The sequence below is a fragment of the Malania oleifera genome, chromosome 12, assembly GCF_029873635.1.
Source record: "Malania oleifera isolate guangnan ecotype guangnan chromosome 12, ASM2987363v1, whole genome shotgun sequence".
Classification (NCBI taxonomy): Eukaryota; Viridiplantae; Streptophyta; class Magnoliopsida; order Santalales; family Ximeniaceae; genus Malania; species Malania oleifera.
In genome coordinates this window covers 12,625,512-12,769,690 of record NC_080428.1, presented here as the reverse complement: position 1 = coordinate 12,769,690, position 144,179 = coordinate 12,625,512, and the positions used below count along the sequence as shown (strand labels likewise).

The window sequence follows — 144,179 nt, the reverse complement described above, 5'->3', positions numbered from 1 at the left end:
TTGTTGATCATGTGAAGGGATGCCCCCTCCACTACTCACAGTCTTCCCCATGCAATCCACTAGGTTTTGTCTGAAACCTTAGCTACAACCCCCTGTGATGGCGCCTCTTACAACCACTCAAGCTTCTCGGTTACCACTGCTATCTACTTCAGTGACCTCTAGGCCCCATGGCTGCTGTCGCTATCTATTCCTACAAATGCTAACAACATGATCTTAGCTCCTACTTACCCAATAGAAGCTCACCACTGAAGGGGAAAACACCTCTAGGATTGCCTTCTCCCAACTATGAATCCTCCCTCTGCTATATCGGAGTTCACACTACTTTGGCAAGCCAACCGTGAAGACTCTTCGAGCCTATCAATGCCCAACACCCATCTCTCTCATGGATTCAATCAGACTAGACTGGTGACTATGAATTACCTAGTCTTGAATCTGCTCCTTTCAAAACTTGGAATCTAATAGATTTCGCCACTGCACTTCATCTTGCCTATGACCTAACCTCAAAGGGATTCACGTACATTTGGAAGAAAGAAGATTACCCAAGATTTTATAATCTTTAGATGCATGCTGATGGTATTCTAAATTAATGAACAACCCAAACATATAGATCAAGGATATGTATCACAAAGCATAAATCAATAAATACTCAGTTGGAAATGAGAACTTACCTTGAGAAATCACATCAAGAAAGAAAGAGCCTTTATCTTTGAGCACATGATCTTGCAAGCCTCCACCACCTTCTATATTTTTTAGGTTTAAGTTTGAGAATATGTGCCTCCTTTTTCTTGCCCCTTGCAAGAAACAAGGACCCAAGCTCTCCCTCTCTCTCTCTTAAGAACCCCCCTCTCCTCTCTTCAATACCTCCCTATTTCTAATGTAAGCATCTTCCAACCTCACTCCCTCTCTCCCCTTCTTATTGTATAGATTCTCTTTTACGTGTGTTTTCTCCCCCATCATAGCCCCCTTATTTATAGGCAAAATGGGCTAGGGCTAGAATATTAAAAATCTACAGCGCTTCCTTGGGAGTAAAGAAAATTTCTTCTTTACCCCTCAGGGTATTGAGAGACATCCAAAAGGCTATGCTAGCCTAAGATAGGCTATCTTAACTCGCATAAGGTCCCAAATTATCAAATTGAGGCCCTAAAAGGCCCCAATAATGCAATTAAAATTGCATAAGGTACATAGAGAGGTTTGAAATCTTTCTTATGCATGCTAATCGATGCAAATAGGGCTTGGTCAAAAATAGGCATCGACGGTCATCAAAATTTTTATGACCATGAACCCTTCAGGTCATCCAATCCTTTTTAACTAGCCCCAAACCTCATGTCTTCAATGCTATAGGTAGATCACATATTCAAGAATTTTTATTATAACTTAATGCCCTTAAGTCATCCAAGTCTCATTAGCTCCAAAATCTCAAGTTGTAAAGGCTTTATGCATGAATTTCTCAACTTAGAGACATCATGTCTTTCAAACTTCACTCAATAGCTCTACAACTTCTAGTCAAGGCCTTAAGTATGAAGCTTTTAACTTGGACACCGGCGAGACACGTGTACACGTCGATGAGCCGAAGAAGGGAGTTCGTTAACGAAGACAGTGGGTTCATCGATGAACCCTAAATAGTTTGAAATTCCTGCTCTCAGTATGCACTCTTCGACGAGTCCTTGCTTATGCCCCTTTTAAACATACTTTTTTTCTTCTTTTCTTTCTCTCTTCCCTTTTCCCTTTATTATTTTCATGAATTAATTTTTTCGGGTCTCTACAATTCCGATCTCGCAAAAATCTTTTCCCCTTCTATGACTACATGACTAGTAGTTGGTTCTCTTTTAGTTATTGGTCCAATGATTAATTTTCAACTTGAACCAAAATCTGCATTGAAAAAAATTGAAGTATATATATATGTGGTTTATGCTCTCTACTAGGTAACCTAATGCACAATTATGATAGTTTCCAATTTTTATCTAGCAATCATCAATAATTGTTTTAAGAGTAATCAATAAAATTTAAAAATTAACTAAAATATAACATTTTTACATCTCTTTATCAAAAAATTAAAAAGCATATGTGCCTTACAAGCTTCTTTACCTAAATTTGGGGAAAAAAAAAAATTTGAGTATTTCACTCTATTTAAAGTTCAAGGAAATTTAGTGAAAATTTTCTTAAGTCAAAGAGAAAAATACATTTAAATCACAAGTTGGGTTAGTGATACTATTAAAAAGATAAATAGACAAATTAGAAAGATTCCATAAAATGCAAAAAAGGTAAAGTATGACTAACCCTAAAAATTAGGTTTTGGTTGGGTTGGCCTAGACTTAGCCCTCTCCACCTATTAGGAGACATGAGGTTACGATGGTCATGTTCTATGTTGGTTAAACCAATATTAGTCACATTAAACCCTCAAATATGCTTAGAGATCTAGAAATGAACTTTGATAAGGAAAATTTAAAATACTCAGTTTCCATAAGAGATCCAATGGAGTTCTCTTGTATTTTAACAAAATATAAAATCTCAGAGCCATTACTTTTAAGATTCAAATGGGTGGGCTTCAATATGTTTCAATTTTGGAAGTTAGGGTTAATTAGGAAAAAAAAATATCGAAGTACAAGGTAGATGGGATAGAGAATGGAAATTAAAAAAAAAATGTCTATGTATATTGAGAGTTACAAAACTTTGCTCAAAGTTGATAATTAATACCACATACAGGCCTTTATATATGCATAAGTATAATATTAATCTAATGGTAAACAACATCTTCCAATTGAATTTTTTTTTTTCAAAATTGTTGAATAGTTTAGAATATTAATGTAGATGCAACAATTTCTTTGCTATATATTTATTTTTTTTTTCATGTTATATGCAGTCCAATTTACTCGCCAGAGGAATGGTCTGCAGGTGGTGATGTTTATGTTGGTGGTATGAAATCTTGAATAAAATTTTAGTTATGAACCAAGTACAAATTGAGTGTAACATCCTTTTTCTAACTAATTTAGCCATTTCTTAAAGTCATGTGACCTTGTTAATTATTCACTATATGAAATTGTAGGTACCACTGGCTTGTTGATTTGGGCTGTTACCCTAGCTGGCCTTCTTGCAGGAGGTGCTCTTCTTGTTTACAATACGAGTGCTTTAGCACAATAAGGCATCAATGTTGTAATCTATGTAATGTGTCAAGTCTATTCCAACACTAGGAAAATCTTGAACACTCATAAAAATTATGTTAAAACTTGTATGTAATATTGTGGCTTGGTTCTTCCAATTGATGCACATAGCTTCTTAAAATATTAAAAAAAATATCAATGAATAACTATTTTAGTTTATATAATATTGATCTTTTTTTTGTGCCCTAAAGTCAATAAGTTGACAAAGATATTTTATATTTTTTCATATTACATAATCAATAAAGGCAAGTTAATTACACATGTCATATAACTATTATCCCTATTCCATAATTAAGTCCACAAAATCTAAGGAGAATACAAGTTCTTAAGGAGATTAAGAATATGAGATTTGCACTTCTCATATTAGCACTTAGTTACTCAAGTGTTCCTAGAGTTAAGATTGTGAATTAGGTATCAAACATTCAAAAAAGACTAGTGTACATTGTATCTTCCTTAAGAGGGATGAATAGTCTCAAGTTGCTTATGTTGAGACATTAATACAAACACAAAGGTGATAGTTAAAGACAAACACCAAAATGTGTTTTTAGAACCTCTAATTGGAGTTTTACTATCTATCTGTTGGGTGTGCCCATTAAGAATTATGTGAATTGCCCCTAGATTCAAGGCTCCATAGATATCTCATGTTTAAGCTTCTAAACTTTGAAAATGAAATATGTTTATATTCTCATCAATAAACTTAAATATGTATGGATTGGTTTTGGTGGTCCAAATATTGACGCATATGAGAGCACAAGAAAACATCTATCCCTCTCAACATTGAGAGGGGACATCCTGTGTTACTAATTGAAACGTGACCTAGAAAAATGCTTGACAATTTGAATTAAGGATTAAAAAAAAGTTTCAATCATATTTACATAGTTGTACTCATTACAATTGAACATGTATATGTGCTAGGGATTGGTTGTAATTTCTATATTGATTTACTTTGACATCATTAGTTCATAGATAGATAATAACATGATAACTAGCCCCCAAGAGTGGCTTAGGTGGTAAACTCAAGGTTCTCTAGGTTAAAATGTCAGAATTCAAACTTGGTGGCTATAGTTTTAGATTTTAAGATAATATCTTGGCATTTAAGTGGAGAAGGGTCCAGGGGTGAGCCCATTATCCCTGTAGATTAGTCGAGTGTCTAAAGGGCTTCAAACACCATCATTTAAATAAAAAAAATTAACATTATAAATAAAATAGAATGGGTTTTCTCATATTTAGTCTAATTTGGATTGCCGCGCTAGATTGCTTGGTGTTGTCATTCATAAATAATAGTAGTCCAAATTTTATTAGAAGAACTAAAAGGTGTTCTAATTTAACTTAATTAGAATGAGTTCTAGTTCAAACGTTAATGAAGATTAATGGCATTGTACGATTACCAAATTAGAATGTAGTTATATGTATCAAAGGGCCTGAGTGAAATTATAAAGAAAAGAGAGGTTAAATGCATGGGATGCTTGACGAGGGTTTATAAAAAGAATAAATATAAATAATAAAAATTAAAATAGATTAGGGTTATAAGGGACCTATTGTTTTTAGTGTAATCCCATGAGGGGGGTGAATTGGAGATTTTAAAATTTCTAATTCAAAATTATAGCAAGCAGTATTTCACAACCTAGAGTCAATCTAATGCAAGTAAGAAATAACCAAATAGATGATTTCACAATCAATTTGCTCCAGATAAATTTAATCAAGCATGCACAAGATAGTAAAGTAGATAAATTAAGTAAAATTACACCCAATACGTTATCGAGGTTCGGCAACTGTGCTTATGTCCCCACCTTTAGCTCGCAAGCCCGAGGATTCCATTAATGCCCACTTTCTGGTGGAGCAACACCGGTTACAACACCCTTTCCTTACTAGGTAAGGGAAACCCTAGGTTAGATTTACAAGGCTGACCCCAACCTTTACAACCTATTCTTAAAGGGGCGGAGAATACCCACCTCAGGCCACACCCAGAATATAGCAATGAAAATAAATTATGTGCATAATAGAAATGTTTCTAAGCTAAGAATATACGTACACCAATAAGCACAGTACAACCAATGCACTCAAAGATGGTAAGGATTTATGCTCAAGTGAGATTTGGCTAAACAATATTTTAGCTCTCAATAAATGCGTATATATTTGTATATATGTGAGAGTGATTACCTTTGATTCAAGATAATGTAATCAATCAATATATAATCAAAGGAACTTTGAAACCCTAAGTAAATATCTCAACAAAATATTTTTCAAGTATTAAGCACAACCAAGATTAAGGTTTAAGCTTGCAAAAACATATTTTATCAAATAGCACAAGCAAGCTTTCGAATCTAGCAATAAGAATGCCAAGACTCAGAAGCTAATATGAGCTCTTCCCAAATGATATTTATCAATCAAATATGATGGGATTAGCTTTAGCTTACTCTCAAAAAAAATATCAAACAATACAAAATGTGAGAGTAATAAGCTTCAAGATAATATATGAATATGCACAACACAATGAGAATCCAACTCCCTTCAACTTGCAATTAATTTGCAAATAAGGAGTATAAGAAAATAATACTCTCTATTTTAAAATGATTTTTGCAAGCAAGAATGTGAGAGAGTATCAAATATAAGCTTAAAAATATGGAGTATAAGCAATAGGAGTTCAAGAAATTTCAAAGAGAATTTTTGCTAATTGTAATGCTAATCATGTGCTAATCTAGACAAATGAAGGAGTATATATAGAATTCCTAAAATTTTGGACCGTTGGGGACACAGAGAGAATTTTGGAAAAATATTAATTAAAATTAACCCTTATTTAACGCAATAAAAAATCGCAAACCCGAGACGTTTAGTTGGCTGGTGCATAGCACCGGTCGCCCGAACAAACATAATAAATTTGAAAGATCTTGAGGGGTCGGTTGACCGATCACTGTGTCAGTTGGCTGAGGTGAGGGCGATTCGAACCCTTCATAGGTTCGGTCAACTGTGCTTCAGGTCGATTACCCAAATGGTCAAGCTTGGACGGCTGGTCAATTTTAAACCTAGAGGGTCAGTCTATCGAGGCGTACGATTCAGGTTAGGGTTCTGGTTCAGGCTACCGAGGAATATGTGTGATAAATAGGACGATCGCCCGAGTCCCCTTTAAATAATCTTTAATAAATAATGTCGGTTGACCGAGGTGATTTGAACTCAAAAAGTTTGGTCGACCAGGGTCTTTTCAAAATGACCACTTTGCCCTATTTTTGTCCTTGAACTTAGTCAACCATGTGTGAATAAGTTATAGCATTTTGTACTAAGCGTTTTGGGTCCTAACAATTAGTCTATAGTCTTTTGTATCTTGATCATTCAATCCTTATCATGCATGAGATGCAATTATTACAGACCATATAATTATTGACCAAACGAAAAAATTGAATGCCATTACAATTGACACAAATGGTCTTCATTCTTTTTGCTCTTCAAATGCCAACATGAGATATGATCTTTATAGTCCTCATGGCTTCCTTGCGTCCTTACCATCCGTGCATGCTAAGAGTTAATCCTATTCAAGTGCTCAATGCATAGCTAAGAAAAAACATGATTTGTCATTATCAAAATGGGATCGAACTTATAGAGTCAACAGGACCCAAAAGGGGGCCGCACACTCTAGGATTTCTATCTTATTAAAAAAATCCTAGTTAAACGGTGGCCACCACAAGCTAGCAATTGTTGGCCACTTATTTATTCTAATTTTTTTTCCCTATTACGACATTTCAAAGACTCACCTCTACTAGGATGAATGGAGTCGCCAGTATTTTACTTTTAACTAGGTGATGGTAGAATACTTATTCAATTACTATCAATTGATTTAGTCAACTAGCTATACCTAAGGTCCAAGGTTCCAATGGTCAAATATTTGCATACGAAGCCAAGTTTGGAAGTACATTTATGTGAGGGTAAGGTACTAACACTCCTACACACCCGTTCTACTAACGATACCTAGTAAGCTAAGCATAATCACCAATATACATTCATCGCCCTTTGATTTGATTCACATTACCTTTTAATTTAATATTATTCCAAGTTGCATTCTTATGGTATTTTGATTTGGAAGGCCAAACTTCCCTCATTTCAAGAAAGCCAATAAAAAGTGCTAATTACATCCCTCTATGGCATCCATCATCAAATTACTTAATTATGACATTTTTGTCTCTATCCAATATAATTCAAAAATAATTATCTAAGATAACTTTAAAACATGCCATATCCCAAAGGACTCTCCACATATACAAATTATCACTATCTTCAGAACTTATGCATGACATGCCTTCTCATTGCACATAAAATGACACATCACATAGGCGCAAAATGGAATGAATTAAAGTGCATGCATACCATTCAATCAAAGAAAACCAAAACATTATATCGTATAAATTAAATGGAACTTATAATAACACATTCATAAAATAAGAAGAAACTACATTATGTATAAAATACAAAGCCACGCTTACTTTTAACAACCCCCCCCCCCACCTTTGTGTGTTTCTTACTCTTTGAACCTATTCTAAACTTACACCTATGCTCTTTAAGGAAAAAGAAACCCCTTCCTTGTCCTATACAGGTGTTTGGAAGCAAGCTCTCTTCAATCTCAAGGAAGAATCCTTAACTCAATTAAGATAACTCTATATTTAACACTCAAAAAGTAAAATTAGTTATTCCAATTTTGAATTACACACAAAATAACATAAAGAAAGATAAAGAGACATCGATAAATTTGTGCAAGACCAATTAATATATTTTATTCTTAAATTAAATGATAAATTTAATCTTGGACAAAATTAGGTGTCTATAGTTACCTTTCTTTATGTGTTTGTTGCCATAAAAGGTTAGAATATCGTTATATAGTAGTGATCATAAATGACCGAGACCCTAAATTTTTGATGAAGCTAGTCAATGACCACAACCCTAAAGGTGAGAATAAAAACTCAAGTGAACATGTATATGTTAATTGTAGCGAGAGAGAGAGAGAGAGAGAGAGAGAGAGAGAGAGAGAGAGAGAGAGAGAGAGAGAGAGAGAGAGAGTAGCGCCCTAATAACTCCCAAAGATGTGAACAATGCATTATTGTGTCATAGGCGGGGAAATATCAATTTGATTATCAAAGGCAGGGATAAGCAATCACTTTGCTAATAATACCTATAGGCTGAATATACCTCTAGCATGTGTAACTAAACCACCATGTTATTGGAGATAAACCAACACGGTTTGTAGGAAACCACTTTGGACTTGAGATCATGACCCCATACTTCCTAAGTGGGGAGGTATAAACCATATAGTTTATAGCAAGAAAACCTTGGATATGGGAATCTAGTCTCATATGCTTAGTTTGTAAGATTGATAACTAACTTTGATATGGACAAATGACTAGTTATTGGTAGGCGTAGACTAACTTAGTTTAAAAGGAATGTCGCTTCACTATTATAGGAACTCTGTCACTATGAAATTGGTAATAAACTAGCTTGGTTTATAAAAAAGGTAACTACCTTTGACACAAGCAACAAGCTACTAGCCATTCATTGGTGGTGTATGCTAACTCTTTTTACAAGGGTGTGCCTTTGTCAAGAAAACTTTGCCACTGAGACATTGGTGATAAACAAACTCAGTTTGTAAAACGGATAACTACCTTTGACACAGGCAAGCTACTAGCCATTGGTAGGTGTAGGCTATCTCAATTTACAAGGGAGACCTTTGTCTTGAGAACTTTGCCACTGTGACATTGATGATAAAACAACTTGGTTTGTAAGATAACTACCTTTGACATGAGCAAGTTGCTAGTCATTGGCAGGTGTAGACTAACTTAGCCTACAAGGGAGTACCTTTTTCATGGGAATTTTGCCACTGTGACATTGGAGATGAACTAGCTCATTTTGTAAAAGGGATAACTACCTTTGATAAGAAAATCTCTAGTCGTTGGTAGGTGTAGGCTAAATCCATCTACAAGGGAGGCCTTTGTCTTGGAACTTTGCCATTGCGACATTGGCAATAAACTAACTTCATTTGCAATATGGATAACTATCTCTGACATTGGCAAGCCATTAGTCATTGATAGGTGTAGACTAGCTCAATCTACCAAGATTAAAGGTGAAATTATGAACTAGCTTGGTTCACATGACTTCTAGCTCGCTAATAATGATTTTGTAAATGATATTTGTATGAAATGAAACATATAGTGATACATAAATGATTAATATCTATTTACATCCTAAAGATGCAATGATCAATTGTAGTTCCTAGGAAGCATTCTTTTGCTTATTTGATTGCTTCCAAATCTTGCAAAACTATTGAAATTTCTTGGGTCTTCACCTTAGCTAACTGGGCTATCCTAAACCTGCCTTGATTTAGACCATCTTGTTCCCTTTTTAGAATTTTCCTTGTTGAGCTACAATCTTGTAGTCTCATCAAGTGCCCTTTTGACAATGAACAACCTGAACCCAAAGCATATGATTACCTATTTATTTTAAAGTGAATTTATGCTTTTCTTAAAAAAAATGAATGAAAAAAAACCATGAAATATAATATGATATGATTTCCTAGTGTTTAATTTGTATGATCAAATCTATATTTGGCTATGATAGCCTAATAATTGATCTAAAGCACGATGACATCAACCCAACTCAAATTGTCTCACCGAAATCTCAATTCCAGAACTCAGTCCACTAGACACCCATTATTCCAAATATAATCCTTATAGGAAGTTGTTGAACTGCCCCTTCAAGTTTTCAGCTCAACTTTTCTTTTGTTTTTTTTTTTTTTTTTTTTCATTTCTTTTCTTCATTTATGTTTTTTACTTTCTTGTCACTATCTTGGCTCATTTGGATGTCATTGATACCTTTCACCAATAGTTGAACCCAATTGGTAATTGCCCTTTTAAGTGTGTACTTATGACACTTTTTGTTTGCTACAGGTTCTCTAACTCTTGCATTCTTTGTCTAAAGGTTTCAAATTGTCATTTTTTTATTAATTTTTGTGTGTTTTGCAATGTCCCATATGACCACCTCGAATAGGAGGGGTGTAGGTTTCCAAATCACCTTGACTTATTGGTGACCAAATGTGTAATACATAAGGGTGAGAAATGACACAAATATATAATCCAGGGAGTCGTCGCTAACCTATTTCATCATAGGTGAGGCTAGAATACTTATTTAATTAACTACCAATTTAATGGTCTCTAAGCTGTACTTAGGTCCAAAGGAACCGATAATCGATGGTTTGCGCTACTAGAGTCATGTTTAGGGGTGTGGTTGTGCAAGGGGAAGGTAATAGCACCCCCTACACACTCATTTCTTGAATAGTTACCAAATTAACCTCGAATTGTTTGAATTTGAATCAAGAGGCATATAATTAGCCCCTTTTACCATGATTTCTTAGCCTTTGTATTGAATTCACTTATGTCCTATATGAAATTCCATTCAAGGATATGAACTTCATTTCAAATTTAAGAAGAGACAAAAGTGTCCCTTTATAAGTATCTTCTCATGAAATCATTGTAGGTTTTTAGTTCCCCTAGTCCTTCCACATCTTATATGGAATTTGATTTTAGGATGTTTAGTCTGATTTTCAAATAATTTGAGGAAACACAATTGTCCCTCCTCAATTTCGTGTTAAGGCTCATTTATCATTGCTTTTTTTATTACATCCATTCATGCCTTCTCTTGAGTTCCATTTTATGGCATGAACTTGTTCTTTTCAAAAATCCCGAAGATACACCAAGTGTTCCTCTTTGGGTTTTATTTCAAGCCTTAAACCATTGTTGTTCTATTTATTGACTTGAGTCTTATCCATAATTCCATTCAAAGACTTAAGTTTCATCTCACTCCAAGGGGTCTAAAGAGACACGAGCTGTAACAACCTGCTTAACTTATTCTATAATAAAACATAATAAATAAATAGTCAACCCAAACCCAAGGGTAACGGGGACACACCTGACATTCACAACAGAAACCTAAGCAATAGTAAATACAAATCACATTTCCATAACTATAAAATATAAATACCAGAGTTAACTACTTTCCCAAATATCAGTGTTTATATACAATCTCCAAAAATATAGAACAAAACATATCTAGGAACCCACAACACCAATCTACTGTTCCTAGATCAAAACCTACCCTCCTAGCGGGGTAGTACCGTACTAACTCAACGGCGGTCTTGATCCGCCGGTCCTTCTAGATTTCCTGAAAATTATTTAAGTTCGGGGGTGAGACACTTCTCAGTAAGGGAAAATAAACTAAATACAGCTGTATGACAACATGAATATTTAATGATAATATAGATATACAGTACATTTTTCATACTAGAAAACATTAATCATTTAATAACTGTATAAACGTATACCTTCATATTTTTAATAAATCATACTAATCATAACTTTCTGGTATAGCTAATAATACTGAAAATATACCTAGGATGAATAGCTAGCTAATGTCATGTATTACCCCCCATGACGGGTTGTGCAGCCCAAAGGCGGGACCCAATAATGGCTAGCCGACCACTACCAAGTCAAAAATATTTGTAAGTACGATGGGCCCACCACACCCTAGTCCGGACTACCAGGTAGACATCTATAACTCTACACTGAAAGCCACATCAACTATCCATCTCCCATACCCTTCTGGGGCGGTTAGCACAAATCTGAACATAGATATCTGATCTATATAGCTACGGTATCATACTCCTGAAAATGATCTAAACTAACATCCGGTTTCTGATAACATATACATGCTCCTGAAAATGAACTAAACTAAAATCCGGGTTCTGATAACATATAATACATGATAATATAGCGTTTAACATAAATGGATTGATAGCATTTTCTATAATTTCATAAATACGGTCTTGCGCCAAACATTTCATAAATACGGTTTTGCGCCAAACATTTCATAAATATGGCCTTTCGCCGAAATCATATATCATACACGGCCTTGCACTAGCTATCAATCACGGCCTTGCGCCGAATATCTCATACATATCATTTTGAATAAATAAATCAATTATCATGTATTTCAAAATCATAATGTACTGTATTATTTCATAATTCTTGAAAACATGCTTTACTCGTAAAATTCGCCATAACATGATACTTATCATGTAAAATAATATCCATGCCACACAATTCTGAGTAAAATCATACATTTCATTCTAAAATCGTATTTCCTGTTTAACAGCAGGATTTTCCAAATATGTATTTTCTCAATAGAATTCAAATATAATACATGCTTCCTTGAAAATTAATTTGCTAATAAATAATAATAATTCACATGGAAAATAACTACTTTAGTTTATTCCCTTACTTGGTACTGATGAAAAACTCCCCTAAACTCCACTCATTCTGTACTCGCAAGGTTACCCGTTCAACATCCTGAATTCAACAACCCCTAGAACTAAACTTTAGTATTTTTCTGTGAATAACATTTCCTATAACTACAGTAAGACCAAATTTGGTATAAAAAGCCTCACCTTAAATCAGGGATGAATTTCAACTCAGTTCCACAGAAGATCCGCTCCGGCAGACTTGGAGAGAACTTCCCTAAAAGCATTGTGATGGCCTCAGATCGTCGATCCGGTGAACAACGGAGCCAAAATTGAAGAGAGATGAGAGAGAAACCATAGGGAGGAGAGAGAGAGAGAGAGAGAGAGAGAGAGAGAGAGAGAGAGAGAGAGAGTTTTTGCTGATTTTTTTTGTAAAAACTAAGTTTTAGGCTATTTATACTAGGGGCTTCATCAACGAGCCACGTCACCTTATTGACAAGGTCAAAAGGAAACTCGTCGATGAACTCTCCCCTTCGTCGACGAAATTCAGAGTCGCCCAAAACAACCTTTCAGTATCTTCTCGTCGATGAACGCTAGCCTGTTGCCTCCTTCTATTACTATTTCCCATTTTCCCTTTTCTTTATTATTTAAATATCATTATTCTTCGGGTCATTACATAAGCATTCCTTTTCAAACTCATATTGAATCCACCCACTTCGTATTTGGAGTTTTGTTCAATCAAATGTGTTAGTTTTGTCTTGAAAAACTTGTAGAGACACAGACGTCCCCTCTTCAAGCTTTGAATGGAGACTAACACAACCTTTTTGTTATATTTATTACTAAAAAGAGGAATAGTCACACGCCCTCAAGCATACAAAACTCAAAAACATGCAAATAGCATGCTAAGTTGTCATGTAGTCTACTAAAGCATATTCACTAAAGCAAAACATACAAGAAAGGCAAGCAGAACCAAATGCGTGCACAAAATCATAATATCTTAATAGAATCATTATCAAGCAAACTCAAAGTGTGTAACGACCTGCTTAATTTATCATATATATTTTTCCATAATAACATTTAATATAATAAGTCTGATATCCTGTTCAACTGAATAACATAATCAACCTGGACCCATGGGTACCAGGGATATACCTGAAATACAACTCCGATACCTAAGCAGCAGGAAACATAATCACATACATATCATCCAGTCATTCACAATACTAGAGTTCTACTAAACCTGTTATATATACAATTATCCACCAAAAAGGCCAAATGAACCCTAGGGTCATAACCCAAAAATAAACTTGACCCTAACTCAACAACTCACCCTTCAAATAGGGTAGCCCCACTGATCTCTAATGTCGCAGAGCTCTATCTACTCCTTTACCTAGATTTCTTGAAATGTTTATATAGTTGGGATGAGACACCTCTCGGTGAAATAAACTAATATCAGTGTGTGGCAACATGAGTGTTTTGTGTTATACATAATATCAGTACATACATCATAACTGGTAAAAACTGTTGATATCTTACCTAACTAAAACATGATTCTTCATAGCATAATATAACGTAATAAATTACTAACATGAAAATCATCTTATATAACTGTACAATACTGAAATACACCCAGGATGGATAGCTAGCTAATGTCATGTCTTACCCCCACATGACTAGGTTGTGTAGGTCAAAGGCACGACCTAGCAATGGCTGGCCAACCATGCTAGATCAATCAAAAGTCTGTAAGTACGATGGGCCCACCCCCACCTGATCCCAGGACTGTCAAGGGGACAACTCCACTCTACACTGATGCCACATCGACTGCCATCTCCCACACTAGTGGTCGTGTGGTAGCACTATCATAATTCTGAACATATAGTTACGGTATCATGCTCCTGAAATTGTACTAAACCATGCCATCTGGGTTCTGATATCATATAATAAATTTCATATACTAAACATAACTATTTCGTATTTCATAATAATAATTATCATGTAAATATTTCATAAATTATGTCTGATCATACTTGATTATGGCATCTACGCCAACATGAATCTCGGCATCTACGCCAGCATAACATAACATGAATCACGGCATATGCGCCGGCATAACATAACATACTATACATAATTTTCCTGTACTGTTTGATATTATAATCATAAAATCATGGTTCCTGTGTTCTTTTATAATTACCTTCAAAACTATCATATCATACTTGATTTGGGAAAACATATTATTCTGATATACATATTCACATGGAAATTTAATCTCATGCCACACAGAAATGGGTAACATTCTAAATATAAAATGTGTTCTAAAATCATGATTTCTGACAAATCACGTTTAAATCATAATCCTATTCATAACAGTATTTCCCAAACATAATTATATAATATACGTATTTTCCTAAAATTTAATGTTGTAAAATGATAAATAATTTCATGGAGAATCCTAACTTAGTTTATCCCCTTACCTGGCTTACTGAGAAGCCCACAAAACCCCCAATTCTTACACCTGCAATGTTCCCAGCACAACACCCTAAAATTCACATTTTTTTTCCCAACAAAACTTCTGTATTTCCTTTCCTAACATGTTCTCCTTAGTCTAGAAACACCAAATACCCAATAATACTGAAATTAACTAACTTACCCAAATTTTGGGATGGTTCCTAATAAAGAGAAGGTAGAGGGAACGAAAATCTAGAGAGAGAAAGAGTTGCATGCGAGTTTTCTACGTTGAAATCCAAATTTGGCATACTTATACACTGGCCTTCGTCGACGAGGTCAAGAAGGGAGTTCGTCGATGAACTCATAACCTTCATTGATAAATTTCAGGCCCCAAATTAGCCCTCTCAATAATTCCTTGTCGACGAGACATGTGTCCCCGTCGACAATCCCAATAAGCCGCTTCGTCGATGAACACTTGCCATTCGTTGACGAGACCCTGTTGTGACCTCTTTACAATTTCCCTTTCCTCTCCTTTATTTTATTATTTAATTGTTATAATTCTTTAGGTGTCTACAAAGTGATTCTACTCGACCCTCTGCCCCTTAGGAGGGGTTGAGGACTACATAACACCGTATTAATGATTTTATCCTAATAGGGATGTGCACGCACACACAAGCACACACTCATGCAAGGCAAGATGCAAATTATGTAAAAAAGGGCACACATACATACACATTACATAATCAAAACACATCAAATATAAGCCACATATTTAAGCCAACAAACAAATGATTGAACATAAGAACATGATATATTAAAGCACATGCAAACATGGAAAGCACACATACCAGAGTTAGACATATATGTAATTAAATGAATAATAAAGCATGAAATTAAAACCAAACTAAGGTTCAAAATGCATAAACAGGGTCCTAGAAGGTCAAGAAGTTACCAAGAATTTTTCCTCAATTTTTCTCAAATTTTTTTTCCATCTTATTTTAATTTTTGCAAAATTTCTCTAATTTTCAAGGATTTTCTTGCCACTTTATTCTATTTTCCCTTTTTTTTTTATTTCAGGATAATGGGGTGTTTTAAGGAAATTTGGATCTCTTCAATTTTTTATAGTTTTCCAAAATTTTTTATTTTTGTTGATTTTTCTTTTAAATTTCTAGTATTTTAATGTATTCTCTCCATTTTATTTTATTTGTTATTTATCTATTAGCGCTATTTTTTTGGGAAAAAAAACTTCACGTTCATTTTTTAATTGTCTATATATACATATATATAATTTTCTGTAAAATTATTTCTCTTTCCCTCTCTCCCTTTTATCATTTTTAGTGACTTGACATATATATAGTATTTGGGTAAAAGAGACCTTCCTTAAGGTTTCAAAAATTTCAAAGATCTTCCCTAAGATTTCAAGAATTCCAAAGATTTCCCCTAAGGTTTGCCAAAAATATACAAATCTCCCTTCGTATTTTTTTTTTTTTTTTCGAAAAAGACAAGTTTTTTTTAGTAGAGATTTATGTCTTTTGATAAATCTCAGAAGAGGTTTGTGACATTTTTGAACCTTAGGGAAGAGTTTTGTATTTTTTTCTAAACTTCAAGAGAGGTGAGTGTCATTGCCCAATTTATATGATATTGCAACCGAAACATCATGATGAGCATCACCATGTTGCTACCATCGCGTCTCCACCAACGTTGTGCGACCCCCGTTGCTATTGTCTACCATTAATTGTTGCCATTGGAATTTTTTCACACGTCATTCATCCTTTATAGGTAATTTATCATCATCATCATCATCATTGGTGCTACCAAAATTTTTCTGAGATAATTTGGATCAATTACGACTTTGATCACATGCCAATAATGAAAGAAAAATGGATTGGAGGACATGGGTGAATGAGAATAAAATTCTTTACCTTCCTTATAGCTTCTTTTTATAGACATTTGGGATGCCTCCTTATTGATTTTCTATTAATGGATATTTATTTGGATCACATGAGTTACATTTTGGCTATGTATATGTTACTAGAGAGTAAAGATTGGTATGTTATCCCCTTACTTTAATTAATGGACATTACCTCCGTTCCTTTGATCCCTTGATATCTTTTCCCTTTTTGGTTTTACATAAGTTAATGTCGAGTTTAATGCTAGGATTCTTTTTCTTTTAGGTCATGTCAGTTGCCCCCAACTCTCAAGTGTTAGAGTTATCTCTTTAGCTTGAGATTATATTGCATTTACTATAAGTCTTTTTATTATCACAAGATTTGGATTAAGTCGTTTCTTTAACCGATTTGACTTTACTCAAGCCAAGTAATGGAGTTTTAAGTGAATTTCATTTGAAAATGGCTTAATTGAGCTATTTTTGTAGTCTTGGAGTTGGACAAAGTGAGTTTTCAATTATCTTCTTCTAGAAATGGGTCTATCCTTGTCAATTTTATCATTGAACAGTTTTATTGGAGCCACTCTCTCTTGGCCTAAGCCGATATCATCAAATGGCTAAATCCAAGCTGAATTTTCAACATTCAAGCTGGTCTTTCCTCCTAACGGCTTCAATCAAGCCAAATTTTCCAGGACCCAAGTCAACCCTCAAAATACAAGTTGGTATCTCCTCCTAATAACTTCATCTGAGCTGAAATCCGAGTTGATCTCTCCTTATAACGGCTTTATCTGAGTTCTACTATGAATTTCAGAACCGCTTCACCCTTTAAATTTGCTAATCGGAGCCGGTTTCTCCTTCTAATGACTTTATTTGAGCCATTCTCCAAAATTTTGAGTCAATTTTCTTTAAAATGGCTAATTCAAGTTGGTTTCTCCTCCTAATGGTTTCATCCAATCTATTCTCCAAATTTTTTAGCCAATTTCATTATATGCCTAGCTTTATTTGAGTTGATTTTGTTTGGGGACGACTCAATCTAAGATGATCGGTAATAACCCAAATTGAACAACTATCACACACACACACACACACACACACAAACACACACATATTTGCTCATCCTTAGGCTCAAAGTTTTACTAGCTTAGGCTGAGCCAATCATTGGTTGTGCAGTTTTTTTGCCAAGTAAGTGTGAGAATTTTGGCCAAGTATATTTTTCTTTTTTCTAAGCAACTCCTTTGGCTGAGCAGATGAGCATCTTTTGAATGCTTATCAAGTGGGCACTTTGAGGACCTGATAAATAGTGCTCCTCATATTTGATTGGGATGAGCAGGGCTTATCACATTAGAATTTCTTGGCCTTATGAGTGGTGCTCACTAGACGAGCCATTTTTTTTTAAAAGTAAAGCTTGTCTTTTATTGCCTCATTAGTGGTGCTTATGCCAAGCAAAGTTAATTTTTTGTTTCCTAATGAGCGGTGCTCATCAGATGGGTCATTTCTTTATCGACTAGAGCTCGTCTCTTGTTGCCTCATGAGCGGTGCTTATCAGAAGAGCATTTTTGGGCCTCATGAGCAGTGCTCATTAGATAATTCAATACTTTATCGAGTAGTGCCCATTTCTTGTTGCCTTATAAGTGATACTCATTAGATGGGCTTATACTTTGTCAAGCAATGTCAGTCTCCTGTTACCTTATGAGGAGTGCTTATCAAATGGATATTTTTGAGTTTCATAAGTGGTGCTTATCAAATAGGCTAATTTTTTGCTGAGTAGTGCCTGTTTCTTGTTATCTAATGAGCAATTGTCATCACATGGGAATTTTTAGGCCTCATAAGCGGTGCTCGCCAAACAAAATAATTTTTTGCTATGAGTTGTACTCGTCAGATAAGCCTATTTTTTTCTAAGTAGAGTCATTTCTTATTGTCTTATTAGCAACACTCAATAGATGAGCTAATTTTTTGCCAAGTAGAGCTCGTCTCTTGTTTCCTAATGACCAGTGCTCATCAAATAGGCCAATACTTTGCTGAGTAGTGTGCATTTCTTTTTGCCACATGTTCAATTCTCATTAGATGAGCCTATAATTTTCCAAACAATACTTGTATCTTGTTGTCTCATGACTGGTGCTTATTAGATGGGCATTTTTGGGCCTTACAAATGGTGTTCATCATATGGGCCAATTTTTTACTGAGTAGTGCCTATCTCTTTGTTGTCTCATGAGCTGTGCTAATCAGTTTGAGGCTTTATAAGTAGTGCTCATCAAATGGGACAATTTTTGTTGAGTAGATCTTGCCTTTTGTTGCCTAATGAACTGTGCTTATTAGATGGGCTTCATGAGAAGTGTTCATTGAATGGACATTTTTTTGCCTCATGAGCGGTGCTCATTAGATGGAAATTTTTAGGCTTTATGAGAAGTGCCCATTTGATGGACCATTTTTACCCTCATGAGTGGTGTTCATCAAATGGGCCAATACTTTGTCAAGCAGTGTTTGTCTCTTATTATCTCATAAGCAGTGCTTATCAGATGATGACGATGAGGAAGAGGAAGATAGTTATAAAGAGTAGATTTTTTTTTCATCAAATGATTGTATTAATTTGATGAGTTTTTATTATCTGTTGAATATACAATCATTGATAATATTTCTTTAGAATCTTTAAATTCCATGTATTATGAATCTCCTTCCCTTCTAATTCCTTTAATTCATAAGTTCCTAACTTGATTTCCACTACTACTTGGTACGGTCCTTCCTGATTTGGCTTGAGCTTCTTGGGTCCTAGTTTTCCTGGGCTTACTTGTGCCTTCCTTAGGACCAAATATCTGAGCTTGAATACTTGAGCCTTCACTAGACAGTTACAATATTAAGCCACTTTCTATTGGCATGTTGCCATCCTATTTTGAGCTTAGTCTCATTTTTCCTCTATCAAATCTAACTTTATTCTCAATTCTTCATTATTTTTGTTCTACGTTGAAATATTGCCTTGCCTTAAAGGAATTATTAATTCTACTGAAATCACTTCATTAGATCCAAATGCAAGTGGAAAAGGGGCTTCTCTAGTGGCTATTCTTTAGGTGGTGTGATATGCCCAAAGCATTGAAGAAAGCTCTTCTGCTCACCTACCTTATGCAGACTCAAGATTGTTCGATTCATTTTTTTCAATTGTCCATTGCTTTGCGGATATTTCATTGATGCAAAATGCGAGGTTATGCCTAAATCAAAGTAGTAATTTTTGAATTGATGGTTATCGGTTTACTTCTCATGATTTGCCAATATAATGGCAATATCCCATATCGACATATGACTAGGAACTAGAGAAACTTAATGGTATCTCTCTTTGTGATATGGGATAGTGCCTCAGCTTCAACCTATTTAATGAAGTAATCTATAGCAACCACTAAAAATTTTCTTTACCCCATGGCTTGAGGTAAAGGGCCCAATATATCAATTTCTTATTGAGTAAAAGGACATGGGCTGGGCAATGGAAAGAGAACACTAGCTGGTAAGGGGAGTATATTGGCACACCTCTAGCATCTATCATATTGCCCTACTAAATCCAAAGCATCTCTTCTCATGATGGGCCAATAATACCCCTGTCATAGAGCCTTATGAGCAAGCACCCTTCCTCCTAAGTGGTTCCTACAAATTCTTTCATGGATATCTTTCAAAATATACTTCGTTTCACTTCTATCCAGACAACATAGGTATGGTAATGTAAAAGATCGATGGTATAGCACTTCATTCATTACTATATTTCTGGCTGCCTTTCTTCTGAGCTTCAGTGACTCTTTCTTATCTTCTAGTAACCACCCTTCTCTAAGGTGTTTTAAATTGGAGTTTCCAACTTTCTCCTTCAACCAATTACTATGATAACTTCCTCATAACTAGGTTTTCCTATCCACTCCAAGTATATTGCTTTCTCCCAATTTGGTTTTGAGGCGGAGGCTAACCTTGATAGAGCGCTAGCCTTTGTGTTCTCCATCCTGAGGATATGTTTAATGCTAAACTCTGAGAGTGCTTTTCCATATTCTTGTACTTTGTCCAAGTGCCTTATCATTGTTGGTTTTATTTGCTTCAAAATCATCTTTTACCTACTCCACCACCAGTTGTGAGTCACTCATCACTTTAATTTATTTGCCCGAAGGGATGTTGAAAGTCATAGCCTTCGTAGCAAGGATTCATATTATGCATCATTGTTGGTTGTAGTAAACTCCAACCTCAAGGCATATTGTACTTAAGTTCAATTAAATGCTTTGAGAATCAATCAGTGCCTCCCTTCACATTATAAGAAAACTCATCCACGTGTAATGTCCACTGCTCTATGTTTTCTGTATCTTCAAAGGTTTATTCAGCTATGAAGTTGGCTAGGACATGTGCTTTAATTTATGGCCTTGACTTGTAGTGAATATCAAACTCTCTAAGCTCAATTGACCATTTTATCATCCTTTTTTATAGCTCTAGGAACTAAAATTTTTTTCTTAAGGGGGTATATTGGTTAACATCATGACCTTATGAGCTTGGAAATAGGATCTCACTTTCCTTTTCGAAGACACTACATCAAAAATAGCCTTCTCTACAAGGGGATAGCTAATTTCGGCACCTTACAACACCCTACTTATGTAGTATATAGGCTTGTGTTATCTGCCTTCTTCTCGTACTAGGACATAACTCACTACATAGCTAGTAAAAGCTAAGTACAAGTACAAGTCTTTCTCTATGAAGACTTTAGTCAAAAGTGGTGGAGAGCTAAGGTATTACTTCATATGTGTAAATGCTTTATCTTACTTTTCACACCATTCAAATCTTCTAGCTTTTCATTTAACTTTAAAAATGGCAAGCATTTATCCCTCAAGCAAAAGACAAATCTACTTAATGACGCCAACCTTCCCATGAGGACTTGTATTTATCTCTCACTATGTCGATGCCGATTTTGATCTAGGGGGTTCCCTACATTAGCCAATGGGCTTAGGAGATGTCTAAGCCCCTCTAGGGGCTTTAATTTCATGTTAAGGGCCCCTCATGGGCCTCTCAAAGTTTTATTTGTGACGTAAGGGTCCTAAAAGACCTCTTTGGGTCTCTTGGGGCCTCTCAGAGCCCCTCAAGGTCTTTTATAGGGCTCTTTGAAGCCTACAGGGGCACTTTAGGCTTCTCGGGGCCTCTATAGGCCACATTAAGAGTTTAAAACGGCTTTTTTCAAGTTTACGAGGCCCAATTGGACCCCCCCCCCCCCAAGGAACCAAAAGCAATCCTTTTAGGCACTAGGGCAAGGATGTAATTAATATTGCCTTTGGGGACACTCTTGTTATACTTTCTTTTTTAAAAAAATAAAACCCTAGCTCCTTTTTTTCCTATAAATAGGAAGGGGAGAGAAATAGGGAATGGGGGACAAAGAGGGAGTTCATGTAAAAGAGAGAGCTAGAGTGTAAAAATAGAAAGAAAAGTGAGTTAGAGAAAAAAAAAAAAAAAAAAAGGGTTCTCGCATATATAAGCATTAAGGGAGAGAAGTAAGAAAGGGGGGAACTAAAAGAGAAAGAGGATAAGAGGAGCTCATGTAAGGGGATATCTAGGGTAAGGAAAGCAAGCAATAGACAAAGGAATAGGGAAGAAAGAAGGACCTACATGACCAACTCAGACATATGGAGAGATCGAAGTGGACTAAAGGCTAGAAGTATCATTCTTTGCGATCTTGGTAGATATAAACTCGAACTAAGTTTATTTTTTTATATGTTATAATTTTTTTCCTTTTCTAGTTTTTTTTCATTGTTATTTAAATTATTACAATAGATAAGGATGCCTTTGTTGGTGGTCAAACAAACAGCAACAGCTACAAGATGCAACTACAAAATGCAACTATTATAGGTCATACTGACTGTTGTTATGGAGCCCTTTCTTTGCTACTTGAGTTTAAATCATAATTGATAGGTGTTGGGGTTAAAGATGGTTGTTTTAGGGTTTTAGTTTGTTAAGTTTTTAGGGTTGGTTGTTGCCACAACAGTAGCAAAAGCTACAACATAAAGCAACAATTTCAAGTGAGGAAGAGTAGGTTGTCTAAGGTGGAGCAGTGTAAAAATATAGGATGGTGGCTAGATTCTTGTTTCTAAGGGTTAGAGGATGCCTAGATGAGCCTACTACAGATAGTAGAAACAACATGATAAAGAGGGTTTAGTGTGGTGGCTTGGGCAATAAAGGGGAGCAATGGCTAAAGTTGTAAGGGCCAACATCTAGGTTTTTTTTTTCTTTAAAAGGCTAGGCTTTTAGGAGAATATATGTGTTTTTCTTGTAGTAGTAAGCACAACTACAAACAGTAGAAGTGGTAGAAGCAGCGAAAGTGAGAGGTTAGGGTTTTTGCTAGCTCACATAAACCAATCCCCAAATTTATTCTATATTTTCCTACTTAGAATCTTTTGTGGTTTTGATATTTCATACTTTGATCTTTGGACTATTTGAATCAAATTGTATTTTAGTCTTGAATGGATGTGAGATTTTAGCTTGATCTTGATTTTTTGATGTCGTGTGATTTTAATAAACCCCTTTTATATTCTCTTTTGTTTTGTCCGAACAAGTTCTCCTTTAAATTTCGCCTTTTAATGAATGAAGGTATGTGAAGGATGGTGATCTGTGAATAATGTGACATGCAAAAATGTATTCAAATATCTCATACTATGTGAAGTATTCCATTGAAGGTTGTTATTGAAATAAAATGTAATCAAAGCATTTGGCATCCATGAATATATGAGGGTTTAGTGCAAATTTTGGAGGTATGCCTAATAATGGTGTCAATTTTGCGCATGTATGTTGTCAATGATTTCTAGTATTTGCTATTAGTAGTCAAATTGCTTATGTATGATTATCAATGTTCCCAATTGCTCATGTTCCCTTATATGGCATTATCTATGTCTCCAAGAGTAGTTTAGGGCTTCTTATCCTGGCTAATGATGGGATGGTAAGGGAGATCTCATCGTATGGTGTCCTTTCCCTTCTTAACCCTAGGCAAGGGACAAGTGCTCTCCTTTATGCCTATTTATGCAAATGGGAGCCAATGATTACACCATGGGATTAAGGAGCCAGGGGCAAACTTGGAATTCCTTTCTTCAAAAAACTCACCTTTTTCAAAAAGGATCATTCAAACTGTTTCTCTTTATGACTAATGACGAGTTTAGTAATTTTTAAAAAATCTCCCTTCTTTGTCAAAGTATCTTTCCTCAAAATGAAAACTCTCCTTTTTAAAAAATGTCTAAATATCTTTCATAAATAATGATTACCTTAGTCAACAATACTTTATTCGTTCAAAGCAATTGAAGCTTGATTGACAATCAACAATTTTTAAAGTCTTTAATTAAGAGTTGACTCAATCAAAGCATTAAAACCTGATTGACAATCAGTGATTTTCAAGTTTTCAATCAAGAGTTGACTAAATCGAAATATTAAAACCTAATTGACAATTAGAGATTTGCAAGTCTTCAATTAAAAGCTGACTCAATCAAAGCATTTGATTGACAATTAGAGATCTTTTCAAGTCCTCAAGAAAGAGTTGATTCAATCAAACTATTAAAAGCCTAGTTGTCAATCATGATATCTTCTAACCATTTATTAATGATTGACTTCAATCACATTAATTATAAGGCTTTTTTAATTCATTAATGATGGATTTGTTTCAACTCTTCATTAAGACGTCGTGTCAATCAAGAGATTATCAACTTTACTAGCATTCCATTCTCTAATTTCAACTAGGGGACTGGGACTACAATTTTGATTAATTCAAAAATTCACCTAAAAATTCACCTCATCCAATCTATGATTCAAATTAGACATTTTGATGTTCAGTTTTCTCAAACCTTAATTTCAAAGGAAATAGTCATCTTTTCAAGGCAGCCAATCAGAATTGGTTTTTCATCATCTGTAATTTTCAAGATTTAGCGTTATCTGAGGCCAATTCCCCTTTTCCAATAAGAGCATGTCAAGTTTTTTGAACCCTGTTTTTTGGACTGTTAGATAATGGTACTTTACTGGATAAAGAAAAAAGGGACTTTCTTTCTTATCCTTAATTCTTAACTAGGACACACACATACACACATAGTGGTAACCATTCCTAGAATAGGTGTTGGTAGGGTGCTGATTGGCTAATCCCTTATACACAAATGTACTCCTGAACCCTTGATCTCTGTGTCGTAGACCATTTGAGGGTTTTCTCCTTTGTTTTTCCTAAAAAAAATAATAAAGGTGGCAACTCCAAATTTTAACCTTTTTTTTTTATCTTCCCAAAGTCTTATCAATCCCTATTTTAACTTCCTTGTTTGGGGGATCGTCATGCAAACACTCTCACATCCATTGGCACACACCCTCAGACCAAAATTCAGTGTCAACAACTTGGTGACTCTGTTAAGGACACTTAGAGAGTCGAGTCACTTCCTTTGAGTTAAGTTAATTTTAATTGTTTGAGTTGTTTTTTTGTGAATGCTTGCTCTTTGTGTTATTGTATGGTTGTATGATGAATGGTTCTCTTCTATATATTTATCCCTTGTTATTGCTCCAGTACACATTATCCACTAACGTTGTATGAGCTCTATACATGAGTTCAAACCTATTATAATTAAGGACGCGTAGTAATGTAGACCTTCGTGAGGCACGACCCTCTGCATAGGCCTCACGAAATCCCTCACTCATACTAAACCTCGTATGCTTGAAGTTTTTAATGACTCGAGGATGAGGGGCTTTGCTAGCTATTCACGGTCTCAACAAAGACAGTCTAGGAGCCTTTAGAGTTATGAATTAGAGTCAAAGCCATGCACTAGTACCTTAAATCCCTACCTTAATATAGAGCGGACAATGATAAACCCAAGAAATCAACTTGTTATGTACAAGATATTGGAGCTTCACCTAATCATGTATGCGACTAATCCTCTTTTTCTTTTTTCCATGTTTTTTTGTCATTGATTCATGCCCAAATCTAGGTTTTTTTTTTCTTTAATCCTGTCTTATGAATTTAAGAATCCCTTAGAAAAGGCCCTAAATTCAAAGAGGAACCATATTCGTGAAGGTGATGCCCTACCACAAGAATATCAGAGTACTTAGGGGCAAATTAAGAAGATGACCCAAGGCACACTTCTATGGGATATGTAATTCCTTATGGATTCATGATCAATAAAGTAGTATGACCCTTGTGAGATAATATCTCCGCACGGGCTACAAAATTGTAATGGATGGTGAAACATGGTTGATTTTTTTTAATGTGATTTTTTTTTCCTTTATAATCTCATGTGAATATGTCTTGTTTGTTTGGTTTTTGTTTATTTATCATGTTTTTCCCATTAAAAATGGTATCTAGGCAAAATTCCTCCTAAGAAGAAAAATCATCCTATCGCTCGAGATCCTATGATCACTTGATCCCGAGAAAGAGGCATGGATCCTTAGGAAACACAAAATATAGAGAGTTCAGCGGAGAAGAGATTTAAGGCTCTAGAAAAATTCATATATGTAAAGACCCGCCTATTTATCATATTTTTTTTCACAATAACAAACATAATAAACCTAATAAAACATAATCAACCTAGACCCATGGGTACTAGGGATAAACCTAAAATACAACTCTGATACCTAAGCAGTAGGAAATGTAAAATTATATACATATCAAATGATCCATCCAACACAATACCAAAGTTTTACAACAACTGTCATATACATACACACATCCCAAAATATCCAAAAAGTGCCCTAGGGTCGCCACCCAAAAATCCGTTAGACCCTAGAAATGACTTACCCTTCAGATAGGGTATAACAGTCGAACTCTAACGTTGCGGAGCTCTATCCGCTCTTCTATCTAGGACTCTTGAAATGTTTATATAGCTGGGGTGAGACACCTCTCAGTAAGGGAAATAAACTAATATCAGTATATGACAACATGAGTATTTTCGTGTTATACGTATAACAATACATAAATCATATTTGATAAAACTGTCTATATCATATCTGGAAAAAATATAATTTATCATAACATGGTATAACATACTGAATTTCTATACATATAAATCATCGCATATAACTGTTCATGAAAAATACCTTGGATGGATAGCTGGCTGGTATCATGTCCCCCACATGACTGGGTTGTGCAGCTCGAAGGTGGGACCTAGCAATGGCTGGCTGACCACGCTAGATCAACATAAGTCTGTAAGTACAATGGGTCTGCCCCTCATGGTCCAGACACCAGAGGGACACCTGCACTACCATAAAACCACATCGACTGCTGATCTCCAACTGCCCCTTACGGCAAGCGGTAGCACTAACATATACATGATCGTAATCATATAGCTACGGTATCGTGCTTCGTGAAAGCCTAAACCAAACCAACCAAGTTCTGATAACATATAATATATTTCCAAATAATGATACATGACTATTTCATAATAATATCTGTCATGTTATTATTTTCATAAAACCTTGCATAACATATCATATAAAATTTACGGCCCTTACGTCGACATAGCATATCATAAAACCCTCGGCCCTTACGCCATTATATCATATAAAATCCTTGGCCCTTATGCTGGCATATCATATAAAATCCTTAGCTTGAAAATCCTTCTATCATTTTAATATTTTTCCAAAAGCAACAATAACATGCTTGTTTTGTAAACATAATATTCATCATTATAATTTTCATGGTAAATGTTACTCATGCCACAAAAAAAAAGGGTAATATTCAGATCATAAAACTTGTTCTAAAATCATATTTCTGATCAACGACATAATTTCCAACATAATTCTAAAATATACATATTTACCTGAAATTAAATAGCGTAAAATTGTAAATACATTTTCATAAGAAACCTGACTTAGTTTATCCCCTTACCTGGCTTTCTCAAAAGCTCACAAAATACCCAATTCCTCATTTGTAGTGTTCCTAGCACAACACCCTGAAATTAAAATTTTCCCGAACCAAACTTCAATATTTCCTTTCCTAACATATTCTACTCAGTCCAGAAACACCAAATACCCAATAATACTGAAATTAATTAACTTACTCAAATTTGGGGATGGTTCCCAAGTTAGCCTAACCGACGATCTACTCTAACAAATATGAAGAGAATCTTCCCAGAAGTAGTGTGGCGGCTTCGGATCGTAGAATCAGAGAAAACTTGAGCTAGAAACTTAAAGATAAGGTAGAGGGGACAAAAATCTAAAGAGAGAAAGGGCTGCATGTGAAGTTTATGCACTGAAATCCGAATTTGACATACTTATACACTAGCCTTCATCGACGAGACACGTCACTTCGTCGACGAGGTCAAGAAAGGAGTTCGTCGACGAACTCATAACATTCGTCGATGAATTTTAGGCCCTAAAATAGCCCTCTCAGTAACTCCTTATTGACGAGACATGTGTCACTGTCGATGATCTCAATAAGCCACTTCGTCAATGAACTCTAAGCGTTCGTCAACGAGGACCTGCTGTGACCCACTTTACAATTTCCTTTTTCTCCCTCTTTTATTATTTAAATACCACAATTCTTCAGGTCTCTACAATATATGATATTATGGCCCTAATCAAAGGGAAAATTGTTATGGACCATACTCCTTAGGTACCACTAAAACTTCAGTCTAGGGATTCCTTTTTCTAGGTCCTTGTGCCGCTAGCACTAGCTCCTAAGGTTTTTACTAGGGAAGAATTCTCTCTCAACAACTGTATGGCGTATCTGGAGGAGCAACTGTGAACCATGTAGGGGATGCAAGACTGTAGGGGGTAGCAAGTTCAAAAAATTATGCTTGTTTATAGACATCTACATTTTAGAAAAGTTCAAGGTCCTAGAGTTCAAAAAATACAATGGGATGGGATGCTCGAAAACCCACTTGTAGATGTATGCGCATAAAAAATTATGCATGCAAAGAATCACAAACTTTTGATCCATGTGTTCCATGAGTGCCTTACAGGACCCACACTCTAATGGTATGCTACATTGGACAAAAGTAGGATCTAGAGGTGGAAGAACTTGGTTGATGCCTTTATGCTCCATTACAGGTTTGATATGGACATAGCTTCGACCTAGTCACAGCTGCAAGGGATGGAGAAAAAGATATTGACTTTTTGAGTCTAATCCATGTTTTGATTATAACAAACCACAACATCGCATTTGTGTGTTGAGTGAATGAATAGGTATATACTTTAGAAAGCACAAATGATGATGCAATATGGAAGTCATGAAGCACTAAAAGCACACATCAATTGGAGTATTCCATGAATTTATAGAGAGCAAAAGATTGAAGATTTTACATTTTTTTTTTCAATTGTGATAGTAATTAGGTTCAATTGTGCATGCATTCCATATGATTTAAATTGAAACTTAACACTGACCATAGATTGACCTTGGGAACCCAAGAAATTCATAAAAACCTTTATACTCAAAGTTAATCTTTTACCAAAAGGTTTAAAATGTTTTTGAAAACAAATCATGACCAAAAACTCATTTTTGTTAAGGCCCAGTCGATCAGAGTGTGCATAATGCCAAAAATGAGGTTTTATAAAGGCCAAATAGACTGGATGGTTCAGCCTCGTCGACCAGACAGTGTAATTGGCCAAATTATAAAGGGCACATTCTGTAATGACTCGAAGTATAATGGTATTTAAATAATAATTAAGAGAGAGAGAGAGAGAGAGAGAGAGAGAGAGAGAGAGAAATGGGAATAGAAAAGAGGGCGCAGCAGACTTCATCAACAAACGCGAATTGGGCTTGTCGACGAGGGTAAGTCTCATCGACGAGAAAATATCGAGGAGGATTTTGGCAATTCTGAATTTCGTCAACGAAGGGTGAAGGTTCATCGATGAAACTCTTCAAGGACTCGTCAACGAGGTGACGTGTCTCGTCGATGAATCCGGCTCTATATATAACCTAAAACTCAGATTTAAACGCAACAAAATCAAAAAATCACCCCCCTCTCTCCCTATGGTTTCTCTCTCCTCTCTCTTCGATTTTAGCTCCGTCGTTCGCTGGATCGATGATCTGAGGCCACCACGACGCTCTTGGGGAAGTTCTCTCCAAATCTACCAAAGTGGATCATCGATGGAAGTGAGTTGAAATTCATCCCTAAGTTGAGGTAATACTTTTTATACCAAATTTGGTCTTTTCATAGTTGTAGGAAATGATATTCATGCGAAAAATACTGAAGTTTAGTTCTGGGGATTGTTGAATTCAGGGTGTTGAACGGGGAAGACAAGTGGAATTTTTAGGGGGTTTTCTTCAGTACCAAGTAAAGGAATAAACTAAAGTAGATATTTTCCATGCAAACTACTATTATTTATCAACAATTAATTTTCAGGAAAGCATGTATTACATTTGAATATTATTGAGAAAATGCATATTTAGGAAAATGTTGTTGTTATACAGAAAATGTGATTTTAGAATGAAATGTACGAATTTACTCAGCTTTGTGTGGCATGGATATTATTTTTCATGAAAAGTATTATGATATGACAATTTTATGAGTAAAGCATATTTTAGGAATTAAAAAATATACAATACATTACGATTTTGAAAATACATGATAATTGATTTATTTACTCAGAATGATATGTATGAGATATTCTGCGCAAGGCCATAATTGATAGTTGGCACGAGGCCATGTATGATATATGATTTCGGTGTAAGGTCGTATTTATGAAATGTTCGACACGAGGTAGTATTTATGAAGTTATATAAAATGCTATCAATCCATTTTTGTTAAACGCTGTATTATCATGTATTATATGTTATCAGAACCCGAATGTTAGTTTAGTTCAGTTTCAGGAGCACGGTACCATAGCTATATAGATCAGATATCTATTTTCATATTGGTGCTAACCACCCCACGAGAGGGTGGGAGATGGATAGTCGATGTGGATTTCAGTGTAGAGTTGTACACATCCACCTGCCAGTCCAAACCAGGGTGTGGCGGGCCCATTTTACTTACAGACATTTTTGACTCGGCAGTGGTTGACCAACCATTGTCGGGTCCAGCCTTTAGGCTACACAACCCGTCATGGGGGGTAATACATGACATCAGTTAGCTATTCATCCTGGTTATGTTTTCAGTATTATTAGCTATACCAGATAATTATGATTAGTATGATTTATTAAAAATATGAAGGTATACATTTATGCAATTATTAAATGATTAATGTTTTCTAGTATGAAAAATGTATTGTACATCTGTATTATCATTAAATATTCATGTTTCCAAACAGTTGTATTTAGTTTATTTTCCCTTACTGAGAAGTGTCCCACCCCTGAACTTAAATAATTTTCAGGAAACCTAGAATGATCGGCGGGTCGTGGCCGCCTTTGAGTCTGTCGTGCTACCCCGTTAGGAGGGTAAGTTTGAAATAGGATCAGGAAATTCTGATGTGGGATCCTAAAGATATTTTTGTATTTTGAGAGATTGTATATAAATACAGTGTTTTGGGATTATAGTTAACTCTAGTATTATGTATTTTGTGGTATTGAGGTTGATGATTTACATTTACTACTGCCTAGGTCTTGCTGTGTATGACAGGTGTCCCCACAACCCATGGGTTTGGGTTGACTATTTTATTTACTATGTTCTACTATATAATTAGTTAAGTAAGTCGTTACAGTTTGGTTTCAGAGCCTAGGATACTAGGTTCTGTAGACTTTAGTATGCAGTCATAATAATACCAGAGTATAGGATAAGGGAATTTGAGGTCTAGTTTTGTGGTCTAGATGCAGGACTTCCGTGGTGGTTTGTGTGATTTTCCTAGGGTGACGATTTCAGGAAAGTCATGGTAAACTATTATCAGGTTGGCTATTTAGGTTGCAGGATTCAACCTTGAATTAAGAACAGGAGTGATGAATTAATTAAGGAAATATAGTATTAGTTGGATGATAGGTTATGGTGATAGGGTTCTAAGTTAAGTTATTTGTTTTTCAGGATGGACCCTGGTGGCAGTAGTGCCCACGCTAGTGGGAATGAGGTAGCTAGGCCCTCAGGCGCTACGAGTGGTGATTCAGATGCCATTTTACGCAGCATGGCACAGCAAGTTATGGCGAAATTGCTAGGAATTTCAGGGAGCTGGGTGGTTTGTCTGCGGGACATTGCAGCTCGATCGAGAAATTCATTAAGATCAACCCTCTAGATTTCTCAGGAGGAACTAACCCTACAGTCGCTGAAAACTAGGTGCAAGAGATAAAGAAAGTGTTTGCAGTACTACAGTGTTCAAAGGAGCAGAGGGTACTATTCGCTACATATAAACTGTCTGGAGAGGCCGAGAGATGGTGGACAGCGGTGAAACTCTTAAAGCAACAGAGGACAGTACCTGTGGAGATGACATGGGAGTGGTTTAAGGAGACATTCTTCGATAAGTATTTCCCAGCCTCGTCCAAGGAAGCAAAGATAGAGGAGTTCCTGAATCTAAAGCAAGGATAGTAGACCGTGCAGTAGTACGCGACGAGGTTCATTGAACTATCTCGCTTCGCCCCATACATCATACCCAATGAGGTGAAAAAGGTATGGCAGTTTGAAAGAGGCCTGAGGAGAGAAATATATAAGCAGGTGTCGATATTGAAGTTGTAGGATTTTTTCGAGCTGGTTGATAGGGCCACTATAGCAGAGATTGGAGAGCGGTTGGAGGCTGAGGAGCAGAGGCAGAAAAAGAGATCCACACCTTCTAGTTCCCAGCAGGGAGTCGGTTATGGTTCATGGAAGAGAGGTGGCTACTACAGAGATCGGAGGTAGGAGATAGGGAATCGTGGATTCTAGGGTATGCAGCCATCTCCAGCTTGCTCGTCTTACTGGAAGAGACACCTGGGGGAATGTTGTGTTGGGCGAGGTGTTTGCTACCGGTGTGGGGATCCAGGGCACATGATGAGGTATTTTCAGGCTCATATTGGTACTGCTCCTACTTTTAGACCTACCTAAGAAGGCTACCAGGTACCACGTGGAGGCCAGTAGCGGAATATGGCCCCAGCTAGGGTTTTTACTCTGACGCCGGGTGATGCTGAGACAGCTAGCGACGTGGTGACAGGTACGGTTAATACGTTTTCATATAAAGTTATTGCACTATTTGATTCAGGTTCCACACACCCATTCGTATCTTTGGGGTGTGTTAAATTATGTGGGGCAGTCACACAATCACTAAATGTTGAATTATTAGTGGCTACACCAACCGGGTCAACGGTGAGATGTAGTAGGGTACCCCGTGGTTGTCCATTTGATGTTCAGGGGAGGATTCTATCTGCTGATTTGGTAGTGCTGGACATGCATGGGTTTGATATCATTTTTTGCATGGATTGGCTAGCAGCTAATTTTGCCAGTATAAACTGTCATGTGAGAGAGGTGATATTTAGACCTCCAAGAAGAACAAAATTCAGATTTATAGGGTCATGAATGCAATCTCTACCTCGGATGGTCTCAGATGTTTAGGCGAGGAGGCTACTTCTGAGTAGTTGTTGGGGATTTGTGGCCTTTGTGAAGGAAACCGCAAGGAATGAAGTGAAGTTCACTAGTACGCTAGTAGTAAAGGAGTTTATTGATGTGTTTTCGGATAAATTATCGAGTTTGCCACCTGATCGTGAGGTAGATTTTCCCATTGATCTACTTCCAAGTATAGTGCCGATCTCTAAAGCACCATACTGAATGGCACCAGCAGAGTTGGCAGAATTGAAAGATCAATTGCAAGATTTACTTGATAAGGGTTTGATACGACCTAGTGTATCCCCATGGGGAGTTCCAGTACTATTTGTAAAGAAGAAGGATGGGTCTGTGAGGATGTGCATAGATTATTGGGAAATTAAAAAAGTGACCATCAAGAATAAGTATCCTCTACCCCGTAGCGATGACTTGTTTGATCAGCTCTAGGTTACACGGGCATATTCAAAGATCGACCTCAGGTCAGGCTACCATCAAGTAAAGGTTAGAGCAAAAGATGTATCGAAGAGGGCTTGTAGGACCAGGTATGGGCATTACGAATTTCTTGCTATGTCAATTGGTCTGACGAATGCTCTTACGATATTTATGGATTTAATGAATAGGATCTTTCGAGGAGCTTTGAGGAGCACGAGATACATTTGAGGTAGGTTTTACAGATGCTCAGGGAGAAGAAGTTGTATGCCAAGTTCAGTAAGTGCGACTTTTGGCTCGAGAAAGTTGTGTTTTTATGGCATGTTATTTCAGGAGACGAAATTTCTGTGGATCCTAATAAGATCGAGGTGGTAGTGAATTAGGCTAGACCGAGGAACGTCCAAGAGATTAGGAGTTTCTTAGGGTTAATTGGTTATTACTGTCATTTCGTTAAGGGATTCTCAACTTTATCAAGGCCTCTAACATGATTAACAAGGAAGAATGCTAGATTTGAGTGGGACGACAGCCGTGAGAAGAGTTTTCAAGAGTTGAAGCAAAGGCTAGTCACGGCACCAGTACTAATCATCCTGTTAGGGGGTGAGGGTTATACTATCTACAGTGATGTGCCCTTGAGGGGACTTGGTTGTGTATTGATGTAGCATGGTATGGTAGTGGTGTATACGTCCAGACAGTTGAAAGAATACGAAAGGAACTATCCTACCCATGATCTTGAATTGGCTGCAGTGGTACACGCATTGAAAATTTAGAGGCATTACCTATACGACGAGCAATGTGATATTTTCTTTGACCACGAGAGTTTAAAGTATTTCTTCACTCAAAAGGAATTGAATATGAGACAGATAAGGTGGTTAGAGTTAATTAAGGATTTTGATTGTACTATCAGTTACCACTCAGGGAAAGCAAACGCAGTAGCTGATGCACTGAGTAGGAAGTATGGGGAATCAACGTTGGCGGCTATGGAGATCCAGCATCCGATCATAATGGATCTGGAGAGACTCGACATTGAATTGATCGAGAGTAATCCTTCAGTATGTATCGCCAGCCTAGTGGTACAGCCTATTCTACAGGAAAGAATTAAAGCCGCTCTGAAGGAAGATCCAAAATTAGTAGAGGTGATAGATAAAGTGCAGACTGGTCAGGGAGAGGAATTCTGCATTTCAGATGATGGGGCTTTACAATTCCATTCCAAACTGTGTGTTCCTGCTGATGCTGGGATCAGAAGGACTATTTTGGAGGAGGCTCACAAATCCTTATATACAGTTCATCCTAGTAGTACAAAAATGTATAGAGATCTACGAGAGTTTTACTAGTGGAGTGGTATGAAGAAGGAAATTTCCGAGTATGTAGCCTATTGTTTGACGTGCCAGTAGGTAAAAGCTAAACACTAGAGGCCGGCGGGTCAGTTGCAATCACTATTTATCCCATAATGGAAATGGGATCATATATCCATGGACTTTGTTGCAGGGCTACCGTCGACATCGCATGGCTAGAATGCAATTTGGGTGATAATAGATCGATTAACTAAGACCGCCCATTTCCTCCTTACCAAGATTAGTTATCCCCTTAGCTGTTTAGCGGAGATTTATGTTCAGGAGATAATTCGTTCTCATGGAGTGTCTGTATCTATTGTGTCAAATCGAGACCTGCGTTTTACGTCACGTTTCTAGAGAAGTTTGTAGGAAGCTCTAGGATCTCAGCTATCATTTAGCACGACATTCCATCCTCAGTCAGACAAGTAGACTGAGAGGACGACAGAGATATTGGAGGATATGATCCGAGCGTGCGTATTGAATTTTGGGGGTAGTTGGACTCAATTTATGCCACTGGTAAAGTTCGCATATAATAATAGTTATTAGGCCAGAATTGGCATGGCACCGTTTGAAGCTCTGTATGGTAGAAAATGTCATTCTCCATTATATTGGGACGTGATGAGTGAACAACGAGTTGTTGGACCAGAGCTTGTACAGCAGGTGTACGATAAGGTTCAGCTCATCGGGGATAGAATTAATGCAGCTCAAAGTCGACAGAAGAGTTATGCCGATAATCATCGCAGGAATTTGGAGTTCGATGTGGGTGATCATGTATTCTTGAAGATAGCTCCGTTGAAAAGGGTTATGAGGTTTGGTTGGAAGGGTAAACTTAGCCCTAAGTTTATAGGTCCATTTAAGATTTTAAAGAAAGTGGGGCCGGTAACCTATAGGCTAGCTTTGCCACCTACACTATCTAGGATGCACAACGTATTCCACGTATCTATGTTGAGGAAATACGTCCCAGATCCTTCTCATATTATTAGTTATGGTGAGTTAGAGCTAAGTGATTCGCTAGTCTATAAGGAGGTACCAGGGCAGATTCTGGACAGAAAGGAATAGGAACTACGTAATAAAAAGATTCCTCTAGTAAAGGTTCTATGGAGAAATCATGCAATAGAAGAGGCTTCTTGGGAGCTCGAGGAGCAAATCAGACAGAAATACCCATAATTGTTCCAAGAAGATCAGATATAACTAGAAATGTAAGTGATTGTGTAGTATTTCTTTTATAGGTACATGTAACACTTTATTTAGTAATTGGTATTCTAGTTTTGGGGAAATTTTTCTTTTGTATATGTAATCTCCTAGGACTCGAAATGTAACCACAGTATTCCTCCGTTATAAGTGAGGGTAAGTAATAAAATAAGTAGACCATTTTGCCTTTAAGGGATGATGAGTTGTATGAATAGTAAATTTCGAGGACGAAATTTTATAAGGAGGAGAGAATGTAATGACCCAAAGTATAATGATATTTAAATAATAATTAAGAGAGAGAGAAATGGGAATAGAAAAAAGGGCGTAGCAGACTTCATCGACGATGCGGCAATTGGACTCGTCGACGAGGGTAAGTCTTGTCAACCAAAAAATACCGAGGAGGATTTTGGCGATTTTGAATTTCGTCGATGAAGGGTGAAGATTCGTCGACGAAACTCTTCAGGGACTCGTCGACGAGACGACTTTGGCTCTATAAATAGCCTAAAACTCGGATTTAAACACAGCAAAATCAGAAAATCACCCCCTCTCTCTCTCCCTACAGTTTCTCTCTCCTCTCTTTCAATTTCAGTTCCATTGTTTGCCAGATCAACGATCTGAGGCCACCATAATGCTCTTGGGGAAGTTCTCTCCAAATTTTCCGGAGCGGATTGTCAGTGGAAGTGAGTTGAAATTCATCCCTAAGTGAGTTGAAAGATCGGGTAACAAATTTCGAGAATAAAAATTTCTTAAGGAGGGGAGAATGTAAAGACCCTAAAAATTTAAATGATTAAAATAATTAGAAAAATAAATAAATAAAATAACAGATAAATAAATAAAAGGAATGACGTGGGAAAAAGAAGAAAAAAAATAAAATTAAAGAAATTAAATTAAATTAAGATGAATTAAATAATTAAATAATTAGTTATTAAATTAAACATGTTTACATTGGATTTAAAAAAACTAATAAGAATGATATATATAAATAAGTTATTATAATATATATATATATATATATATATATATATATATATATATAAAGTAAATAAAGAAAGAAGAAAGAAGAAGAAGTCAGGCAGCCAACCCCCCCCTTGAAACTTTCGTGCGTGCAGCGCGCAGCCACCTCCATCTCCGTCTCTCTCTCTCTCTCAATTTCTCGATGAGTTTGCAGCAGATCGAAAAACGGAAGGTGTCCTTAGATTCCTAGTTCCGCTATCGACATTTCTACTGGAGCATATTTTTCATGGGAACGGCTTAGGCACTGCTCCTGGGGAAAGGTAATTTTTTTTAATTTTTCCAATTTCGCTGTTAATATGGAGTTAAATTGATGATCAGGTACCAGCACGTGATCCTAATCACGGTTGTCGTCATTTTGACGTGGGTAAATTTTCAATTGGGATTTTCTAGGCCCCACTCCAAAGCGAGAGTGGGATTTGAGAAATTTGGTAATTTGATTATATTTAAAGGTATAATCATTTATTGGGTATTTAAGGGCCTAGGAAGTATTAAAATAATATTTTATTTATGATTAATTTAATGAAATTAGGATTTTTGATTCAGGGTCCGGGTGAGTGCTGCAGGTATTTTTCGGAGTCCCTGTTGGCGTAGTTCAAGAAACTAGGTAAGGGGAAAAATATATATTAAATCAGAATTTTTATGAATTTAACAGAAAAAAATAAATTATGTTATATATACGTGTATATGTTTCGGTATGGATAAAATGTCAACTGTTTAAATTATATATATTTTTTTAGTTTAGGGCTATTTATTAGATATGTATATGTGAAAATGAACTGATGGAAGTGGGAAAATATTTTTAGAGTATTTATGTAAGAAATGAAAAGTATTTTTAGTATATAAACATTAAATGTTAGTTGGCTTATTTTACAGGCAATGTATGAATTTTATTACTAAATCATGTGGCATGAGTAAAAAGAATGTTGTGTGGAAATATATGTTAAATGTATGAGATGCAGGTTAAGTAAGTAACGCATTATGAATAAAACATGACATGGACTATGTTACTTGTGTGTTAATGCAACCATGTAAATAGTTGAAATATGTTGGGTAAAACAGCTAAAAGTGGTTGGGTAAATGTGTAACAGCTGAAATATGCTGGGTAAAACAACTAAAAGTGGCTGGGTAAATGTGTAACAGTTGAAAGTGGCTGGGTAAATGTGTAACAACTAAAAGTGGCTAGGTAAATGTGTAACAGCTAAAAGTGGTTGGGTAAATGTGTAACAGCTGAAAAATGTTGGGTAAAACAACCGAAAGATGTTAGGTATGAAATGAAATGAAATGAAAAGGCAAATGAATGAAATGAAAATGAAATGTGAAATTTGAACAATGTAAAATGAGAAAGAGTCACTTAAAGTGAAATGCAATGCAATGTTAAGCTATGAATATGAACAAATGTGTATGATTGAATAATGATAGAAAGAATGATGTATTATGATATTAGAAGTATGTATGTACGTAGGACATGTTACGATTGGGGGCGAGGTGTACCTTTTGTCTGAAGGCTTGCTGAGTAAGGCGAGTGCACTAGTAGCTACAGATTTGGCAGTAGCCGCATAATGTACTAGGGCAGAGGGAACCTACTTGTATAGGTGGGTAAATTTCCTTATCCTTAAGGTCTTCGCCGATAAACTTTTGTATGAACTATGTGAGTACGAGATCAATTTATCACTTAAGAGCTTACTGAGTAAGGTGAATGCCCTGGTATGCTTTAGCTGCGACCTTTGGGTTGCCTAAATATCAGAGTAGAGGGGTGCTACTTGTATGGGCGGGTAATCACCCCTATCCTCGGGTAATCTCGTGGGTTAAACATTTGCATGTGTTTGATTAGGTTCAGGGAATGATTTCAGATATTATGTTAACGATTTTCAAATGTTAAATTTTATGTTGTTATATAAATTCATGTTAGCCACACACTGTTTTAATATATTGTTTCTTCCCTTACTGAAATGTGTCTCACCCGAATATGAATTTATCTTTTTTCAGGATTTCCTCGATATCGAACTTTGAGAGCTTGAGGTTTTTACAGCTTTATTGGGAAATAAAAAAAGAAAATGGTATATTTCTATGTTAATTTTGAGGAATGTAAATATTTATGTTTTATGTCTTTATGTTTTAAGGCTATTGAGTAAGGAATGATTGTGAAAATACTGAATTGTTTTGGGAGTTATGTAGATTTATGAAAATGCAGGTGATGGATGATTTAATATGGATTATAGTTAGAATTAGTAAACTCTAGTGTTATGTTATATAGAGATTATGATTATGTTTTCCGCTGTATATGTTATGAAATATGATTTATCAGGATATGATCAGGTATAACGCACCGGGCCCGGATTTAAGGGTTCTGGGCGTTACAAAAACTGTTTAGTTTTTGATATACAAACACATAATTACAGATTCCTTCATGAATCAAGTCCTTACAAATTAGTTTATAAAATCCATAATAAACTTTTGAGCTTGGATATAATCCCTCGCTTCATTCCACTAAATATTATTGTTGGACAAACTATCTGTTATGAAGTCTCGCCCCATGTTAATGTAATGATTCCAAAAACCTTTAAATGGGATAGAATTAATTTGTTAGACCAATGAGCTAAACAAAGAGTCGTTCCTTGACAAGTTCAACCTCCAAGTAGATCATTTGGAGGATATATCAAATATGAATAAGGAGATATAGGAATTATATTTCAAAGAGGAAGATCATATGCATAGCTTGTCTTATCTACTAACAATTTTTATACAAGGCCAACTATTTCCAGACTTTTTGTTCCTAGACACAAAATCACATACTTTGAAAAATCCAGACCATCAATATAAAGGGAAGGTCCTCTTATAAAAAATGAAAGAAAGCCAAATCCAAGACCAGGTTGCCTAACCGGTTTATAAGGAACTCAAATAAACTCTTTCGTCAATGCAATCTCAAACCTATGAATGCAATGTTTTAGACAAAGACTTTGTAATAGACAAAGAACAACTTAGGAAATAATTTTAAAAAAAAAAACAAGACCTTAAGAAAAGAATTTTTCTAGAATTATACTAAAGAAAAAACTAAAAAACATAGAAATAAATTATACGAAGACATGCCAAAGTTAAAAAAAAAATCCCTTAAGAATAATTGAATACTCCTATTTTTTTGTGAATAAAATTTATTAAAAAAAAATTATGATTTCTATGCCTCTGTGCAACACATTTTTTAAAACACATTGCTTCAAAATTTTAATAACTACATGCGTAAATGTCAAGTTCATTACAAAAAAAATAGGAGTATTGGAATCCTTTCTCTAATAAAAAAAAAATAGGGTTTAAAAAATATATCAATTTAATACTATTTAGTTTGAGTATTGTTATTGTTTATTTAAAATTTTAATTTAATAATATTTCCTAGTATCTATAATAATACTATAAAGATGTTCCACCTTTGGTGTGTCACTTTGTAAAAAATGTCAAATTTATCCCTATAATCTCGAATTTCTAATCTTTGATATTATAAAATGGTTTTTCCCCTTTAGAGTATTTGTTTTTTTAATAAAAAATATCAAACTTATCCCTGTAGTTATCCCAAAAGACCCCTATAAATTCCATAATTGTAGAGACCGTAAATTATGATAATTAAATAAAAGGGAGCAAGGAAAATTAAAAGGGGAGAAAGCAAAGTTCGTCGATGAATGTCCCGGTTTCATCAACGAGCTTTCATGTAGTGTTCATCGACGAAAAGATACCGAGAGGGGGTATTTTAGACCCATTGGTTCGTCGACGAACTCTTCACCTTCGTCGATGAACTTCCTTCTTTGGTTTTTCAACGAGTCCACATGTCTCATCGATGAAGCCACGTGGCTAGCCACCTATAAGTATGGAAAAATCAAATTTTCAGCGAAGGAATTGTTTCTTTAATGTTTCTCTCTCTAAAATTCGGCCCTCTCACCTTCTCTCAAAGATTTTGGTGTCGTTTCTCCCCATTTCGACGATCAGAAGCTACCACGTTGATCTTGGGGAGATTTTCTACAACATAACCGGAGCAGAATTTTGGTTTGAGAAGTTTGGGCACCATTCCAAAATTAGGGTAAGTAGGTTGTTTTAGAGTTTTGTAGTTATCAGGCTTTTCTGAACTCAGATTTCGGGTTAGATGGAAACATATTGGTGTTTAGGTTGATTAAACTAAGATGTTGTGATTTCAGGGATTAGGTTTCCAAACACCTTAGGCATAGGATGAGGATCACATCAGGTGTATCCTCAGGAACTCAGAATTTTAAGTTTGGCATGCTGTGGGCGTAAGGATTGCGTTGGGTCATGTTTCCCAGTTAATTAGATAAGGGAAATATGTTATGCCAGTTAAATTAGAAATTTTATCAGTAGAGCATAGTATTTAATTATGAGTTATAGAGTATGATTTTTGAACAGATAAGAGTATGAAAATTATACAGTATTACAAACTATATTTAATGAGTTTTATTTAACTATGTGGCATGAGTAGTACTGGAATATAATAGAATTTTATACAGATTTACAGAATTATGATCATATAATCTTTACAGAATTATAATATACAACTTACACAACATTTTACAGGACCATGATTATATAGTATTTTATAGAACCATGATTATACAATATTTTACAGAACCATGATTATACAGTATTTTACAGAGCCATGATTATATAGTATTTTAGAAAACCATGATTAGACAGTATTTTAAAGAATCATGATTATACAGAGTTTTATAGAACCATGACATGCAAAAATACAGATTATGCAGATTTACAGTTAATACAGTGTCATGGTAAATATAGAAAATTACAACATCATAGTAATACAGTTTATACAGAATCATGGTAAAACATATAGATGTTATATAGAAATAGTATTATATAGTATCAGACCCTGATGGAACAGAGCAGTTTATAGAGTACGGCACCGTAGCTATATAGTATAGACAGTGCGACCATACGTCTCAGATAAAGTATGGTATTGCCGATTGTGCCATGGGTATGGTAGAGGACTCCCTAGCATCCGGACCAGGTAGAGCGGGCCTTTCGTGCTATAGGTATATACAAACATATGCATGCAGTTAGACTAGCACTGGTAGGCCAACCAGTGTTTAGTTCCGCCTACGAGCCACACAACCCTCTCATGAGGGGTTAAATCATGACATATAACCATCCAAGGAAGTTTTTAGAATGATGCATATATATATATATATATATATATATATATAGTATGCACAGAAACAGAGATTACTTATTATAGTTAGAGGTATGATTGAATAGATAACTCAAAAATTATGTATTTAGAATGACATAGGTGTGGGTTATTATATAGATACTTTTACATAATTTCTCATTTATAGTTTAATTAAAGATTATGTTTTGTATTCAGACTCATATGCTACACACTGGTAATAACATGTTTCTCCTTAATGAAAGGTGTTTCACCCCAACAATATAAACATTTCAGGTAACCCAGAGATATGTGCAGGGCCGGCTCAGAGATAGAGGAGGTGGCTAAGTTGGCATAGTTTTGGGGTGAGTCTCGAGCTGAGTAGTAGAGCCCTTAGTATTTAGGGATTTTTGGGAAATGATGTGCATATGTGTATATATTTATAGGAGGATCAGTAATACTCTAGTATTGTATATTTTGGGATATAGTTTAGATATTTATGTTTTCCGCTGCATACATGGTATGCACAGGTTACCACGACATCCACTCTAAGTCATGATGATGACAGATATTTTATATACAAGGTATCAAAGTTATGATTTATAGTTTGACGGTAAAAAAAAATGGTATGAATTTTTGGGTCGTTACAATTTGGTATCAGAGCCTAGATTGCTAGGTTCTATAGACTATAGAGTACAGCGGAAAACAATACCAAAGTATAGGAATAGATTAGGAGTTTGATGAGTCAATGTTGGGGAATTAAGAAAAGTATTTAGGGTTTTGCTCCGTGATTGGGAAGCAGGATTTCTATAGTGGTTTCTGTGTCTTTCCTGGGGTGAAAATATCAGGAAAGTCATAGTAAACTATTGTCGGGTTATGCTTCTCAATTGCTGGACTGAACCTTAAATTGAGAATAAGGATGATGGGTTAGTTGAGGGTATGAGATTTCGATTAGATAAATATGTTAGTTATGTTATAAAGATAGGGTCCTTAGACTATGTTTATCTTCTTTTCAGGATGGACCCTGGGGGTCACAGTACCCACGCCAGCGGTGATGATGGTGCCAGCCCCTCTAGTGCAGGTGATGGTGATTCAGACACTATACTGCGTAGTGTGGCTCAGCAACTTATAGCTGAGATTGCGAGGAGCTCTAGAGAGTAGGGAGGCCCATCAATAGAACAAGGTTGTACTATTGAGAAGTTTACTAAAATGAATCCTCTAACATTCTCGGGGGGAGCCGACCCTACAGTTGCTAAAAATGGCTCCCCCCTACAGTTGCTAAAAATTGGGTGCAAGAGATCAAGAAAATACTGACAGTGCTCCACTGTACAGATGAATATAGGGTTCTCTATGCTACCTATAAATTGACAGGTGAGGCCTAAAGATGGTGGACGACTATGAGATTATTGGAGGAGCAGAGACATGTATCGATGGCTATGACTTGGTGCCAATTTAAAGAAATCTTCTTTGACCGTTATCTTCCTGCCATTGTCAGAGAAGCTAAGGTAGCAGAATTTCTAAATTTGACTCAGGAAAATCTCATGGTCTAGCAATATGCGGAAAAGTTTATTGAGCTATCACGCTTTGCCCCCTATGTCGTCCCAGATGAGGTTAAAAAGGCGAGGATGTTTGAGAGGAAATTAAGGTAGGATATTTACAAGCAAGTGGCAGTCCTAAAAGTGCAGGATTTCTCCGAATTGGTGGACAGGGTTGCAATGGCAGAGGAGAGTAGCCAAAAGGATATAGGGACCCCGAGTTAGAGAAAAAGGCCCACGCCTCTAGGTTTCCAAGCAGGGTCCAACCGAGGCCCTTGGAGGGGAGATAAATATGGTAGAGCTCACAGACATAAGAGAGGAGATCATGTGTACCAAGGTGAGCAGACTCATCATGTTTTCCCTATATGCGGTAGGAGACATACAAAAGCATGTCGGTTGAGAAACAATGTTTGCTACAGATGTGGTAGACCCGGACACATAACACGAGAGTGCCATTGGCCACCAAATAGTGCACCAATCCCTAGAAAGATCTAGAGATATAATCAGGAACCCAGAGGTGGCAACCAGAAGAGGTATACATCACCGCGCGAGGATTTATGCATTGACACCGAGAGACACTGAGACTATCAGAGAAGTCGTGACAGGTATTCTTACTGTTTTACCATATAAAGTTGTTGTTTTATTTGACACAGGTGCCACACATTTTTTTGTGTCATCGGGATATACTAAATTATCTGAGGCTGACACACAAATGTTAGATGTTGAGTTGTCAGTGGCCACATTGACTGGATCAATCATGAGATGAAGGAGGGTACTTAAAAACTTTTCACTAGGTATTCAGGAGAAAGTATTACCGACCGACCTTGTGGTATTAAATATGCAGGGATTTGATGTGATATTAGGTATGGACTGGTTTACAGTTAATTATGTCAGCATTGATTGTCATAAAAAAGAAGTGATCTTCAAACCCCCAGGTGAGCAGGAATTCGTGGGATCATGTGTGCGTGCCCCGCCACAGTTAATGTCGGCTATTCAGGTGAGAAGGCTGCTTCAGGGTGGTTGTCAGGGGTATGTTGCTTATATAAAGGAAATGTCAAAGAAAGAATTGAAACAAGTTGATATTCCAATAGTTAGAGAATTCCCAAATGTTTTTCTAGAGGAATTACCTGGTATACCATTTGAAAACCAAGGTGTAGTCCCAAGAGGGGGGTGAATTGGGTTATTAAAATTTCTTTTAAATATTTTTTTGTTTAAATTCTTAATCTCTTTTAATTCTTTCAATGCATTCTTGACTTCTTGTTGATTTAGCAATCACACAAAAACTGAAGTCTTTTTATTCAATTCGCAACCACACAAGTTAAACAAAAACTTCAATCAACCAATCAAACAACCACAATGTGTTCAATCAAAATATGCTATATAATTCTTTTGGAAATTCTCAGCTTGGTTGTATGTAGCCCTGTGAAGAATGAATTTGGTCTTTCTATATGATAAACAATATAACATTCACATCTTTCCAAATTTTAGATTTCAAATAAACCTTCAGTTAATAGGTTTTGGGGTGTTGACCAATCAACGTACTCCCTTATGGTTTCCGCAAATTATTGATCAACCAACGTACTCCCTTTTGGTTTTCGCAAGTCCCAAAAAATAAATTAAACTTCGGCTTATTTAAAATCCAAACCACGTAGTTCTTATGATTAGGAAATTATAATCATCCACACAGTTAATATATTTGCTGAAATATAAAAGAGAGTAAAGGAAATAAGAAGGAGACCAAGGTTTTTACGAGGTTCGGCTTATCCCCAACCAACGTCCTTACCATAGGAAAACCACCTAAGGATTCCACTATATCTATTCCTTTCCAAGCAGAACAAACCTTTTACACTTCCCTCCTTTACAGGCAGAGATACCTCTCCAAATGAAACCCTACGCTTGGTAACAACGATCCAACAACCCTGAATCATCTACAAGACAAGAAATAGGAGAAGAGAGCTTGTGTACAAAAGACACTCTCAGATAGAGTAGGTTAGTACACCAATCAGCACTATATACTTCAAAGTAATTCAATATAAAGTAGTTGTTGCTCAATAAAATTTTATCACTGAATTTATCTTCCTTTGATTGAAGGTTCAGACTTTGAAAGCACATTTTCGGTGTGAGAATCAGCAAGAACTCAGTAGAATGTGTAGCAAGATGTTGGAAAAAATGCCTTTGAGAATTGAAAGCATGTGAGAGTCTTAGACTACTGAAGATGTTTCTAGGTATATGAAAAGTTCATGCCTTGGGGGCTATTTATAGAGTTTTCCTTGCTCCCCAAGTTGACTTGGAGTGTTTGGCCAACTTTGCAAAAGATTTGGAGCGCTATAATCAATTTTAAAAATCTTCCCATTGGTAATAAAAAAAACTTTCTTCAAGTGGCAGTCGCGTGGCACGACAAGGAAGGTGCCTATCTCAGTTCAAAATCAAAAGTTAGAACACTAGCAGTCGCTTGTCAAAACACAAGCAGGAGCCTGGGAAGACCAGGCAGGTACCTGTCCGGCACCTAGCAAGCATCTGGCACCTTTCTGTTTGCCAGTTCTTAAAAAAACAAATTGGGTAGTCGCCTGGGAGGTTTGGGCAGGCGTCTAACATTCAAAAACTTGTTTTTTTTTTTTTTTAAGATTTTGACTTTGAAAAATAACTTTAGAAAACATATTTCAAGGTCTTTAAAAAATGGTTTCTTAGATTTTGATTTGTCCTAAAGAGCTTCAACCATTTTATATAGAGTCTTACTTAAAGTACTTACATCAAGACTCTCTTATTGACTCTAAATCTTTCAGCTCTTGGAGTCTTCATACTTTTCTTTTGCTTTGAGTCCTTTCTTTGAGCTTTAAACAAACTTTGAGCTTCAATCCTTCAAGCTTTCATAAAATATGTCAATCTTTGAACTTAACATCCATTTAGCTTAAGCCACTTGTTTGCATATTTCCATTGAGCTATCTAAGTTTTGATTCCTGAAACATATCAACTTAAAAGCATATCAAATTACCTTGATTTGTTATCATCAAAATAAGAGTCGTAAGACTTGTTAGGCCAACACCACCGGATCAGGAGATTGAATACTGTGGAAATACTATCAGGATCGACACTGATATCTAAAGCACCCTACAGAATGACTCCAAATGAACTAAAAGAATTAAAAGATCAGTTGCAGGAGTTATTGGATAAAGGGTTTATTAGACCTAGCGTGTCGCCTTGGGGAGCACCAGTCTTGTTTGTAAAGAAGAAAGATGAGACTATGAAAATGTGTATTGTTTATAGATGTTAGCCTTAGTGTATTCCCAAGAGGGGGGGTGAATTGGGTATTTAAAAAGTTTGTCCCTAGGTAAACCAATCTAGCAGTAGCATTACACAAACCTAGGGTCCTTCTATTTAAGTATAAACTCAATCAAAACATGTGCTGCATATAATGAATCAAGCATACAACATACATGTGCTGAAAATAAAAGTGCGAAAAATAAATTTGCAGAAATATAAAGAACACGCACGATATGTTATTGGGGTTCGGCCAACTATGCCTACGTCCCCGCCTTGGCCACACTAGCACAAGGATTCCACTACTACTCACTTAACGGGTGGAGCGGCACTGGTTACAATCAAGTCAATTCAAGGGACTGACCTCAACCAACACGCCTTACCAAGATGGCGCACCTAGCTTTCCTAACCGAGTCTAAGTCAGTCCGGGACTATTCCACAAGGCTAGTCTCCCTCTTTAAGCCTGTGTCTGGAATACAATAAATGTGTAATACAATTTTTTCGTACACGAAAAATATGCTTCTCACACTAAGCAGATATGTACTACAATATGCACAAGTAATAATCAATCCACATCAAACACGTAAGAACTATAAGCTCAGTGGTGTATATATGTGTCTTTGTGTAAGCAACACTCAAAAAGATGTGATCACTATAATGTTCAAGAGTGTTCTAAACAATCCATATCTATGAAACGAGTTAATATCAAATCTCAATGTTCAATTAGAGTTTCAAAGATGCTTAACCAAATATTCAAACTAATTCAAAATATTTTCCTTCAATGTAATGAGCTCATGAGTAGTTTGAAAAATATTATAGCTTGTAGAAAATGTTTTTGCACAACAAAATCAAAGTTAAGGGAATCTTGCAATGACAATGCAAAAATCCCTAAGCTTGTTAGTGTATCCCAATAAAAGATTTATAATATTAAAATATATGGGATAAATCTAACTAAACTCCCCAAAATTGAATCACACAATGAAACAAGAATAGTGGGAGTATTAGTAGTATCTAACAAACACAAGAACAATCAATAAACTCTCACAATATCAAGATGTATCAAGGAAATGAATATTTGAGAGTATTTTGGGCAAAATGAGATTTTGAGATAGAGAGGATTTTTGCTAATGATTTTGGCTAACCTCATGTTAATCTTCACAAATTAACTCATATTTATAAACAAGGTAAAAAATATAACCGCTTGGGACCTATTGGGTATTATTAGGAAAGTTTAAAAACATTTAAGTACAATTAACCCTGTTTAAAAATTTTAACTGCGGTAAAAAAATTTTCCAACCTGAGAGCACCGGTCGACCGAACTTAAGGTTTGGTTGACTAGATGACAAAGTTTAGTCGACCGGGAGAAATTTGAACTGAGAGTTCGGTCGACTCAACGAAGTGTCCCAAGGGTGATTTTTCATTCTAGCATGGTTCGGTCGACCGTGTGGATTTGAACTAAGTGGTTCAGTTGACAGGGAAGTTGGCCAAACGCACGTGGGGATTCGGTCGACTAGGTGGTTGGCTTAAGCATTAAGTGCGGTCGGCCGCATGGTCAAACATTTGACCTAGAGGGAATTTGGTCGACCAGGTGACTTGAACTGGCAGGGTTCGGTTGACCGTGATATGATCAAACTATTGACCCGGTGAAGGTTCGGTCGACCAAATGCTTCTGTGCATTACAGTTTGATTGACCGAACACACTAAAAATGTGCATTTTGGTCTAGATTTAAATTAAAAGCTTCCCTTGATAGAATATGTGATAATGGGGACTTTTTTGAGTGTTAGTATAGGGACCTAGGGTCCATCTATGGTCTTGAGCTTATAGTCCTTACCATGTATGCCATGCATTCATTATTATAGACCTTTTTCCTATTTACTATTACAGACCTGAATTGAATGATAATGAAATATAATAAAAATGATCTTCAGGGTCTTTATGTTTTACTTCATGTGCAATCAGTGTATCTGCTAATATAAACCTGCACATAAATTTGAAAGCCATCAAATACAAAGAGTATTTGTCATTATCAAAACTGGGAATGACCCATAAGGTCAACAATAGAGAAATAAACAAAGTGAAAATTAAAATAAATATCCTCTTCCCAGAATTGACGATTTATTTAATCAGCTGTAGGGGACCCAGGTCTATTCCAAGATTGACCTGCGATCGGGATATCACCAAGTAAAAATTAGAGTAAAGGACATCTTGAAGACAACTTTACAAACCAGGTATGGGCACTACGAGTTCTTGGTATGTCGTTCGGTCTAACTAATGCACCTGCAATGTTTATGGATTTAATGAATCAAGTGTTCTATCATTACTTAGACCAGTTTGTCGTGATATTTATTGATGATATACTAGTTTACTCAATGAGTTTTGAGGAGCACGAGAATCATCTGAGGTTGGTTTTGCGGGTATTAAGGGAAAAGAAATTGTTCGCTAAATTTAAGAAATGTGAATTCTGGTTGAGACAAGTCACTTTCCTCGGGCATGTGATCTTTGGGGATGGCATATTTGTAGACTCAAGTAAGATAAAAGCGATGTGAATTAGGTGAGACTAGGGAATGTTCAGGAGGTCAGAAGTTTCCTAGGTCTGGCAGGGTATTACAGTCGTTTTGTGGATGACTTTTCCAGATTGTCAGGTCCACTGACATGACTCATGAGAAAAATATGAAATTTGAATGGATTGACGAGTGTGAGCATAGCTTCCAGAAGTTGAGGCAGCGACTTGTCTCTGCACCGATGTTATCTATCCTATCAGGAGAGGATGAATTTATTATATACAGTGATGCATCTTTGAGAGGACTCGGATGTGTGCTGATGCAGCACGGGAGGGTTATTGCTTACGCTTCTCGGCAGCTCAAGGAGTATGAAAAGAATTACCCAGTGCATGACTTAGAATTAGCTGTAGTGGTGTATGCTTTAAAGATCTGGTGGCATTATTTTTATGGTGGGAGATGTGAGATCTTCACTGACCATAAAAATTTGAAGTATTTATTTACCCTGAAAGAACTAAATATGAGGCAGAGAAGATGGCTAGAGCTCATTAAGGATTATGATTGCACTGTCAGCTACCATCCAAGGAAAGCAAATGTGGGGGTTGATGCTTTCAGCTGAAAATCAGTGGGAATAGCATTGTCAACAATGAGGATTTAGCATTCGATTCGGATGGATTTGAAGAGGCTCGATGTGGAGTTAGTAGAAAATGATCACCAGGTATTTATTGTCAATCTAGTGTTACAGCCTACCTTGTAGGAGAGGATTAAAGCTGCTCAGAAGAATGATGCAGAATTGGTAGATCTGATAGATAAAGTGTAGGATGGGCAGGGGGAAGAGTTCAGTATTTCATATGATGGAGCTCTAAGGTTTTGTACCAAGCTGTGCGTACCTACAGATGCTGAGATTAAGAAGGCTATTCTAGAGGAGGCTCATAGATCCCTTTACACAATTCATCCTGGCACCACAAAGATGTATTAGGATCTTCGAGAATCTTTCTAGTGGAGCAGTATGAAAAGGGAAATAATAGAGTTTGTGGAGCTATGTTTGACGTGCCAACAGGTAAAGGCTGAGCACTAGAGACCAGCATGACAGTTGCAACCACTCCATTCCAGAGTGGAAGTGGGACCATATATCTATGGATTTCATCACAGGATTACCGTCAGTGCTACATGGACAGAGCGCCATTTGGGTGGTCGTTGATCGATTAACGAAGACCGCTCATTTTCTCCTTATTAAAGTTAGCTATTCTATGAACAGACTGACATAACTATACATTCGAGATAGTTCGACCACATGGTGTGCTGGTATCTATAGTTTTAGATTGAGACCCACATTTCACGTCACGATTTTGGAGGAGCTTATAGGAAGTTTTGGGGTCTCAATTATCATTTAGCACAAATTTTCATCCTTAAACTGATGGGCAGATAGAGAAGATGATTCAAATACTTGAGGATATGCTACGAGCATGTGTGCTGGATTTCGGGGGTAGTTGGACCCAGTATATGCTGCTAGTTGAGTTTGCACATAATAACAGTTACTAGGCCAGCATTGGGATGATACCTTACGAGACATTGTATGGTAGGAGGTGTCGTTCTCCACTATACTGGGATGAAATGGGTGAAAGACAAGTTTTGGGACCAGAGTTAGTGCAGTAGGCATATGATAAAGTCTAACTTATCAAAAACAGAATCAGTGCAGCTCAGAGTCGGCAGAAAAGCTATGCAGATACTTGTCACCGGAAGTTGGAGTCTGATGTGGGAGATCAGGTATTTTTGAGAATACCACTATTGAAAGGAGTTATGAGATTTGAGAAGAAGGGTAAGCTAAGCCCTAGGTTTATTGGCCCATTTGAGATTTTTGAGAGAGTGGGACCAATTGTTTATAGGCTAGCCTTACCGCCAACTCTATCTAGGATTCATGACATATTCAATATCTCCATGTTGACTAAATATGTCCCAGACCCCTCCTACATGATCAACTACGAGGAGATAGAGCTTAGAGATACTCTAGATAGAAAAGAACATGAATTGCACGCTAAGAGAATTCCATTAGTAAAAGCTCTGTGGAGGAATCATGCAGTAGAGGAAGCATCGTGGGAGTTAGAGGAGGAAATACAATGGAAATACCCACATCTGTTCAGTGGGGATCAGTGTTAGACATAGAAGAAACATCAATAGTTCAGATGAAGTAAGTTTTGTTTTGATATCATTTATATAGTGCAAAGTAATTGATGTATAAGTTGTATTTTAGGATAAATAGTGTTTTGTTTATGGGAGAATTTTATTTTATGTATGTATGTATATTTGTAATCTCCCAGAACCCTAATTGTAACCACGGTATTCCTCCGCCATAAGTGAGGGTAATTAATAAAGTAAGTAGTGAATTTTTCCTTAGAAGATGGTATATAGCACAGATAGCAAATTTTGAGGATGAAATTTTATAAGAAGGGGAGAATGTAGAGACCCGAAAATTATAATAATTATATAATAGGGAGCAAGAAAAATTAAAAGGGGAGAAAGTAGAGTTCGTCGATGAATGCCATGGTTTCGTCGACGAGCTTTCATGTAGTGTTCGTTGACGAGTTCAGGTGTTTCATCGACGAAGAGATACTGAGAGGGAGGTATTTCATACCCATCGGTTCGCTGATAAGCTCTTCACCTTCATCGATGAACTTCCTTCTTCAGTTCGTCGACGAGTCCACATGTCTCGTTGATGAAGCCATGTGGCCAGCCACCTATAAATATGGAAAAATTAGATTTTCAGCAAAAGAATTGTTTCTTTACTATTTCTCTCTCTAAAATTCGGCCCTCTCACCTTCTCTCTTAGATTTCAGCCCCGTTTCTCCCCATTTTGAAGATCAGAAGCTACCACGTTGATCCTGGGGAGATTCTTTACAACCTAACTGTAGCAGAATTTTAGTTTGATAAGTTTGGGCACCATTCCAAAATCAGGGTAAGTAGGTTGTTTTAGGGTTTTATAGTTACTAGGCTTTTCTAAACTCAAATTTTGGGTTAGATGAAAATATACTGGTGTTTGGTTTGATTAAACTAGGATGTTGTGATTTCAGGGATTGAGTTTTCAAACACCTCAGGCATGGGTTGAGGATCTCAGCAGGTATATCCTCAGGAACTCAGGATTTTGAGTTTAGTATGCTGTGGGCGTAAGGATTGCGTTGGGTCAGGTTTCCCAGTTAGTTAGGTAGGGGAAATATGTTATGCCAGTTAAATTAGAAATTTTATCAGTAGAGCATAGTATTTAATTATGAGTTATGGAGTATGATTTGTAAATAGATTAGAGTATGAAGATTATACAGTATTATAGATTATATTTAATGAGTTTTATTTAACTGTGTGACATGAGTAGTACTGGAATATTATATAATTTTATACAAATTTACAGAATTATGATCATATAATCTTTACAGAATTATAATATACAACTTATACAACATTTTACAGGATCATGATTATACAGTATTTTACAGAACCATGATTATATAGTATTTTACAGAACCATGATTATATATAGTTTTACAGAACCATGATATATAGAAATACAGATTATATAGATTTAGAGTTAATACAACGTCATGGTAAATATAGAGAATTACAACATCATGGTAAATACAGTTTATACAGAATCATGGTAAAACATATAGATGTTATATATAAATAGTATTATATAGTATCAAACCCTGATGAAACAGAATAGTTTACAGAGCACGGTACCATAACTATACAGTATAGACAATGTGACCATACATCTCAGATAGAGTATGGTATTGTTGATTGTGCCACAGGTGTGGTAGAGGACTCCCTGACATCTGGATCAGGTGGAGCGGGTCTTTCGTGTTATAGGCATATACAGACATATGCACACAGTTAGACTAGCACTGGTAGGCCAACCAGTATTTAGTTACACCCACGGGCTGCACAACCTTGTCATGAGGGGTTAAATCATGACATACAACCATTCAGGGAAGTTTTTAGAATGATGTATATATATATATATATATATATATATATATATATATAGTATATACAGAAACAGAGATTACTTATTATAGTTAGAGGTATGATTGAATGAATAACTCAAAAATTCTATATTTAAAATGACATAGGCGTGGGTTATTGTACATACACTTTTACATGATTTCTCATTTAGAGTTTAATTAAAGATTATGTTTTGTATTAAGACTTATATGCCACACACTGCTAATAACATGTTTTTCCTTAATGAGAGGTGTCTCACCCCAGTAATATGAACATTTCAGGTAACCTAGAGAGACGTGTAGGGTCGGTTCAGGGATAGAGGAGGCGGTTGAGTTGGCATAGTTTTGGGGGTTGAGTAGTAGAGCCCTTAGTATTTCGGGATTTTTGGGAAATGATGTGCATATGTGTATATATTTATAGGAGGATCAGTAATACTTTGGTATTGTGTATTTTGGGATATGGTTTGGATATTTATGTTTTTCGTTGCATAGGTAATATACATGGTATGCAAAGGTTACCACAACATCCACTCTGGGCCGTGATGATGACAGATATTTTATATACAGGGTATCAAAGTTATGATTTATAATTTGATAGTAAAAGAAAAATGGTATGAATTTTTGGGTCGTTACAATAACTATCCCAAAATGCCCTTACGCTGTATTTGGGAGCATGAATTTTAGATTTTGGATTTGGATTTGGATTTGGATGAATTAGGACAAATTTCAATACAATTCAAATCTAATACAACTCCAAATCCAAGTGCTCCCCAAATATAAGGTTACATTTTTTTTAAAACCTTACAACAAATATTAAACTAAAACTTAAAATATTTTTCAACTCTGGACTATTTTTATAATTTTAAAATGTTTAAAAATAAAGAGTTGTGGAGGTTGCATGTACTACATGCCCATGGCTAGTTGTCATAATTAAAACTAGTCATAGACACACACTATATGTGTGTTTTTTACAAAAGTTTATATTTATTTTAAAAAAATTATTAAAAATAATTAAGAATTGAAGATTGAAGAGTGTCTAAATTTGTTTAAAAAATCAATCATAATGAATTATAAGGACATTTTAGGATAATTATAAGATTATTTTAGATAGCATTTTATAATTCAAATTGTTAAGGAGTTGATTTTTTTTTTAATATTTATATCTCCAATTATTAATTTTTTTAAAAAATAAAAAATATTTATAGAAGGATAACTTTAGCATTAAGGACTCAACACTCAATTCAATTATAATTTTGTGAACCAATTCTGAATTGAAGTTGAATCAATCACTAAATTTAAAATTTAAATTATTATTGAATCAATCACTGAATTTAAAATTTAAATTATTTTAAATATTTGTTATCTAATATGTGAATATGCGTTTTTTTTTTTTTTTGAATGTAACCTTCTTAATGTTTAGTATCATATATATTAAATAAAATTAATAAACAATTACGTAATTTGAAGTTTTTAATTTAATATAAATAATATTTATTATAATATAAAATTAAAATTAATTTAATATAAATAATATTTACTTGTTATATATTTAATTAATAATAAATAAAAATATAATTTATTATAACATAAAATTAAAATTTATTATTTTAATTTAATTACTTAGATATTGAAAATTTTTTATTATATATTTTAATTTATAAAAATAAACTTCTGAATTCAGATTAGATATGTTTTTGTGTTTCATTTTATTTAAAAAATTTAGAACTGCCACTAAAAATGCTGTCTTTATTATTGATCGGACATACCGAGGGAGAGCGTCTTTGGATTTTATCCCAAGTAAATTGCGAACAGAGATTGAAGCCCACCAACAAAACAAAAGACGTTCCCCCTCACCAGCTTTGCTTCGAACGTCTCTCCGCTCCCTCTTAAACCTCTCGCTTGCTTGCCCCCTCGCCAGACGTCGTTCGGAGCAAGTAGAAGCCAACTTGAATCGAATATGGTGGACTGCGCGTTGCCTCTAAAATCCCAGTTTATATCTTCGAAACACAAACTCAACCCACCTCCATTTCGCTTACCTCCCTCCACTCTCGTACCATTTCAAGCTTGTCGTCAATGGGCCTTGAGGGAGAAGCTGAAGATGAACAAAAAGAAGATTATCAGGTTTTTCTGCGAGCTCGAAGCTAGCGGCAAGGTCAACGGCGTTCTTTCGGGGGACTCCGACCCTCGCTTCCTCGACAGGGTAACATCTCTACGCTCTTATTCTATTATAAATTATACATTTAGCCGTACTATACACACTCAGCCTTGCTTTTTTCAGCTACCGTATGATAAATTAGTGTAAAAAGAGAATCAGCGGCCGGACTACTTGAATTGGCAATTCCAAGTTCAGTTGAGCATTCATTTGTGGTTTCATCAGTCTTAAAGTAATGATTTTACAATTTTACTGGGTTTTGGTATGTTGTGCTTCTGGATGTAGCTGCTTGAGAATGTTACGATTAACCATGATTTTATCGTGGTTGTGCTGTTTGAAATGGAGAATTGAGTAGTCAGTGTCAACCTCGTTTCCAATTTAATGAGTTTCTGAATAAAACTGCAGAGAGATTATACAGTTTCAGGGGCTCAACCCATGCAGTTCATGGTTGCCCTCTAAAATGACTTCCATGTCTTTGCTCTCCTTTGAACTAAGTGATCAGCTTCAGGATTTCCTGAGCAATGATCCCTCGGAAGGATTAAAACCTCATACATACTTTTAAGGGTCCAAGGACGTCTATGTACTCCTTTGTTGATCGCCCTGCTGCTTGCCAGTATAAACTACGACATAATGAGGAACGGTCGAAATCTGTTTGAGCTCCTCCCAGATGGCAAAGATCTTTTACAAAATTAAGGGAAACCATAAAGCTTGTACTGTTGAGTAGTGGAGGATTTATAGAAATCTATAGGTTGTTTTCTATGCAAGGAGAAAAAGAGTAGCAGTTAGTTCTTCACTGTCGATGATATCTATGTTGGCCATCCTAGATATTTTGTTACAATTTAAGGCCTAAAAAGAAGCTGCTGTTACGTCAATTTTGTCTAGGAATTTTCCCAAGTTGGATTAAGTTTTGCCAAAAATGTTCTTTGGCTTCTCTTACCTTTTACGGCTGTATGATGGGAAGGGCCAAAAGTATTTACCTTTTTCAGTTTTGAAACCTATGAAACTAAAGGGGAAAAAGGGTTGTCCATATTGGAGCAGAGTAGTTAATCTTTGCTTAATATTTACTTAAATGAGGGTGTTTGATATAGAGTGATCACCTGAAAATCAAGGTTAATGTTGGTGGAGTAATGGGATCACCATGTTTGGTTGCACTGGAATAATCCTAAGTGGCAGTGATCCTAAGCCCTTTGTAGAGGCTCTAGAGAGAACTATCCAACTCAGAGATCTTCATCCTGTTTTTGAGGATAAGGATCCAAGATCACCAGGGTAGTGATATGTTACAGGCAGCCAATTAATAAATAATGCTATCCACTCTCCTTTCTGGTCTCTTGTTAACATGCTCATTCAACTCCTTTTTGCTCCTAACCATTCTCCCCATCTTGAAAAAAAAATAAAAAACTTTCGATCTTGTGGGTTAAGGCGATGATTTTGCTCTAAGAGAATAAGGAAAAGAGGGCTAAATACATATTGCAAAAACATGGTCATTGGGGGATAGTGAGAACCAATGTGTAGGAGCAAAAATGGTAGTAATTTGACGTTGGAAGAGGAGAATTATCACTTGGACAACATCAACTAATACAACAGGCTCCAAAGAGCCTTGATGAGGATTCATGTCATGTTGAAATTAGAAAAAAATATTCAAATCCATTGCTGATCAATAAAATAAGCATACATTCCATAATGAATTATGTTGGCCCAAAGGCAACCCAAGAGGGGGAGGGGTGAATTAGGTTTAAAGAAATTAAAGTGCTTGATAAAAAAATTTTAAATCTAATACAACAATCGATCAAAACACACAATACAAAAGAAATTAAATCAAAGAGAAGGGAAGAGGGATTTCCAAACTATTTTTATAGTTGTTTAGCCACCGGCCTACGTCCACTCTCTCAAGACCAACCGTCTTGAGGTTCCACTAATTTCCCTTGCTTTAACGGTGGCAAGGACACCAATTACACCCCTTGTTTTTCATGGAGATAGGGAAACAAAAACACCTTGCTTTGATGGAGGCAATATTTACAAGGGAGCTTACAAATCAAATATCCTCACAAGGAAAGATTTACAACTTAAGGCTTAAGAAAAACTCTCAAAAAACAATCAAATAAAGCTCAAGAATTTTCTAAACTATCTCCCAAGGATGAGCAAAATAAAGCACAAAGTGAGAATAAGAGAGAATTGATGCTAGAACACTTGGTTATTCAGTATGTGTATGTTTTTTAATGTTCTGAAGGCTTAGGAGGGCATACATATAGAGTTCAGATGAAAACTAGCCGTTTTCTGCCCGTTGGAGCCTTTCTAGCTTTCAAACCAGTTGACTTCAATTGATCGCTTACTAGCCATTAGAGACCAGAAGAAGACTGTCACAGGCAAAACTTGCTAGACCGGTCAACCACCTTCAGGGGCCAGTCGATCTGCCCTGGCACAAGGCTGGGGTTCAGGCTTCCATTTGTTCTCCTTTTTTCAGTTAAGGTCCATTAGTGCTATGCCTTCTGTTTTTTCATGATTTTACAAGTTAAAGTACATTACAAATGAGTAAATAAAAGTAGAAATGAATCAATTAAAGTCTTCAAATACTTCTCTCAATTTCTTCAGCATCTTCTACTTCAATGGCTTTAATCCTGTAGAACACAACTTAAGCACAAAGCCATTAGTTCATAAATGTTTGTTATCATCGAAACAAGGTTAATGAAACGTTGGGGCTAACAAATAATGGCATAAAAAGGACTAGAGTTGCACTGTGCCAAATAAAATGAAGATAAGAAATCCAAAAGACTGCATGAATGGGCAACAAATAAAAATAATACAATAACAAGACTAAATTGAGAAAGAAAATGATCATAAGGAGGGTGAACAAAGGTTGAGGAGAATACCCAATAAGGGTGCCCAACGAGATTGTGGGAAGAACTGTGGATGTCATACAAGTTTTTCTGATAAATAAATAATCATACTGATTGCAGAACCAGAAAGGTTCAACCTAAGAAGCACTGACACTCCTGGAAGCCTTGAGTATTAGTATCTGACACATTTTGGTCAATGACACCTGCCTAATATGCCTGATACATGTTTAACACATGTCAGAAATCAATTCAATTGTTGGACACATTTTTGAGACATGCCTGGCACATTGGCTCATGACTTGGACATGTACAGAACATGTCTTGACATAAAATGCTGCATTTTTCCCATTTAAATCTGTCATTTAGAGCAAAGTTTCCCAAAAATTGAAAGGGTTGAGAGACACACATGCTTCGAGGTTGAGCCCTAGCGCTGTTGCTGCCTTGCACTGCTGGGCTTCCCGGGCTTTCCTTGCACTGCGAGAGCAGCAATGAAAAGAGGTGTCACCAGAGCAACGACTGACCAGAGGATTGAAAGTGAGTCGCTGACTCATTAGAGAAAGATTTCCCTTGGTTCTTTGGTTCGAGCCGATTGGTATGAGCTTCTCTCTTCTCCATCCCTCCTTTCCTGCCTCCCCCCCTCTCTCTCTCTCTTCCTATAAACAGTAACCAACCATTATATACCCCGTTTGTCTTTTTTCTTTTATTTATTAAGTTCTTGACCACCTATCGCTCACAAACAGTTTGTGTGACGGAGCCTTTCGGCTCTCTACCTGACTGGCCCTCTCCATCTTCCCTTTTTTTTTGCCAGTTTTCTATGAAAAAAAAAATTGATGGGCAGAACATGATGGCTCATAACTGATGAGTGATGGACTGATGAGCTTGATGGCTCGCTGCCAGTCAGCTCAGAGATCTCTTACTTCTATTTTGAGATAATCTGATTATATTAAATTATTAATTAATTGTAGAATGAGTATGAATGATGCCTATATTTCGTTCTAAATTAAAATTACTTCAATATTTGTCATCTGAAAATAAAAAAAACATGCTTGAATATATATATTTTATATTAATTAATTAACGTATTACTGTCATGTCATATACTAATATTTTCAAAATTTCCATACTGCCGTGTTGGTACCTGCATCTTATGTCAGTGTCAGTGCTTCTTAGGGCTCAACCTTGGAAAGTGACAACTTAGCACTTGGGGTCATGGTGGCATTGGCATTGGCAATCAACCTTCACACTTAGCAAGTGGATGGCACATGGTTGGACTACATGATAGGATAATAGGGGATGGGACAAGGGGAACATCAAGAAGAATGGTAGGTGTTGATGATGCAATGACCTCAGAACAATGGTCTTTAAGTGAAATTTCATTGTCAAACGATGTGAATAGGAGTGAAGTCAATAAGAACGAAGGGTGTAGGTGGCATATCAAGGATAAGGGAGCAAGATGGTGAAAGTGAGAGGAGGGATAAAATTAAGTGCACAAGCCTTGGATATAAGGCATATCCAATTCCTTCATAGCATTGTTAGAATCTTATGATTCATGATTCAATTCATACGATTCATATCAATCCCACACCAAATCGACTCAAATCTTACGAGCGAATCTAAAGACAATTGAATCATAGAAAATCTATTGATTCACCTTGTGAATCTATTGAATTGATCCGAATCTATTGATTCACACGATTCTGGACCTATAGCTATCATATCTTGGCAAACTTGACTAGTTTTAAATCCCCCCAAAAAGGAAAACATTTCCTTCTTTTTTATTGCTTTTGTTTTTACATGGTTACATTCCATTCCTTGTATACATCAAATTTGTGCTTAGAGAAGGAAAAAAAATAAAACTTTAGATCTTATGCTGCCTTCACAAAACTATTCTTCACTTTATAACGAGTATAGTGTTTTGTCATTGAGAAGAGGGGTAGAACACTCACCAGCTAAGGTGGTACTCATATTTCACTGCGTTGTTAAGATTCAAAAGTTAGTTTTATAGTAGTTTGTTCAATTATTATAATTTTTTTAGCTTATTTATTTTTTTCATTTTTTAAGTCAATAAAGAATATGCATGAAATATATATATTTTTTAAATTGTTGATAAACACTGACGTTTAAATTTTTATATATTTTATTTTATTGTTTATTGATTCCTTCCCTTAAACAAGATAAGGTTCATTATTTTAATTTCTCTTATCATTTGTTTAAGGAAAGCATACGCATGGTATTTTTATTGTCAAAATTAAATGTATTTGATCTTTTTTTTTGTTGTTTGTATATCAAAACATGTATGTCATTTATAATTGAATTTGGAAATGTGTACTCGATCTTACGATTTGATTCTATAGATTCTCGATTCCGACAAATGGAATTTCGATTCACAATTTGAGTCTCAATTTGACAACTAGGCTTCATAGCAAAAGCTTTGATAAAGGCTGCTTCAAGGGTCCTAGGCTAAAATATGTTGACTTGTCTTTTGATGTCCAAAACCCATGAATAAAATAATAGGTTTCATTCCTTGCGTCCTTAGATAAACTACACAAGCTCATATACTTTTGAAACACCTCAAAATAATCAATTACCCCAGAATTTTCTTTTGTGATTTCCTAAAATAATTGCCACCAAATGTCTTTACAAAGCTTAGGAGCATATATATATATATATATATATATATATATATATATTTTAAAAAGATGTTTCATGTGCGTCCTCGTGGTAATAGGCTACCAATCAAAAAAGTCGAAGTTGTGTTAATTGTTTGCCAATACTATTTAGTAGGGCCAATGAGTTTGGATTGAACCATATGAAAACATAGGTTGTTTGACAGTGAAAATAGTTAAAATGTTAACCTAAGTCTGTCACCAATTTAAGAAGAGAAGAGTAATTAAATTACCATAGAAGGAAAAGAGATCATCAAATTAGTAAAAGGGAACAGGAAGAGAACTAGAATAATTTTCAAAATATCAATCTTAAGACTAGTAAAGTGTCAATGTTGAGACCAGTAGAGGTAATCAACCGATCAATCATGCAAACAAACAATATTTGTTCATGGTGATACTGAAACCATGCAAATAAAGAACACAGTTTTTTTTATGGGTGGAGTGAAGGGGATTCAAGAGAATGTCTAAGGAACAAACAAGTGAACAGACAAGGTTGTGTAAATCAAGAAGTTTAATTGGACTTCATGCATGTGATTGTATGATCCACCGACAAGAATGGAGATCTAATTTCAAGTATGAAGAGCACCTCACAAGATGACTTGGAGTGAATGGTTGTTGTAGGTGGGTCCATGTTTTTTTTTATTGATAATCCCCCCCCCCCCCCCCCCGGAAAAGAAAAAAGAATAAAATAATAAAAATGAAAATAGTAAAATAATATTTTAAAAAGAAAAAACCTAACTAGCAAGTCACATAAGGAACCCTCTGTTTAAGCCCTTGCTCTCATAGTTCACCGAGCACTATAAGATTGCTAATTCACTCTGTCCCTTCAATTTCTTATTTTCTCCATCCAAGCAAACCTCATTATCTCCAGGTCTGAATTACCACAGAATCATCTCATCCATTAATTGTTAAGCTTCCAAGTCTTTCTAATAAACCTGAACAATTGGAGCGGGCAGAATCCTTTTCTTACACTATTGCTCCTTACTCAAGCCATCCTCTATAATAAAAGTAACCCTCTTAACCTTCCATTGGAGAAGTAGCCACATATGATAAATCCCCAAGTAAATTAGATGATTTTGAATTGTAAATGCACTGATCTCGAATCTTATCCAAAAGAAAACCACCCTCTTTTGCAAAGTCACTAATATCATCACTATCATTATTTGGCACATCACCCCATTTCTCCTTTTCCTTTCCCTTGATTCTCTTCTTATTTTTATCTTCCTTTTGAATGTTCTGGGACTTCATGACACATGAAGTGCTTTCAACATTGTTTATTACATTTTTTCTAGTTTACTTAGAAGAATTAACTTCCTTGTCAACCCGACAAACATACATTCTTGAAATTCCTTCCTTTACAAGCAGAATTGTCCCCCTCATCAGTAGCTAAGCTCTGTTTGTTATCTGTATCACCTTCGTGAACCTTAGTGCAAGTACTACTTAATCATGCCCTCATCCTGGCAGCAACCCTCTTAAGCCAAAAGCATAGGATCACTAGTTGATTTTTCGAGACTAACTGAGTTGCCACTATCCTTGGTTGGAGGTTGCCCTGCTTGATTCACCCTACTAATCCCCTTGTGTTCCGCAGTCAAAGGCTTGAAAGCCCTTTCTTGCAATAATGCATTAAATCTATTCTAAGTAAGGGGAAAACCCATCTCCGTATGAGAATTAACTGTATTGGGCTTTATAGTGGGTTCATCGTCTCTTTGTGATAATTAAAATTTTGGGCCTAGCCAGGAAACCCAATAAAACATTCAAGAGACTACTGGATTTTATTCAAGTTCCATTAGGCTGGAAGCTGGGCTAGATCACCTCTAAAAACTTTGTGCGTCTAGCCCATTTACACAAGTCCAAGACCTCAAATCGTAGGCGACCCAAAATTCAGTCCAAATACAAATTGATGGTCAAGCAACACAACGCAACCCAATCCATCCAACCTTCATTGCATTCTCATCCCCTAACAAAACCCTTGCCGCCTCTGCCATCAAAGTTTTAGCTTTCGTATGGAGATGTTTTATCAATGACGGATGATCAAACTGTTGCTGCACCTGCATTTGCTGCATCATGTAACGACATTTATCACAGGTCTTGTTCTTCTCTGCGGAGACCACCTGGTTCCAAGAACGACCATCCCTCTGTAAATCTTTGCCACCAAACATCCTTTTCATTTGGGAAAAACCGAGCTGCGCCACAGAATTCTTGCAGGAATTTTCCCCATCCATCCCCTTTTGCTCCTCCAGGAACAAACACTAAAAACCATCTTCCTTTCCACCCCAAACCTATCTCCAAGAACTTCTTGAGTTTTGTTGGTCGAATCAACAATCAATACCTCACACTACCAAATCTAGTGCTTCAAAAACCCATTCCTTGCAAAAATTTGAAGCCAAACTATTGGAAAACCATTTCCTTGCTTTCACAAAAAGCCTCACCTATTGATTTTGCTTGATTATGCTTGAGAACAAACAAAAAAATCTCCCTTGCCCACTTTCTCTAGTATTAGATTGAAGGTTTTCCCTTCGATCTAAATGGATTGATAGCAATCCCCTCCTTTCATGTTTTATGGCACCCATGATGCCAAGGAAAAGTAACAAGAGAAAAGAGAGAAGAGAACAACGAAATTTTAAGCATACCTGGTGGGTCCATGGTTTTAAAAATTGACTATTACCGTTACTGTTACATAATGCCATTACTTAATGGTATAAGTGGCTTCCCATGCTGTTATGGGATGACATCTCATGGTGTCTTGATTCAAATCTGTATCTTCAGATAGGGTGTCATAACGACTGTCATGGCCCATTACACACTGTTAATGTTTCTATAGGCTATCATACTTTTGCCTTGAAACTAGTTGCAAATTGCTTTAGCAAGTTTTTAAAATAACTTAGTACTTTTTAAAAACATTTGAAGCTTTATTTAACGGAATTTATAAACCATATTTATTATATTTACTATAAAATATTCATGAATCTAACTCAAATTAATTGAAGATAATCACATTGTCTATTATGTAGGAGAGTAAAAATCATATTTAAGAAGTTTTTTCTCTTGCAAATTAGAAACTATATTTGCAACATACATCTACTTTCTTCAATTGCTAAAAAAAAAAAAAAATCTGATCAAATCTTAAATTTGAAGCGAGGTAGTCTTTAGCATTTGCTCTGTACGCATTTCTTTGATTAGATGCTTATGCTTTTATGTGATTATGCCATGAAATATGAAATACAAATTCCTTTGTTTATGTTTCATTATTTTGTGATTTCTTAGTTTATATTAAATTATACTCAATAAAATGATTACTGGCAAAAGCTACAAGGATTTTCTCCCTTTAGTGACAAAGGAACCAATATAACATTCAATGTATTTAGCATATACTATGTGTAACTTGATTTAAAATTTTAGTCATAAATTAATGATCACTTAAGACATCAGTATGCAGTATTTTGGAGTCAAAACATGTGAGTCTACAAGTTTTAACAAGTTTGGTAATCTCATAAACGAATTCACAAACACAGTGTCTGTTATGCATTATGCATAGCATTCCAAATGACTGACTGCTACACCGTGACTTTTATAGTTAGCGGTCCACCGCCATTTTTTAAAACTATGGATGGGCCTGCAAAAAGAAGTCTTGATAGCATTTATGAATTTTTTGGGTTCATTTTGATATGTTAATTATTGTGGATATTTTTAATTTTGGGCTTTTTTTAGTCGCTAGGGTGTCTAATTTGCCAATAGATATAGGGCTTATGCATGTAATCCTGGTTAGTTTTGATGAATTTTTGATTTTGCCTAATTTATTGTCATTCTCTCCCTATCTTACCTTTTTTGTCTCATTCTCTCTCTCTATTCCAAGTTTCTCCTTATCACTTTTTCTCTCATCTCTCCCTTCTTTCCTCCCCTCTTGTCCTACATTAGAAGTGCTTTACCAGTGATTTGGTGGATTTGGTTACAGTGTAATGCAAGAACATTTAAGGATACAATTACTATGTTGACCAGATATGGTGTAGGCTTCTTGTTTTGGCATCTCTATGGTGTTCTGCAAATGGTTTCTTCATAGGAGTATCAGTGACTGATTTGTAGAGGTATCAGAGAGTGGTTCTTCATTATATTTTTTATCTAATATTTTGGTGTTTTTCTTATGTTGTTAGTTTCTTTAATGAAGGATATCTTATTCTTATCCTTCTTATCTGGACCATTTCTTTTTATCTCTTAATATATTCTTTATTTATCTTTTGTTTAAAAAAATTCCAACTCTTTTTGTGTCTTTGATTGCTGGGCCAACTATCTCTCAAAATATTCATTAACTGCCGAAGCAAGAAGTAACTCGATTAGCTGAAGTTTTTTGCGATGGATAAGCCCCCTTGGTATACCAAAATTCCTCTGATTGCAAAATTAACCAATTAACTTTGTTCTCTTTGTAACCAGAGAGATTTATACTTCAGACATGTAACCTCGACAATTTGCAATGAAACTTCATAACTAATTAACTCAAACACTTCTTAATAATCATCCTTTTGCAAATCCTCCCTTTCAATCATCCTTCTTTATCACCTGCTAGTTTCTTTCGCTGATCCATTTGCCTCAGAAAGACACTCCGTTACCCCATAAAATCTTTGGATTTGCAAATTGCAACTTTTAAGTTACAATAGAACTGCTAGGCTTTGACGTCAATCCCTCAAATCGGGGGCATTCAAATTTGAAAAATTCCATGTATCATTTTTCTCTGTACCTGATTATATCTTGATCCTATCATATTGAAACTAGTACACTGCAGACCACATTTTGGTTCATTGCCAAGTTGCTTGTGAATTATAGACTCAAATTACTTTATCAATTTTTGATGTCTGCTGGATTTTGCTTTTTTTTTTTTGGGGGGAGGGGGGGGGGGGGGAGGTGTTGGGGGACTGTCTTGTAAAGGAGATGGGGTTGAAGGGCGGAGAAGAAGAACCGCAGTATCATCCAGAGAACTGTTCCTTTGTCTCATGTTGTGTTCTTCATTGGAGAGAAACTGTTGGCTGTTTGAAGCTCAAGAATGTTCACTGAGGACTTCAAAGAGGAGATTTCTTGTTGCTTTTATTTGGGTTTCTGCTCACAGCTGAGGTGTAAGGCTGAGTGTTAGGGCGTGACAACATAATGTGGGTTAAATGGGGAGGAGAGATGGCCTTATATGTATTCTCCAGGGATTTATAATGGATATCAAATTACTTGTGTTATGGCTTGTATGGATGTCCTGTTAATTAAATAAAATAAGTAGTCCTATTTATCATTGAGTATGAATGTCTCTTGCCTTTATGATATATTGTTGTTTGTATTAATACTTTCATGGTTACGAGTGGCTTTCGAGACTTATTTGGTGCTCATGTCTGCAGACTTGAACGTGTAATTATCGGCTGACTTTGTTGGGGGATAGCCTCTAACGAGTGCCATGCTACCCTTAATTGAGTCGTATTTGGGGGTCCATAACAGTTGGTATCAGAGTACAATGTGTGTGAGCACCATGAGTGGTAAAATGAGAACTTAAAAGTCTGTAAAGATAGAACGCGTTGAAGCGCTTGAGGCAAGAGTGACAAAACTCGAAACCTTGGAGACAAAGTTCTTTGAACTCCAAAGGTTTGTGACGGAAATTTCAAAAGAGAAAGGCATGCCAATAGAGCTTGAAGTTGCTAGAGAAAACACTAAAGGAAACCTATATAGTGTATTTGAACTTGAGAGTAGAATTGTGGAATTTGAGAAGTTCATCCCACATATAAAATTCGTGGAGAAAAAGCCAATAGAGCTTGAGGTCTTCTAGAGGGGCATTGAGCAATTGGAAGCCTTTGAGAATAGGCTGAAACACATTGAGGGCATGATGCCATCCCTTACAATTCAAAAGAGGGGGGGGGGGGGGGAGCCAATAGAACTTGAGACTTCCCTACGGGAGTTAACTAAAAATTTTTATTTGCTTGCCGAGAATGTTAAAGAATTTATTGACACCTTGAAAAAGGAGTTCAAAGAGGTAGGCGAGCTCCGGAACATAACGAACCAGTTTCAGAACAACTTGTAGGAGATGAGTGCTAAGTTAAACCCAATGGCATATATGTCTCGAAGGCCGATAATTGATACCAATGAGGGGTCTCGAATTAAGTTACCGAGACCTTAATATTTTGCAACTTATAAAATTCTTTTGAGATGGTGACAAGTTAACAATCAATTCTCCCACTCACTTTTGACGGCCTACATGGTGGAAATCGCCCGGAAACCTTCCAATTCACAAAGAACCGTGCAGACAAGGGGTGTCGACCATGACAATTTGATGGTGGAGTGGTCGGAGGACTTCCACTAGACTACAGAGAAAAAGTAATGGTTCACGCCAAGCACCCAGGAGAGCAGGCAGAGTATCATGCCAGGCGCCCAGGAGGGGTAGGCAGGGTGTTATACCAAGCATCAAAAGGGTAGACAAGGTGAATGCAGCACGCTCTAGTAAGTTAACATTGCAGAGAAAAGGTAATGGTTCACGCCAAGCGTCCAGAAGAGTAGGCAAGGTGTCACGCCAAGCGCTAAAGGGTAGGCAGGGTGATAGCTGTATGCTCTGGTAAGTTAATCTTGAGGATTAAGGCTAATGGTTTACGCCCAGCGCCCAAAAGGGTTGCAGGGTGCCACGCCAAGCGCTCGGGAGGGGTAGACAAGGTGTCACGCCAAGCGCCAAAGGGTAGGCAAGGTAAATGCTTTAGATGATCCATGCAAAAAAAAATGGAATTCTTGAGGGAAGCTAAGGTAGTGCCAATGCCTTTTGCTGGTTCCTTGTGTTTGATGGGAGATCACCCTCACATGGTGCAAGCTATTGTAAGGAAGGGAGACGATAAGAAGTTCTTTTCAGCCACGTAACTCAAGAAGGGATTGAGAAGGGGTGAATAGAGATATTTAGCCACGATGGGGGTAAAGGAAGAAGTAGGCCAAGAGCTTGTGCGTAAGAACATCCAAGTTGTGTTGGATGGGTAGAAAGAGAAGTGATCTTTTGCACAGCGAAGCATCAAATTCCTTGGTCATGTAATTGAGCAGGGTCATATTAGGATGAATATGGCGAAAGTGAGAGCGATTCAAAAATGGAAGATCCCAACGATAGTGAAGGAGCTGCGTTCCTTTCTTGGGCTTGCTATCTATTACAGGAAGTTTGTAGAGGGGTACTCAAGGAGAACTGCTCCTTTGACAAAACTGCTAAAGAAGGGTCAAGGGTGGAATTGGACACGGAAGTGCCAGGGAGCCTTTGATGACTTGAAAGATTCTATGATGAGAGATCCGATACTTGCTCTTCCAGGCATCATGAAACCTTTTAAGATGCAAGGTTTATGCTTGTGGTTATAGACAGGGTTTTGAAATATGGTACGTTTATGCCCGCATAGAAATAGTGTCGACAGAGGAGACGACATAACTATTCTCCAAAATGTTGTGAAGTATTGGGTTGTTCCCCAAGATATTGTCAGTGACCAAGACTAAAGATTCACTGACAAGTTCTGGACAAAATTTCCTAGAATCATTAGTTCACGGCTTGACATCTCTTCGAGCTATCATCCACAGACAAATGGATAGCCGAAGAGATTCCACGGGCTACTAGAAGAGTACTTGCGTCATTTCGTCAATGTCAATTAGAAGAATTGGGTGCAACTACTTGATGTGGCTCAGTTTTGTTTCAATGCCCAAAAGTGTTCAACAAGAGTCCTTTTCAACTTGTATAGGTCAGTAGCCGCAGTTACCTCACATAGCGGATGAGCTGTACAAAGGAAAGAGTCCCAGAGCATACATCTTCACCAAAGAATGAAGACTGTAACCAAAGATGTAGAAGAGATCCTTGCAGACAAGTCGTCAACGATGAAGGTCGCCAACAGCAACAGTTGGGAGAAGATAGAAAACTTCTAGCATGCCATACAGAATATTCAAGATTTCATGAACTTTAAGACAACAACATCAAAACCCAAAGACTGAAGACTCCTTACAGAAAATCGACGAGGACGTCGATAAGATAAGTGGGGGAGGATGTTAGGGGGTGACAATGTAATGTGGGTTAAATGGGGAGGAGAGATGGCTTTACATGTATTCTCCAGGGATTTATAATGGATATCAAATTACTTGTGTTATGACTTGTATGGTTGTCCTTTTAATTAAATAAAATAAGTAGTCCTGTTTATCATTGAGTTTGAATGTTTCTTGCCTTCATGATCTATTGTTGTTTGTATTAATACTTTCATGGTTATGAGTGGCTTTCAAGACTTATCTGGTGCTCATGTTTGCAGACTTTGAACGTGTAATTATAAGTTGTCTGTTGGGGAGAGCCTCTAATGAGTGTTGTGCGGCCCTTGGTTGTTTGGGGGTCTGTGACACTGATCATTTAACCTTAATGAGCTCGGGAGTAAGCCTTAAGGCATAAATTGTTTGAGAATTTTTATTTTAAATTAAAAAAATATATTAATGAATTATGAATGGATTGGAAAGTAAGAAAAACTTGGAAAATTACAAAAAAAATTTGGAAAAAAAAAAATTCAAATTCAATTTGTATACTACTTGCTCATCATTCTAAGCACATGATCTTAAATTCACTCAATTAAACCATGCAAAGCAATGAGCGTAACATTGCAAGTTCAAATTTTGACCATGATTCATCATGTAACTCTCAATTGTTTTGGAAAAGGTTTAGGTTCAAGAGTTTAAACATTCACTAAGATTAGAACATTCCTTAATCTTTCTCATAAACATTTGACTAAATTTTGATGGCCCTTATTTACTAACCAAATGTAACTTAGAACTCAAAAACCTAAAATGCGTAAGCCTCAATATAAACAGTGCAAAAAGTACACATTTGCTCCAATGCATAAGCATTTATGTATTATGTGCTTGCCTTTCATAATTTTGGTATTTTAGACTAATCTTCAAGGCGTTTTACGCACACCTTGTCTTGAGGTGAGCCTTGATTTGCCCTTTGAAAACGTTGAAAGTATTAGTAGTATTAGCAATAATAATAATAGCTGGTGTCCATCATTTGGCACAGTGGTAAAAGTCTTGAGCTGTCAATGCAATTGTGTGGGGTGAGTCCCACTACTAGCTACCGGTTGTATTGGTAATGGTCTTTACATTTTGACTGAAATGTTTTGTTTTGTTTATTTATTTATTATTCTTTGGCGCGGACTACTTCATAGTTTGTCCATATTTTGTGTTTTGGGTAATTTTTTAAAGTTGGCAGACTCGCTGAATAATTGATTTAGTTATAAGTGGATTAAATCCCTGTCTTTCTGATACAGCAAAAAGCACTTGAAGCAGCAATGAATGACATAAACAATTCATTTGGGAAAGGAAGTGTAACAAGATTGGGCAGTGCTGGTGGAGCTCTGGTGTATGTTCTTCACTCATGTCATAGTGTTTCTTCCTTCTCCCATCCCCCTACCCCATTTTTTTTTTTGTTTTTTTTTCCCAGTAGAGAGATGGGAGATTTGGTGCAACACTCCAGGTCATGTTTGGAGCATTGCATGACATGGTATGGGGCATTGCATCATGTTACTACATTGTTACTACCTCATGGAATTTAAGTTGGATGGGGTGTGTATGAGTGTCCATTGCAGTGAAACATTTCCAAGTGGCTGTTTGACATTGGACTTTGCCCTTGGTGGTGGGCTTCCCAAAGGGAGAATTGTAGAGGTACTATTTTTTAACTTGTTCATTCCTTTACTTTTTTTTTTTTTTCCAATGATTGGTTTAAATGTTGTAGCTTGATTGATGTTAGATGTCTCTTGAATATTGTGGTTTAACAAGCAATTTACCTATTGTAATCATTAACTTTATAGAAAGGTATTGTACGCTGTTTTAAAGTATTGCCCTTACTCTTATAGAACAATTTGGCCTATAGTTGTCAAAAGCACAAGGTGCACCTCTTTGGCAGTAACAAGGAATGGGGTCTTTTCCTTCCCTTTTCTTTTCTTCTCCCAAATTTCTTTTCCTTGGTTCAGGTGACGATAGGGATGCTGGTTGATGGTTGGGTAATCAAACTTTTTGTTCACAATTGTACTTCCGGATCTAATCTCTGATTTCATAGGCATTTAGGGTTTTCTTTTTTTTTTTCCCTTTTCAAAAAATAAGGTGGTGACTCCGCTTTTTGTGTGTATGTGTTTTCCCATGTTTATTGTGTTTTCCCCTCTTTCTTTAGTTTTCTTGGTTGGGACGCCATGCTAAACTCCTTTGTTGGCACCTCGGGATAGAATATAGCATCGATAATTTCCATATCTGATCTTATACTCCTCGAACTAGGAACCTTAGCAGAAGATCTTCAACTGCTATCTTGAATTGATCTATCACCAGAGAACCTCAAGCCCGTTGCCGGATATTGACACAATACTTCAGTATCCTTTTCAATAATTTCAGCAACACAAGAACTGGGCCTTCCCCACCCTTCATGGATCCCAAAATTCTTCAAACCAGTATTGACAGGATGATCTAACCTTGCTCCCCTCTTCAGTTCATCTTCCTTACTTTTCCTCATTTTCTTCTGTGACTTATAGATCTCGTTTGACCTTTTTCATTCACTTTCTCCTTGCATAAGAAGCAACCTGATGTCAGACAGTACCAAATTGATGTAGGACAGCAAAGAAATAGAAACGGAGAGGGAACTGAGTGAGAGAAACAGAGAGGAGGGAAGAAGAAGAGAGAGGAAGGGGCAAGGGGAGGAGAATTACAGAAGTACAGAGGAAGAGAAATAGAAATGGCAAAGCAGAATTAAAGAACAGAAACTAGAAGGCTGCAGAGAGTTAGGGACAGAACAGAGAAGTAGAAGAAAGAAGAAGAGAAGAGGAGGAGGAAGAAGAAGAAGAAGAAGAAGAAGAAGGAAGGAAGGAAGAAGAGTGGGTGAGGTGGGGGGCGGGGGGGAGGTAGCAGTGAGAGAAACTGAATTGCAATCTAATACATTACAATGAAAGTACTTATACTCCAACAGTACAACTGAAACATATAATTACAAAATAAACCTATTGTAAAGTTAGAGATGGTGGAGAAAAGAAGAGAAGAGGAGAAGAAGAGAAAAAGAGAGGAAAGAACTGAGTGGGAGTTTCCTGGAGCCTGCGTACAGCTCCATGTCTGCCCTCTTATATATTATTATTAATAAATTCTTAAGGACAAAAATACTCCCATTAACACAAGCTAATTGTTAAAATAACATATTTGCTTCTGGCATCCCCCTCAAGCTGGAGCTGTATAAATATCACCTAACCTCAGCTTGTAAAAAACATTAGAAAAGGCTGGCTTAAGTAAAGGCTTCATTAAAACATCGCCTAACTGATTGACATATTTCACAAAGGGTGTCCTCACGACCTTCTTCAACACGACATTACTCACAAAATGACAACCAACTTCAATGTGCTTTTTCCTCTCATGAAACACTAGATTGCTAGCAATATAAATGGCAGCTTGATTATCACAAAATACATCAATTGGCTTCATTACCAAGAATCTCATCACTGACGAAAGAGACTTTAGCCACATAAGCTTACTCATAGTATGAGTCATAGCTCGATATTCTGCTTTGGCACTAGATCTTGCTGCAGCAGGTTGTTTCTTGCTACGCCAAGTAACAAGGTTACCTCACACAAATGTACACACCAAAAGATCCAGCCAAATCTGCATAAGAGTATCCCACAGTGTCACAATTTCTATTACATTTATATATCAAACCTTTGCCAGGAGAGCCTTCGAGATACCGCAAAATCCTACAAACAACATCGCTATGTGGTTGTTTGGGGTTTTCCATACATTGACTCACCACCCCCACTGCAAAAGATATGTTAGGTCTAGTGACAGTCAAGTAGATCAACTTGCCAACCACTTGCCTAATCGACGTTATCTTCAAAGTCCAATCCAACATCCCTGGACAACTTCACATTGGGATACATAGGAGTATCAATTGGTTTAGCTCCCAACAAACAAGTCTCACTTAACAAGTCCAGCGCATATTTTCATTGTGATAGATTCAACCCTTTCCTACACAAAACAATCTCATACCAAGAAAGTAACGTAGAATACCCACTATGGCTGTTGCTAGTGATGATGATATTATCAACCTAAACTACGGGAGTTACCACACCTGTCTTCGTTTTGTGGACAAAAATTGAATGATCAGAGTAACACTGGATAGAGTCAAATGCAGAAACTATAAAACTAAATTTGTCAAAACAGGCTCGAGGGGACTGTTTAAGACCATAAATGGCCTTATGCAACTTGCATACTTTACTATGCTCTCCTTGAGCAACATACCTAGGAAGTTTCCATGTATACCTCCTCCTGCAAATCTCCGTACAAGAAGGCATTCTTCACATCCGACTGATATATGGGCTAATCAAAATAAACTGCCAATGAGATCAATACATGAATAGAATTTAATCAAACAACCAGAGAGAAGGTTTCAAAATAATTAATACTACATATGGGTGTACCTATTGGCAACCAATTGAGCCTTAAGCCATTCAATAGAGCTGTCAGGAAATTATTTGATGGTGTAGACCCAAAAACACCTAACCAACTTTTTACCAGGAGAAAGATCACCCAAGTTCCATGTCCCTTGAGTGGTGAAGGCATCCATTCATTGCATGCTTCCACCCAGGGTTTGCAAGTGCTTCAACATGAGAGGAAGGGATAGAAATTGAGGAAATAGACAAGGCAAAGGAACACATGGGACTAGGAAGGTCAAGAACTAAATATTATGAGCGATAGGATAAACAACTAAGGATTGCTGAGCACATGTTCGAGTGCCTTTCGAATGAGCAGTGGGCAAATCCAAGTTACATTGGGATGGATCTCCAAACCAAAAGTTGAAATAGTGATGGGCAGAGGAGGTGCTTGCATGGTGGTAGTGATGTTTGTGCTTGCTTTTCGTCGTTCATAAACCTTCAATTGTTTCTCTAGAAATAATTCTCATTAATTGTAACATAGGTACAGGTCTGTATAAATAGATGTACAGTAGAAGAATAGAAGGAAAGAATCAAGAAGGAAAGAACCAAAGATGCTAACTTCTAAGGAAACTAAATATTCTAGGATATGCACACATTTACAGCCGAGATTCTCTTAGAAAAAATAGGAAAGTTGACTAAACAGATTTGAAACTTTCCAACACTCCCCCGCAAGTTGACTTGAAGATATCTTCCATGGCCAGCTTGCTAATGAAGTTTTCAAACTATTTCTTAGGCAGTCCCTTTGTCAGTATGTCTGCTATTTGCTCAGTTGTCGCGACATATGGCAGACATATTACTCCCTCATCTATTTTCTTCTTGATAAAATGCTTGTCTACCTTCACATGTTTAGTTCTATCATGAAGAACTGGATTGTGAGCGATAGCTATTGCAGCTTTATTGTCACAATACAATTTCATTGGTAGTGAATTAGTAATCTTTAATTCTTCTAGCAACTTTTTGATCCATAGTGCTTCACAAATTCCATGAGCAACAACCCTAAATTCTGCATTTGCACTACTCCTTGCCACCACATTTTGTTTCTTGCTACGCCATGTTACTAGGTTTCCTCCAACAAAGGAGCAATAGCCAGAAGTTGATCTTCTATCACTGATACTTCCAGCCCAATCTGCATCAGTGTATACTTCAACCTGTAAATTCCCATGTCCTCCAAATGATAAACCTTTACTTGGAGTCCCTTTTAGGTACCTTAGAATCCTGTACACTGCATTAAAATGCTCGTGTCCTGGTGAGTGCATAAATTGACTTACTAGGCTTGTTGCAAAGGCTATATCAAGACGTGTATGAGAGAGATAAAGGGGTTTCCCTACCAATCTTTGGTATTGCTCTCTGTTGATCACTTCTTTAGCCTTAGTTGGTTGGAGTTTTATGTTCGGCTCTATAGGTGTTTCTGTTGCTTTGCACCCTAGCAGACCTATTTCTCCAAGTAAATCAAGCACATACTTGCGTTGGGAAACAAAAATTCTTATCTTTGACCTTGCAAATTCGATACCAAGAAAATACTTCAAGTTTCCTAAGTCTTTGATCTCAAATTCCTGAGCAAGGATCTTCTTTAACCTCCCCAGCTCATTGCTATCATCACCTGTCAGAATTATATCATCTACATAGACAATAAAGATAGTCATTTTACCTTCACTCGTGTGTCTATAGAACATAGTATGATCAGCTTGACCTTGGCTGTAGCCATGACTCATTACTACCTTCCCAAAGCGTTCAAACCATGCTCTAGGAGATTGTTTGAGTCCATAAAATGATTTCCTCAATCTGCACACCTTGCCTTTGCCACCTTTCCCTTCAAATGCTTGCAGTAGATCCATAAAGACTTCATCCTCTAAGTCTCCATTTAAGAAGGCATTCTTCACATCTAGTTGATATAAGGGCCAATTATAGTGAGCTCCTAGAGAGAGCAACACGCTGATTGAGTTCATCTTGGCTATAGGAGCAAATGTTTCCTGGTAGTCAATTCAATATGTTTGAGTGAACCCCTTCGCCACAAGTCTTGCTTTGTACCTTTCTATACTCCCATCAACCTTGAATTTTATTATAAATACCCATTTACAGCCAGCAGTTTTCTTCCCCTCTGGTAGGTCACCAATTTCCCGAGTGTCATTCGCAATTAGTGCATCCATCTCTTCTTGAACAGCCAATCTCCATTCCGGGTGATCTAGTGCTTCCTGAATGGTTCTTGGAATAAACAGATGAGAAACATTTGAAGTAAAGGCCTTATGAGAATCGGAGAGTCTATGATAGGATAGATGGTTGGAAATAGGATGTGTGGTACAGGTTTTAACTCCTTTCCTCAGGGCAATTGGCAGGTCAAGATCAGAAGAATTATCAAAACAAGGATGTGGAGAAGAAAAAGTACCTGGAGTATGTGAAGGAGGACCAACTTGTCTAGGTGATGATGATTGGCCTTGCTCTGGATTTCAAGAAAGTGCTCTATTATTCTGATGATTTCTTCTTATGGTATAAACACGAAGCTCAGATGAGGGAATATTTGATAGTATTTCATCCCTGTTTGTGAATCAGGTATGCCTTGTATAGGTAGACTAGGATTTCCATTATTTTTTCCTGTTAAAGTATCAATTTCCTGACCCTTTAAAGAGTGGATGTCAATGTCAAGGAAAACATTTGGAAGAGGCTTAGCGGTTTTCCAAAACTCATCTTCAGTTTCCTTTTTCTCCCCCTGGAGATAGTTATGGCCAAAAAAGGGCTGGTTTTCAATAAAAACAACATCCATACTAATATGAATTTTTCTGATCAGAGGGTTAAATCATTTGTACGCTTTTTTATTAGGAGCATATCCAAGGAAAACACATTTTTCTGCCCTAGGATCAAGCTTGGATCGAAGATTGGTAGGTATATGAACAAAAACAGTGCATCCAAACACTTTTAGTGGCAGGTCTGATGTTATCTGACATGTAGGAAGCAGTTTTTTTTGGCAATCTAAAGGAGTGATGTATTTTAGCACTCGAGTAGGCATCCTATTAATGAGATAACATATAGTTAAAATAGCATCACCCCATAGATATTTAGGAACTTGCATTGAAAACATTAGGGCCCGTGCAACTTCTAACAAACGGTGATTTTTTCTCTTAGCAATGCCATTTTGTTGTGGGGTGTCATGACAAGTAGATTGATGTTAAATACCCTTTGTTGAAAGAAACGTTCTTAAACATTTGTTAAAATATTTAGTACCATTATCAGTTTTAAGGATACTGATTTTCATTTGGAATTGGGTTTCAACAATATTATAAAAATTCTGAAAAAAATTTTCAACCTCAGATTTGTCACTCAAGAAGTACACCCAACACAAACGTGTATGATCATCAATAAACGTAACAAACCATTTTTACCAGAAGTATTAGTGATTTTTGAGGGACCCCAAACATCACTATGAATTAAATAAAAAGGTTTGGAAGAATGATAAGCTTTTGATTGATAGGTGCTTTGGTGACTTTTTGATATGTGACAAACATCACAATGAAGAGAATTGCAATCCAGTTTTTTAAATAAGCTAGGAAATAAATGTCTTAAATAGAGAAAACTAGGATGTCCTAGTCTAAGATGCCAAAGCATTATTTGTTCACATACAGAAACAAAACTAGTACTACTACTCAAACCCCGAGCTTGTTTATTGTTGAATAAAGTCTCATCGAAGTAGTAGAGTCCAATCATCCTAGTAGCGCCAATCATCCTCCCTGAGAGTTGAACCTGAAATTCACAATGGGAATCAAAGAAAATGACGCAAGAATTAGAATCCCGTGAGAGTTTACTAATAGATAGCAGGTTACCAGCAAGTTTAGGGACGTGAATGACAGAATTGAGTTCTATTTTTTCAAAGATTTGGACAGAACCTGTTACAGCAGTGGATGAAAAACTTCCATTTGCAATTCTAATCTTTTTATTGCCAAAACAAGGAGAATAAGATTGAAACAATTGTGAGGTACTGGTCAGGTGATCAATTGCACTAGAATCAATAATCCATGGTGCAAGATTTAAGCAACAAGGGTAGACACTAGAGTTTTCACCTGTTTGGGCCAATGAACCAGTAGGAAGGCTAGAGGCAGAAGTAGATTTCAGCAGTTGAAAAAGATGATCCACCTGCTCAGCACTTAGGAAATTAGCTTCATTGGCTCTAGGGACTGCATGATTGCTGTCAGAGGGTCCAGATTTGTTGCTCTTCAAGTTTGTTGGCTTTCCATGAAGTTTCCAGCAATTTTCTCGAGTGTGGCAAGGCTTATTGCAATAGTCACACCATACTCAAGGCTTATCTTTCAAGCTCCTTTGGTTAGAGTAAGGCCACTGTGTAGAAATATTGGCAGTAGCCAAATCTGTGTCACCTGCGCATGAGGAGCAGGATTATTGGCAGCAAGTAGAGCCGAATTTTCTAGATTCTCATCCTCCTTTTTCTTCATCATCACACTCCTTCAACAGTCTTCTTGTCGTACTTTAGAAAATACTTCCCTGAGTGGGGGTAGAGGCAGTCTCCCTAGGATTCTTCCCCTTCATCAAACTCATCATAAAGTCTAGCCAAGAATGTTTCAGCCGACTACAGCAACAGAAGAGATTAGGGTAGAGTTGAACAAGGAAGAAAACCCTATAGAGATTAGGGTCATATTGGAGCCGCCAAGGGAAAATTAGGGTTTACACAAGGCCAAGAGCTGGTTCTAGCTCTGATACCATCTAGAATGAGATAGCTTCTTGTGGAAATAATTCTCATTAATTGTAACATAAGTACAAGTCTGTATAAATAGATGTACAGCAGAAGAATAGAAGGAAAGAACCAAGAAGGAAAGAACCAAAGATGCTAACTACTAAGGAAACTAAATATTCTAGGATATTTTAACACATTTACATCGAGATTCTCTTAGAAAAAATAGGAAAGTTGACTAAATAGATTTGAAACTTTCCAATAGTTTCTTTGTATCAATAAGACAATAACTAATGGATTTGGAAGAGGGGAGAATATTTCTTGAGAGGGATAAGGGTAGGAATAGGAGGATCAACACAAAAGTGGGGATCATAAATCTTTGATGGAATAAAAAAAGATTCATCCAATGAGGACCTAAAATTGGAAAAATAGGGTGTCCCCTAAAAAAAGGTGACGTCAATGCTACTGCTAACATATTTCCTACAAGTGTGGGGATCATAACATCTATATCCTTTCTGAGTTCTCAAGTACCTAATAGAGACACATTTAACAGCACAAGTAGAGAAGTTGTCCTGAGCAGTATATGGAACATTAACAAAACTGTTGGAAAGTTTCAAATCTGTTTAGTTAACTTTCCTATTTTTCTAAGATAATTTCAGCTGTAAATGTGTGAATATTCTAGAATATTTACTTTCCTTATAAGTTAGCATCTTTGGTTCTTTCCTTCTATTCTTCTGCTGTACATCTATTTATACAAACTTGTACCTATGTTACAATTAATGAGAATTATTTCCACAAGAAGCTATCTCATTCTAGATGGTATCAAAGCTAGGTCCGGCTCTTGGTCTTATGTAAACCCTAGTTTCCCTTGGCAGCTCCAATCTGACCCTAATCTCTATAGGGTTTTCTTCCTTGTTCAACTCTACCCTAATCTCTTCTGTTGTTGTAGCCATGGCTGAAACTTCAAACAAAGCTAACCCAAAACCAGACCTACCCATTCTGAACCTTACTCTGTCCAAATTACCAATATACAGTTGAATGAGGCCAACTTCTTGTGGTGGTCACAATCTGTTAGGATGTATATTCGTGGAAGAGAGAAGATAGGGTACTTGACTGGTGAAGCTAAGGAGCTCGAGAAGACAGACCCATCTTATGCTATGTGGGATGCTGAAAATTCCATGGTGATGGCATGGCTCGTGAATGCTATGGATGAAGAGATTAGTCCTAATTACATGTGCTATTCTACTGCAAAGAAACTCTGGGACAATGTGAGTCAGATGTACTCTAACCTTGGGAATTACTCTCAAATTTATAAATTGCAGCAGAAGATCAACAATACTTATCAAGGAGACGGCAGAGTAACAAGGTATTTCAATGTTCTTAAGGGCCTATGGCAAGATTTGGATTTATTCAATGATTATGAATGGAAAAATCCTGCTAATTGCAATCACAATAAAAAGATGGTGGAGAATGCAAGAATTTTTAAATTCTTGGCTGGACTTAATGATGAGTTTGATGAAATAAGGGGAAGAATCCTAGGGAGACAGCCTCTACCCCCACTCAGGGAAGTATTTTCTGAAGTACGACAAGAAGATTGTCGAAGGAGTGTGATGATGAAGAAAAAGGAGGATGCGACTATGGAAAATTCTGCTCTACTTGCTGCCAATAATCCTGCTCCTCATGCTGCTGGTAACACAGATTTGGCTACTGCCAATATTTCTACACAGCGGCCTTACTCTAATCAAAGGAGGTTGGAAGATAAGCCTCGAGTATGGCGTGACTATTGCAATAAGCCACGCCACACTCAAGAAAATTGCTGAAAACTCCATGGAAAGCCAGAAAACTGGAAGAGCAACAAATCTGGACCCTCTGGTAGTAATCATGCAATCCCTTAAGCTAGTGAAGCTAATTTCCTAAGTGCTGAGAAAGTGGATCATCTTCTTCAACCGCTGAAATCTACTTCTACCTCTGGTCTTCCTACTGGTTCATTGGCCCAAACAGGTGATAACTCTAGTCCCTACCCTTGTTGCTTAAATCTTGCACCATGGATTATTGATTCTGGTGCATCTGATCACATTATCAGTACCTCACAATTGTTTCAATCTTATTTCGCCTTGTTCTCGTAATAAAAAGATTAGAATTGCAGATGGAAGCTTTTCATTCATTGCTGGAATAGCATCTGTCCAAATCTCTAAAAAAATAGAACTCAAATTTGTCCTTCACATCCATAAACTTGCTTGTAACCTGTTGTCTGTTAGTAAACTCTCACTGGAGTCTAATTGTTGTGTCATTTTCTTTGATTCCCATTGTGCATTTCAAGACCAACTCTCGGGGAGGATGATTGGCAGTGCTAGGATGATTGATGGAACTACTTCGATGAGACTTTATTCAATAATAAACAAACTCAGGGTTTGAGTAGTAGTACTAGTTCTATTTCTGTACGTGAACAAATAATGCTTTGGCATCTTAGATTAGGACATCCTAGTTTTCTCTATTTAAGACCAAAGCACTTATCAATCAAAAACTTATCATTCTTCCAAACCTTTTTATTTAATTCATAGTGATGTTTGGGGTCCCTCAAAAATCACTACTACTTCTAGTAAGAAATGGTTTGTCATGTTTATTGATGATCATACAAGTTTGTGTTGGGTGTAGTTATTGAGTGACAAATCTGAGGTTGAAGAGTTTTTTCAGGATTTTTATAATACGGTTGAAACCTAGTTCCAAACGAAAATCAATATCCTTAGAACTGATAATAGTACTGAACATTTTAACAAATGTTTAGGAACATTTCTTTCAACAAAGGGTATTCAACATCAATCTACTTGTCGTGACACCCCACAACAAAATGGCATTGCTGAGAGAAAAAATCGCCATTTGTTAGAAGTTGCACGGGTCCTAATGTTTTCAATGCAAGTTCCTAAATATCTATGGGGTGATGTTATTTTAACTACATGTTATCTGATTAATAGAATGCCTACTCGAGTGCTAAAATACATCACTCCCTTAGATTGCCTAAAAAAATTGTTTCCTACATGTCGGATAACATCAGACCTGCCACTAAAAGTGTTTGGATGCACTGTTTTTGTTCATATACCTACCAATCTTCGATCCAAGCTTGATCCTAGGTTAGAAAAATGTGTTTTCCTTGGATATGCTCCTAATAAAAAAGCATACAAATGTTTTAACCCTCTGACCAGAAAAATTCATATTAGTATGGATGTTGTTTTTATTGAAAACCAGCCCTTTTTTGGCCATAACTATCTCAAGGGGGAGAAAAAGGAAACTAAAGATGAGTTCTGGCAAACTGCTAAGCCTCTTCCAAATGTTTTCCTTGACATTGACATCCACTCTTTAAAGGGTTAGGAAACCGATACTTTAACTGGCGAAGATAATGGAAATCCTAGTCTACCTATACAAGGCATACCTGATTCACAAATAGGGGATGAAGTACTATCAAATATTCCCTCATCCGAGCTTCGTGTTTATACCATAAGAAAAAATCATCAGAATAATAGAGCATTTTCTTCAAATCCAGAGCAAGGCCAATCATCGTCACCTACACAAGTTAGTCCTCCTTCACATATTCCAGGTACTTTTTCTTCTCCAGATCCTTGTTTTGATAATTCTTCTGATCTTGATCTGCCCATTGCCCTTAGGAAAGGAGTTAGAACCTGTACCACACATCCTATTTCCAACCATCTATCTTATCATAGACTCTTCGATTCTCATAAGGCCTTTACTTCAAATGTTTCTCATCTGTTTATTCCAAGAACCATTCAGGAAGAACTATATCACCCGAAATGGAGATTGGCTGTTCAAGAAGAGATGGATGCACTAATTTGCAACGACAATTGGGAAGTTGGTGACCAACCAGAGGGGAAGAAGATTGTTGGCTGTAAATGGGTATTTACAGTAAAATTCAAGGCTGGTGGGAGTATAGAAAGGTACAAAGCAAGACTTGTAACGAGGGGGTTCACTCAGAACATATGGAATTGACTACCAGGAAACATTTGCTCCTGTAGCCAAAAATGAACTCAATCCGTGTGTTGCTCTCTCTAGCAGCTCACTCTAACTGGCACTTATATCAACTAGATGTGAAGAATGCCTTCTTAAATAGAGATTTAGAGGAGGAAGTCTTTATGGATCTACCGCTAGGTTTTGAAGGGAAAAGTGGCAAAGGCAAGGTGTGCAGATTGAGGAAATCATTGTATGGACTCAAACAATCTCCTAGAGCTTGGTTTGAATGCTTTGGGAAGGTAGTAAAGAGTCATGGCCACAGCCAAGGTCAAGCCGATCATTCTATGTTTTATAGACACACGAGTGAAGGTAAAATGGCTATCCTTATTGTCTATGTAGTTGATATAATTCTAATTGTTGATGATAGCAATGAGTTGGAGAGGTTAAAGAAGATCCTTGCTCAGGAATTTGAGATCAAAGACTTAGGAAACTTGAAGTATTTTCTTGGTATTGAATTTGCAAGGTCAAAGAAAGGAATTTTTGTTTCCAAACGCAAGTATGTGCTTGATTTACTTGGAGAAATAGGTCTACTAGGGTGCAAAGCAGCAGAAACACCTATAGAGCCGAACATAAAACTCCAACTAGCTAAGGCTAAAGAAGTGATCAACAAAGAGCAATACCAAAGATTGGTAGGAAAACTCCTTTATCTCTCTCATACACGTCCTAACATAGCCTTTGCAACAAGCATGGTAAGTCAATTTATGCACTTACCCAGACCCGAGCATTTTGATGCTGTGTGTAGAATTCTAAGGTACCTAAAAGGGACTCTAGGTAAAGGTTTATTATTTGGAGGACATGGGAATTTATAGGTTGAAGTATACACTGATGCAAATTGTGCTGGATGTATCACTGATAGAAGATCAACTTCTGGCTATTGCACCCTTGTTGGAGGAAACCTAGTAACTTGGCGCAGCAAGAAACGAAATGTGGTGGCAAGGAATAGTGTAGAGGCAAAATTTAGGGCTATTGCTCATGGAATTTGTGAAGCACTATGGATCAAAAGGTCGCTGGAAGAATAAAAGATTACTAATTCACTACCAATGAAACTGTATGGTGATAATAAAGCTGCAATAGCTATCGCTCACAATCCAGTTCTTCATGATAGAACTAAACATGTGGAGGTTGATAGACATTTTATCGAGGAGAAAATAGATGAGGGAGTAATCTGTCTGCCATATATCTCAACAACTGAGCAAGTAGCAGACACACTGACAAAGGGACCGCTGATCCTTAGAAGTTAGCATCTTTGGTTCTTTCCTTCTATTCTTCTGCTGTACATCTATTTATACAGAACTGTACCTATGGTACGATCAATAAGAATTATTTCCACCAGAAGCTATCTCATTCTGGAAAAACATGTGCACCAAAAGACACAAGGCACAACAGAGAACATGGATATTTTTGGGTACACGAGGAAGAAGTGAATTTGTTCCCCTACAACACTTGAGGACATCCTATTGAGTAGAAAACAGGTTGTAAGAAGAGCATTGTACCAAAAGGTTTTAGAAACATGCATATGGAGTAGAGACCGTGCTATGTCAAGTAAATGTCTATTTTTTCATTTAGTTACTCCATTCTGCAGAGGAGTATATATGCATGATGTTTGTTGAATGATTCTTTCTCCAAGCAAAAGGACTGAAGCTCATTTTGAACAAATTCAAGTGCATTATCAGATTGCTAAATCTGAATACTGATGCCAAACTGAGTTTTTATTTCCTGGTAGAATTGAGTAAATACATTAAAAAATTCAGACCTATCTTTTAAAAAATAGATCTAGATCATACGCGAAAAGTCATGTACGAAGGACACAAAACATTAAAGATTAGTCATGTTCTTGACTCTACACGGACCCTAAATATCTGAATGAATAATAGAAAACAATAATTTACAACGAGACTCGTCTCTAGATGGAAAAGATGTTCTCACATGCTTTCCCAACTGACATGTAGAGCACTCAAAATGAGAAACAGACTTGAACATAGGAAAAACTTCTTGTAGTGTTTGAAGGGATGTATGCCCCAAAAAAGCATGCCATTGATCAAGAGAAACACCATGAGTAGAAATTGAGGAAGCCATATGACAAGAATTGGACTCACCATGACCACTATTGAAATGGTACAGGCCATCCTTCTTAAGCCCTTCACCAATTATCTTCTTTGTGCGGACATCTAGAATAACACAATGAGAAGGAAAGAAGGTCATAGAACAGTTATGAGAGTTTGTTAGCAAGTTCAAGGGAATTTTAGGCACATATAACATCGACGAAGAGGAATAGAAGGAATTGAGAGAATATTTTCGGAACCAGAAACCAGGGTAACCAAACCATCAGCAAGAGTAACCTTAAGAGTGTAAATTAGTGGGGTTCATGGACTCAAACAAATTCAGACTACTTGTCATATGAGATGAGGCAGCAGAATCTATAACCCAAGGTGAGGAGGATGAAGAGGCAACAAGCCCGGTTATACCTGAATGGCCATAGTAGACCAAGTTTGGAGTTGTTAAATCATGAAAAAAGATTGTTAAATTCTCGGGACATGGTGGATGATGTACTCAACTCTCTAGTGGAGTGGCTAGGTACGTTTGAAGTGTCAATGGTAGAATCTCTTTTTGCAAGAGACTTATTGGCCCAAGCTGGTTTCCCAAGAAGATCCCAACAGTGATTAATGGCATGATTTTCCTTGCCAGTGTGTGCAGATGCGAGAGTTGCCAATGTGAACTCCTCGTCGTATTATACAAGTGCTGCCACGACCACAATCCAAATCTTGCCCTCCAATACTTTCCCTACTACCGTTAGAGGTAGCATTCATGGCTGACTTAGGAGCTTGAGTAGTCAGGCAGCACACACTAACACAAACAGCACTTTTAAGATTCGAAGAAAAAAAAATACACAACTCAACACTTCAAACTCTCCAAAATCCAGAAAATCCAGAACTTCAATATGCAGCTATATGACTACAGAACTGAGCTTACAATATCCTATGAGGAATTACTTACCACCAAGAACAGGGCAGACCACAGCAAAGTACTGCAGGCATTTAATAAAGAAACTGACAGCAGCTCCAGGAAATCGGTACAAGATTGCAAGCAATCAATCACGAATACACGTCATAAAAAAAGCATCATCAGCAAACCACAAACAGAGTGATAGAGGAACAGCAGCGGCAGCAGTATACAAGAAACACACAGATTGAAAACATACATCAGCAGCGGAAGATTATGACTGAGTTCCATCAGCAAATCATATTGAAAACACACAGATTCCTGCCAAGGATGCTGCACAACCTAACCTAGAGGGCGGGTGTCCTTAATTGACTCAGACCAACCAGAAAATCAGACTTGAAGACTGATTATGGGAAAATAAGGAAAAAAATATATGTAAAACAGAGTATCAAAACCAATTCAGATAAATCAGATTTGAAGGAGATCAATGCTCCGATACTATGTTGTGAAGTTAAGAGATGGAGGAGGAGGAGAGAAGAAGAAAAGGAAAGAAGAGAAGAGAAGGAGAGAAGAGAAAAAGAGAGGAAAGAACTGAGTGGCAGTTTCCTAGAGTCTACATACGGCTCCAGGTCTGCCCTCTTATATCTTTTTAATAATAATAAAGTCTTGAGGAAAAAAATACCCCCATTAACACAACCTAATTATTAAAATGACATATTCTATTCTAACAAAACCCAACTAAAATATATAATTACAAAATAACCCCAAAGTACTTAAAATACACAAAATAAGCATAAATTAACTGAACTTCTAAAATGACCATAAATTTTCCCAGACAAAAATAAATACCTTAGCTACAATATAAACTATAAACATCTAAAGCTCTCCATTGGTGTTCTCCATCAAACTCCCCTATTTAGAAAAAAACTCGACCTCGAGTTGTGAAATGTTATAGTAGCTTTAACTCCATGAAGGCTGCAATTGCAAGTAGCATAGAAGGCTGCAATGTCCTTTGATAAAACAAGTCCTCCAAACAAGAGATCAGCTTAATCTCCAAATCTATTGTCAGCTAAGGAAAATATGCATTCGGCCCAAAAAATAATGTAACATGAACACCAAACATACTTCATATGTCATAGACTCATATCCTAATCACTGCAGCAGTTGACCTCTTTGCCAACGTTGGCAGTTGCCGGCAGTCATCAGTACTCATTCGCTTGTTAGACCTGAAGGTTGTCCATTTCATTCATTGTTCAAGAGATTCCTATAGTGTGACTTGTGACCCACTAAAAATCTCTGCCTTGAGTAGGAGACTCGTTGGAGCCTTAGCAAGAATCATGATCCTCTTTGTTGTTGAAGGCTCAAAGCCTCTTCTCTCCTGAAGGCTCGAAGCCCTAGCTCCCTTGCTCTATCTCAAAAGCTTGTTGCTTCCCATTCTTCGTTCAACTCCGAGCTTGGCTGCTGTTGAGATCTCTTCTCTCAAAGACCATCAACAATGGGAGAGGAGGAACTCTCAAAGGCTCTTCATCTTCCTTGTCAGATCAATAACCTCATTATTGCAGCAATCATTCATGGGAATGGGGCCAACATTAGTGACACAATTTTATTTTGTTGTAAGATGACTCATATCTTTAGGGTGAGTAAATGTACCAAGAGCTTCTTGTGCTATAATTGATTTTCAATTGAGGGGACATCTTGAAATTCCATCAAGCCTTCCTCAATATGAGTGGCATGTTGGATTGTCTTTTCAAAACTAATGACCTGCATTTCATCCTTCTCCTTCTTTGTCTCATCAAAATCTTTCATGGGTTTTAGAACTAGCTTTTTCTTCTTGTCACCATTTTTGACATAGAAAGAGTAGGCATTGGGGGCATGCTCAGCATGGACATTGCTTGGGCCTCTTTGCCAAGGACGACCAAGTAGAATATGGCATGTTTCCATCAGTACTACGTCATACCAAATGGATTTTTATTAGAGATTCCAATCAAAATTTTGATCAGGCATCTTCTTGTCACGAATGCTTCCTTTCTTTTATTAGATAAAGAATGTGATACAACTACTGTTATTCCACCACTTCAAACTTCAATTTTTCCACCACTAGTTTAGCCAACAGTATTTTTTGCTGTTGTTGTTGTCAATTACTAACTTATGAAGCTTTCTTCCTGTTGTGCATGTTGTTCTAAAACAAGTCTTCTGCAGCCAATCATCCTTTATTGGTTTCAGCAGAAGCTTCCTCTTTTTCTCACCATCTTTCACAAAAAAGGAACAAGTATTCTAGATACCATCATGGATTGTGCCTCTGTCATGTTGGCAAGGCCACCCAAGAAGAATATGACATGCATCCATGGGAGCCACATCACAATAAACACATTCTTTATGGAAACCAATGAGAAATTAACGAGGCATCTTGAAGAGATGATTATCTCATTTCCATTGTTGAACCACGGAATTTGATATGCTTGTGGATCTCTTTCAGTTTAAATCCCAGCTTGTTTACCATCTCCTGAGAAACCAGATTCTCACTGCTCCCACTGTCAAGGACCAAGTTGCAAAGCTTTCCACCAGATGTACATTTAGGCTGGAAAATATTCTTGCGTTGCCAGTTGTCGCTGCTGGTTGCAGGGGAAAGTAATGACCTTCGAATAACTAAGTCTCACCAAGGACATCACCCTAAATCACTTCTTTTGCCACATCCCTTTCAGCTTTCAGCTGTTGCTCTCGGTTCTCAAGAAATGTGGAATTCTCTTTCTCACCAGCCTCTGGATCTCTGCCAGATTAACTCTGCCTTCAGCCCTCTTTGGACACTCGTTGGGCCAAGATTGAAGCATCTGGGGTATTTCACCACTGTTTTCCCCTGATTTACTTGGGCTAGTTTCTCACTATTGTTGCTTTTTGGTTGGTTATTACATGTAGGGACTGCTTTCCAACCACTTCTATTGCTGCCACCCACCATACTAGTTGATGCACCACTGCTGCGTTCTATCCCAAGATTCTTAGGCATGTTGTGGTAATTGTGACTCAACTTTCAAGCTGATATGCATCACTTACCTTGTAAGGACACTGCAAGCTTACTTGGTCTTGTATGGTCATTTTTAGACCATTCACATAGTGACCCACCCTTTGAGCATTGGTTTCAGCAGGATTGCATCTCAATGAAAGCCTATGAAACTCCTGGGTGTACTCTTTGACTGACTTCCCATGTTGGCTCAAGTTTTGAACCCTCTGGTAGAAGGTTTACTAATAATCCCAGGGTAGGAATTGAGCCTTCAGCTTCTCTTTCATCTTATCCCATCTTCTGAGTTTCCATTTCCTCCGTTCTCTCATCATTTTGGTAATGTTTCCACCAAGTAGAAGCAGGTCCCTTGAGCTTTGCTCCCACAAGCTTCACTTTCCTATCTTCCAATGCATCTTTCCATTCAAATTAACTCTCAATGCTATCAATCCAGTCCAAGAAATTCTTCGGCTTTCACAGCACCATCAATTTCTGAAATATTTTATTTGTACACCATACTCTTTGGAATTTTGTCGAGCGCGTACAATGCGATCTTCCCGTCTTGGAGGCCTTTCATTTTGTTGTGTAGGATTTTCAATTTCAGAACTCCTATCATCACTAGAGCTGTCAATTTCAGCCTCAGATTGCTCATTTATTTCATATCTTGCTCCTCTAACAAAATCATATTCATTATCACCATCATTGTGACGGCCTCGGTTACACATAGATTGTGTAACAGGCTGATTAAGTAATCTAACTTGTTCCTGCAGCTCTCCAAACATCTCAACAGTTGTGTATCTACCTCTGTGGCCCCTATTTCCTCTTCCACCCTTGCAGCCATGAACCCGCAGGATCAAACTTGCTCTGATACCAATTTGATGCAAATAGGTGAAGGAAAAGAATCAAGAAGTTTTTAGAAATGAAGACAGAGAGCTCAGAATAGTTTTTAGCATCCTTATTTGACTCATGTAACTAAAAAAATCTGTAAAATAATAAAGAGATGACTGCTGTGAGTTTCAGTTTAGCGATAGGACAATATCTATGCACAACAGCAACTTAATCCTCAAATCAGTACCTATTTTGGGACTCTTTTAGAATGTTAACGGCCAATTTCTGCTAGTCTCTTGTGCTTTTAGCTGCGATGGAGGGATTGGTAGGCATCATGAAATCGAATCCTCAAAACCCTAGCCTCCAAATCTTCACAACCCTAGCTGGTCTGGAGCTGAGTTCTGGAGAGTCTTGTCAAAGATAAAATGCTCAAAAAACCTCTGGGAAAGGTGGCTGAAGACTCTTATTTATACTAGGCCTGAAGCTTCCAAGAGAAGCCAATTCCTATTTTGCACGTAAACCCCTCTAAAAGCCACTTATCTTCTAAAGCCCCACCAAAAATAAATCCCATCATGAAATTACACCCTTAATATTGCCAAAAAAAAAAAAAACCCCCAAAGCTAATTTGATCAAAATGAATCCCGAATTTCGGAAATTACAGAAATAACCCTAGCACCAATAAATAACAACAGTTAATATAAGCAGAAAATTAATTAATGACTGCTGATTGCATCAGATGTTGTGCCCTTATCATCTAGGCTCTAGCTGGTCATGTTTGTCTTTTCTCTTGACCTCTGTTACAGGTGTTGATTGGCATCCTCTGACTTTTCTGTTTCAATGGCTTACTGACTGTCCAGCACTTGACTGCAATTGTCTCCGTTGTTGAGTAACCAGAAGCCAGAGTCTTCAATTTATCTCACTCTGTCATTAACTCACTTTGCTCTGAACTCAAGGCTGTATTGGACCTATCAGTTAAGGGTGCCAAATGCAAGTTCTTTGGTTTAGGAAAGTTTGCATGCCTATACCCAAAATGTGACTGCATTTGAAGCACACATGTGTGATACTTACATATAAAAAGTCTAGGAATATTTTATCTATGAGGATTTTCCTGACCAGTGGCTTGGCAAAGTCAATTCATGTTTAACTTGATATGGTTACCCATCTTTCTCCCAACTCTCTGTAGCACATCTGCATTGTAATATTCCAATGGAAACTCTAGAAAATGAACCTACACCATAGTGAATGGAAAGGTAGCCTTAGAAGCATTAGTAGCTCCTCCCATTTTCGAATACTGAGGTAATGACCTCCCACAGACCATGGCTGATTAGCTATGACTTTTGTATAATCTTTAAGTAGGGTGAATGGAAAGAGGAAAAAGATCAACCCTGCTTTGATATGTTGAAATGGCCACTAGGCTTCTATAGTTGGATTCTATTTGAGAGAAAGTTTTGTGCAATTGTTTTACGAAATAGTTTGGCTATTATAGCCTAAGACCTAGAAGCTCTAGTCCTTCTCTTTTCAGAACCAGAGAGTTTTGACTTGTTGATAAATAGTCTTCTCTTCACTTTCAAAAACCAAAAACTTTCCCTATAGTTCTCCTTGTGTTCAACCAATGCTAAACTTTCCCCCTCAGGATGATTATTTGTGCAAAATCGATCATTGAACGATCACACATATTGTCTTCACCATGCTCATTGCCTTGGGTTTTTGTTGCTTCAAAACAAGATATCTTCTTCCTTTGGCAGTCAGCATTGAGCTTTGGAGTTTATCTCCAATATTCTCCATCCTCTGTTTCCTATCTCTCACAACTCAGCCCATCTTTGCAATGAAAGAGGCAATATATTGAGAATATTTATAAATAAAAAAAGAAGAAGGATGTATCTGTCTATCTCGATTTTTTTTTGTTTTTTGTTTTGTTTTTTATAGTGTCTTACGTTAAAAATAATGTTATCAGGTAATGTATTTGTATATAACAACAACAACAACAAATCAAGCCTTAAGCCCCACCAAGTGGGGTTGATCACATGAATCCTTTTTTGCCAATTTACATGATCATGGGCAATTTTATCCAATGAATTCAAGGCTTTAATCATTATTCATTATCTCATTTCAAGTTATTTTAGGTCTAACTATACCCCTTCTACTGCCCTTCACATTAACTAGCTCTCCTCTTCATTAGTGCACTATTTGGCCTATGTTGCATATGCCCAAACCATTTGAGCGGCCCTTCCTTATCTTCAACAAGAGTTACGCCTAACTTACTGCGAATAACTCATCTACCTTAGCACTCTCACCTTGGAAAACTTTTACTTTATGGATATATTGTTTCTTAGTTGCCCAACATTTTGATTCACAAAGCATAGCTAGTATTATAGCCATCCTATAGAACTTTCCCTTTAAGGGTAGGCTACGATTACACAACATGCCTAACGCATTTCTCCATTCTTCCAAACCTGCTTTAACTCTTATGTATTATATCTTCTTTAGTTTTTGCTTCATCTTGCATAAAAGACCCAAGGGATCGAAATCTACTAGTTCTATTGATTTCTTGACCATCTAGTTTAATCTTTTCTCTAGTATTCTTCTTTTATGGCTGAAATTATATTTCATATATTCTGTCTTATTTCTACTTTTCCTAAAAACTATATATTCTAAAGCTTCTCTCCATTGTTCTAACTTAGATTCTACTCCACCCCTAGTTTCATCAATCAAGACAATATCATTTGCAAGCAACATGAACCATGGAACCCCTCATTTTGGATACTCTTTAATAAGTTCATCTATCATTAGAGTAAAAGATAAGGGCTCAAAGCAGATCCTTGATGCACAAGTATCCACAATAGAACTTGCCTAAGTACCCTATCATATGCTTTCTCGAAGTCAATGAACACCATATGAAAGTCCCTTTTCTTCTCCCTAAGCTTTTTCATTAATCTTCTTAGAAGGTATATTGCTTCTATAGTAGATCTCCCAAGCATAAAACCAAATTGATTTTTTAGTACCCTTGTTTCTAACCTTAATCTTTGTTTTACTATCCTTTCCCGTAGTTTCATTAAATGACTCATGAGTTTAATTCCACAATAGTTATTACAAATTTGAATATCTCCTTTATTTTTGTGTATAGGTATTAAAGTGATTTTCCTCCATTCATTTGACATTTTCCTAGTTTTTATAATTGTGTTAAATAAATTAGTTAACCATATAATTTTTTTATCACCTAAGCATTTCCAAACTTCAATTGGGATGTTATCCGACCTTATATCTTTTCCATTTTCATCTTTTTTAATGCAAACTTAACTTCTTTAACTCTAATTTTGCAAATACATATAATATTTTTAGCCTTTTCCTCATTTATAATTCTATGTTTAAGTCTTCTACTTGGTTTTCATTAAATAACTTACAACAATAGCATTGCCATCTTTCTTTTATGTCATCTTCCTTAACCAAGACAATATCATCCTCACTTTTTGTATATAATTTGATATATTTATTGATTAGCATGTTCCTATATCATCTGATTCATGTTGTATACTTTTAGGACTAGTGTTTTATGTTAATATCCATGCTTCCTAGATTTAAAGCAAATTTATGCTTAAGTAATTATTTTTCGCCATAATAATTTGCACTTTTTTTACCAACCCCTCCTGAACTTTAGATATATTTTTTATATATATATTTTTTATATTTTTGAAATATACTCATGTGAACTTAGGTGATTAAATAGTTGTTGGGGGAAAATAATGTAACACCCAGCGCCCAAGGCTCCTATGCCATCGGGGGTCTGGAGAGGGGTATGCGGTCTTACCTCCTTGCTTGGAATCTGTGGTTTGAACATGTTTGGATGTAATACCCTTACCATTGAGTGAAGGATCATCACCCTCAGTTGGTGGGATTTAACTTAAAAAACATTCATTGGGTTGTGTTGTTCTGGCCTCTTGCAGGCTGTGCCAAAATCTTTGTCATGCCACAAAGCCCTTAGCAGGCCATGCAGAGCTAGCTGTGCCTCGCTGGGCCATATGCATAAAACAGATAATGCATGCTGTGGGATGCCCAACTGTTTGCCTCCAGTAGCCATTTCTTTGTCTGCATATTTCATCAAAATCATCTGCTATCATATAAAATGCATATATGATTTGATTATGTGATAATTGATGAGTCCGCTTTATGTCTCTGGCTGTATTTTCTATTTATTGTTCCTGCCTCTTCTATTTGTCAATTAATATGTTTTATTTGAGGGGATTTTGGCCCATAGACTTTTGTTTTAAATGTTACATGACTTTTAAGTAAGTCTTATGATTGTTTAAGGGCGTTTTAGGGATTTTTATATTTAAATTTTTACTCAAGAGATTTACACTCTTTAATTAATTCCAAATGAAGGGCTAAGATGTTTTTTGTTGCTTTTATTTATTTATTTATTATTTTATTTTATTTTTTGCATGGCAGCCCTATAATATGTGAGGGTTAGTTTCAAATTGTATTGAGCAATTTTTGGAGGCTTTAACATATTATCAGACTGCTATAGCATACTTCTTCCTACTTCTATCATTTCAATTTGTTTGAAAGGGGAAAAGGGAAGTAAAATCTATGGTCTATTTCTGGATTTTAATCCAAGACTCCAAGTTGCCATGAATCTCAATATTTCCTTTTCTCTTAAGCATTGAGATGTAGATGCCTGAGCTTTCTGTGTTTAATTATTTTTCTTGGTTCATGAATCCAAGTTTTCTTTTCTCAAAGTTTGGTTGTTTAGAATTGCGGGAAATTAGGAGATCTCTCTCTAGGGCTTTTTAAGATGGCAACAAAAGGAATCAACCTTGCAAACTAGCTGCTCAATCTGACCAGAATGCAGGACTTGATCGACAATCTGTGATCACTGTGATTGAAAAGAAGGCAGGTCGAAGTTTAACACAGATCAACCACGCAAAGAGAACCCTTCTCTAGATAGTGACGAATCTAAGGAGTTTGAGTGTGAAGATGAATTGAGATTCTTTTTTCATGCGAACAGCAAGGATTGAAAATATTTTACATTTGATTGTGCTATGTAGATTCCTGCTCAAGGTATGCAATGCATGGTAAAATCAAGGTGGAGATTCATGAATTTCTGGAGATCTTTGTGTCAAGGAGTTTGTTTTGTGGATTGGGATTCTCCACCAATTTATGGTGTCTACTCTGATGAAGATGAGATCGTGGAGGTGAATCTTCTCCTTGTAATCAATCAGTAATCCAAAAAGAGGATGCTTAGTGCTTTTTAAGGTCCCTGCACAATTGATAGTGACAGCCTACTATTTTTGCATATAATGCCCATGTTCGCTTTCATAAGCGTCTACATGGAAAATATTTTGTTAGTATTAAAATTTTGACCATATATTATCTATATATGTTCAGAATGTTGGGAAAAAGATTGTTTCTTCACACTGTACAGAGTTGGATGATGTGCTATATTTTGAAATGATTAGATTTCTTAAGATTTTTCAGTACGTGTCTTGGTGCTGAAAAGGAAGTAAAGTTGTGCTGATCCAGTTTTTAAAGATGGCCATAAGGCATTTGCAAATGGGTATGCTAATTTTCTTTGAAGACAGATTGCGTACGAAAAACTATCATCTATGAGCATGAATTTTTTGAAAAAGCATTCAGGAAAAGGAGCCAACTATTCTTTCATGTGGGCATCATGGAAAGAAGGGTTGGATTGTTGGAAAGCCTTCTTTGGGATTTGAATAGATTTGAGGAGAAAGTTTCAGCTAAGGGTGAATTTTCTCTCACCTGGAGGGCTAATGCCAAGCTGATATGATTATACAATTGTTGATGCGTTTAAATCAGCTTTATGTCTTGAATGTGACTTTATTTTCCTGCTTACTCTTCCTCTTTTATTTGTCACTCATTCCAGCTCTTTAAGGGTATTTTGGTCAGTAGACATTTATTTTAAAACTTAAAAAGTTATGTGACTTTTATTTTAAGTCACATGATTGTTTAAGGGTGTTTTTGTCATTCCGTGTTCTAATTTCTGCTGGACAGGTTTACAGCTTCAAAATTAATTGTAAATGATGGGCTGAGATGATTTCTTTGCTAGAACAGCCCTGGAACCTTTGAAAATGGTTGTTCCAACTTCCAAGTAGTAATCACCAGTTTTTCGATTACTTAGCATTATTTCCAGCCTGCTATATTCAGAGTGCTTCCTCTCCTTTTCTCCTAAAGATTGAGACAAGGGTGTTTGGGCCCTCTATTTCCTTTCTTATTTGCATCTATAAATTTTCAAGGAGCCTCAAGGCATGCTCTTTTGGTCTTCTCCTTGTTGTCTTAAGACTCTTATTGCATGTGGGTTGGACAACTTTCAGGCTACTGCTTGGCTTCAAATGAACATTATTATATTTAAGTATAAACTGAAACCAGGGTAATCTTAATTATTTTTATTCTTATTTTGTATAAATCCCAAAAGTGTAAGAGGGTTGATAACCTGAAGCTCATGTAAGAAATATGGTTTTAACTGTGTTACTTTCAACTTGGCAGTAGACACTGCCTTCATTTTTTTTTTAATGCATTTGGAAGAAATATTATATGCTAGTTATGTGTATAAATTACCTGTTGATCATTAGTTTTAGCCTACACTGGTATATTGAAGAATCAGGACTTAATTATTGTTCGCTGCTGGAAAAGCTTGTGGGTAGGAAAATTGAAGGTGGTTGAATGGAAATAAAAGACATCATGTGCCTGAAAAACAATGCATCTGTATATTGCATTCTTGAAAATTTTGTTCACTTGCATCTAATGTAAGAAATCACTCAGCAACTTTGACTGATAAAGTTTCGCAAACAAAAACATATTTGCGGTCATGGAAAATGATGTTATCACTGAAATAGACAATAAAACTAGCTTCACTATTTTGTGGACAATAATTAAGCTGCGCGAGTTAGTTGGATGCTTTGTGGTCCATTAGAATTTTTTGCTTGCTGACTTGAGTTTCTGATATTAACTTGCTGGATTCAGTATTAAATACAAAGTTAGGAGGATACACAATGTGCAAACTGATGGATGCCATGTGGGCCCCAAGAATTTTTTGCTTGGTGGCTTGAGTTTCTGATACATACTGATGCGATAAGTATAGGAATATAGGATTCCATTTCTAAGTTGTACTCGAGCTATTACTGTGTTGTGTTTAACTTCACCTTGAAGTGGATGATAAATCTATTCCTCTTTCAATTTTCAGATATTTGGGCCGGAAAGTAGTGGAAAGACTACGCTAGCACTCCATGCAATTGCAGAAGTGCAGGTGTTTTCTTTGTCTGGTTTTTTTCATTTCTATCTTGAATTGTGGACATGAGAAGACATTTCTTATTAGTTATCTGTTTGAGACAACATGCAACTTTTCTATGGTGATTTTGCAGAAGCTTGGAGGCAATGCCATGCTTGTTGATGCAGAGCATGCTTTTGATCCAGCTTACTCGAAAGCACTGGGAGTAGATGTGGAAAATTTGATCGTCTGCCAACCTGACAATGGAGAAATGGCGCTAGAGAGTAATATATCTTTTCTTGTGAGCGTTGTTTTTCATGAGAATGATGTGAAGATGATCATGGCATTAATGAGTATAACATTACTATGTCGCTAATGGATTTGATTTGTATTTGTTTGATTTATATGGATTAATTAAGTTGTTTTCCATCTCAGTCGCAGACCGTATGTGCAGATCTGGTGCCATAGATCTTATTTGTGTTGATTCTGTCTCTGCTCTCACTCCACGAGCAGAAATTGAAGTAAACAATCTTTTTTTGGGTACCTTTTCATCCTTTCAGAAAATTGATGAGATTCCAAATGTTTGACCCTTTTAGTGTTAGGGTGAGATTGGGATGCAGCAGATGGGTTTGCAAGCGCGACTTATGAGCCAAGCATTGCGTAAAATGTCAGGAAATGCCTCCAAAGCTGGTTGTACTCTAATATTTCTGAATCAAATAAGATACAAGGTACTTTCTTTGGTTGGTGTAAAAATATCTTCAGTAAACTGTGGACAAGGGATGGTTGCGATTATTTTTTACTTAAAAGACCTATGTGCTGTTTAATGTCTATATTTCTCTATCGAAATACAGTTCTCTTCTCCAGGAACCAATTTAATGGTTTTGTGGATTTTGCAAGATTGGTGTATATTACGGGAATCCTGAAGTGACCAGTGGAGGTATTGCTCTGAAGTTCTTTGCATCGCTTCGCCTTGAAATACGTCCTACAGGGAAGATAAAGTCTGTAAGCACAATAACTGCTTGATTTTTATCTTCTCATATTGTCTTGTTGCTGTTCAGTTCTTCAACAGTTAACTCTAGGGAATAATGCATCATCTACATTGTTTTAGGCTAAAGGTGATGAAGACATTGGTGTTCGTGTTCGAGTTAGAGTGCAAAAGAGTAAGGTAAACCTAAACTATCAAAATTTGTTGGGATTTTTTGTATTTCACTTGAAAGTAATGAAGCATGGACACAAATACGAGGCATGGGTATGAAGCAACATGGATATGAAACGTAAGGGACATGCTAGTTAATAAATATATGATACTAATGCTTAGATGGATGAGTGGTATAACATTGAAAAATAAATTAAGGAATGAACATATTTGGGGTAAGTTAGGTGTAGCTCCTATAAAAGATAAGATAAGGTAGAGATGACTCAGATGGTATGGACACTTGCAACGTAGGCCACATAGTTCGCCAGTGAGGAAGAGCGAGTTAGTTATTGTGGGGGGTAGTAGAAGAGGTAGGGGTATACTTAAAATAACTTGAGAGGAGATAGTGAGTAAGGATTTAATATCTCCGAATCTTTCAAAAGAAATAGTCCATAATCGCATAAATTGGTGGAAAAGGATTCATATAGCTAACCCCACCTAGTGGGACTTAAGGCTTGGTTTTGTTGTTGTTGTTATGTATGAAACATAATTCAATTATATTATGTACAGAAAATATTTAATTTTTTGACATTTATATAGCTCAATGTTAGGAAATCCAATGTAAATGCATATCCATCCTTTTTCCTTTTCTATTAAATTGATATTTTCAATGTGCTTTTTCCTTCATAAACATTGACAAGTTTATTGCAAATTTTTTTTTTTTTTAAACATTCTATTACTTCTTTTATAATTATGATTTTTCACGAACAAAATAAGAGATTATAATGTTACAAGGTGTTATAATATGTGTAAAGCCTATGTTAAAAAAAAAAACAAAATTGTGATTGTTCAAGATTTATCAGACTTTGAAAATACAATTTTAAAGTCATGAACACATTTATGAAGTGTCAAATACGTGTTAAAAGGGGAACTTGAGGAATATTGTGTCTGAGACAGACAGGGCACCCTGTACAGGTAAATGTGCTACATAGCTCCAAGCCTCCAAAGAAGCCAATTGCTCTGCAAATGCCGCAGTTTAAAGTTCATGTGCAAATTTTTTATTTCCTATCTTCATTTGCACTGGATTAGCATTAACATGATCTATGGCTGGAGGTATTTCAGTCTAGAGTTCTATTTCTGTTCAAATCTATAATATGAAAAGAACACGATGTGTGATACGTGTCACTCAAGTCAATTATGTAGGAATTTGCAACTCATTGTGGTCCGCCCCTTTTCCCGGACCTCGCATACATGGGAGCTTTGTGCATTGGGCTGTCTTTTTTTTTTTTTTTTTTCTAGTTACATTGAGGTCCTGACGGAAAGTGAGCTAAGCTAAGCTCTTGGCTCCTTGGAACATCCTGGACATATTTATGTAGTTATCTTGTTCCGGGGTACTTCAAAATTTTCTGGACTCTGATATCTAACTTGTTTAGTGGGCATGGAAGATATCGGGACCTGGGATCAGTAAAGTCACACTAAGCAACCTCTAGGACATTGTCTCAAATTGTATGCAAGTGTAATTGTTCCTCAACCAGTTGTGCTATATTCACAGCCATGGCTGTTACTTACCATGACAGGACAAGAAAGCAGGTGCTTAGTTTCAGATTGAACGAAAGTCCTCGGATCTGAGGCTGGACAGATTGGGGAAAGGAATTTTTGTGCGTAATCCAATTTGCAATTGATTGTGAGGATCTCTTTGGTGGTGCTGAAGTGGCTTTTGGATGGGTTATTGTCAGTCTTTGGAAGGTTGCGGAGGTGCTTCTGAAGCACTGGAATTGGGTGGGCGCTCTTTTGGATGCTGATTAGGCCTACAGAGATGGGAAAGTTTGCAATAAAATGATGAGATTTTTTTTCTTTGTTCCAGGGGGATGATAAGACCGTTTGGAAGCACTTAAAAAAAGTGCTTATAGAACTCATCACTTAAGACAATTGCTTGTGCAGAAAAAAAGTGCTGTTTGGCATGTTCCCAAAGAAGTTGTTATTAAATGTTATGGTGTTTAACATGTATGTGCAAGATTTTGAAGTAGGAAAATTGGATGGTTTGGTAAAAATGGCTGGATTTTGGATATTTGAGACTTCATCTAACTTAAAAATCTATGTTATGTCCCATGTTTTCCCAAAAGGTTCTCCATGGGTTAAAAATGTTTATTTAAGATGATTTGGGTATTGAAAACCACTAAGAATGAGGAATGGGGTTTTTCCATGATAGGAGGGAATTCTATGGTGCCTGAAGCAAGATTCTGAGCTAGATCATGGAGTCAAAATGGCCATAAGGTTCCTGTAATTGAAATCTTCCAAGATGGGGGAGGCGATACAAGAAGCAACATGAGAGTGTTGAACTGCACCATTGATTCTGGCAAGTGATTTTCCATTGTTGATTGAGTTAATCTAAATAATGTGGTATTTTGTTTTAGTAGTTTTCTTTGATAGAAAGTGAGGTGCAGGAGGCTGAACAATGTTACTTGAATTCAAAATCCATTTTCTCTCAGAATAAACCGAAATTTTTCCGGAATGTTCTGGGTTGTGGTGCCATGGTACTAAGTTATGCAAGTCGTTCATCTTGATTAAGTTAATATGGGTCTTCACATTTATTGTAAAGCTAAAAGAAAAGTTTCAAATTTGGATTCTGCTGAAGATTAATGTTGTGGCTCTGACTGTGTCATGGTTTGTAATGAGTTGAGGTAGGCATAAGCATCCATCATGGTTTTTTTCTCGTTTCATTATAGCAGATAAGAAAGAGTTCCATTTATAGGGGCAATTGTGTTGAAAACAACGGTGAAAACTGGAGGGAGGTCGTCTCCCCTGTTTTTAGGGGTCAATTAATGTAAGTGGATGCGAGAGTAACTTCACCAATGCAGGTCAGCTAAATCAGAGTACCCATGGGTTAAGAAGCTTAGGAACCATTTAGTTAAGGATCCAAAAAAACTTGTATCCAGATCTTTGTTTTTGAAAATGAAACACTAAAAGTATATGCAATTTTTGCATTAAAAAATGCGTAGTTTAGTTTTCCGAAAACAATGACAAAGAACGTGTTTGGCAGTAGCAGGGGTGGGTGATAAACATGATGTTGGCAGCTGGTGGTTGGTGATGATGGGTGCTGGTGGGTGGTGTGGTGGTGATTGGGAGCAGTGGCTGGCGGTGGCAGTAGTGGGGGTTGAGAGGAGGTGGTCGATGTTGATGGTGGACGGTGGTAAGTGGTGGTGGGTGGTGGTGGATGATGGTGGTGGGAGTGAGTGGTGGCTGATGGTAGTCGGCAGTGATGGGCAGCAGTGCATGGTGGTGATTGGCATGGTCGGTGGTGCATGGTGGTGGTTAGCGATGGTAGGAGGTTGTGAAATGGGATAAAATAGAATTGGGAGTTTTGTATTGTGTCTGGATTCACAGAAATCATTTTATTGAATCCTAAAATCAGGATGTTTTAGGATACAATCCTGAAAACGTTCTGCAAAAATGACTAATGAAATGCATTTTCTTTGTACTTCCTGTATCCTTCATTCTTGGATACAGAACTATATTGAAAAACTTAACCTAATGGGCCCTCAGATTTCCTAGTGGATTCATCCTTGTGATATTTTTGGAAAATAAATTGGGTAAACTAATATCCATTGAAGAATTTTCTGATTTAGGTGGAAGTCCTTCATTGTGAATTCTTTTTGGAGAAGAGGCTTCTGGGTGGTGGAAGTTCTTCAGAGTTTTAAATGATTTAGTGAAGGAGCATGGAGTGCAGAGTTGAATGTCTCTCAACGTTGTCAAAGCTGAGAATACACTATCAGTATTTCAGAGAATATGGCAGCAACCTAAATTTGTTGATTTGCTTAAATCTAGAACTCAATTGAAGGAGGATAAGAGATTTGCTGGAAATTCTAGCTGGAAATTGTAGGATGGAGAAGAGAGAGTTTCCGGAGCTTGCAGTTGGAGACAGATTTTAGGGTAAGAATCTTGGCCATTTTTAAAATTTAATTATAATGGATATACGAAGAAGGTGAGGGAGGTTAATGGAAAAGGTGGGATTGAGCTAGATGTTCTGAGCTGTAGGCTGTTGTAGTGGAGATTGGGCCTTAACAAATGGGCCAATAGTGAAATGGAGAAAGCCCAAAGAAAGGGAAAGAGAAAGGAGTTGGGTTGGTAGGTTCTGGGCCTATTCTTAAGTTGCAAGAGAGGCCCAATATGTTTGTTAGGGCTGGATATAAAGGGTCGGGACCAGAGAGAGAGGAGGGATTACGAAGGGAGGAGGTGGGAGATGATAACCAATGTAAGAATTGGGAATCAAGGTATTGAAGATTTGGAATCCATAAAGGGGACTGTTAGATTACCACTACCTAAAAGCTTAGGCTGTTGCCTGTTAGGCTGTAAGCCAACAATTTATATACTGTAAGCCAACAATTTATATAAAGCTTTAACACTCCCCCGCACGTGCCGCCTGATAGCACGTGAAGAGGTAAACACAAGATAAACAACACCCATTATAGGGAATAAGATAATTCTTAACAAACAAACACCCAGGACCTCTTGGCAACTTGCCTTTGATACCATGTTAGATTGCCACTTCACCTAAAAGCTTAAGCTGTTAGGTTGTGGGCCAACAATGTATATCAAGCTTTAACAGGGACGAAATGAAACAAAATCCTATAGCTGTCAGAACCTCTTGCTGAAATGCTGAGAACAAGTTTTTGAGACATGGGATGCTTTTTTTTGTTTTGGGGGGGGGGGGGGGGGGGGTTGTGTTGAACATCATGACGGTTTCAAAATTTCAGAGCATTGTAATGCACATGGTTAATAGTTGATATAGATTGTTGGCCCATAACCTAGCAACTTAAGCTTTTAGGTAAGTGATGGCCTAAGGTATGTACCAAGATGTCCTGGGTTTTAGTGTTGTTGTCTATGTTTATTCTATAGTAGTTAAAAATTATCTTATTCCATGTAATGGGTGGTGTTCTATGGTTAAAAATTATATTACACCATGTAATGAGTGGTATTATATGGTTGTTAAAAATTATCTTTTTCTATGTAATGTGTGGTAATCTATGGTGGTTAAAAATTATCTTGTTCCATGTAATGGGTGGTATTAATTGTTTGATTTTCTCTTCACATGCAATTGGGCTTTATATGTGGGGAGTTTAAGGCTTGATATTCATTGTTGGCCACACCTAACAACTTAAGCTTTTAGGTAAAGTGGTTGCTTAACACGCATAATTTGGAAATTGAGGCAAGAGAGAATATGGGGACAGATAGATTAAGGGCAAAGAGGGTGTTGCTAGGGGGAATATGGGCTTAGCTCTTAGCCATCTCGGTCATCCTGTGAGAAGGAGGAAGGTGAGATGGACAGTATGAGTGAATTTGGGAGAGGACTTTTGCTTGATAGATTCTCATGGTTTTAGGGATGAATTTTTTATCTCAAGGAGAGCAGTAAAAATGTGAGGCTTCTAGCTCCAATACTATGGTTTTGGAGGAGATTAAATCATTAATCAATAGGAGAAGGGAGTCTGGATTTTTGGAGAGAATGAACAGGTTGGTGTGTGCCATTTGAAGGAAGCTGCAGGCCCAAAAAATTCTGTAGTTGAGGAAGGTAATTCGGATTGTCCCATATAATCCTAATTCTCTAATTTCTTAGATATTATGTCAATTTCGATACTTTACCAAGGAGGTCACATATGACCACTACAAAGATAGCTTGAGGAGCTTCTAAGCCCGTGCAAGGCATTCTTATTATTCTAGTCATCGTTTTGCTAAGGAGCACTAAAGGGGAAGAGTTATTACTATTCCATTAGGGGGTGAGAGAGACAACTAAGATTCTCAATCCCATTAAAGATGGTTAACCCATTTGGGAGGGAGATTTAAATTGTCTGTTTCTCCTAAGATGTATGAGAAAGAAAAAGAGGGTGTAGAAAGAGTTTAAACATTTCGAAACTTCAATAAATTATGTTAGGGAGTGGGTACGATAGTGAAAATATGATGCTAATGAGTTGGAATGTAAGAGGGATTAGGATTTAGGAAATTTTATTTTTATTTTTAAAAAAAAGGGGATTGGTTCGAGGATTGGTGTCTAGATACTCTCCTAATGTTTTGCTTGTACAAAAAACTAAGTTAGAACGTGTAGATGAGGGACTTGTTTGGGAAATCTGGCCAGGCAGAGGGAAAGATTGGACTATTCTTTCTTCTCTTGGGGATTCAAGGTGTAATTTTGATGGTGTGAGATTCTTAGATGGCTACTTCAGTGGATTGTAGTAGGGTTTTTTCTCTTTGCTAGTGCTGCTGGAGGTGGGGGGGGGGGGGGGGGGGGCGGGGAAGGGAAGCAGTGGTGGTTCACTTTGGTTAATGATCCTAGTAGGCCTACCTTTGGGTCCCATATTTGGGAGAATTTGGGGGCTGTGTATGTGTTATGTTCTCGTAGGTGGGTGATTGGGGGTGATTTTAATGTAGGTAGGTTTTTGGTTCTTTAGGGAGTGTGGGTTGACAGATATTCCTTTGCAGAATGCTAGGTTAACTTGGTCGGCAAGAGGGGATAGGGCAGTGGTCGGGTGGTGACTCACTCTAAAAACCTTAGAGAATAACTCCCAAGTATAAGAGTGTCACCAAGTAGTATTAGGGAAGTCCCGAAGTCATTTCCATAGGGAACGGTATGTTTGAATTCCAAATTTAACTATTATAAAAAATTAAGAAGAATTAAACACTACGACTAATTAAAATGTTATTTAAAATGAAACGGGGTTTTCAGGCATAGCCCAAAGATGGTTCGTTTTTCTTTTGTATGAGATTAATAAAATGTGTACTCAATGGACTTAAGGAATTTAAAATGTAGCGTGTTTATAAATCCAAGCGAGAAGCGAAACATAGCTACATAACAAGTTTATAATTCATGCTCCGATTCCCTTGGTGCTAACATTACTCTTGTCCCTAAATTAGAGGAAATTGAGGATGTGTGTCGAATGAATTATGGTTATCTTTGCTTAAGGAGCTAAAGCAATCATCAACATCATCTAATCCACCTATTTCCAACAATAAATGGCAAAGTATAATGCTTATGCTCTAAGGGGCATTTTTTCAAACAGCTTGTGTGCACCTTGAAATTAAGCTAGGTTCTAGTCTCCTTGAGTTGTAAAACAGCCCATAAACACAAATCAAATTAGCAAATTACACAAAAAAAATGCAACAAATTAACCCAACAATAACTCATTCAAAGACAATAAACTAAATGGATACTAAAATGAAAGGAACAAACTAACCCAACAATAACTCATTGCAACAATAATATAAAAGATAACAACATTAAAAGAACAAAATAAACCAACAATAATTCATTCAAGACACTAAAATAATTGGACAATTAAAAATAAAGTTGCAAATTAATCTAATGATAAACTATTCAAGACAATAAAATGAAAGACAAAGAACTAATTAATCTAATATTAACCCATTCAAAACAGTAAAATTCATGACATAAAAAAATGAGGAGCACTCAATCCAAAAATAAGATATTCAAACAATGTATTAAAATGAACATTAAAATAAAGAAACAAAGGAGAGAGAAGGAGAGAGGAAAGAGGAGAGACCCAATGGCTGAACACAGCCTGCTGTGTTTAGCACAGCAGCTGTGTTTTTTTTTTCTTCCTTTGTGGTCTGGGCACAGCAGCAGCTGGGAAAAGCTGCAGTCCTCCAGCCCCCCTGTCAGCGCACAGCAGTCCCCAAGATGTGCTCCTCACGGTCTGTATATATTTTTCTATTGTGTGCACAGCAGCCCCCTTTCCTCTTGGTTTCTCCCTTCTATGTGCACAGCAGCAGCTCTCAATAAGGCTGCTGTCCTCTCTGCTTTTTCGGCTACCAGCAGCTCTTCTTTTATGCACGGCCTCCCCCAAAAAAGAACCCTATGGCCCCAAAAACTTAAAACCCTACGGTTCCTTCAGCACACATGCCCTCTTTTGTGCATGGCCCATGCATGGTTTTTCTTTCAATGCTGCGCATAAAACAGCTCATATAACTTGACTCTCTTGCTTTATTTTTTTAATTTCCCATCTCACCTCTCCAACTCTCCCAGCCACATGGCCCCTTTAATTTGCATGGGCCATGCAACCTTTTTTGGGCTTCATGTGCTCACGGCCTCTATAGCCTCTCCACGCCAGCCTCTCCAATTTCATTTTGAGCAAAGGCCCTCACAGTCACCTCACGGCTGTCCTCTTCTTCTTCATTCTGCGCATGGCCCATATTCAATTGCACGGGCCATGCAAGTTGTATATTGAACCTTGGGCCTCATGCTCCCCTTTGTATGTAATTTAAATTGGGTCCAGCTCCACAAATCCTAAGGCTGCATGATGTGTTTCAAGACTGCGCATGTGGCTGCTTTAAAATCCTTTTATTTCCAATAATGCCCTGCAATAATTAAGCATAAGTGTTCGTAAATTTACGGGCACAAATAGAATAAAAATCCTAATGTTATAAATTGAGCTCCATTTTAAATAATGTGCATAACTTGGGCATTTAATCCAATTTGCAATAACCAATTAACACATTTTAAACACCTTAATTAAGCAACTTTGACACTTAATCAGGTGGCTAGATCATTTTCTTTTCAGCGATGAGTAGAAGGATGAGTTTTTTATCTAACCCTAGAAACTCTATCTGTACTTGTGTTAGATCATTTCTTGTGTGGCAGGTGTCTAGAAGGTGAAGTGGGGGGTCTACTCCTTTTCGGTTTGAGAACATTTGGATCAACATGGTTTTTTTCATTTAGTGATTAGTGAAGGAGAACTTATCACGCCCCGAACCCGCAAATGGGCCCAGGTGTGATTTTAATAACCTAACTTGTCACTGTATCATTTAAAACATACATGATACTACACTGAATGAGGGTCCGACCTCATGGGGTACATGTACACCCTATACACATTCACATACATATCCATACACATTAAATACGTAGCGGAAATATTCTTTCTAATACGTACATCGTACCATACCAAAGTCTATACATGACTAGAGTCTAAGCTTCAAAATACCATACATATCTCGGGTGTCTACAAAACCCAATATTGACAACCCGGTTACAAAATCTGTACTTACATAAGTACTCTGCGTAGCTAACCGACACCCACGCTCCCGAACGCTAGGATGCTAGTTTCGGCTACCCAAAGGACTTGAAAAATATTTGTATATTCGGGGTGAGACACCTCTCAGTAAGGAAGAAAGCAGGTTATATCAATGTGTGGCATACAAGTGTTATTTCGACATAAAACATAACACGATACAATTCTAGTATTTTCACAATCCAGTTCTAATACATACAATACCAAACATACAGTTAGTGTCGTCACACTCAAGCACCCGATATCTTGTGATAACCGAAGCCTCACAGCGATATCATGCTAATACGGTGTCCACTCACACCCATCGGTGACCAGCCGGAACAAACAGGTGATATTTCACACCCTCGTATATAAAGTCGGACACTCTTGCCCACGGTAATTAGCCGAGAGGTGGCAAAATTTCACAAAACTTGGAACAATTTTGGAACTCATGTTCTTATACTCATCAGCGTACGGTAATAAGCCGCCCCTAGCTATTTTACAAAACTTGAAACATTTTACATACAACAGTTCATTCCACACTTATTTGAGTATACAACAATCATATCGTTTTCAATTGGAGAAATACAGTTTAATACAAATACAGGTACAGTCATCTCATTACTACAATTTTATACAACATATGATTTTCTAACCGAAATAGAGATGATACCCGAAACCTCCAATTTTTTTTCTCAAATCGTAACATGAAAATCCCGCATTTTACCCGATAGATTTTCCCAAATAAGTAACCAAAATATACATACAATCATAAACTACATGTTTACCGAATTCGATTTCAAAAATAACTGATATAAATAGAATTCCCTTACCTTTTCCCGAATACCAAAATACGAACTCTACGGCTCCAAAACTATGAACCGAGTTCCCAAAACCTAAACATCTAAGAACTATACTTCACTATAATTCTTACTACTACATATATACCGAAACGAAACTGAAATCGGACCCTTACCTCGGTTTTGGGTCAAAACCTGAAATTCCTCGAAATGAATTTCAAATCCACTAAAAACGTAGAGATTCCTCCCCTGATCCACGCAGTAACGTCAGATTGTTGAATCAAGCGACGAACAACGAAGAATCGAAGAGAGAAGGAGAGATTCCGCTAGTTCTAGAGAGAGAGAGAGAGAGAGTTTTAGCTTTCTTAGCAACTAAACAATGAAGGAGGATATTTATAGCCCCTTTGACCCCGGCCAACCTTGTCAACGAAACTGCGCCTTCATTGACGAATCATCTACACATTTCGTCGATGAACCGGTTCCTTCGGCGACGAACTCTATTCCGATATTTTTTAAGTCGTTCGGTATCTCTTCGTCGACGAGACTCTGAATTTCAACGACGAAGAGTATGAGGGCCTTCGTCGACGAGAACAATTGCTTCGTTAACGAAGCCTGCTAATTTACCCCTTTTTACCCTTTCTCATTTATTCAATCTACATATCTCGGGTCGGGTTCGTACAGAACTGGAATATATGTGATGTTGTAGGTTGGGAGGGAAAGGTTTATGAAGAAGATTAAGGGGATTAAAGATGAGTTGAAAAAGTGGAATTTAGAAGTGCTTGGAGATGCTAAAAGAAAAAAAGTAGCTATTTTGAGTGGATTGTGTTTTCTAGATAGAAAAGAGATTGAAAAGGGGTTATAGGAGGGTATTAAGCGATTTAGTTTGAAGAATGAGTGGGAAAGTGTAATTTTGGTTGAGGTTTGGGGTATGCGGCACAAATGAAGTTTAGATGGGAAAGGAGGGATATTCAAAATTCTTCCATAGGGGAGCCAATGAGCAAATGAAGTATGACTTGTATATGAGATACGAAGTTGAGAACTGGGAGGCTAGTAGTGATGTTCGGGTTAATATGGGATGAGGCATAGTTTTAAAAATTGGTGTGTAATGGTCATTAAGTAATAGTATTGATGGCGATATCTCAAAGGTTCTTGGACTCACAAACATAACATCGGTTGTAGTGCTGTAATGACCATTATGGACCATGGTTTTAAATTGCAGTAGCGGGTAGCGTAACGTAATGTAATGGGTGTAATGGGTAGCAGGAGTAGCGGATGTTACATAACGGGAAGCAGGTGTAATAGCCGGTAATTTTTTTGAAGCACACACAACCTTGTGCATATTAGCATACTTTAATGTTTTAAGCTTTTAGCCATTCTTAGCAAGAATTTAGTGTATTTTGGATCCTTTAGTTTGAGTAACTAAGTCATTTGGTAAGGGCAACAAGTTTACATATGTTTTAAACCACCATTGATAGAAAATTACGTGTGTGTGTGTGTGCATGTATTTATACTTCTCATTGTTCTTATTTTCGATAAATTCTTATGTGTAATTAATTAATAAAACAAAATACATATACACTCCATTAATTTATTAGACACATAAGACATACGAATAATATAAATATAAAATAGTTAGAAAAGAAAGAAGGTTGAAGTTGAAAAATAAAGGACATAAATATCGCATTACTAATATTATAAAAAAAAATTATTTTCTTAACAAGTTAGTATTTTGAAATTGTTAATTAATGCATCTATTGTGAGTATTTAAAGAAATAGTAAATTTGTTTCATTGTCATCCTTATCATAATCTTTTCCCCCTCTTGTCACTTGGTATATTGAGAATGATGTATGAAAGAGAGAAAAAGTAAAAAATAAAATATTTTTTTGGTGTAACAGTCCTGTAGCGGTTACGTAACGGCGGCCAGAGTGGCCTTTACATAATTGTCGCGGTCCGTAATGGCCGCTACGGCCGTGATTTTTCTTCCCATCGATTTCGTGGTGTGTAATGGTATTGGTAACCCAAAAAATCGTTACGTAACTGTCGCGGCCTTTATTTAAAACCATGTTATGGACCATTAAAAATTGATTAAATATTTTTTCTAAAGACATTTAAAGCATCAACATGTGAATCTATATGTTTTTAGTAAGTTTGCTATTGCAAAAAATGAATTCGCAGACGTGGTGTTAGTTATTTTTTTTGTGAGTCCACAATGACTTAATGGTTACACTATGGCCATTATCTTTACCTGTAGCAGTATCATTTTTCAAAATCATGGAAAGAGATTAATGATCTTTTCAAAAATCTTTATATTGAGGAGGATTTACAGATGCCTATGATTGGAAGGGTTACATTGGACTCCTATTTCGATGACTCAAATGACTTGGTTGGAGAGGCCTTTTGAGATGGAGGAGATTACGGCAATGGTGTTTTTCTTAGAGAGGGACAAGGCTTCTTGGCTTTATGGTTTTGAAGCTACTTTTCTCAAAAGTTTTGGGATGTGGTGAGGGAGGATTTAATGAGGGTGTTTTTGGAGTAAGGTGGGGATGAATATTAATTTTACTTTCATCAACTCTGTTCCTAAGAAAAGAAGGTCAACTAGGGTGTCCGATTTTTAGACTATTTGTTTAGCGTCTAGTGTGTATAAAATTTCAGTCTATTAGTTTATTCTCTAGTGTGTATAAGATATTGCTGAGGTACTTGCTAATAGGTTGGGGGTTGTCCTTAGTGAGATTATTTCTCTTGCTCAAAATTCTTTATTGGGTGTTGGCAAATTTTGGGTGCTGTTTTATAGGCGAATGAGGTGGTGGAGTATATTTTTTATCAAAAAAGGACGGGATGTGTTCAAAATAGATTTTGAGAATGCCTATGATAGGGTCAATTGGGGTTTCAGGGATGGGGTGCTTTTGAGGAAAGTGTTTGGTGTTATGTTGAGGAATTGGATTAGGGGTTGGAAATTTCGACAATTTCATGGAAATTTAAGACTATGGTTACAAGTTAAATACATCTATGTTGTATATGAGGTGGAAAAGTTGTGATATAATATGTGTATCAAACATATTTACAAGATAATGTGCATTAAACATATTCTCAAATTAATACAAATTAAATTCATGTCATTTAAATATTATTTATTATACAAATAATGATAATTTAGACATAAACGGTTAGATAAAATGTTTTTGTAAGTTTATTTTTTCATATAATTTCAAAAGTTCAATAAGAAAATAAAAAAAATTAAGAGAGGAATTTCACTTCACTTTTAAATTTCTCGTTTGAATTCTGAGGGAATTTCATTTCATAGTTAAAACTTCGGCAAGTTTCGCTATAATTTTGAGATTTTGATAAATTTCGACATAAATTATTTAAAATGGAAATTGACTGCCATTTCAATTTCGTGAGATATGGAAATCGGAAATTTCAACAATTTCATGGAAATTTAAGACCATGATTGAGACTAGGTGGCTTTATTAAGTTGATACTGGTTTCTATTTTTGTCTTTTTCTTTTGTTTTGAGGATTTCTTGTTCTCCTTTATTGTATTGCTACCTTTTCCTTGTCTCAATAATGCTTCTTGTTCTATCCTCTCCGCCCCCCCCCCCCCCTCCCCCCCTATAAATTAAAATGCTATTTGGGTTAATGGGTGGGATACCAATGCTAAATTAAGATGTTCTCTTGGGAGTCCGTTGAGGTCCATTTCTCAGATTAATCCTTCTTTCTCCCCTCAACCTAAACTTGAGGTAGGGAAGGGTTCTCGTATCTGTTTCTGGAAAGACTCTTGGCTGGAAAACACATCCTTTTCCACTTACTTCCCTCTTCTCTTCCATTTGAGGTCTGAGCAAAATAGAGCCATGTCTTTCTTTGTTGGGGGTCTGAGTAGCCCTTGGGTTTCGTAGAGTCTAGGAGACCTCTTAACGATAGGGAGATGGTGGAGTTACCCTCTTTGTCATCTTTATTGAATAAGGGTAACTTTTATTTGGGGACGGATGTTCGGTTTTGGTTGTTGGATCAGTTGGAATGTATTCTTGCAAATCCTTTTTTGAATTATTGTTTCATTCTAAATCTTCTTTTCCACTCTATCATTTTATTTGGAATGCCAAGGCTCCCCCAAAAATTAAGGCTTTCATTTGGTTGTACTTAATAAAACAAATACTAATAATTGCTGTAAATCGGGAGACCTTTGGTTGTGTGCGTGCTCTGTTACAAGAACTCTGAGACAGCTTCTCATCTTCTTTAGCACTGTGAAGTTGTTTGGAGGATTTGGAATAAGCTTTTTGGTATTATGGGAGATAGCTGGGCCAAGTTCTCTGACTATAAAGGCCCTGTTTGAGGACCAAATGCTGTTGGCTTTTGAGGTGGTTCATCACGTGAGCGAATAGGGTATCCATCACATGGAGGCCTATTAAGCAAGCAAAGAGGGTTTCAGGAAGGCTGGTTTTAAGGCCCAGCAAAGTACACAGAGGTTAAAAAGTGGTGGAGAGGCTCATGTCATGATTTCAGTTTGATATCAAGGATATTGTGCAGGCAGAAGAGATGAAAGTTCGTGGTTCATTGAGTATTTCTTCTCTGGAGAGATTCGAGTGGTTATCATGTTACTTGGTCCAATGAGCCAAATGGAGGGGGAGGGGATATTTTTCCCTGCTGTTGAGGAGTAAAAGATATTTATCTGGAGGATGGAGGTATGTGAATGCTTGAAAGATGCAGGAAAGGCAGGTGTGTAAGTTAGGTTTATACTTGTGGGACACTAGGGCATAAGGGATTTGAAAAAAGGAATCCTCGTTGAAACGAAACGGTTCTAATGGGTGTGTAAGCAGGTTATTGAAAAGAAATAGTGATCGTAGTTTTTATATCGAGAAATTATTGAGCAAGTTGAAGTTAAGGCTCAGAAGTGTTAGTGAGGAAAATCTTATTGAGGAGAAAAGAAAGGTGATGTGTTTGATGATGAGAGTGTCTTAATATTGATTTTTGTGATAGAGGCTTGCTTTTAGATGAGGTTTGGAGATTAGTTTGGGTTTCTGTCAGAATCTTCTGATTTATTGGTTGATGTTTGTTATGTGCCTACATCTCTGCTAGAGTGGGGTACCGGGTGTTTCAATCTTTATCATGGAACGGACAAGGAGCAGCAGGTGAATGAGAACACTGAGGCTGGTGTTTTTCCCATCCCTGTTTCTCATGTGGGGGAGCAGAATATAAAGTAGCTAGAAGCATAAAACTGATGGACAAATTGGGCTTGTGTTTGTCCAATCGGGTGGGCAATATCCATATATACAAGTGTAACAACCAGTGCACAAGTCTCCCATGCCATCCAGGGTTCTCACCTCCATGCTCTTATAGACTGTATTTGTGACTTGATCCTCTAACCTTCAGGTTTGGATGCAATGCCCTTACCATTGAGTCAAGCCTTGCCCTTTAAAGAAGTCAGCATGGATGGTGGTAAAAGTAAGGCAAAGAAAATACAGCAGGAATTAGCTAAATAATAGTGCTCTATTAATTATGATGAAGAGGGTTTGAATAGAGGATTTCTTAGATTTTATTCTGATCTGTTCCTGTTTTGTTTTGGGGTTGTATATATATTCTGATCTGTTCCTGTTTTGTTTTGGGATTGTATATATATATATATATTCTAGTTTACTTTTTTGAGGATTTCTTGTCTTCTCTTGATTGTAACTCCTTTTTTTCTTGTTATATTCTATTTTATATCTAACGAAAACTGTCTCAAATTATATCAATTGAATCTATTATCTAGTCTAGTCTGATTTACCATTGCTTATGTTTTTGATTAATTATGCCATATGGAAACATGCTTTTCTTATCTTTGTCATCATAGGTGTCAAGACCATACAAGCAAGCAGAGTTTGAAATTATATTCGGAGTGGGAGTGAGCAAACTGGTTGGTAAAGCTACTGCACATGTTTTCTTTCGTAAAAGCACAAGTTGTTCTGACTATGATTTGTCTGGCAGGGTTGCCTTTTGGACTTTGCTGAAATGATGGGTGTTGTGGTGAAGAAAGGCTCTTGGTACAGCTATGGGGATAATAGGTTTGTCTTTGAATATTTTATTTGAAACATTTGTTTTAAGCATGTTATTGTTCTGTTTATAAAGCTTTTTTGTTTAAACTTTGAAGGTAAACTCTTGAGAGTTCCAACAGTCTAATTATATGACTTTTCCTCTCTCCCCCCCCCCCCCCCCAATCTTTTTAACTTATGATTTTATGTATTTTGTTTCCAACTTCTTGACTAAGCTTTTCAGTTCTCTTCTGGTTGTTTTAGTGGTTTTGGTTTCTGTGGTTGTGTGAGTGGATGGTATTGATAGCATGGTCCTTTGTATAAACTGCTGCTTTTCCTTTCTTTGTTTTTTTTTTTTTTATTTTTTCTTTGTGAGTTAATGGTATTGATAGCCTGATCCTTTGTATAAACTGCTGATTTTCCTTTCTTCGTTTTTTTTTTTTGTATTTTTATTTTACTATTTTGTTTTTGGAGAATTGCTTATCCCCATTGTGCATTCCACCTTTTCTTAATAAATTTTTTTTTTCTATCGAAATTAAAAAATCAACACTACAAAAGGAAAGCCCTGATATTCTGAAGGATCCATGATTTGGAATTTTAGTTTCAAAATCAAGGAATGTGAAGGAGTGATCACTGCGAGCCATAGGCTAATTACTCAAAAAGGACTTCCAGGAAAAGATTATTGAAGCATTCAAATTCCAAAGCTTTATATTCTGTCTTTCGGAAAGAGATAGAAAAAAAGAAAACAATCAACACCTGAACAATATCTATTCTCTCTTTCAAATTTCTTAAAGATCAAATAACTATTACCCCCATCAGAACCAAAAAGCTAGTGATGGAAGCATTAAAACTCTGAAATAAAATAGAAATGAGGACACATACTGGTAAGAATTCAAAAAATAATAAAGCAAAAATTTTCATAAAAAATCAAAAAATAATAAAAGAATAAAATCCGCCTAAAAAATATTTTTGCTATTTTTCAATTGTCATGCACAATTGAATTTTGAATTGTAATAATTAAATAAAGTAATTATAATAATTTTTATTTTTATTGTAGTATTTTAATTTTTATTATTTTGTACTTTTATTATTTTAATCATATTTTTAGCTGTTATTTGATTTAAGTTCAAAAATAAGCATTTTTTGAATCAAAATTTTAATTTGTCCTTGTTTTAGAAATATAAATCAAATAGGTTGTTGGTTAAAAAAAAAAAAAACAAACGAGGAAAGAAATAATTTGAGATTTATTTGCAAATTGCTTAGGAGATAATAGAATAATATGGTTAACTAGTTTATCTAATAGAATTATAAGGACAAAAATGTTAGATGAATAGAGGAAAAACACTTTAATGCCTACATAAAAAATAAAGTAAATATTCAAAATTGTAGTAACTGTTGCTGAATTAAATTTATGGGAGAAGTTGATTGAATAAATACTAGGATTAAACACGAGGATTTCAGAATTTTGCATGAGAGATCAACCGCAGAGGCTATATATTGATTAAGAAGATTAATGAATAAGTTTAGAAAAAAAAAAAAATAGAGGGATTTGCACATGGTTTTTATTAATGCAGAGAAGTCATGGTGATTTATGGAAAAAAAGACTGGATGGTATGTATATTAATGTCATTAAGTAAATGCAGAGTCAGGTAATTAGTCATGTTAGGACTAAAGGAGAAAGTTTAGAGAATTTCCAATCACAATATGTGTACCTTGAGGGTCCATTTTGAGTCCTTACCTTTTAGCTCTCTTATGGATCAACTTACCGGACATATCCAAAATAAGGCTCTATGGTGTATGTTGCTTTGTTATAATATTGTATTTAGTCTAAGTTGGAATTATGGATAGAAATTTTAGACTCTAGAGTTTTTAAGATAAGTAGAAGCAAGAAATACTTCTCAATGATAGGATGCCTTTAAAATCAATAAAAGGAAATTTCTATAAGACAGCCAGAAGATCAACCTGCCAAGTTATGTGGACCAAAATGTTGGTCAACTAAGAAACACCATTTCCAAATGGTAAGATTGTAGAGATAAGAATGTTAAGATGGATGAATGGTATAGCTTTAAAAGACAAAATGAGGAATGAATACATCTGTGATACAAGCTAGGCATAGCACTAGCATTACTAGAAGCAAGAAGGATATGGTTTGTGATTCCATTCCCAATAGCTCTAGTTTATGGGACTGGAGGAGCATCATCATCTTGTGTTTTTACTAGTATTTTTGCACTTCAACACTTCTAATCCAAATAAACGCTCCAGAATAGTTCAATTTTATGAAGATATTACCTTAGATTCTGCACAATGCCCTAAGCGTATAACCAACCACACCTAAGGGTAATTAAGATTTGGAGTTTTTTTTTTTTTTTACTCATTTTTAAATTTAGATTGATGGCTTCAATGGTTGTAAATGAGGGTGTGTTGGGGCTTACAATAAGATAGGGTATTTGGGCAGTCGAGGAAACAAGGATGTTGATTGTGGTTGCTGAAACATTGCTATTTTTGGGAGTTAGGGCTTGGATCAGGGTTTGATTGAGTTTAGGGTTTCAAAAATTAGGAATTAAGATTTCATTAGGACAATTGAAAGCCAAGGGTTCCAATGGTGTTCGATTGGGAAGGTTTTGTATGGGGAGGTTAGGTATGCAAGGATGCAGGATTTTGAACTGATTGGCCCTGGATGAAAGGTTGGATGTAGCATTGATGAGATAGGAAGTACAATAGCACTCTGCATGTATAACAGTGGTGGCATGCAGCAGTGGCATTGCATGAAGCTTTAATACCACTTTAATGTTGAATCTGCAGGGGAAATGGGAGAGAAAAGTCATGAAGGAAAAGAGGAAATTATCTCATTACAGTTCATGCAAGTATAATAGAGTTTATATAAAGGTGTAACACTATGCACTAGGGAGCTAAGAAAATAAAACTGTGAAGCCTGATAATAGTAGGGTTGGAGTAGGACAGTAGGACATCACTTTCCTAATAGATTAAACCATATAATCTACTCATTTATTACCTAATAAAATAATTTCATTAAAATATAAAGAAAAATTGAGAAATAAAAACTTCAATAATAAATCTTAAATATGAGATTTTTTTTTTTTTAGTTTTTTTTTTCAACCTCGTTTCTCATGCTCATGTCTTTCTGCTATTTTTGACTGACAATTTAATTGTTTAAAGTGTGCATATGAATTTATGCTAGTTCAAAATTGTTGAGCTGCTATGCATTTGCAACCTTTGGATTTCTGTTCTTGGCTCAATCATGTTATGGTAGGCAAGTGATTCCTGCCTTTATTCTAAAATTTTTTTCAGCATTCTGGTGATGCCTTTTACTTCAAATTTGGACTTGCCCATAATCCTAATGTGTGAATTTTAATTTCTCCCAATGAATAAGTATTGTGCTTATTTTAAAGCATCCATTTTTATCCAAGGACTGCGCATTCACACGCATGCTTGCATAGATAGATTATGATGTTGTGCTTAAAGCATGCTACAACGTTGGAATTTTTGCTGTATCAGACAGCTCATTTCTGCTATAAACCATTGCCCCTATCAGTTTCCAGAGTTTGGGTTTCACTTTTTCTAGCTGTTCATATCAATTGGTCTACTAAACACAATTTCATCAAAAGCCTATATGGTTCACTATCTGTGATTATTATCAATTCGTGAAATAAATGAAAAAAATTTCATGTATTAGTTTCCTTAGCAAGACAAATTTTTACTCCGAAGCATCTTATAAACTTGCTGGTAAGTTGGGTGCATTCAGTCTTATCCAAGTGAGATTTGTCAAAGCACCTATCAGGGAGGTTTCCTTTCTAAACTGATTGGTTGGATCCATTCTATCATCAAGAAAATATTGGGTTCATCAAGTACCATTTTCCTTATTAAAAAACAAAAACCTCTAAAAATTTTCCCAGGATGCATTTCTTATGCCTTTTACATTATCAGTATTTTTAAATATACCATGGTTTATCATTGACTCTACTCTTGATGTCTGAAAAAGGTTAGGTCAAGGACGAGACCGAGCATTACAGTACTTGGCAGACAACCCTATCCTGTGTGTTGAAATAGAGAAGGTGTGGATTTCTGTGCCTTCTAATTTTTATGTTTGGTCTTAAAGTCGGTTAACATCTCTAATTATGTGTGGGCGCGCGCGCGCACATGTGTTAAACAATAAAATCTAAGCAGAAAAGGGAAAAATGAATATTCACTTATATGAACATTTAAAGTGGAAAATATTGTGCATTTAACACCGAATTTTAGTATATGGTGTGTGTGCGCGCGCGCATGCAAATTAAATATTAATTTGCATATGCAGATAGTTCAGCCCATGATGGTTGAGGGAATCGGGCAAGCAGGTTTTCCATTTGCAAAGCATGCACTGACACATCAAGATGAAGATACTGTCGAGGAGATGCAATAAGATATACAAATTCTTCATTTCTTTAAGGTTTTCTGTGTTGATTGAAGCATGGGGTATTTGTGAAAGCTGAATGGGAGGTTCAATGATTTAATCAATCTTGTTTGGTTTAGGTTTGGAGGTTTGATGATTCAACCTCACTCTTAGTCCCTCCCCCATCGCAAACCACCACTCCATTTTAGCTGCGAGAGAGAGAGAGAAGGTGGTATTTTGGGGTGGGGCGGGGAGTTGTTGAGCGGCAGCAGCAGCAGCAGGAGGCACCAATGGAGCGAGTGACGGTTTTTTTGAAATTTATTTGCCTATTAAATTGTTGGGTAAAGTTTTGTCGTTCCATGTCCTTTTCAGTAGTTTATCTTGTGTTATCCCTCGACTTTCATTCAGGACACTACATTTATATACGTGAAGATGCTTGTAATTGTATATGACTAGTGCATTATAGTTTTTCTTTAAAGCAAATCATTTGCGAGGGTTTTTATTAATGGAAAGGATGTATATCAATCAAATTTGATGATTACTTTTAATGAGTTGGATGGAATTTCAACTTGTTAGGTAAAGAATTTTTAATTATTACAGGAGCAATATTCACATTTTCCTTTTTGTTTGTGTATTTAAGTGAATTTTCATAATCGATCTCATAAATCTATGTAAATGAATAGTTGAGTTTGATGCATGGAGTTTGCATCACATGTTAGGTCAGTAATTTGCAACGTGTTGATGGGAGAGGCTGTCTCTGCTTTCCAACCCCTTTTTCCTTTTGTTAATGATTTTTTTTGGGGGACCAAAATTCACTAGTCCATCCAACATGTTTTAAGCAACAATTGTTGGGTGGAGTTGCAAATTTTGGGTAAAAAAATGCTATTTGGTATATTGTGTTTTTCTTAAAAGATGTTGAATGGATCAACAATTTTTTAATGTGTCATAAGCATAATGCTAAATCTCTTGGTGCTACTCGATAATTTTTTATGAAGTGTAACAATTAAAATTTTCTTTGTAGCCTCAAATCTAAATTGTTGTGAATTTCAATTCAATTTATCTCATTGAAAAGAAAGTAGCATAAAATTGAGGAGTTATATGCATAATTATATTTAAGATTTAATAACTTAAATTTTTTTAGTCAAGTTGGTATTCACACATGTCTATCGAGTTTGTTCATTAAAAAATCATGATCCTACTAGACTCTTCAAGCATGTAGAAATCAAAGTATTTTATATATATATTTTATAGGTGAGTCTCTATGTATAAATTGAATTGTCCTTGCCAAGTAGACTCTAACCATCTACATGTGATTTTTGCATGTGTGATACATGTAACACACATTGTCCATGCACATAATGCTTTAATGATCCTAAAGCTAATGCTTTGAATTCACATTTATTTTAGATGAATTCATCCATTGACAACACCTACTATCAGTTCTTTGTTGGATAATTCTAAAATTTTTCTATTCTTGTAATAGATCTTTGGGTAATTGTTGGGTTCGATACTCTTTGTCTTCATAATTAAGGATTATATCTTCGGCAAACTATTGGGGGTTTCCTCCACCGTAACTAAGCAAATAGTTAAGGCTCTCATCTTCTTTGTTTGATTTGGGATTCTCAGCTATTATCTCTCCCTATGGTCATTGGAGAAGAACAACTGACAATCAAGAGCCAAGGAGGCCATTATTGGATTTGTTGCTGAAGCAGGACAGAAGAGAGGAGGAGAGAGATTTGAAGGAAGGCAGAGAAAGGAAGACGTCATTGCAAAGAGAGAGATAGTCATGTCTTATGCCCTCTGAGCAACTAAGAGTCAATTAGATGTATAATTTATAGTCATTGTCAAGCAACTTCGATCTCTAGGGTGTCGATCTCAGACACCCAATCATAATTTCCATTCCAATATCTAGGGTTTTGAATTGTAGAGTCCCTCAATGGTGTAGACAGTCATGCTTTCTAGTTTAGCAGTCATTGGTTTCTTCATATCAAAATTCTCCTTTTGAATCTTACTAATCAAGCATGACTTCTTCTTCTTCTTCTTCTTCTCACATTAATTCTTATTTATTTATTTATTGTAGGAAACTTAGTGAAACTGGTATGTCTTCTCTTTATTATTCTTCTCATATTCTCTGTCTATCTGTTTATTTTCACTATATTTTTAAAAATTAGACTATATTTTTTAATTGAAAAATTGGAATGGTGGATATTTCTTAAATTGTGTAGAATGAAGGAAAAGAATTGGACTCGAGGCTTGTAGTTGATATTGTACATTCTAAATGTTATGTTATTCTTTTCAGCTTGGGAAAGTTCAACAATGAGCTTATCGACACCCTCTCATCATCTCATCATCTGTTTTCCTTTTCATTTCAAAGTCTTTGAATTCCTTAACTCATCCTTTCTGATTATTCAATTTAGTATTAAGGTAGCTTGCTTCCTGGATTACTACATAATATATTAAATACTATTGTTCTAGAAAATATCATAATCACTTCGTGTTGCATATAATTAATTCCACAGATGTTTTCACAAACAATTTAATTAGGTAACTAAGTAAGTTTATAATTAATTAATTAAGCATTGTCATATATATATATATATAGACACACATACGCACACAATATATGATGTATGTGATTAATCTATTGCCACATGATGTATGTGATTATTCTATTGCCACCTATTGTCGTAGGATAAGGGGCTATGATTAATTTTATATGATAAAGGTTCAGCTCATGAGGTCAATTATAACTATTTTATTATTCATTAATATGCTTTTGAATAGAATTCCTAAATATATTCACTCAACATGCGTGCATGATTATACTTATGATCACACACACACACACACACACAGTAACTATGTAACGCCCCAAAAAATGATATACTTGGAAATATAAAAATAAAAATAAAAAATGAAAAATAAATAATTAATTAATTAATCAATATATATATATATATATATATATATATATATATATATGTAACGACCCAAAAATTATATATCATTTTTTTTAACTGAGGAAATCCTACTCATATCACATACCTAAGCAGTAGATAACATAAAAACATACATCCATATTTATAATACCAGAATTCGATTTTTTCCCAAAAAATAATTACATAATTACACATCATCCCAGTATCATATACCCAAAACTCATGCTTACTACTCAAAAATACAATCTCGTATTAAAACTTACCCTACAGATAGGGTAATATACTTGCCCTCTCTATTTGTGAGCCTAATCCACTTACCTAGATCACCTGAAAAATATTAAATCACTAAGATGAGACAGCACTCAGTAAGAGGAAATATGTTAATTGTTGTCTTACAAGGCTTAACATCTTGTTTTGATACTAATAAACAAGATAAACTTAACATATTTGGTTGAGTAATAATATTTTAGGACTCACAAGGATCAAGCCTGTAAATGCAAGGTCAATGATCCATTGCAAGCTTATACTTCAAAGAAGGATGATCATATGAAGTTTAAAGCATGAGTTTCAAGATGATATTTTAAAGTTTGAAGTATATGAGAATGTGGATGTTCAAAAGAACGTGTTAAAAGCTTAAAGCTTGAAGACAAGAGAACCAAAGAAAAGAAAGTAAGAGAGCTCAAAAGATCAGCATAAAGACTCAAGCACCAAGAATGTCCAAAGTCCTAAAAGTCTTTATGTAAGTACTTCATATTTTAAATATCTTTTGAAATATTTTTGAAACTATTTAGGATACAAAGACTTAGAGACCAAGTTTTTGAAAAATCCTAGAAAATGTTTTTGAAAAGTCATATTCAAGTTTTTCAAATAATTAGAATTTAAAAATCAAAAATGAAAATATTTGGAAAAATAATGGACTGGACAGCCGACAGACCAGAACACACTAAGATTGGTCAGCCGACTAATAAACACCAAGAATGAATAAACCTGCTTAGCCGACTAATAGTTTGAAATGAGATCAGTCAGCCAACTGACATTTTACAGAATTTAATTTTTGGCAAACAAGAAGGCCTCAGCCGACTGTCTAGCCGACTAATTCTGTGAAATGAACTACCCAGTCGCACGTCCAACCGATTGACTCCACAGGATTTTAAATTTTAAACCTCAACAAGAAAATTCTAAAAATTAGTTTTTCAAATGTGAACATTATAAAAACTTGATGGACACTCCAAGTAACTTGAGGAACAAGGAAACTAATCCTAAAAAGTCTATAAATACTCCCTTAACCCTAGGAATTAATAACCAAGTAATCACACAACATTCTTGTATTCAAACTCTCAATCTCTCTCAAAGTTCTCTATTGCTCATACTCTTGCTAGGAGAATTCATCTTAATTCCTGCTAAATCACAAGTCTACGGTTCTAATACTGAGTTTTCTCAATCACTAAAGAACCCTTGGTGATCTCTTTACTTGAGTTTCAATTCTATTTCATATTGATATTTAAATTCTTGAAGTACATAGTGCTGAATTTGTACTAATCTGCTTTGTTTTGAGAGTGTTCTTGTACGCAGAGTTTACTTCATATTTTTTATAGTTCTTGGACGATTTGAGGTGTTCGGATTGTTGACCAAGCGTGGGTTATCGCTTGGAAAGGTGCAACTCTAGCCTATTGAAGAAGTGACCGAGTGAGGGGTATCGCTTGGAGAGGCGAGCTCTAGCCTACTAAAGGAGTGTGTAAAGGTTTTGTTCCACCTGAAAAGGAACTAGTTTAGTGAATCCTTTGGTGGTTTGCCAAAGGCAAAGACGTAGGTTAGGGATAAGTCGAACCTCGTAAAAACTTGGTTTCACTCTCTTTCCCTTTCTCTCTTTAAATTCCAACAAACATATAAACTGCGTGGATGTTTTAAATTTCTTAATCATATATACTACGTAATTTGGAAATTAAATAAATTGAAGTTTAATGTGGTTTTAGGATTGCGAAAACTGAAAGGGAGTACGTTGGTTGATCAATACTTTGTGGAAACCTCAATGGGAGTACGTTAATTGGTTAACACCCAAAGACCAATTAATTGAGAGTTTATTTAAATTCTGAGTTGTTTGAGATTTGAGCTGTGGTTTGCATTGAATCAAATTACATTCACTAAAGGGCTTGAAATAATCATATACACAGGGCTGCATACAACTAAATATCTTGAATTATTGGAAAAGTTGTGAATTGTCAAAAGAAGTTGCATATTATATCTTAATTTGGATATTGTGGTTGATTGGTTGATTGGTTGGATTGAATATTGATTTTGAGGACTGCTTGTGCTTGTGGATTGAATAAAGAAATAAGTTTTTGTTGAAGGTTTGATAAATCATCAAAATGTTAAGAATTTATAAAAAGATTTAAAAGAAAATTTAATAACCCAATTCACCCCTCCTTCTTGGGACTACACCTTAGCTTTCACTATTACTAGCGTGGGACAACTGAGCTTACAAACATATTATACTGACAAATAACTGAAACTAAATTTAGCTGGTAAAACATCTCATAGTACATCGTACACTCGTACAATTTAAAACACGACTGACATCTCTGAGTACTATTTACTCATAATTCTAGTACTATAGATTATCTGTCGTTATTTTGTAAATCTATATACATAAAAATAGTTGTGATAATACCCTGAAAAATTGTACATCATGATTTAACCTGTCATGACAAAGTTGTGCAGCCCGTAGGCGAGATTTAACACTGGTTGGCCTACCAAGATAAGTCAAACTGCACTTTACTACTCCTCAGCCCGGCCCTAACACAAACTTTGTGGCACGATAACTAGTAAATTGTACTCCACCAATTCTCAGCTCAGCCCTAACACAAACTTCGTGGCACGGTAGCTGGTAAACTTCCACATACTATCCAAGTTATGTGGTTGCACACTGATCTGAAATAGCGACGATATAGTGCTCTGCTAATAACTAATCTAATTCATCAGGGTCTAATACTGTATATACTATATGTATTATCTTACTGTTTCATCATGATTTAAAAATAACCATAACACTGTAAACTGTTCTAAAACTATTATAATACTAAACTAAAATATCTATAATAACTTACGTGTAATATCTAATTGTATAAGCTGTAATATCTTAGTGTTATGACTTAAGTTCTGGAAATCATGGTAATCTGTAAATACTGTAAATCGTGATAGTCTGAAAACTGTATAATGATATTTTCTGCTAATATACTGTAAAACATGATATTTGAAAGCTGTATAAATACTGTACTAATCTATTACGAGCTCATGCCACACAACTAAATAAATAAAAATCCTATGCTCTAAAATAAGTATTTTTTGATATATTAATAATTTGTGAACTAAATAATAATCTGGTAAAACATATAATTTTCTGATAACCTTACTAAAATGCCTAGCATAGCATATTTTCCTTACCTAACTGACTGGGAGCCTTGGCTCTAACTCTACCCTCACACCCTCGGCGTACCAATCTAAAAATCTTATCATAATACATTTATACAAATTTCTCAATAAATCACTGAATTCCCCAGAAGATCATCTCGCTCATATTTCCTAAACCCGTCTATTCATAATTTCTTAAACTTTAATATACTTGGCTCTTGGAAAAATATCTGCTGGGGTCCTCAACCCATGTCTGCAGGGTCCCAAAAACACCCTAACCTTGAAAATATAACACCCTAATTTTATTCAACAAAATACCAATATATACCCTCACAACAAGAAATCCAAGCTCAAATAAAACTACTAATACTGGAAATACCTAAAAAAATCCACTTACCCTGATTTTGGGATGGTTCCCAAACTTCCCAAATCGAATTTTGTACTCTGGTTAGGTTGTAGAGAATCTCCCCAAGATCACCATGGTGGCTTCTAATCGTCAAATTGGGGAGAATTGAAGCCGAAAATCTAGAGAGAATGGGATAGGAGCCGAGCTAGAGAGAGAAGGGAACAGGAAAAAATTATCTTTCTACGCTGAAATGTCGTTTTCAACTATTTATAGTCCTCTTACCACGTGACCTCGTCGACGAGCCACGTCACCTCGTCGACGAGTCCAAGAAGGGAGTTCGTCAACGAACACTTAACCCTCATCAATGAGTTTCAGGCTCCAAAAACAACCCCTCGGTAAACTCTCATCGACGAGACACGCGTCCACATCGATGTGCCCAAGAAGACTATTCGTCGACGAGCCCCTGCTACGTCCCCTTTAAAAATTTTCTTTTCCTCTCATTTCTTTATTATTTAATTCCCATAATTATCTAGGTTACTACATTCTCCTCACCTTTTAAAATTTCGTTCTCAAAATTTGCTATCTGTATTGAACACCATCCATTAAGAAAAATGGGCTACTTATTTTATTAATTACCCTCACTTATGGCGGAGGAATACTATGGTTACATAAGCAGTTTTGGGAGATTACAATTATACCCATAAAAGAAAATTTTCTCCCAAAACCAAAACACTAACTATCCTATAACCTAACAACTATACATTCATCACTCTGTACTAAATAAAATAAAATTGTTGTTATCTGAACACTACTGATTCTTACTGTACCCCACTAAATAGGTGTGGGTATTTCTATCTGATTTCCTCCTCAAGCTCCCACGAAACTTCATCTATGGCATGATTCCTCCATAGGACTTTTACTCACTAAACTTTCTTGGTGCGCAATACTTGTTCCTTCCTATCTAAGAACTACACTGGTGCTTCCTCATATGTTAGTGAATCTCTAAGCTCTATCTCTGCATAACTGATAACGTGAAATGGGTTTGGAACGTATTTTCTCAGCATGGAAACATGAAATACGTTGTGCATTCTAGATAGGGCTTGTGGCAGAGTTAGTCTGTAGGCAACTGGCCCCAATCTTTCAAGTATCTCAAATGGGCCAATATACCTAGGGCTCAGTTTACCCTTCTTCCCAAATCTCATAACTCCTCTCAATGGAACTACCTTAAAAAATACCCGATCTCCTATGTCAAACTCTAACTCCCGGCCGCGAGTATCTGCGTAGCTTTTCTACCGAGTCTTAGCTGCATTAATTATGTCTTTAATAAGCTAGACTTTATCGTACGCCTTCTGCATCAACTGTGGTCCCAATACTCGTCTTTCTCCCACTTCATCCCAGTATAATGGAGAACGACACCTCCTACCATATAAAGTCTCATACAGTGTCATCACAATGCTAGTCTGATAACTATTATTGTACGCAAACTCGACAACGGCAAATACTGGGTCCAACTACCCCCGAAATCCAACACATGCACGTAGCATATCTTCAAGTATTTGTATTGTCCTCTCTGTCTGAGCATCTGTCTGAAGATGAAAAACGGTGCTGAATGCTAACTATGACCCCATAGCCTCCTAAAAGCTCCTCCAAAATTGTGACGTAAATCAGGGGTCACAATCTGAGACTATGGATACCGGCACACCATGGGAGCGAACTATCTCTTGAATATACAACTCTACTAATCTGTCCATAGAATAGTTGACTTTGATAAGGATGAAGTGTGCAGTCTTCGTTAATCGATCTATGATCACCCAAATAGCATTCTGCCCCTGTCGTGTTGGCAGTAGTCCTGTTACAAAATTCATAGAGACGTGATCCCATTTCCACTTAGGGATGTAGAGTGACTGCAACTGCCCCACGGGTCTCTAGTGTTCAGCCTTTTTCTGCTGGCAAGTTAAACACTACTTTACGAATTCAGCAATCTCCTTCTTCATGCCGCTCCACCAGAAGGATTCTCGTAGATCCTTATACATTTTAGTACTACTTGGATGCACGGTGTGTAGGGATCTGTGAGCCTCCTCCAAGATAACTCTCTTGATCTGAGCATCTGTAGGAACACATAATCTAGTACGAAATCGCAGGGCTCCGTCATCTGATATACTGAACTCTTCTTCCTGCCCGTCTTACACTTTCTCTATTAACTCTGCTAGTTCTAGATTAGTTCTCTGGGCAGCTTTAATCCTTTCTTGTAAAGTAGGTTGTAACACCAAGTTAACAATAAATGTCTGGTGATCACCCTCTATCAGCTCCACACTCAACCTCTCCAAATCCATCTGGATAGGGTGCAGAATCTCCAATACTGACAATACTGCTCCCACTGACTTTCGACTCAGTGCATCAGCTACTACATTTGCTTTCCCTGGGTGGTAGCTAATAGTGCAGTCATAATCTTTAATGAGTTCCAACCATCTTCTTTGCCTCATATTCAGTTCTTTCTGAGTGAAAAAATATTTTTAACTTTTGTGGTCCGTGAAGATTTCACATTTTCCTCCATAAAAATAATTTCTCCAAATCTTGAGAGCATACACCACTGCAGCTAGCTCTAAATCATGCACATGATAGTTTTTCTCATATTCTTTAAGTTTCCTAGATGCATAAGTAATAACTCTCCTAAGCTGCATCAACACTCACTTGAGCCCCCTCTGAGACGCATCACTATAAATGACAAAACCATCCTCTCCTATTGGAATAGCCAACACCGAGGCAGTAACCAGCCGCTGTTTCAACTCCTGAAAGCTCTACTCACATTCATCAGACCATTCAAACCTCACATTCTTTCTCGTGAGCCATGTCAAAGGACTTGATAGTCTAGAAAACTCATCTACAAAGTGCTGGTAATACCCTGCTAGTCCTAGAAAACTCCTGATTTCTTGAACATTTCTCAACCTCGTCCAATCTACCATTGCCTCTATCTTGCCTAGGTTAACTGCTATACTATTCCTAGATATCACATGCCTTAGAAAAATGACCTGCCTCAGGCAGAATTCACATTTCTTGAATTTTTCGTACAACTTTCTTTCCCTCAATACTTGCAACACCAACCTCAGATGATGTTCATGCTCCTCAAAACTCTTCGAATAGACCAGTATATCATCTATAAAAACCACATTGAATTGGTCCAGATACTATTAGAACACTCGATTCATCAAGTCCATAAATGTTGTCGGTGCATTCGTCAGACCAAACGGCATAACGAGAAACTCGTAATGCTCGTATATGGTTCGGAAGGTTGTTTTTGATATGTCCTCTGCCTTGACTTTCACTTGGTGATAACCTGATCGAAGGTCAATTTTGGAGTAGACCTGGGTCCCCTAGAGCTGGTCAAATAAATCATTGATTCTTGGCAGAAGATAATTATTCTTGATTGTCAGTTTGTTTATTTCTCTATAATTTATGCACATTCTCATGGTCCCATCTTTCTTCTTCATGAATAAAATCGATGCTCCCCAAGGCGACACACTAGGCCTGATAAAACCTTTTTCTAACAGCTTCTGCAACTGGTCTTTTAACTCTTTTAATTATGTTGGAGCCATTCTATAAGGCGCTTTAGATATTGGTGTCGTCCCTAGAAGCATATCAATTGCAAATTCTATTTCTTGGCATGGTGGTAAGTCAGGTAGTTCTTCTGAAAAAATATCTAGAAATTCTCTAACCACTGGAATATCAGCTTGTTTCAGTTCTTCCTTTGGCAACTCTTTTATGTAAGTAACATATCCCTGGCAACCACCCTGAAGCAGCCTCCTCGCCTGAATAGCTGACACCAACTGTGGTGAGGTGTGCACACATTAACCCTCAAATCTATATTCTTGTTCACTTGGGGGTCTGAAAATTACTTCTTTCTAATAACAATCTATACTGGCATGATTAGCCTTCAGCCTATCCATACCCAATATTACGTCAAACCCCTGCATATCTAATATCACGAGATCAGCTAGTAACATTTTTCCCTAAATGGCCACTAGAAAATCCCTAAGTACCTTCCTACACCTCACAGTAGATCCAATCGGTGTGGTTACAAACAACTCAACATCTAACATTTGTGCTTCCACCCCAGCTACTTTAACATACCCCAACGATACAAAGGAATGGGTGGCACCTGTGTCAAATAAAACAACAACTTTATACAAAAAAAAAAATAGTAAATATACCTGTAACAACGTCTCTAGCTGCCTCAGCATCTCCCGGTGTCAAAGCATACACCCTCGTCGGTGTTGTGTTCCTTTGCTGGCCCCCACGAGGTGCCTGATAACCATCCCGAAGTGGTCTATAAGCTGGCGTATGGATTGGCTATCCCCGACATGATCGTGCCATATGACCAGGTTTTCCACAACGATAGCAAACATTTTCTCCCTTTTTACATTCACTTGAATGTCTCCGGCCGCATTCAGGAAAGATAAGAAAAGTCTACCCACCTTAAAAATCGATGTGCCTTATCATATGTCCTTGACCTCCTTCATACCAGTCTCCTCTCAATGGGCCCCAGCTGGAACCCACCTGGAAACCCTGAGGTGTGGGCCTCTTCCTCTGACTCTGAGCTACGGTGCCTCTCTGCATGCTACTCTCAATTACTACAGCTCTGTCCACAACCTCCACGAATGTCTGAGCCCAAAAATTGATAACCTGCTCAAACAAATTATGCCTCAAGCCTTCCTCAAACTTCCTTGTCTTCTTCTCCTCATCCGGTGCCAAATGTGGAGCAAACCGAGACAACTCTATGAAACGGGTTGCATATTGTTATACTATCAATTGTTCCTAAGTCAGGTGTAGAAATTATGCTACCTTTGCTCTCCTAACGGTGGAAGGGAAGTATCGGTCAAAAAATAACTTCCTAAAATGGCTCCACATCACCGCAATCGGATCAGGCTTTTGCTCCTCAATCAACCTCGCTGATCTCCACCAGCATTTTGCCTCCCCAGTCAGCTTAAATGTCGCAAACAATACCTTTTGCTCGTCAGTACATAGGAGGACCGTCATCATATCCTCAATATCTTGAATCCAATTCTCAGTCGCTAGAGGGTCTGCTCCTCTAGAAAATGATGGAGGTTTCATCCGCGTAAACTGCTCGATTGTGCAGCTACGCTCCCCTGAGCTTCTAGTCATCTCAGCCATCACCTGTTGGGTGACGCTGTGCAGTACTGCATCAAAATCTCTACTCCCCATACTGGAAGTTCCTGCTCCATCATCCTCAGCATTCGTACCATTGCTCCATGGGTCCATCCTGAAAATACAATGAACTTAATTTAAGAACTCTATCTCCCACATAAATCTAATTTATTCCATTTAACTGAAATCTCATACTCATAATTAACCACCCTTCCCAATCTTAATTCAAAATTCAATCCTGCAACCTAAATACACGACTCGACAATAGTTTACTATCGCTTTCCTGAAATCGTCACCACAGGAAAGATATAGAAACCACCACGAAAATCTTGTACCCATACCACAGAACAAAACCTCAAATCCATTTTCCTATATTCTGGTATTGTTTCCACTGCACTCTAGAGTCTACAGAACCTAGCAACCTAGGCTCTGATACCAAACTATAACGACCCAAAAATTATACCATTTTTTTTACCTATTTACTCTAATACCTCTAAATTATCTGCTATAATCTCCCAAGCCCCAAATGAGCATTGAGGAAACCTTGCTCATATCACATACTTAAGCAGTGGAAAACATAAAAACATACATCCATATTTACAATATCAGAATCTAGTTTTTCCTCAAAATGTAATTACATAATTACACATCATCTCAGTATCATATACCCAAAACTCCTGCTTACTACTCAAAAATACAATCTCATATTAAAACTTACCCTACAGATAGGGTAGTGTACTTTCCCTCTCTATCTGCGAGTCTAATCCGCTCGCCTAACTGGATCACCTGAAAAATATTAAATCACTAGGATGAGACAACGTTCGATAAGAGGAAATATGCTATTGCTAGTCTGTGGCAACTGATCTTACAAACATATTATACTGAAAAATAACTGAAACTAAATTTAGCTGGTAAAACATCTCATAGTACATCATACACTCATATAGTTTAAAATACGACATCTTTGAGTACTATTTATTCATAATTCTAGTACTATAGGCTATCTGTCATTGTTTTGTAAATCTATATACATAAAAATAACTGTGATAATACCTTGGGAAACTATACATCATGTTTTAACCTCAGGATAAGTCAAACTGCACTTTACTACTCCTCAGCCCGGGCATAACACAAACTCCGTGGCACGGTAACTGGTAAACTGTACTCCACCAATTCTCAACCCGGCCCTAACACAAACTTCGTGGCACAGTAGCTGGTAAACTTCCACATAATATCCAAGTTATGTGGTTGCACACTGATCTAAAATAGTGACGGTACCGTGCTCTGCTGATAACTAATCTAATTCGTCAAGGTCTAATACTGTATATATTATATGTATTATTTTGCTGTTTCATCATGATTTCAAAATAACCATAACACTGTAAACTGTTCTAAACATACTGTAATACTAAACTGAAATATCTATAATAACTTACCTGTAATATCTAACTCTATAAGTTGTTATATCTTAGCGTTATGGCTTTAAAGTTCTAGAAATCATGGTGTTCTAGAAATCATGGTAATTTGTAAATACTGTAAATCGTGATAGTTTGGAAACTATAGAATGATGTTTTCTGCTAATATACTGTAAAACATGATATTTGAAAGCTATATAAATATTGTACTAATCTATTACGAGCTCATGCCACACAACTAAATAAATAAAATCCTATACTATGAAATCTGTATTTTCTGATATACTAATAATTTGTGAACTAAATAATATTCTTGTAAAACATATTATTTTCTAATAACCATACTAAAATGTCTAGCATAGCATATTTTCCTTACCTAACTGACTATTAGGCTTGCCTCCAACTCTACCCTCACGCCCTCGGCATACCAATCTCAAAATCCTACCATAATACATTTATACAAATTTCTCAGTAAATCACTGAATTCTCCAGAAGATCATCTCACTTATATTTCCTGAACCTGCCTATTCACAATTTCTTAAACTTTAATATACTTGGCTCCTGGAAAAATATCTACTAGGGTCCTCAACCCATGCCTGCAGGGTCTCAAAAATACCCTAAACCTGAAAATATAACACCTTAATTTTATTCCACAAAATACCAGTATATACCCTCATAACACGAAATCCAAGCTCAGATAAAACTGGTAATACTGGAAATACCTAAAAAATTCACTTGCCCTGATTTTGGGTGGTTTCCCAAATGAATTTCTGCTCCATTTAGGTTGTCGAGAATCTCCCCAAGATCACTGTGGTGGCTTCTGATCGTCGAACTAGGGAGAATCAGAGCCAAAAATATAGAAAGAAAGGGAGAGGAGCCAAGCTAGAGAGAGAAGGAAACATGAAAAAGTTATCTTTCTCCACTGAAATGTCATTTTTAGCTATTTATAGTCCTCTTGCCACGTGGCCTCGTCGACGAGTCCAAGAAGGGAGTTCGTCGATGAACACCTGACCCTCCTTGACAAGTTTCAGGCACCGAAAACAACCCCCGGTAAACTCTCATCGATGAGAGAAGCGTCCACGTAGACGAGCCCAAGAAGACCGTTCGTCGATGAACGTTGCATTCGTCGACAAGGCCGTGCTGTGTCCCCTTTAAAAATTTCTTTTTCCTCTCATTTCTTTATTATTTAATTCTCATAATTATCCAAGTTACTACAATATATATGTTAAATGATAACCTGAATCTTCTTTGAAGTTTCAAGAAATCAGTTCTTGCAGAAGTCTAGAGTCCCCCCCCCCCTCCACTTCGTCTCTCTCCTCATCTCTTCTCCCACTCTCGTCGATTTCTTTGTCCAAATGGGCCCCGATCGAAAATTGAAAAATACCACTGGGCTCCATTCTCCGCCATCAACATTTCTATTGGAGTGGATTTGTCGTAGGAGCGACATAGGCATATCTCCTGAAAGAAGGTAAATTTTCACTCCTACATCAATTTTTCTTAAATCTTAAGTCAAATTGACGATCAGACACCACCACAAGAATTTAAGGATGATTCTCTACAAGTCTAGCGAAGCGAATTTCTTGTGAGGTCGTCGTAGGCATAGCCCCAAACTAGGATAATGGGGTTATTTAGAGATTAATTTTCATTTAATTAATCTAAATTTGGAAATGTTAGAATATTGGGCATCCTGAAGTTGAATAAGGGTTATTGAATTCAAGGTTCGGGTGAGCGCTGCGGGTATGATTTCGGGATCCCTATAGGAGTAGTTCAGGAAATCAGGTAAGGGGAATAAATTATAAGAGTATTTGTTGAAAATTATTGATTGAGAAATTATGTGAAAACAAAATATGATATTTTGCCTAAAATTATTATGATATGATTATCAGATAAAAATTGTGTGGCATATGAGTTATATTGAGAACATGTTTGAATTGGGTTGTGTGATTTGCATGAAAAAAAATGGATATTTGATATAAATATATATACTAAAAGGTTTTGTGCAAAGATGATTTAAAAGAAACCCAGTGCTATGTATACACTGAGCGGAAACGAAATGAGAATTGTTTTATTGAAAAACAATGAAAATAATAATGTATATGTATATTCAAGAGTTTTCTGAGAAATGACGAAAAGAGAAATATGGATATGTATATTGGAAAAATAATGAAATGTTATATTGAGAAATGCTGAAATGTGTGAAATGATATATATGTATTAGTATGAGACAATATGAATATTGAAATGTGGAAATTGAAATGTGATTTCTGAAATGTGAATATTAAATTGAGAATACTGATTGTAAATTTTGGGAAATGTGAACATTACAAAGTGCGAAAGCTGCAATAGTTTCATTGAAATGTAAATAATGAAATGTCAATGCCACATAATGATTGCAAGTATGTGGTAATGATGATGGGGATCAACATTCCCCAAACATAACATTCGCTAAGATGATGTCACGTGGATGCATTCGCTGGGATGAAGGTAACTGCGCACCTGTACAAGCAAATGCATAACTTCATCTACAGAGACCCAAATAACCTGATTCCAATTGGGTTAGAAAGAAGACTCCCATACCTTTCTTTGGGTATAAGGAAAACCATGAAGTTCAAATTGTGCATGGCTTGGCATCCCAATAACAGTAGGCATTCGTCTAGAAATTCTACATCACATGGACAGCTGCACACCTTCACCAAATATGCCATAACTTTCACAAGAAAAGTCCAAATGAAGTGGTTTAAAGTGTGTTGCAAAGAAGACTTACATATATTTAATTTGGTATATGGTAGGTGAGCTAATTCAAAGTATGGAATGTCTAGAAGGCCGAAGAATGAGACTATTTGTTTTGAAAAATTCTACATTTTTGACTTTTTGGTTTCACTTATGGTTGGAGGGTTGTTCCAACATCTCTATATATAGTTGGGCATGTAAGTTATTGGGAACATCAAGTATTTTGAATTGAATCAAAATTTATTGCCTTGTGCTTAAGCTTTAAGCTTGTTCCCTCTTTTTGAGTGAGTGGTGAGAGACCACATCCCTTCTCCTTTGGAGATTGAGTGGTGAGAGGCCACGAGATTATCATTCTCCATTTTCCATATTATCATTCCAGTAGCTGTTTTGTGAGATTATTACTTCAACAGTCAAACAGATCAATCACAACCCCAAGAAGCGCCGAGAATCACCATTCAAGATATCGAGCAAGGTTCGAGTGTGTTGTGTTCATCATTCCGAATAATTTCAGTAAGCTCATTTCAATTACTTCCAAAATAAATACTAGATAGCCAATATGATATTTATCTTCCATTAGCCTTTTCAAAATATCCATTGCATGTCTTTGAATAATCTCTGCAGACAAACTCTTCAAAGTCTAAAAAATTTTCATACTTGAATGCTTGATTGTGTCTTATTCTAAGGATATATAATTTGCATGTTTAGGCTTAATTCTAAGGCTTGAATTTACCATCTTTCAAGTAATTATCTTATCCTACTTGATTAGGTCCTTAAGGACAAGTCTACATGAATCCTATAACTTTTTGAATTTTCCACAACCTGTAGTTCTCGCATATAATTTATATTGGTCATTGCGGTTAATTAAATTCTCATCTTAAAGTGTATCTTGTGTGTGCATTTGTGAGAGGGTCTTTGGTAGGACTAGGGTTCCTAGAATTGTCCTACATCATATTGGTATCAGAGCCTAGGTTTAGCTAGGTTGGCTAGTTGACATAGCTCGACTAGTGGATTGACCCTCCTTTTCACTTTGGCTGAATGCCCCATTGGGTGTTCCTTGTGTTGGCCTAATACCCATTAGATGGCAACTAGGTCTGAAAATGCATACCAAGGTCGTAGATCTGATTATGAACGAGATAACCTCCTTGATGATCTCCAAAAACAAGTCCTTAGATTGAATAAGGACCTAGAAGAGGCCTTAACTAGAATCGAGAGGTTGGAAACTCAAAACCCACAAGACCCGCCTCAAGGAAGCATAGAGCAGCCCTTAGAACAAGAAAATGAAGGCCAAGGGAGGCCTCCATCTAGGGAATGACCTCTGGGATGATGAGGAATATGACTTGGATGAATTTCAAGGTTGGAGACCACACCGTAGGGACCGACATGATCCTTACGAGGACATGACTAGGAAGGTGAAGATAGAAGCCCCTACATTTGATGGTCAAATGAATCCCAAACTTTTTCAGGATTGGTTAGCTGAGATGGATGCCTACTTTGAGTGGTACAAGATGATTGACCCTCATCGGGTCCAATTTGCTAAGATGAGATTGATTGGACAAGCGAAACTCCATTGGATGAATGTGGAGAGGCAAGAGGCTCGCCTACGTCATAGGCGCATTGAGCATTGAGTTTTGATGAAAGATAGGCTCACTAAAAAGTATGTGCCTATTAGCTACCAAGAGCGCCTTATGGATCAACTCTACAGCGTGCACCAGGGTAATATGACTGTTTTTGAGTATATGACCCAATTCGATGAGTTGTCTAATAGGTGTGGAGTTGATGAGACAGAAAGCCAACAAATTGCTAGGTTTCGCACTGGGTTAAGGCCGGAATTAAGGAGAGAGATGTTTCCCCATCATATAACATCTCTTAAACAAGCATTTAATCTAGCTCATGACTTTGAGCAGATGAACAAAGGGCAAATGGGAAGGCGGTATGGCAACCCCTCAAATGAAACCTATCCTAGGAAAATCCAGGGCACTGATAAGTCTAAACAAGCATTTGCAGGGCAAGTCACTTCTCGTGGGAGCAACCCCATAGTCCAATAACCAGTGGACAAAGGGAAAGCCTCGATAATGGGATCCTCTCGCCAAAATTCTGGCACAGAAGTATGTTTCAAGTGCCACAAAAAGGGACACTTTGCCAGGCAATGCCCTAATAGGAATTTAGTAATTGAGAGAGAAGAGGAAGAAGAAGAAGATGATGCACCATATGATGTTGCAAATGAAGCGGGTGAAGATGTGCTAAGTAGTGAGGATGATGAGAATGAATAGCTAAGTGTGATGAGACGCCTTATGGTAATGCCTAGGGGAAAGGAAGATTGGCATCGTACTTCTATTTTCTACACATATATCAAGTGTAGGAGTAAAAGCTGCAAGATGATCATAGATGGTGGGGGCTGTATGAATGTGATTTCAAAGTCAGCAGCTGAAAAGTTGAGATTAAAAACAGAGACTCATCCCAACCCATATAATGTTGCATGGGTCAATGCAACCACCATGCCAGTAAGCCATAGGTTTTTAGTCCCCATTAAAATTTGAGAGTATGAAGACCAAGTTTGGTGTGACGTGCTCCCCATAAACGTTGCTCATATTCTATTTGGAAGACCTTGGCTATTTGACATGGATGTCTCATATAATGGGCGTGCCAACACCTACTCTTTTAAGTGTAATGGCAAAAGAATCATTCCCAGTTCACTTGAGCCCAAGAGTGAGAAAAGCAAGAAGAAAGAGGAGACGGAAGGAAAACAAGTTGGTCGATCCTTATATATTCTAAACAAGAAGGACTTTGAGTTTGAGAGTCAAGAAACTCAGGTCGTTTATGTGGTTGTTGCCAAGGAAGCCGAGCAGAAGAGTCTTGAGCAGAAGACACCTCTAGAAGTATTCCTTATACTTTCTGAGTTTGAAGATGTCATTTCTGAGCCACCGAGTGAGTTGCCTCCGATGAGAGATATTCAACATGCTATTGATCTTGTTCCTGGTTCATCTCTACCTAATTTGCCACATTATAGAATGAACCCAAAGGAACATGACGAGCTAAAGAGGCAAGTGGATGAACTAAGGGAAAAGGGTTTTATTCAGGAGACATGATTCCATGTGCATGTCCTGCCCTTCTCACTCCCAAAAAGGATGGCACCTGGAGGATGTGCATTGATAGTAGAGCTATCAACAAGATCACCGTCAAGTATCGATTTCCCATACCTAGACTTGACGACATGCTTGATCAGATGGTGGGATCCAAAATATTTTCCAAGATAGATCTTAAAAGTGGATACCATCATATTAGAATCCGACCAAGGGATGAATGGAAAACTGCTTTCAAGACAAAGGATGGGTTATATGAGTGGTTAGTGATGCCCTTCGGCTTAACTAACGCACCAAGCACTTTCATGAGAGTTATGACCCAACTTTTAAGACCTTTCATTGGACACTTCCTAGTAGTCTACTTTGATGATATCTTGATCTATAGTCAGACTAGGGAGGATCACCTTCTCCACTTGAGGAGCGTCTTTGAGGTCCTAAGAGAACAGAAATTGTACGCAAACCTAAAGAAGTGTGTCTTTATGACCACACAAGTCATCTTCTTAGGGTTTGTAGTCTCTGACAAGGGAGTTTCTGTTGACCTTGAAAAGGTCAAAGCCATCAGGGATTGGCCCACTCCTAAAAACATTCATGAGGCAAGGAGTTTTCATGGGTTAGCCACATTCTATAGAAGGTTCATTAGAAACTTCAGCACTATCATGGTTCCTATTACAAACTCTCTCAAGAAAGGTGATTTTTCATGGTCAAAATCTGCAACTAAAGCTTTTTTGGATATTAAGGATATGATGACTAAAGCACCAGTGTTATGTCTCCCTGATTTTCAAAAACTATTTGAGGTTGCATGTGATGCATCGGGTTTTGGCATAGGAGGAGTGCTTAGTCAAGAAGGTCACCCAACTGCCTTCTTCAATGAGAAGTTGAAAGAGGCAAAACAAAGATATTCCACTTATGACAAAGATTTTTATGCTGTAGTGCAGTCATTGTGACATTGGAGACATTACCTTCTTCCCCAGGAGTTTGTCTTATACTCTGACCACTAGGCCCTTAGGTATTTGCATACTCAAAGGAAGTTGGGGCATAGACACATAAAATGGATTAAGTACATACAACAGTTCACCTTTGTGCTCAAATACCGAGCTGGTGTTGAGAACAAAGCAGTTGATGCTTTGAGTTGGGTCGTAGCCACATTGCAGACACTTCATATTAAGGTTATTGGCTTCGAAAGCATCAAGCATGAATACCCTCAGTGTCATGATTTTTCTGATATATTCTCTGATCTGCTTCAGGGTACTTCTATTACTCACCCCGATTTTGTCATTCATGATGGGTTCCTCTTCAAGGGAACGAGATTGTGCATCCCATCCACGTCTCTACGTGACCAATTGATTGAAGAGTTACATGCGGGGGGCGCCGCAGGTCATTTTGGTAGGGACAAGACAATTGCTATGGTAGAAGATAGGTTTTATTGACCTAGTATCAAGAGGGATGTTGCCAAAATTGTTTCCCACTGCTGCACATGTCAGACAGCTAAGGGTAGGAAACAAAACACTGGGTTATACACTCCATTACCAGTACCACACGTACCTTGGCAAGACATTAGCATGGACTTTGTGCTAGGACTCCCTAGGACTGTGAGGGGAAATGATTCAGTATTTGTTGTTGTGGATAGATTTTCCAAGATGTCACATTTTATTCCATGCAACAAAACACATGATGCATCTAAAATTGCCACCATATTTTTTCGAGAGGTAGTGAGACTTCATGGTCTTCCTAAGACTATTGTTTCTGATAGAGATGTTAAATTTGTTAGCTACTTCTGGAAAACTTTGTGGGCAATGCTAGGTACCAAACTCAAGTTCTCAAGTGCATACCATCCCCAGACCGATGGACAAACTGAAGTAGTAAATAGGAGCCTTAGTGACCTACTACGCTACTTGGTTGGAGAGCATATCACCACATGGGATTTATGTCTTCCTATGGCAGAGTTTGCATTCAATAGCTCAGTGAATAGGACCACAGGACTTAGCCCTTTTTAGATCGTCATTGGTTATAGTCCTAGGAAGCCTATAGACCTCATTCCATTGCCACCAGAGTCTAGAGTTAGCGAGTCAGCTGATACTTTTGTAAAACACATACATGACTTATACTCTGAGATCAGAATGAAAATTAATTTGAGCAATGAGCATTATAAATCTATTGCTAACATACATCGCAGGTTGCAGGAATTTTCAAAAGGTGATATGGTTATGGTTCGAATTCGTCTCGAATGAATTCCTTCAAGAAGGGTAAGAAAGTTTCATGCTAAAAAGATGGGACCATTTAAAGTCCTAAAGAAAATAAGCTCTAATGCATACATGTTAGATATTCCTCTTGATTATGGCATAAGCAATGTATTTAATGTTAAGGATCTAACCCCTTTTCTTGAAGCCAATTCTTAAATAGAGCCTAGCCATACTAACCCAGCAAGTGATCTTTCCCCATTTATAAACACAGATACTATGAAAGAGCCAAAATTGCCTTTGCCACCACCATTAATTCCACCCAAGAAACTTGAGCAAATTGAAAAAGATTTTGGATGATAAAACAACACACACACGGGCTGGATCATATAAAAAATTCTTAGTCAAATGAAAAGGCAAGCCCCTATCAGAACGAAGTTGGATCTTAAAGGAAGAAGTTCTGCCCCTCAACCCCGAACTATACATTGAGTATCTTCAACAAAATTCTTCGAGGCAGAATTCTTCTCAGCCAAGGAGAGAAGATGGGGATCAACATTCCCCAAACATAAAATTCGCTAAGATGGTGTCACGCGGATGCATTCGCTGGGATGAAGGCAACTGCGCACCTGTACAAGAAAATGCATAACTTCATCTACAGAGACCCAAATAACCCGATTCCAATTGGGCTAGAAAGAAGATTCCCATACCTTTCTTTGGGTATAAGGAAAACCATGAAGTTCAAATTGTGCACGGCTTGGCAGCCCAATAATAGTAGGCATTCGTCCAGAAATTCTGCATCACATGGACAGCTGCACACCTTCACCAAATGTGCCATAACTTTCTCAAGAAAAGTCCAAATAGAGTGGTTCAAAGTGTGTTGCAAAGAATACTTCCATATCTTTAATGTGGTATATGGTAGGTGAGCTAATTCAAAGTATGGAACGTCTAGAAGGCCGAAGAATGAGACTATTTGTTTTGAAAACTTTATCATTTTCCATTCAAAGCTTGTTATATTTTATTTACTTATGGTTGGAGGGTTGTTCCAACATCTCTATATATAGCTTGGCATGTAAGTTATTAGGAACATCAAGTATTTTGAATTGAATCAAGATTTATTGTCTTGTGCTTAAGCTTTAAGCTTGTTCCCTCTTTGTGAGTGAGTGGTGAGAGACTACATCCCTTCTCCTTTGGAGATTGAGTGGTGAGAGGCCACGAGATTATCATTCTCCATTTTCCATATTATCATTCCAGTAGCTGTTTTGTGAAATTATTACTTCAACAGTCAAGCAAATCAATCACAACCCCAAGAAGCGCCGAGAATCACCATTCGGGATATCGAGCAAGGTTCGAGTGTGTTGTGTTCATCATTCCGAATAATTTCAGTAAGCTCATTTCAATCACTTTCAAAATAAATACTAGATAGCCAATATGATATTTACCTTCCATTAACCTTTTCAAAATATCCATTGCATGTCTTTGAATAATCTCTGCAGACAAACTCTTCAAAGTCCCAAAAATTTTCATACTTGAATGCTTGATTGTGTCTTATTCTAAGGATATATAATTTGCATGTTTAGGCTTAATTCTAAGGCTTGAATTTGCCATCTTTCAAGTAATTATCTTATCCTACTTGATTAGGTCCTTAAGGACAAGTCTACATGAATCCTATAACTTTTTGAATTTTCCACAACCTATAGTTCTCGCATATAATTTATATTGGTCACTACGGTTAATTAAATTCTGATCTTAAAGTGTATCTAGTGTGTGCATTTGTGAGAGGGTCTTTGGTAGGACTAGGGTTCCTAGAATTGTCCTACATCAAATGATAACCCTGACGGATGTTTATGGAAACCCTAATGATGGGTTGTGATATTGAGTACGGAACCGTTACTAGTGGTAATAGTGCAATCACACGGACTCTTAGAGCGTGTGGCATGACAGTCAATTGAGCTGTTTAGTAGAGTTGTTGTGCCTCCTAAGTCCGGATCAAGGTTATAGGCTGGCCAGTCATACTACAGATGTAGGATATATGATATGATATTTTGATCTAACCGTGTCTACCAACCACGGTTAGATCCAGCCTTCGGGCCGCACAACCTTGACCATAGGGGGAAGCATGGCGTGGAAAAGAGATCCTCAGGAAAACCATGAGTTACAAATGCGATATTAGTACTGGGAACCAAAGATACTCATGTTCTAGATAGTAAAATGGATATGTGTGAGTTAATAACATAAATAATTGAGGCGAAGTAAAAATCTCTACCTGAGGGCTTACTGAGTAAGGTGGGTGCCCTGATGAGTATCAGTTGTAGTCGAACTTGAGTTAATCGGGTAATGTTACAAATGATATCAAAGTAAAGGGGAGCTGCATGTATGGGTGTGCAATCTCCCCTATCCTCAGAAACTTCACTAGTAAAAATGGGTTGTGTAAGAATGAATATGAGCAATGGTTTTAAAGCTTATAAAAGCTTGTGTTTTATATTTATATGATTATGAGCATATATATTAGTATATTTTCTCAGATGAATTGATGATTTGAAGAGTAAAATGTGTTATAACTGGACTCATATTGTCACACACTGTAAATAATTTATTCCATCTTATTGAGATGTGTCTCATCCAAAGTATCTAAACTTTTCAAGGAACAAAGACAGATCAGGTGATAGAGCTTCATGTTAGTAAGAAGCTGAGACCCTGATATACAGGGTGAGTTTTGGACTAGGAAGGTGTGAATCCCCTAGGGTTGTATTGTTTTTAGGTATGGGATAGAAATGTATGTATATGGATATTGATACTTTGGGTATTGTATTCTAGATGGTATGTACATTATGTCTTCCGCTCATAGGTTAATATAAATAAAACGTCTGTTTACCTAGTACCCAATGCGGTTCGGGTCATGTGAGTGGTATCAGGGTTGTTGACGTGACCGATATTTGATTAATATCTTTTATTTATTGAAAAAAAATGGTATGAAAAATCGGGACATCACAAACTATATCTTGAAAATTAATTCATCGTCACACTTCTATAATTAGGTTTTTTTTATGACAATATATGTCTTCTCTTATATATTAATTTCATCCATCTAACTACCGTGTCTCTTCTTGAGTACTAATTATAGATTTTTTTTTTCCATTTTCAATTTTTATCTCTTCATTTTTATTAACGTTGTACCATCACTTATTGATGGTATTGTGATAGCATTTATTGCAAGGATAGCTATAGCTAAATTATATTTTTGCTATTTAGTGTGACTAATGAGCGAGCTCCCTCATTTAATTTTAATAGCTACAGTTTGCATTGTGGCGCTTGCTGCATATGATTTCATTTCTGTTGTGTGGGTACTAATGTTGTAGGTGTAAAGTTGTATTTGCTAGTAGGGAGTGGTGTTAATTCAAAATTTAGGTTCTAGAAGTATTTTGCAACTATTATCTTGACTTCTTTTATGACTGTTTAATCCAAAAGGTTGATATTTCTAGTATCACTGCTATCAAGAAATTAACAAACTATGGCTACTAATAGAGGCTTCTTTCTTTGAACAATCAGTAGAGTTATGTTTACTTTGTCATTACTATTTTCTTCTTGCAAGAGTCGCTATAATCAAATTTTAACAAATTACTTTTGTTAATTGAATGTTCATTCTTTATTATTTTTGGTTAAAAAAGGTCATGAATATATCAAATATATTATTGTCATTCTTGCATTCTATCCTACATCAACATAACTATGTATTTTTTAATATTATTTTTTTCTAACAAATATTTCTACATATAAGTATGTGCATATTTTTAGAAAAATTGTTTTCGTTAGTAATATTTTGTTTCCTCAACCAAACATTTCTCTTTTTTTTCTACTTGGGATTTTAATTGTTCAAATAGTCGTCTTTGGTCTTCTATTGGCAACTGATTTAGTGTGTGTAGCAAAAGCAGTCTCTAGGTTTATGTTGAGGTTGAGAATCATAATATTAAAAGTTGATGAAATTGATCTTTGGGAGTATTCTTATGGCTGCAAATGTTGGGTTCTTTCACAGGTATCAGTTAGAGGTGCATGTCAAGCAAGGTGTATGCCAAATATTGGATATCCAATTCATGGGATGGAGGGCGTAGATGAACTATAGACAATTTTGAATTATTTTCATTACTATACACTATTTCTATTTGCACCTGTTAAAAGAGACAAAATCCATAACAAAATAAGCACAAAGTTATTTCAGAAAACACTCATACCTAGAACATGCACATTCAAAGTACGAACAAAAGTGAAACAAATTTCAGTAGAGTTCTCCTATGAAAATCGGATATGCCAATTTATGTTTGCACCTATAAAAAGGGTGTGGATGAAGTGGTAGGAGACTCGTATCGGCTATTGCTGAAGGCGTCAATAGTGTGAAAAGGAGCATATGCCATACTACTCGAGGGCTCGCCATAATTTGGATGTGTCGATGTAGGCATATGAGGAGCATATCGTGTACTAGTGGAGGGCTTAACCCAGTCAAATACCTTTGAAGAATTACAGGGTGTTAAGGGCCAAAAAGTTTCTAACTCTCAACAAAAGGAGACTTGGCTGTCGTGAGGGGGAGGAGGTGCAGGGACATGTTCTTGTTGCCCATCCTCGTGGATGATCGTCTACCCATCCCTCACCAAGCTTTAAACATACTGATCTGGAGAGACCAACTCGACCTCATGTAATATGTTAGCCTACATTAGAAAGAAAAAATAGTTGACATTTGAAAAAGATATTTATACTAGTACTAGAACTTGTGTGCTAATGTAGACTCGTGAGGATTGTATATATAGCTACTTTATTATCCACGAAGCATTGTGTTGGACCTATACCAAATGAAGTATGGGTCATCTGTAGGGATAGGACCATCCTCCAGTTCTGAGGTGACCGAAATTGGATTTCAAAAACAACGTACAATTAGAGATGACAATTATAATTCATACTTATTAATCCACCCATATCCACCATAAATATGGGTTAAGATACACTTATATAAATACATGAATCATAAGTAGGTGGCTCATTTAGACCCAATAATTAAGTGGGTCAAAATGAGTATCCTTTTGACCTATCAACTTATTTAACTTTTCATGGTCAAGTTGTAATAGCAATTGACTAATGCACCTCATTTGAAATTATAGGGTAAAAGACATTGATGTCCCTTAAGATTTGACAAAAAGACACGAACCTCTTCTGAGGTTTCAAA

General features: G+C 36.7%; 2 protein-coding genes across 5 annotated transcripts in view; both read left to right on the top strand.

Annotated features, from left to right (window-relative positions):
* LOC131144209 (photosystem II 10 kDa polypeptide, chloroplastic) overlaps positions 1-3,256 on the top strand; it is a 15,608-nt gene extending 12,352 nt beyond the window's left edge. The window contains exons 4-5 of the mRNA XM_058092685.1: positions 2,861-2,913; positions 3,044-3,256. Of these exons, the coding sequence (XP_057948668.1) occupies positions 2,861-2,913; positions 3,044-3,138 (148 nt within the window). The 3' untranslated portion in view covers positions 3,139-3,256. The remainder of the gene's footprint in view (positions 1-2,860; positions 2,914-3,043) is intronic.
* Positions 3,257-55,322: 52,066 nt separating this feature from the next.
* Positions 55,323-118,242, top strand: LOC131144877 (DNA repair protein recA homolog 1, chloroplastic). 4 transcript variants are annotated; one of them, XM_058093802.1, is made up of 14 exons: positions 55,323-55,745; positions 70,467-70,558; positions 70,785-70,860; positions 96,306-96,368; positions 96,484-96,613; positions 96,765-96,850; positions 96,932-97,057; positions 97,227-97,331; positions 97,438-97,494; positions 113,145-113,207; positions 113,279-113,355; positions 117,323-117,395; positions 117,638-117,769; positions 117,853-118,242. In XM_058093802.1, exons 1-13 carry the CDS (start codon positions 55,503-55,505, stop codon positions 117,740-117,742), a joined length of 1,296 nt encoding a protein of 431 aa, XP_057949785.1. In that variant the 5' UTR covers positions 55,323-55,502; the 3' UTR covers positions 117,743-117,769; positions 117,853-118,242. The 4 variants fall into 4 exon arrangements, with proteins under 4 accessions (XP_057949785.1, XP_057949784.1, XP_057949786.1 ...); XM_058093801.1 differs by having other exon boundaries at positions 117,638-118,242; XM_058093803.1 differs by lacking the exon at positions 117,853-118,242 and having other exon boundaries at positions 117,328-117,395; positions 117,638-117,768.
* The last annotated feature ends 25,937 nt before the right edge of the window (positions 118,243-144,179 follow it).

Coding starts and splice junctions, on each gene's coding strand:
- LOC131144877 (XM_058093802.1), top strand. CDS start 55,503: ATGGTGGACTGCGCGTTGCCTCTAAAATCCCAGTTTATATCTTCGAAA. Junction 97,332..97,437: donor CTACAGGGAAGATAAAGTCT/GTAAGCACAATA, acceptor ACATTGTTTTAG/GCTAAAGGTGATGAAGACAT. Junction 113,208..113,278: donor GAGTGGGAGTGAGCAAACTG/GTTGGTAAAGCT, acceptor TTTGTCTGGCAG/GGTTGCCTTTTGGACTTTGC.